The following is a 144,179-nucleotide window of genomic DNA, read 5'->3' as shown; positions in this document are numbered from 1 at the left end:
TATTGAAGACCAGTAGAGCCACTAATCTAATGACAGCTATGGCCTTTAAAAAAAAAAAGGAATTATCTACAAAAATTGAAAGATGACCAGTGCCACAACTCACGATACTTGTGTTGGGTGGTGCGACACTATACATTACTTGATCCTGGTATCTATGTGAAACAAGCAAGATTGGTGAAACCAATAAAAAGATCAGACGAGACTCTGAAATAAAGTGCACTTTTCACTATTTGATTGAGGTTACTGCTGTCGGAAATGGGATATATTTGGGGAAAAAGGGGATTCCAGGTGCCGACACACCTTCGTCTAGGGGTTAATAACTTAAATCCAGGTAGCTCGAATAATCACAGGAAAATGCTTCTTTGATAGGAAAATGGAGGGTTTAATGCTGTGATGAAGCCTATGAAGGCTAACACACACAGGGTTACATTGGTAATGAAGTTGTGACTGCAACAATGATGGACAGATTGTAACTAACTGCAGCAAGGATGGAAAGATTGCAACAATACTAAGGACATACAGTGAGTTCTTATAGGGTGGGATCAAAGGTACATTCCATTAACATTCCTATTGGTTAACAATATCAAAAGACATTACTATCACACAACATACAATCATATGGATTAACTAATCAAAAAGACAATACATACAATTTACAATCCTATGGATACACGAATTAACAGACAATACTAACACTATCAGACATTATTTACAAACAGACTATACAGACAATGTAATTCATGATTTACAGTTGTCCTTTGATGTGGGCTTCGGGGGCTGCATTTGCACTTCAATAAGTCTCTGTCTGTCCTTTTTGTGTGCATGTGAATTGAACTGGCCAAATATTGTTTGGTTAGGTCAGATCACTTTAAGTCCTTCTACACCTATAATGACTGTAATTTATATTTTTCATATAATTATGTTATACTGCTCCCTAGGGTGTCTGACATAGTCCGCATGCTACCTCCACAACTGCCCCTAAACCTTTTGACGTTTTTCTTTTTTAGCCAGTTTAACATTCTTAATTTAATCTTTACCTTAATTTAAGGTTTACCTTAATTTAAGTTTTTTTTAAACAGTGATGCTCAGCATATGCTGCTGCTCAGCATGCGCTCAAATATCAATACTGTATCCATAATTCTAAAACCAAAGGACCAAGCAAAAATTAAATTTTTACTTTACATGGTTGGGAGCCGTCTCATGTAGCAGATTGTCTGAGATCTTCTTCAACAGGACAAAATAATGAGCCCTTATTGCACAAAATGACAAAACTGTTATTGCAGAGCAGTGACAGATTTCCCTTGGTTTCTCATGTAGTGTTTCCATGGCTTGAATGTGAGGACACGGTATCAGTCATTGTAACATGAGATGTGGCTTGGAAAACAAGTTCACTTAAGTCCACATTTATGTTTTTTGTTTTTGTTTCTTTACAAAAAAGTATACATTGGAATTTAACCCCTTAAGGACCGGGCTCATTTTTCGTTTTGTACCCTGTGGGACCGAGGCTGTTTTGACACTTTTGTGGTGCTTGTGTTCAGCTGTAATTATCTCCTCACCCATTTAGTGTACCCACATAAGTTATATATTGTTTTTTTCAGGATAAGATGGGCTTTCTTCAGATACCATTATTTTGATCATATCATCTTATTTATTATAAAAAAAATAAAAAAAACATGGTGAAAAATTGAAAAAATACACATTTTATGACTTTTATTTGAAAAATCTTTTACTCACCTAAAAAAGCAAGTAAAAAAACTAGCTAAATAGATTCTACTACTTGTCCTGAGTTTAGAAATACCCAATGTTTTTTTTGTTTTTTTGCTGTTTTTTGTAAGTTATAGGGCAATAAGTACAAGCAGCGTTTTATGATTTCCAAATCTTTTTTAACAAATCTGGTCAGTCTGCCTCCATCTCCTCTTTGGAATATCTTTGAAGCCGGTTAACTCAATTTAACCCATTCAAACCCTATATTTTTGAAAACTAGACACCCCAGGGTATTCCAAATGCTGTTATTTTAACCCTTTCCATGCACCAATTATAGAACTACACTTTGTCAAACTTTGTAATAGTAATTTTTTTTATTTTTTTTTCACACAAATTGTACTTTAGTTATAGATATACAGGTTCTGGTATATGTCACTGTCAAACAACACCCCAATGTGTGTTCAGGAACAGCTCCTGAGTGCAGCGATACCCGACATGCATGGGTTTGTCGGGTTGTTTGAGATTTAAAATGCCACATTTGGGAAGTGCGCTTTTTTTCTCCATTTTGGTCAGTCTGTACCTATACCCTATCTTTGAGCTCGGCCACTCCAATTTACCCCATCAGCCATTTTTTTCATATATTAGACACCCCTTGGGTATTTGAAGTGCTTTTATTTTAACTCTTGTTGAGATTTTTGAGAAATTTTAGCACTTGCTAAAAATAATAAACTTTATTTTTTTATTTTATTTTATTTTTTTAATACTTTTTTTATATTTTTTTTACACATTTTGCTGGTACTGGATGGTTCATCAAGTGACATCACTGCATAATTATTTTTAAATGTTAGCACATTTTTTTTTATTTTTTTTTTCCATTTTTTATTTTTTTTTGAATATTTTGCTAATCACATAGTGATTAGAAAGCTGGGTTCCATTGACTTGCTTGGTTGAATGCAGTACCTGTATTCAACCTGCAAGTGGAGCCAGAGTTCTCTAGAGGGTCAGGAGACCGTCTAGCGAACTCTTTCTTCTTTATTGTTTTTTTTTCCCGGGCCGCCGCCATCTTGCTGATGGCGAAGATCACCGGCAGCTGCAGCTGTGACCGCTCGCCGGAGCGGTCACAGCCCATCCAAAGGTAAGTGTTTGGTGTCGCTGGATGCCTCCTGATCGAGGCATTCCAGCGACACCATTTAAGTTTAGGAGGCGATCGTTGATCGCCTCCTAAACGCTTTTAAAACGGGCGTCCGCCGCCATACAATGTATGGCGGCTGTTGACGCCCCGGGGAGGGGCCAGACATGGCCCCCGATGCCGATCTCGTTGATCGTTGATCACTTTCTAAGCTTATTTAATTTTTTGACGGTTCAGGACCGTCAAAGGTCATTTAGTGACCTTCTTGTCATGACGGTCCTGAACCGGCAAAGGTCGTGAAGGGGTTCATTCTACAATGTATCCATATTATGATTTATGGTTTTACACAGCATCATAATATTCAGCAGATAGAATGTGTGTTTTATTTAAGTGGAATTTACACTAAATACTCTTGAATATGAAAATTCTGGCTTGTATCCAGTTCTAATTATTATATCTATAGGAAAAATACTTATCATGATCTTTTTAAGTATCTCTGCTGGGCTGGACATGTAAAAATGTTTACTCCCTTTCCATTTCCTAGTACTAACACAAGTTATTCCAAACCCTGTATGGGATCTGGCTCTGATCCTATGGGATCTGTGAGCCTGGCCCTAATTCTGTGCATACAAAGTCAGTTCCAACTTCTTGTTTGGGCTGACAGTAGGATTACAATGCAATCTTCACTGAGAGAGATCGTAGGGGATTTGCAAAGAATCTCATGGATATGCTTTTGGTGGAAGCAGGTTTGATGTGCTGTAAAATATAAATCATAATAACTTATTTAGAAGAAATATCATGGTTATTACGGCTGGATTAGCCATGTTTCACGTGTGACACTTCCTCTTTATGCAGAAGAGAAAATAAATCATTAAAATTAAAAAAAATAAAAGGCATTGAAAAGTAATTGCCCCCTAGGCCCACCCCTTGAATAGTCAATATTATAAAAAACCAGATCTACCAGTATTTCCTTACTACGTGATTCTTGCTGGAGTGCGTGCATCCACCTTTTTTGTGCCTTTTATTAAACGAGGTGATAATCTGTATCATCAATTGAAGTAGCAGGACATTGATTGCTCATCGGAAAGACATTTTGTCTTCACAATGTAGCTTTTACTGAAGGTGGCATTACCTGCAATTCTCTTGTGAATAAATTGGCTTTTAAAGGAATGTTTAACTAGTATACTCACTTTCTCTCCGAGTAATTACAATCTCATTAATGGATGACAGTATTTAGCGCACAACACAGTAGTAACATAGTAACATAGTTCATAAGGTTGAAAAAAGACCAAAGTCCATCAAGTTCAACCTATATACATATTGTGTCCCTACTGTGTTGATCCAGAGGAAGGCAAAAAAACCCTTATGAAGCAGATGCCAATTGCCCCATACCAGGGGGAAAATTCCTTCCCGACTCCAAATATGGCAATCAGAATAAATCCCTGGATCAACGTTCTGTCCCTATTAATCTAATATCCATAACTTGTAATATTATTGCTTTCAAGAAACACGTCCAGGCTCCTTTTGAACTCTTTTATTGAGTTTGCCATAACCACTTCCTCTGGCAGAGAGTTCCATAATCTCACCGCTCTTACTGTAAAGAACCCCCGTCTGTGCTGGTGTAGAAACCTTCTTTCCTCCAACCGTAGAGGATGTCCCCTTGTTATAGATACAGTCCTGGGTATAAATAGGTCCTGGGAGTGATCTCTGTACTGTCCCCTTATATATTTATACATAGTTATTAAATCCCCCCTAAACCGTCTTTTTTCCAAACTAAATAACCCTAATTCTGATAATCTTTCTGGGTACTGTAGTCCTCCCATTCCCCTTATTACTCTGGTTGCCCGTCTTTGAACCCTCTCCAGCTCCACTATATCTTTCTTGTACACTGGTGCCCAGTACTGTACACAGTATTCCATGTGTGGTCTGACTAGTGACTTGTACAGTGGTAGAATTATTTCCTTGTCGTGGGCATCTATGCCCCTTTTGATGCACCCCATGATTTTATTTGCCTTAGCAGCAGCTGCCTGACACTGGTTGCTACAGGTAAATTTACTGTTAACTAAAACTCCTAAGTCCTTTTCCATGTCAGTCGTCCCCAGTGTTTTCCCATTTAATACATATTCCCAGCCTGGATTTTTCTTCCCCATGTGCATAACCTTACATTTATCTGTGTTGAACCTCATCTGCCACATCCCAGCCCAAGCCTCCAACCTATGCAGATCCATTTGTAATCGTGCACTGTCCTCTATTGTGTTAACCACGTTACAGAGCTTAGTATCGTCTGCAAAGATTGATACTTTACTATACAATCCCTCTACAAGGTCATTAATAAATATATTAAAAAGAATAGGACCCAAAACTGACCCCTGTGGTACCCCACTAGCAACAGTAACCCACTCAGAGTATGTACCATTAATAACCACCCTCTGTTTCCTATCACTGAGCCAGTTACTTACCCACATACACACATTCTCCCCCAGCCCAAGCATTCTCATTTTATGTACCAGCCTTTTATGTGGCACCGTATCAAATGCTTTGGAAAAATCAAGATATACGACATCCAGCGATTCACCCCGATCCAGTCTTGAGCTCACCTCCTCATAAAAGCTGATCAGGTTAGTTTGACAGGACCGATCCCTTGTAAACCCATGCTGATATGGAGTCATACACTTATTTTCATTGAGATACTCCAAAATAGCATCTCTTAGGAAACCCTCAAACAGTTTATACACAACAGAAGTTAAACTAACAGGCCTATAATTCCCCGGGTCACTTTTTGTCCCCTTTTTGAATATTGGCACAACATTTGCTATGCGCCAGTCCTGGGGAACAGACCCTGTCACTATAGAGTCCTTGAATATTAGAAATAGGGGTCTGTCTATTACATTACTTAACTCCCTTAGAACGCGGGGGTGAATGCCATCTGGACCTGGTGATTTGTCTATTTTGATTTTTTTTAGGCGGCACTGCACTTCTTCCTGGGTTAGACAGGCGACATGTACTGGGGCATTTATCTCATCCTGCTGTATATTACCTGGCATTTCATTTTCCTCTGTGAATACAGCAGAGAAGAATATATTTAATAGATTAGCTTTTTCCTGATCCCCGTCTATAACTTCTCCCTCATTACTTTTTAAGGGGCCAACGCTTTCATTGTTAACCTTTTTACTATTTATATAGTTAAAGAACATTTTGGGGTTTGTTTTACTCTCTTTGGCAATGAGTCTTTCTGTCTCCAATTTTGCTGCTTTTATCTGATTTTTACATATTTTATTTTTTTCCCGATAGCTTTTTAGTGCTTCCTCACTGCCTTCCTGTTTTAGTAGCTTAAATGCCTTTTTTTGCCATTTATTACCCCCTTTACATTTTTATTTATCCACATTAAAACATAGTAATGTTAACAAACAACCAAAAATTACGAAGGGACCAACTCAGCGGGGTATCATTTAGTGGCCTGTAAGAAGTAATGATTTTTTATATAGAAAACAGCATGTTTTGTAATATGTAAAGTAGAAAATGACCACTTAGAATCCTATAACATATAAAGCCCTCTTACCCATCAATTTTACTCCAGCAGACAGATAAGTCAGTCTATCAATTACCAGAATCACCGTGATGCACATCTGTTCTTTTTATGCCACTTCCCTCATCATATGTATACATTGTAAATTCTGGTTTTGCTGTTGAGTGAATTCTGAAACACTTGGAGGACCACACATTCTGGACTATGCAAGGACATCAGTCAGTGGTCAACATCATCAAACAGGCATTCATTCCTGAGTTTGTGAAGGGACTGCTTGTGACATTAGCACAACATTCATCATTATGTTTGATAAAAATATTTACCATAATCATTACAAAAATAATAACAACCTAATTTTACTAAATCTAGCTGTTATTTAAAACCAATGTTGCTCACTCGAAGACAACTTTGTTTGGAATATAAATTCATTTAAGTTTTGTGAAAAATTTACTTTAGCATTTTAGAAGACCATTTATCTCAGAACAATGTCTCCATGGGAGACACCATCGGCAGATAAAAGATTCAAAAGGTTTGCATCCAGAAATATCTCTAGTTTCACAGTCATGGTTCTGCAGGCATGATAATAGAAAGATATGTAGACAGAGAAGTAGCTACGTAAAAAGATAGACAGATGATAGATAAACGTGTATATCAGCTAATTGTTGATTATTGGATACAGGCTCTCTGGCAGTAACGTGTAAGGCAAGTTGTCTTTGTTGCATAAGTTAAACCTCTTCCCTCTTATGAATGATTTCCTAACTTTGTTCCTGTAAGACAGCATCAGCAAACGCATTAGTAAAGCTGAATTATTTTCCAAAAGCAATTTGAGAGTTGAGATCTTATAATATTATGATGATGTGTTACTGTATAAAAATAATTACAGAAGGTTTACTTTACATAATTAGGAAAAGACTGCAAAAAATCAATTATCATCAGGCTTCAGTATGTAGTATGTGTAATTACAGCATGCGGCATGCTTGTGGAGAACGAAACCTTCGCCAGGTGTCCTGAAAATACACGTTGGGATATTCTTTAAATCGCAAGAAATTAACTTATTCTGTGTATCCATTTACAAGATTTCTACCTTTCTGCATGTCTGCTGGTGAGATACATGATGTGGTGTTTACTATCGCTGTTCTTTCAGCATCTTGAGCATTAGCAAAATTTTAAATTGGGTAACATTGTATGATTCTGGTGATGTCAATCTATTTTTGTCATTGAAAACAGATGGCAAATACTTTATTTAAGGAGAAACAGAAAGGGTAAGCGGGTAAGCGGTATGCTGCTGTCGATATGAGCTTATGAAAAATGGTGCTATAAAGAATATATGTTCAATGCTACATGCATAAGTAAGACCAATATCCAATGGAACATTTGATAAGAAAGAGAAAGGTTTTCCAGGTTGGAAGTGTGTGCCTAAACTACTACAACAGAGATTTTAATGGCCAAAAGTTTCCTTTTATATTATATATTCATACCAACCTAGCAAAATTCCCATGCTCAATCTGTTAAATCTAATAAAAAAAAAAAGTTTCTGATATATCAGTCCTACATCATATAGATAATACAGACTGTATAGAGAAGGAGGACACTGACCTCTACTGGCAACCTATAGAAAAAATAAAAACATTTCTTAAAATATTAATAATAATAATAATAATATTGTAAATTATTACTTTCAAGGTTACAGAATTAATTGTTAGTGGAAAAGATAAATCTTTTACATATTGTTTTTGGATGAGATCTATATGAGCAATGGAAGCTATTGTATCGTTGTACCGGTTGCCGCATATTTGAACTTTGTCAAAGAATACATGTTTTAGTGTGCATGCACATCTGGGGTAGGGGTATATGGCAAATACCGGGGACAGATCCTAGACCTAGATCTCCACTGCTCATTGAGCCGGTTACAAAGACCAATTTATATTATGGAGTACTGCGGCCAGCCACCCCGTGTCTTTATGGCAGGCTGAATCAGGCACCAGATCTATCATATCAGCCCACAATTGTGATGAAACATGTCAGGCTTATCTATAATTAATATATTGGCTAATATATTATGCTTCTCTGTCGCAGTTTTAAACTCAAATGCAGAGCTGAGTGAAATATTTAAAAAATTGTTTTTTTTCGGGCATTACAAGTATTATGAGAAGTCACCTATATGGTGCGATGCTCATGACTTATACATGGGCCAATGTTTTTTCCGCAAGATGTTGTGGGAGGAAGGAAAGTGCTACTTTTATCCATTTTTTGGGGAGATTAATGTTTTATGTTTTCTCCCAGCACTAGTTAAATGTTTGTATAACCACCTGTTAAATAAAGGATATATCTTCAATTAAACACAGTGAATTTCTTGTGTATAACACTACAGCACCATTGTAGTTCTTTCTGTTTTGAAAATCAGGGACAGTAAACTGAACCTTCAATAAAAGTTCTCATACACCCCATAAATTCTAGTATTGAAGTTCTTTCTTCTTGATACAGAGGTCAGAGGCACTTGGGTCTCTTTCGCCATCAGTGAAGATGAATAGACTACCTGTGATGAATCCAAACCTTACGATGCTGTCTAATGCCACAGGTCTACAGAGATAGACCTATAATACACACATGGACTGACAGAGTGTGCAGAGTAAAAAAGGATCAGGCTGGTGCGTATAGCCTCCTCTGGATCATGCCTACTACTATTTTCTAAATACACATTTTTGTACAAACTTTAGCGTACCAAGAAAAAATATATATTTCTGTATTATTTCTTATCCTAAGGTTATATGAAAAACCCTTGTACCAAATGTCTTTAGAACAGAGCAATGCACGAGATAATAGCCGTGCTATCAGTCCTCTACATTGAACAAACTTCCATTAACCATTCCAAACATAATGATTTGTAAGTGAAGAAAACTCTAATCCTAAATGTGAAGCCTTTGAAAACAGACATGTTCCACTGGGAGCCCATTTAAATTGAAGAAAGATTGGCCTGGGTCTCGTGAAACACAAGGAACTAAATCTCAGACACCACTGTACGACGACAAGCACCTCCTGTTGAGGGATAGACTACAGAATCAGTGGGTACAGAAGAGCATCTGCTTTGTGTGGGAATGAGATATTTTCTCTAGGAATATAAACCATGCTCCCTCTTTGCAAGCGAGAGACAAGCACGTGTGTGTACAAGCTTTACAGTCTGCAAATAATCAGCACTATCATTTTTCAGGGGCATTTATTTGTAACAATGCAGATGAGTACAGAAGTGAGCAAACAATTCATTCTGACACAGGGAGACAACAACATGCTGTTCGCAATAACAAATTAACCACTTTTGTCTTTTTGTCTTAAAGGAGAAGTCCCATTGGAAAATAAATATTATTGGGCATAAAATAAAGTGCTGTATCCGCTAATGTAGGTTAATTTGACAAAAAACTGGTATTATCTCTCTTGTTCCATTAAACATCCTTTATATGCCATTGTTGACAGCCATGTGCTAATTTGGGTCACTTCCCCTGCATAAACACAACACTGTTGTGTTTACTTTTGTAAGTATACAACTCCATACTTTTTCTTCTCACGACACACCATCTGACATTTATTATTTTTGTATAATCCGGTACTTATAGTAAAAATGTTGGTAATTCCCTTTAAACTGCTTATGACTGGGTTATTACATTGGGTTAGTGGCGTATGAGGTCTTCTAGGCTAAAACTTGCACTAGGGGTGACACAACATAAGCACAATTCTAAATCTGTCAAAGCTGAATGAATCTGCTATGAAAGGGTTGATTACCTGACTCTAGTTTAATGTGTTGAGGAAGAACTAAAACATTGAAGGATGATAGGCTTTGGGAACCAATCTTCTCCTATATTTTATGACTCCTCTCTAAGCATTCTGGTTTTGTTATTATCAAATATGTTGTTGTTTATTAAACCAGAATCTTTAGGCCAAGGTTTCCCTTTAAAACTTACTATAATATTAAAACATACTTTTATTTATAGAAGAAAAAATCTTTCCATGCAGTCTTAGACTAAGAGTACCAGATGATGATGATGATAATAATAACAATAATCATAATTTGTAAGGTTGAAAAAAGACCTAAGTCCATCAAGTTCAACCATAATATTTTTTAAACTACAGTCATTTTAAGTTCTATTAATATGAGTTGAGAACATTTCCCCCTCTACTTTGGTAACCTTTATTTGGATAGATAGGCTGCTAAACATATATGTAAGTACTTTATCAGTTAGAAATATCATGATAGTTAAATGTGGCTTGGTTTCTTTATATACTGAATATTTCCTTATTCAAATACTGGGTTTCAAGTTCATTCACGCAGAACTGTCTGGCCTCGGAACGCCTCCGCTCCAAATTCATTATTCCCTAGAGAGAATGTTGAAGCCTGTATAGAACTCTGTTGGTGCTTGGAGGGGGGCTTACCAGCAGAACTGGATTAACACTTCAAGGGGCTGTAGGCAAGGTACCAATTTGGGTCCTTCTTCGCAATTTCTTTACATACAGAGCAATATATATATATATATATATATATATATATATATATATATATGCAGCCAGGCCCCACATCATATCAGGCCCTAGGCAAGTGGCTAGGTCATCTTGGGCATGATGACCTAGCCACTTGCAGAGTGTTTCACTTGGAAAAACTCCATGGGGAATTCAAAGATTGAAATTTACAAGTAAAGGTTTTTTTAAGCGGCTTAGCTGTGTCTTAAATTAAAACACAGACCTTACACCCCAATACAAAATGTTTCTTGATTTAATAAGTAATTATCAATTACTCTAATATATATTTATTTACCGGTCCTTTCAACAAATTAAACAATTATTTGTAAGAAAGGGAAGAAAATTTGCATTTATGTTGGGAACCTTATACAATGACTGTAATTTAAAATATATATATATATATTATTAAAAATTTTCAAAAGAAGGTAAGGCATGTCATATAAAACAAACAATAGCTGTAAAAGTTTAAATTAAAAACAATTATATTGCAGGAGCAGAGCAAATAGAAGTATTCTCAACAACTGCTTATTCTTTTCTGTATAATTAGATGATTTAAGTTTCTTAAACATCAAATTTTTTTATGTTTCAATGGAATCATATGTCAGTCGCCTCTTTGTCTATCAGATCAAAGATTTTCTCAAGCTGTATTTCGGTTTGTTCTGATGATAGACGTTTCCCTTCTCTGGATTCTGGGCCTGCTGCAGGCAGCAGCTGTTGCTGTGTTTTCCAAACATCTCCTGGTATCCCGTAACCACTATTTATTTGGCTATATATTAGCGTAAAACATTTTGTTCAGACTCTGTATATATTGCCAATTTTTAATACGTCCATATATTTACAGCCACGCTTTTCTCTCATGGGCATACGGCATTACGAGGTTTTCCTGGATAAGCCAATATAAATATCTGGTATAACATGTTTTATGCACAAAGATTACTGAATTCTCATCCAATTAGTTTACAGTTATTGGTGTTTCAACTGTTAAAACAACATGTTAACTTACAATAGTTGAGGCAATGCTTCTATTCATTTTGGTAACAAAAAAAGTAATCTGATCAATAATTCAATCTACAGAGAGAATGGAGCAACAACATTAAATGATTATTATCTTTTTTTACATAGTGCCAACAATGCATATATTCAAGGTGTATGGAAAAACTAGAACAAACCTAAGACAAACTTATTCATTATGTAGAGAGGGCTCTGCTCACAATTGGGAGGGAGAGTGAAAGCTCATGAGTGGAATGTAAGGAAGGATTTTTTAGAATGGATGTGATTAGAGCATATCTAAAGGTTGCAGGTACAGTTCCAGGGGTTAAAAAGGTTAGTACGTGATGAATAAAGGGAGGAAAAGAGAGTGGTGTGATGGGGTGGGAAGTAGAGTTGTTTAGCTAGAGAGAGGGCAGAGTTGTGAGTGTAGCATGAATTTGTTGTTAGTAAAGCTATGGTTGGCGTCTAAGTTGTCGGTGGTAGCTATGCTGTCGAGAGATGAGGAAAGTGTATTGTAGATACAGAAAAAGCACTTTTACTGTAGTTAAGAATTATGTCAACAAGTGAGCTTATAACCAAACCTACCAATGAAATAGTCTGATCAGCCATTCAGGGGTGTTGCTAGGTCGCCAAAAGATCTGGGGCTTGAGCCCCTGGCAGATTTGGTAGAACTGGAATAAAGAAGCTCACATGCTTGGATGGGCATAAAAGGATATGTATATAATGCCAATGAGCAATAGGTTTATATGAGGATTCATATGATGATTCCTCACAGTGACTTAGTGCTAAGGTCTTCTGACTCAGGGCTTTTGCCCAGGTAGCCCCTCCCCTAGCGATACCTCTGCAGCCATTCATTCATTCATTGGTTTCTATGGTGATAAGACTACTTCTCAAACTTTGCATTGGTCCAGTCGCCAGAAATGTTTACCCACTGGGAGAGTAACAATACAGATATTGTGTCTTTTTATGTTCCCTAAGGTTTATACATATAATATCAACAAAGGAGCAAAACTTAGACCAGGGGCAAACAGCACTACTTTCTATAGATAACTATCATTTTTCCCATTTTGTACTTAGCCTCTAATAGTGTACACTAAAAAATGCATGAAGAGGGTATACATTTTAATTTTTATGAGCTATTGATGTCATTTGTGATTTATTCAACTCACCCAGCCTGCTATTGTTTGCAGTTAACAGTAACTAGCTATATTAAGCTATAATAAGTGGTTAGGTGCCCTCAAATATTTTGACATTTTTGAGCATGAAGAACCACATGAATATTTAAAATGTGCAATACAAAAATGGAAATATACACCAATAAAAATAATAGTCTCATTAAATACTCTCATGTAATCCTTGAGCTCTTACAACCATTTGTGTTACCTTTAATTATATGACGTATTTTCAACTGTCACTGAAATATTTAAAACAGTGATAGACAAGACCAAAAATAATCGTCCACATTATGCAAAAATGTTTTGATGACCGATTTTGCCTTAAACTTTAGATAGCTTTTAGGAGCTTTTTCTTCTCATACTACAAACCACTTTTGGAACAGTTTGTGCTGGATAAAACATGCTGAGCATGTTCTTAAGGATTCATCGGATCACATATGTTCCAAATGGAATTTTCCAATTCAAATAATAGCGTCCCATAATTTAACTGGAAAATGACTGGAAATAATGAAATAATGCTTTACAATATCTTATCTAACAATACATGTGGCATACAAAGTACATCCTTATGTGTTAGCAAGTATAATATGAAATATAATTGTCTTTTGGCCCATCTGGAGTGGGTACTTCTTTTTACCAGCACCCTGTTCATATATATTTTTTAAAATGGGCTGTTTTGGCTCAAAGGTAGCATGTGATTTAGGAAGGGTACAATTATGGCACAGCTGGGAAGTAGTACATACAAAAAACAAATATTCTTAAATCATTTTAGTACTTCCTCCTGCTTCATTGGCCCTTTCCAAGAGCCAAAGGACACCATCATAATTAACTTCCAATTGCAGTCGGCCCTGAGGTCTTCTCATCGTGTTCCATGTGGGAACCTTCCTTGAAGCAAAATTGTGTAGTGGGGGTAAATCTAGCTCTCAGTTTGCCAAAAAGGAAGCAAATCCATACCTAGAGATAATAGCACTGCTCCAAAGTCCAAATAATCAACCATGACAACCGATGCCTCTGGGGCAAATCTTGAGAATTTCCAGGCATGTGAAAAATGAAGTAAAAATTCATTATCTGGTGATGTGTCCATTGAGCTACACTTATGTACATAAATCATTGTGTAACCAGTATGTGTGATTGGAAATCATTTTTTTCCCAAAATGTCTCCTATATGTTCAGTGACTCAATGAACATATAGATCATCAATGCAGGTTATATTTTTTTGCGTTACAAACACATCAACGTTTTTCTTTATGCCTGGAGACAAGAAGAGTTTAGTGTATATATATTTTACCTTTTTAGTTTATTTTTTAATAAATAAAAAAAATTCCATTGAGCTGCTGGATTAGATGTAATGCTTTCAAATTATTTAAACAAGTCTATATCTTTTTCTGCAAATAATAGAACTACATCTGTTTATTGCATTTTCTCTATGAAATCAGCCCTTTGTAATATTTCATAATCCTTCTCATAGAGCATACTGCCAATGCGGTATCATGAAAAAGTCTATGGATTTTATGTCATTTGTAAAAGTCTGAGAATTACAAAAATAAAATAAACTAGAAAATGAAATCTGGTATTATCCCTCAGAGTACATTAACTGTTGTCATAAAGCAAAACAAATGAAATACATGACAGTGTCACTCCTGGTAGGATTACCGGGGATATGCTGCCATGAACTCAATTTAAGGAATATTTTGTAATAACATAACTCTGCCTTGCAAAAAGACATAGCCTTGTCTCCAACAGCAGCTGTGAGAAGACCAGAAATAGCCAAGACATAAACCAGAAAACGATCAATAGACTCAAACCTGGTTCCTCTTAATGAGGGCTCAGAAAGTCCTCTCTAAGAAGCCAGTTCGTAAGCCATACAGGCCGACCTCTGGTTTAAATCTGTGATCGTTTCTCACATCAGACACAGGTATCAACAGCGATGAAGTCTGTGTTAAAATCAAACTGTCGAGTAGAATACATGCTCCCACTCAGTCTCTGGTTGCACCTGCTGTGTGCCTGGCTTATGCAGCTACAGAAGCAGTCATTTATAAAAGCTTGAGAAATTTGTCTGACTGAAGGAGATATAAGGGTCTCATTATAAGTCATGTTAAAGAAATGTGACATACTGAGAAAGCCACAGAACTATGTTCATGGGATAGAAGTGGGTTATATAACGTATAGAGAGGCTTATTTTTAAATTATACCTGGGATTCACATAAAATCCTTTTCTGACCCCATTATTTTTACTTTTTACCAATCTGCATTCCCTCTTTCTCTCTTGTTCTTCCACTTCAGCTCTTTTGATGTTCTGTCTCCCACTCCATTCTGATTCATGTAAACACAATCATTAAGCCCTAAAGGTAACTTATTATAATTATTTATTATAAAGGTATGCTTACTAGACATTGTCAATATATACTGGTCCATTATCAAGTCCGTTTTGTAAATGATCTAGCAAAATGGCTATGCATGTTCCATAAACGTAATACAATAGGAAAGATTAAAGCCTTTCTATGCTTAATGGAAATTATAAAAGGTAATTGGCACTGTAAGTAGACACTTCAATCTGTGACAGATCCGATGATCCTGAATTTTTTTATGTCCTAATTATTTTTAATCTTTCCTTTTCACCTGTATTTCATTTTACCGTGTATGGTTAAAAAAATGTAGATTTTGGACAATACAGAAAGAATGACAATGCAGTGGTATGTTGTTCAGATTCTACTTACTAATCTAATTAGGTATCCAGTGGAGGTAAAAGCAGAAATAAACATCTTTATAGCGGCACACTGATGTAAAACAGACGGCTAAAATGTTGGTAAGGATGTTCATTTTATCAAACCAAAAGCGCTAAGGAGGTGATGTTTTAGTCTTGGGTTTATTTCTTAATAGATGAACTAAGTTTCCTTGTACATATATATATGTGTATGGTAGCGTTTAATTCAAGTTGAGTTGTACCTGGATTGAGAGAAACTATCCATTGTTGGTCATTTCTTATATATACAGTTAATTATTCTCACATAAACTCACCTGCCAATCATGGATTAGTAGATAATGTTCACTTGGCGAATGTTAGTTATCAATAATAATAATCAAGATAAATATGTACCCTAATAATGTCCATAAGCGTGCATAAAAACGTATTTTTAGGGTTGTGCTGAGCCTTGTGTGAAATGACTGAATGACTAAGATTTTGCTAATTTAATTTTACAGATTACAGACATGTGTCTGTTAGTACTAGAAACCACGGGGCCCAGTGTGAAAATTGTCCGTGGCTTCCCAACTTCACCAAGCAACATGTCCCACAGTGCCACCTTTGCCCCCAAACGGCTTGTAAGTGCCATCTTTGCCCCAAGCATCCTAAACACCCTGCCTGTTCCATCTTTGTTCACACCAGGTTTTATCCGCAGAGATGCGGACAAAGATAGAAGATAAAAGAGGGAAGATGAAAGAGAGAATATTTAAGATAGAAGAACAGGAAGATGCAGTTGCGGTAGTGGTCATCAAAGAAGGTAGGTAAACATTTAGAGATTGTGCGAATGAGAATGAGTGTGAATGTGAGCACCCTGCAACAAATTTAGTTCCCGAATTAGAAACACACCCTGATTTTCTTCTGAAGCGAATGGGCAGGTAACGTAATTAGTTGCCTGAAAATGACGATTCGTCCAAATGGTTTTTGGCCCATTTCCACATGTCTGCTAGATATGTATGTTTGATTCAGTGGACATTAAAACTAAAGTCATATGACAAAGTCTGCAAATGCACAAACACTGGTTGATAACCATTATTACACAGTTCCTTGTGTTGATTTGCAGCTCATTGCTAAAGAGACACTAAAGCCATATTATGCATTTTAAAGCATTTGTGGTGATCCCCTTACAAATGCATTGGTGGATTCTGCATAATATCTCATATGAATTTGCTCCTTTCCTACCCCCAGCTATCTTTCAGTGCAGGCGGAACATATCTCCATATACTGTATGTGATATGCTTAACTCCAGTCAGCTCCAGCACTGGCTTGGTTAATTCTGCAGGAGGGTGTCTGTTCCAACCCCTTGGGAAAGCATGGAAAGATCTCAAAGGGAGTGTTTTCCTGCCGCTGATTGGTTGCTTTCAAGCCAAGAATAATTGACTCACAGACTAATATGCATTCTTCGTTAGCGAGACGGTCAGGGACAGTAAACTATGCCTTTACAGATCCTCTACGTGTTTCAATTCACATGACAGCTACTGTAAAAAATGTGGCTACGCCATCACATACAACTGTGAAGTTTTACATAAAGATACAATATCAAAGTACAATAGGCACCATCTCCAGCCCTGGTCATGTTTATGCAGGTGTTGCTTTAGCTAAAATGTTCTCATTTTACAGATCTGAGGTAACATTGTGACAAATGGAGCAACTGAGCTATCATTTCACTATGGTGAATTTATATGGAAAAACAGAATTACACCTGGTATTTGGCTAAAAAATTACTTTTGTGTGGTTAACCTCTTAAGAGACAATATTGCTGATGGTGGTAAAGATCTAGCCTATATGCCAGGGTAAAAGTGAATGATATAAGGAGAGTTATGAGGAGCAAAGCTTTGAGGTAGGAGTTGGGTTCTTAAACCTATTAACCCAGAAAACCGAAAAATATCAAACATTGTAGTTTACCCAGAGTTTGCTTCACCAGATTACAATATTATTCATGATCAGCAGGGCTGTCCTTTTTATAGGACAAAAGGGGGCAGTCTACAATACCATATGGGTGCCCAACAAGGACGTATAACACATATTATGTAACCTTATGGTTGAAGCACACGGCAGCTCATAAACAGAGTGCAAGCTAAATGAAGAAATGACTTGCTTGAGGTGAGAGGAAAGGGAAATTCTGTGAGTGGAAGAGAGAGAGAGAGAGAGAGAGAGAGAAAGAGAGGCAGAGCTGAAGGAGAGGGAAAGCCATGAATGAGGAACGCCTGGGAAAGGGGCAGAGCTGAGGGAGAGGGGAAGTTGTAAAAGGGGAAGAGGGAAAACAGAGGAGAGATGGAGTTGTGATATGGGAAGGAGTATGTATGTAAACGTATGGTGTTCGAGTGTGTGTATGTGTAATTGCATGGTGTTAGTTTATGTTATTGTGTGTGAGAGTGTTTGTTGTTAGTATATGTTTACGAGTATGCTTGTTAATGTATGGTTTGTGTATGTTAGTGTATGGTATGGTCATGAATGTGTGTCAGTGAATGTATTATAAAGGAAGACATAAGCACTCAAGCAAGTTAAAATGACCGAGGCAAAGTTTTATAAGGCAAATTATTAATACAACATTTATTAAATAATATGTACTATTACACATATATATATAAAGGGATAAAGGATTTAAAAAAATGTGCCATGGTTATGATGATGTTGTTGCCGGTGGGCGTTACTGCAAAAGTCACGTTGCCCTAGTCATTGCACCCCACTAGGAACAGCCCTAATGACAAGTAAATAACACACTTTTAAAATTTACAATTCTGGTAAAATCAGGAAGACAACTGTAAAAGCCCTGCTCATTGACATAGCAGTCAAAAGTACATTTAACTCAAAGATTACCCCAGCACGGTAGTAGTATGCGCAGTATCCAACCCTGCCCATCACACTGTTCAAAAACCTGTGCAAGAAGCATAAAAAGGATCCAATCATTGTGGAAATACTGTCTAGAGCCCCAAACAGTCCCAATACTGCCTAGAGCCCCAGTACCTCCATGTACTTGGGGTACAGCAAGTAAAGTGAAAAGATAGAAAATAAAATGTTTAGGGCCCAAATGTAATTAGATCAGACTCTGGGAAGGACAATTGCTGGTTGCCATGCCTCCCCTGTGTAATATTCTGAATCACATGGATAGTATGACCATACATTTATAATTACAACTGTGCCAGTTACGTGGTATAAAAGTAAATATAAATATATATATAATATATAAGATAAATCAGTACATATAAATAAATGTAAAAAAGCATTTCTGCTAGCATTGTAAGAGGCAATTGTAAGAGTACTACTACTTAATTTCACACTAATCGAGCATATAAATAGTGAAAAAATGTTGTTTTGAGTAGAAATTTGACCGGCGAACCAGCCCTTTGCGAGGGGGTTCACAACTAGCAAAGATGATGCTTTACGATGAAGTGAGAAGCATGTGGGAATAAGCATTAGGCAACCCAGAATTTATCTGATAGCCCTGACTAATTCACAGTTCCATTCATGGGCTTTCTGCACAGTAGTAATGGAAAGCAGGAGGCAGCCCAGTCACATGAAATTTATAAAACAAGACATGATGTCACCATGCCACAGACACTGGCATTTAGCAAAATTCGAGGTGGCTATACTTCAGAGCCTGCAGAATCTCCAGTACAGTGCAGGACACCCTCCGACTACAACATTCAAGGCTTACAGTTTAAACTGCATGTAGACATAACCATTGCTATAAATTAGGCCATTCTGCGAAATAGAGAGCTGTGTAGTATAAATTCTACAATTTGATTACCTCTTACAAAATGTCTTAAATACACTGCTGTGAAAAAGTATTTACCCCTTCCCGATTTGATTCACTCTTCTTGCCTTTTTAACATAATGCCATAGCATTTCAATTGGATTCAAGTCAGCTGTTAATGCACAGGGAAACATACTCTAGATACAGCTAATTGTTTTTAAAACATTTAAATTAACTTTATACCCAACAATGAAAATAGCAAAATCATTTGCTCCTCAATTCTAGATCCTCAATTCCAATTTACTTATTCGGCAGTTTTAGGAGAAGCTATTTCTGTCCATGGGCCTTATCCAAAACACAGCCCAATTCATGGAAACACTTGCTACAGCCCTGCACCCAACTCTTCTACATTAAGCAAGGATAATCAAACATCATCAAGGTTAGAAGGTGGCTGAAGCCCACCTGAAAGCTGAGAGCTATGTGTAGGAAACAAGAGTTAATCTATATATTAATAAAAGAGAGGCAGAGAAATGTTTGGGGAAAAAACTGAGAAAATGCCCATATTTCTTCTTCTTATTATTTATTGTTTTATATAGTGTCATCAAATTCTGTAGCACAATGGGTAGAATGGACATAACATGTAGTATTTAACACAATAATTTGTTCATTCTGGCTTCCCGGAGCCTTCCCTTGCGGGATGCGGCCGTGACTGCCCACTGACGTCAGTGGGAGCTCCAGCTGATGTCGGTGGGCGTTCCCGCCGATGTCAGAGGGAAACACCCCCATTCAAAGGGAAAATGGGCGGAGAGCGTGGCGTGTACAGACCCCGCACCCGCGACCCGGAGGATTCAGGTCTTGAGAAATGGAGAAATTTGACTTACAGAAACATCAGGTGAATATTGAAGAAATATAGTATTAGTAAAAAAAAAAAAAAAAAAAAGCAAATTAAAACAAGTAACAAAATAATGTTCTGCATACAAATACAAATTCAACCTTAAGCTATCGAAAGATGTATAGATAACCCTTTATTATTCAGTGATCAACAGGGAGGGCGGTTGAGATCACCAGTGATATTGTATAACTATTTACTGAAAGGTTGTTGAACCAACATATATTGCTTGTTTGATAGGCCAACACTGGCAGCCTTCCCCATGGTAGAAGGGCTGTGAAAGTCCTGCATAAAGTATAATGTAATGAGTGACTCTTCCTCACTTTGGTGAGTAAATCCCACTGTCTTTTACCCCAATACCTTTATATATTCCAAATGGTAGTTAAGAAAATAAGATGTTTTCAACATAAGTATGGAAATGTTAGCAATAGATGTTGATAGAAGCTCAAGAAAGAGAGCAGAGAAAATAGCGGGAGAGATGTGCCAGGACAGGAACAGCAGAATATATGAGTGTGTCAAACCTTAGAAAAATATGCGGCATACATTTACCACTGTGATACTGCGACACTGGGATACACTGTGTTTAACATTCCGCTGGCTCTACAGGGGTTAAAAATAGAACTATGACATAAGAGGTTTGCAGCTGAATTTACTAATTGTAGATGGTGAACAGAAAGTCTTTTGCTAGGTTCGCATTGGGTTAGAAATACTCACGCTTTCTAAATCAAGGTTCCTTAGACAAATAGGTTCAGCTTCCTTGATCTCAAATCTCAATCAAAACGTACTATTACGATGTGACTGAGTTGGCTTTGGCATATATTATAGATGATTTCATTAGTGCAAAAAAAAGCATTTTAACTCGACAGATCATTCAATAAATTAAAATTATGAACATAGAGTGCATTACACATTGGATTCCTATAATCACGCTCTGGCTTTTTAATTATTCTTCTCATAGGGCAAGTATGATTAAGTATATAGTTGTCTACAGAAAAATTTATGTGCAGATAATTGTATAAAGGGCTTCAAATTATTTGGTAATAATTCAGGCCAGCTGTTGCACTGCTAAACCTGTGATGTGTTAACATGTATCTAAGCCTATGTTTAATGTATTGCTCTGCTATGGTTCTCCTCCATTTTTAACCTTTAATAGACGTCCAAATGTAGTGTTTAGGTTAAACCAACACATTTCTAACTTGGCAAATGACAAACCAGGTAACCAACAATCCATTTTGTGCTACTTTCTGTATATTACAAAACTGCTTCACAATTACACATTTGGCTCCTCATAAAAATGAATTACAAATGTTCAGGGTTCTTTCTGTGCTTCATCATTCATGTTATTTATTATTTCAAAATAGAAAAATAAAATAGCGCCATTTTAGAATGATAAAACTACATGTACAATATCTTGCAATTCACAGTCTTCTGGTATAGATTTATGGAGTGGCTAGAATCTGCTAAATAGTTGGAAATGGTTTCTGTGTCCCAGAATTTAAAGATCCCGGGGTGGTGTTGGTTAATGAAAGTAAGTAAACATGCTGTTAACTATATCTTGTTAACTATAAAAATAACTGTGTTTCCCCCTTCTTCTGCTTTCACAGTAAGAGAGTAAGTTTAAAAGCAAGCAGAAATTGTCGATTGCTCACATGAGCTAAACATTATGGCGCACACGATGCATATATATACAGTATCTCACAAAAGTGAGTACACCCCTCACATTTTTGTAAATATTTTATTATATCCTTTCATGTGAGAACACTGAAGAAATGACACTCAGCTACAATGTAAAGTAGTGAGTGTACAGCCTGTATCACAGTGTAAATTTGCTGTCCCCTCAAAATAACTCAACACACAGCCATTAATGTCTAAACCTTGGCAACAAAGGTGAGTACACCCCTAAGTGGAAATGTCCAAATTGGGCCCAAAGTGTCAATATTTTGTGTGGCCAACATTATTTTCCAGCACTGCCTTAACCCTCTTGGGCTTGGAGTTCACCAGAGCTTCACAGGTTGCCACTGGAGTCCTCTTCCACTCCTCCACGACGACATCACGGACATCTACCCTCACCCTAATCATTCTATAAGTAGTAATTATTAGAATTGTGCATTTAGATTCATATGAACTTTATTTTTAACAAACTTAGCCAATTTTGTGCGTTCGTCTGAATCGCAGATAATGAGGTGGGCCCCGACCAAACAAATGAAAACTAATGGCAAAACCTCAGAAGTTTTGTTAAGATTTGTTTCTTTTGCCTGCAGTAGCTGATTCCCCCCCCATCCATTTTACACATTTTCTGCTTAATTATAAGAGATTCCTCTTGTTGGGGTCAGACAAGCTGTGATTGACATCCTGGCAATGTTCCCAGAAAATGTAGTTAAGGTTAAGCATTCATAAGTACAATAAATCTAACAAGTGCTACCTATTAAGTATTAGCAAATGCAACCTCCCCAGGAATCAAGGCCAGGATGCAAGAGGTTACATACAGCAAAAGAAAACAAATGTTATCGCTGACCACTGCAATACCAGATATCTATATAGGAAAAAAAAACTACCCCAGATCTAAAACTAAACTTTTAATAATATCTTTAAAAATATCTCAACCAAAGCACCAACTTCTAAAAGAAAGGATGCAAGGATGAGGAAAATAAAAATCTCATGGGTTCTGTGGACCTCAAGCTACTACTGCTGGGAGGTTGTTTCACATATCCACCACCCTCTCGGTAAAGTAAATCTTCCTTACATTAAGTAAAACTTTCTTACATGAAGTAAAAGTAAAAATGTCACGAGTTCTGTGGACCTCAAGCTACTACTGCTGGGAGGTTGTTTCACATATCCACCACCCTCTCAGTAAAGTAAATCTTCCTTACATTAAGTAAAGCTTTCTTACATTAAATAAAAGTAAAGATGTCATGGGTTCTGTGGACCGCAAGCTAATTCTGTTGGTAGTCTGTTCCACATATCCACCACCATCTCAGTAAAGTAAATCTTCCTTACATTAACTAAAACTTTCTTACATGAAGTAAAAGTAAAAATGTCACGAGTTCTGTGGACCTCAAGCTACTACTGCTGGGAGGTTGTTTCACATATCCACCACCCTCTCAGTAAAGTAAATCTTCCTTACATTAAGTAAAACTTTCTTACATTAAATAAAAGTAAAGATGTCATGGGTTCTGTGGACCGCAAGCTAATTCTGTTGGTAGTCTGTTCCACATATCCACCACCCTCTCAGTAAAGTAAATCTTCCTTACATTAAGTAAAACTTTCTTACATGAAGTAAAAGTAAAAATGTCACGAGTTCTGTGGACCTCAAGCTACTACTGCTGGGAGGTTGTTTCACATATCCACCACCCTCTCAGTAAAGTAAATCTTCCTTACATTAAGTAAAACTTTCTTACATTAAATAAAAACCTCAGGGGTTCTGTGGACCTCAAGCTTCTATGTAAGGGCTGCAAACTTTGGGCAAAAAATAATTTCGCACTAAACAAAACAAAGCATTACATCCTCCACTAGAGACAGTTATGTGACCCTGAAAAGGCTTTCATTATTTAAAATATATTGTCATGTGAATTGTCCTGAATTTTGGACAATATCAGTTTTGCGTATTTTTACAATTATGGATGTTAAAAGTACACATACCACTATCCTTACAGTCATGCTGTTCAGTAAAATTCTTGGCATAACAGCTGTCAAACAATCGCCAAAACAGTTCAATATTATTATTGCCAACGGCTGCCAATTTTTCATTTAATGGGACTGAGTTTATTTTTTCCGCATTAGCTTTGAAGCTTAGTTTGTTGTTTTCTTATTAAATTCTATGTGAATAGGACTAGCTAAATATATTTTCTTTATATGTAAATATTTTTAATGTTTTTCTGTAGCCAAGCTGTCCATTGGGTATAGACATACCTCTGAATATTTACCCTAATGCTTTTTTGACCTGGTCTGCATTCGATTTTACTTTCAAAATACTTGATATTGTGTGAACAATTTTAGATTAAAAAAAAGAACTGAGGCTCTCCATGTGTACACATGCTATTCACGGTCACATCCAGTAGAAGCTGTAGTTAAGGAGTAGAGCTGGTCTCAGCTCTCATGTTTCTGTGTCTCAGGTACTCCCTCCAGGCTGGGCTTCTAGGGTGGTCATATTATAATGTCATATGTTACTACAATAAAAAAAATATTTATTAAGAGCAGTGGGCTCCAGGGGGTCACACTCAGCAGCCTCTTTATCAAGTATTAAGCTAGTATCACAACCTCATGCTGACGAGTCCCATTAAGGACGAAACAGCTGTCCATGAGTGATGATCTGGCTACTGCACCTCTTCCCAAGTTTTGTCTAAATGCTGTCTTGTACAGCGGGCAATTATCCATGTATAAAGTGGATATAGAGGCAAAAGGTGATTATTGTTGACCTTATTTGCATGCACCTACCCAGAATCCCTTGTGGTTGTGGCAGCACCATGAGATTTCTGAGGGAAAAACAAGCCTTCTGGCTTGTCTGGTGTCTGTAGATGAGTGTTTAATAATGCTCCTACCAGCCTCTTTATGACTCTGGAAATAAGAAAAATAAAGGCTCCTGGCACTCAAGAGTTCCAACGTCAGGCAGATTTATTAAGATAAAGAACAACGTTTTGACCTCACAATGAGGTCTTTTTCAAGTTAACCAGTTGTCGTTAAGATGTGGTTAACTTGAAAAAGACCTCAGTGTGAGGTCGAAACGTTGTTCTTTATCTTAATAAATCTGCCTGAAGTTGGAACTTTTGAGTGCCTGGAGCCTTTATTTATCTATTGGATTTACTGGGAACTGGCCCTTCCTGGCACAGTTAAGCACCTGGGTTCTTTTGGAGTGTGCAGATTCCTCATTCTGGTTATTCTGGAAAAAAGAAAATCACTTTAGTGATTGCGCAGACCTGCACTGTAGTGTCATAGGCTGCAGCACAGACAGAAGATGATATTATAAGGATACTTCCTTTGGCGACACTTGTGTTCATGATCAATTATATGTGGGTTGTTTTGCAAGGATAATACCTTGAGGATACAGCTTTGGATGTGAAAACGAGCTTAGAAACTGATGGTATGCATTATTACGATTAAAATATCTTTTGTCTGTACTTGCATTATAAAAATTATAAGGAAAAGGGGCACATTAAAACCAAGACTTCGAATAGGGCTTATCATTATGGTAACATATTTCAGATGTCTAAATTTGATGTTAGGGTTTATTCAGTCTTAAGAATCATTCATTCTGGCTCTATAGAGGACTCTAGAGAAGAGTAACATTTTAATTAGCAAACAATAGCAGGGTATAACATTCATTCTGTTGTTAAAAAATAAAGAAAACATAATTGTCCACATATGCTTCATGCTTATTAATAAACCATGTGTGTCCATGTCCATAGGTTAAAATTAATTGATAATTGTGTGAACAGAGACACAATTATAACATCTGAACACAGAGGAATTTGCTGCCAGAAGCCAAAATAAGTCACATATTACACTGCTTATAAAAGCCCAAAAACCCAGCTGTTTTTTCTATACCTCTGGTGTCCAGCATATTGACATATATTTGATTTTGTTGGATTAATTTGTAAACTATATTTCCATCATAATCATTTGTGATTTTACCAATACTGTAAACCTTTGAGCAGTTTTGAATTAATATTAACATGTTAAAACTACACCTTTGCAAAAAAAACTGTATCCAAGTTTTGTTCAGTAAAGCTTCACTTGCTGCAAAAAAAAATAAAAAATTCACTGATAATTAGTTAAGAAAAAAAAGATCTCAAGCTAGAAACCGTTTTTGTGAATATTAATGTGAAGCAGTGTCTTAAAAAAAAAAAAAAATAACAAAGGTTAAATCAAAGTAAAAGTCTTTGATGATGAGGAGATCGAATTTTAGATTTTTGTATGACGCTTTAAAAAAAAAAAAAAAAAGAGAGAAGACATCTTGTAACTTTTTAAATATGAAATGTACAATTGTTTCTGAAACAGTGTCTAGTGCATATGATATTTCTTATATAGAGAGCCTTTAAATGGGATTCTGGATTCTAACACTTGCTAAACTTGTGCTTAGCTGGAGTCTTGGAGACCCCAGGCGATGGCTTCCACCTGCTGGAATGGCACAGTTTGCATATGCTGGTGATGAATGGAATACTGCAAGGAGTTTGGGTTTGTACATGTTTTTTTCTCCCTTGGCTCTGCGTTTCTGTGTGGTCTCTCACTCTATGTGCCTTTCTCCACAGAAAAAAGCTTCTCACTCCCTCTTTCAACAAACAGATGCTCAAGAAGCTCAAATTGTTGTTTTTTTTTGGCCAGAAATTAAAGAGACAGTTCCCATAGCTGTTGTGATTTCATAGACGTGGATAAAAAAAAAAAAACCTTGCTCCTACTACTAAAAAGTTTCACTAAAGTAATACAAATTAGGTGTTGAATGAGTTACACAATATACCCCTACATAAAAATGTAGATTGACATATACAGTTTAACACTATTGTATAAGGTCTTCACATTTCATTGATATTATAGGACTAACATTACTACCTTCAGATTTTTTACTCTTTAAAAATCTGTTCTGGTAACAATACATAAAAAATTACAAGTTAATACACAAAAAAGGTTAGCAGGAAAAAGTAGAATAGTTAGTAATGAGCAAAGTATGTGGACCTTAAACATAATCTGGGAAGTAAACTTTAGCATGGAACCCAGTTTAACTTGGTTTATTTGAAATAAAGCAATGGACCTTTTACTTCAATTATTTGTTTTAATATTATTTGACTGCTTGTTTGACACTGTATGGGAACTTGTTCACCTTCCAGACCGTACATCTGTAAGACTTGGATTCACAGCTTATATATGTACGTGTTATGCTTGGATATATACTATGTGATCTTTCACTAACTTATGTTATTATTTGTTAATGTTACAAAGTATATCTGCAAGGAGATCTGAACACAAATGAACTGGAACAGATACCCTGCATAAAAGATGAAAAAGAAAAATAGGAATGGCTTAACTGGCTGCATTACTGGAAGCATGTGTAAATAATTATGAGAGTTACACATAGGCACAGAGACTGGCAATATTTCATTGTTTGTGACCTTACTTGACTGGAACCACTGGCGTTCTATGACAACACAGTCAGATATATTGTTCTTATATTTAACATATCTTGTTATATTTTGTCAATATAATAGAATCATTCAGAATAACTGTGGTATCTGGAAATGCCTCTAGACTAACCTACCCGAATAGATCAGTGAATCATTGTAATAGGCCATTACTAGTGGCCCTTCGTAACAAAGTTGAAACATTTTAACTTAACTGCAAATTCATGTTTTTGTTGGTATACCCCTTGATTATCTGATAATAGCGCTCACATTGAGAGATATGACATTCAAATGATTCCAATGGCTTTACCTCTCTTCTCTTCAGACGCACCCGTCCAGGGGATGTCACAGCTGAAATGAATGAATCCTTATTACCTGTTATTTTGTGGTAGAAATTCAAAGCAACATTTTATGTGTAAATGGCTGCATGAAAAAGTGGTAGAATGAGGCTCGTGAAACTGCTGGGTTTGTCTGCCTTTCAAGAAAAGTTAAACTTTGTGGGCTGTTGCTGGAAACTGTTATTTTATATCCAGAAAAATTGGCATTCACCTTGTGATATTTGACATGTAAATGGCAAAACAGATGACAACCCCAGGCATATGAGGTGTTTCTAAACGCAAGACAAGTAAAATGTGCCTATTTTCAGGGTTTATTTCAGTTTCAGAAAAATGTATTTCCCACTTTGTGATATTTCGCCCTAGGAAACATTTGGTTATATGTAAGAATCTGACTTCAGATCAAAACCCTACTTGTTTCGCCAACACATTAAATATCTTAATTTCTAGTTGGCATATGCAATTCTGCTTGCAATAATAAATGGAAAACACCATGTTCATAGAAAATTCCCTGTATTTTTATTTCCCATATTAGTATAAAGGAAAGACAATTGTACCAAGAATACCAACACATCTCAAAAATAGAATTCAAAGTCTCCTGACAGGGACTCTGGGAGAGAATGTATCATGATCCACCAAGCGTATGACAAAGAATAAGGTTCTAAGTTCATACGAACAGGGCTCTCAAAACCGTGTCTGCCTTCTTATGTATGTAAAACATGTCAAAAGTAATCAAAAACACTGCTGAATATATTGGAGTTTATAAATAAAAGCACAATAATATATGAAAACAAAAGAATACAAAAGAATGAGATTGTGGTATGATGTTGCACACATAATATTGTTAGTGTTTGCAAAGAATTAACACATAGCATGGATAAAACAAAACATAGTAAAACATATAGCGTGTTCTCAAATCTTTGGATGCGGGAAGCATACTTAAATATATTACATATTCAGATATAAAATATACCCTTTCTGTGCTTAAACTGACCATTCTGGGAATTCAATATTAAACAGGATTAAGTCCTGAGAAAGGCTGCTAAATCAATAGCTGCACGTGGACTTCTGGTAAAATTAAACTATATCAGCTCATAACTAAATTATACTAGAGGAATTAATGTAGGGAAGGAAGCCGGCAAACAGACGGAAAAAAAATACACATTATGATTCAGGTATTTTGCACAAGCAGTTAATAACCTGAAGCAACATCTCACCCCCAAAAGTAGTCTGTTGTTCAATTGGTAAACAATATTGTCTTTTAACAGAAATAGACATTATAAATGTACTATATATATGTAGGTTAATTATATAGCATACAACATGATGGGTTTCTATACAATCAGAGAGACAAAGACGGAGTGAAATCTTACAATGTTTGGCACAGATGTCACTAAAGTGGTTGAGTAAAAAAAAGTCAATTTAAAAATAAAAAATATACGTTTGTTTAGAACTGTTGATTTTTCTTGCCACTATTAGGGTCCAGCTACCAGCATATCACATTTAAAAAAAAAAAAATCTAGTTTAGAAACAGTAATGCACATCTTTGATATTTAGCCTTGTAACAACCAGAATAGATGAAAATAAAAGGCAAATGAGGTGTTTCCAAAATCAGGACAAATACCTATTTTTTCTTTCTTTCATTTGCACTGGCTATGAATAGTTTTTATAGGTGAATCTGGAAAAAGTGATTTTTTTGCTTAATTTTTACAAATTTTTTCGATTAGTTTCATACTTACTGATATGTATATATATACAGATCAGCCATAACATTCGGACCACTTGCCTAACATCGTGTAGGTCCCCCCCTTTTACCACCAAAGCAGCCCTGACCCATCGAGGTATGGACTCCACTAGACCTCTGAAGGTGTACTGTGGTATCTGTCACCAAGATGTTCGCAGCAGATCCTTTTAGTCCTGTAAATTGGGAAGTAGGAGCCTCCATGGATGCATCCTGGTGCCAAGCTGGTTGTCACACTGAACAAATGTTGTTATAGGCCATGTTTCCTCATCCAGAATAGTACCACATTAACACACACAATTTATATAAATATATTCTCACCCATTTTCATGATATCTTTATTTAAAAAAATGAAAATGTAGTACATGAGTGAACAATATTTTCAAGACAATTATGATATGTAGTGATGTAGCTCTCAATCCCTAGCTATTAATGGTGAGAATCTAGTTTAAAGCAACTATAAAACAGTGAGAGCATCTTGCAGACATATACTGTCACTAAAATGGTACCAGGAGTTCATCTGTATAAAGGAGTCTGATAATGCAGTGCTTCAGGTTTTAAGGATGCGCTGAAAAAAATGTACTTTCTTCACATGGTTATGTCTGTTTTAGTGAAACCACTGCATAGCATCGAGGAGACTTCACTGGATCAAATAACTTCACCAATCCTGACCAGCCAATGTTATCCTACAAAAAAAAAGAGATTATAAGGTTACCCAACATACACTATGGTGCTCACATCGCATGCCACAGACCAAGGACTGTCTACTACCATGATAGAATCACATGTTGAAAGCATAAAAGCATGTACTGTTGTCTATAGAATGAATGCCACATGAGTTTGCAAACATTATGTACGTTGAAAAACTCCAATTTACGCAATATTTAATATATTCACAAGTACTGCTATTTATTGCCATCATCCTTTCACTATTTTTTATAATGTTCCCTTTCTCCTATAATCTACTGAGGTAATGCACACATTAGGACAGGTTAAATTAGTTTCTCTCATTATTACAGGGGACACTAATAAATCCCTATTGTTTTGCTGAAAATGTATAAACATAGCTATTTCGACAAGCATATCCTTAACAGAAATGGAAATGAGAATGAAATTCAATTTCAACAAACAGATGATTCTGAAAAGCTATGAAAAGTTCAATTATGCTTTTCCATTCATTTTTTTCCACTAATTGACAGAAGCATCGACCTAATTTATCCTTAACAGCTCTAGACTCATTATAAAAGGCAATGAGGATGCCAGACTCTCCATTTAGACTAGAATGCAAAAAACACTTTCTGAAGGGTGCACTAAAAAAAGAGCTTACATCTGAATTATACATATTATTAAAAGCATGGGGATGGTCATTATCCCTATTTAAACCCACATTCCCCCATTCTCTTTTTCTGGATTGGTGAACCATTCCATCCCAACCCATTTTATAACATATCTTCCAGAATGTGAGAAAGTTCTACACCCTCTTACACTCTGTGGGCCATTAATACAAGTAAGAAAGAAAAATAATCAAAAATTAGCCCAAAATATCAGTGTCCTTTTAAATATGTGCATTTGATGTGTGTGAAGCACTTTTTGCTAGTAGCATAACTTGTATAGCTCCAGAGTCTGTGTGTGTGCTAGTAACATACAAATAGGTCTAAGACAGCCATTAGTAAAGTACGCTGTGATGCAGAATACCAGGAATCCATTTTGAATCGGTACTTTACAGGGAACATCATTAAGCTTTTCATACAATAACGAAGCCATGTCAAATAACTGTTTGGTTCAGTGAGAGTAACTCAGTGCATCATGGAGGAGAGCTGATCTCTGCTCTTGGACATCACGCAGATTTCTGATTTACAGTAAGCTGGCAGCCAGGAAAATACATCATTATCTGCAGATTTAAAAATTGCTTTGTGTGTGTAAAAATACCATTTAGAGCAAAATCAAACATTTATGGGAGCAGTCTGATTCCAAGTAGGGATTTGAAGGGAAGGTATTTCATCTAACACAGAATGTTTATAGTGGAAAAAACGGGACTGTACACATGAATGTGTTCAATTTAAAACCATTGCAAACATCTTTCTCTGTGATCAAAGTTAAAGCCTCACAAGTTATTCAAACATTAAATCCAAAATGAACAAATTGGCTCATCTATTCTATCCATATTCCAAGTAACTGAATTAGATCAAGAGTAACTTTATTAATCACCATATCTTTATACTAGGGATATTGGTGTATCTTTAATACCACATTCTCTGGTGGGCTACACCATGTACAAACAGAACGTTAGTATTTAAGTATGTCTTTTGTCACTTTAGTCCTAAGCTGTACAATTAAAATGCATCTGTCTCTAAGACATGACTTGCCAGCAACTAATAAAATATATATTGTTTTAATATATAAGTTTACAAGATTATTGGTTAGCATTCCTGAGTAAACTGCCACTGGCTTACACCCGGTGATGTATCGTGGCCTAGGCTGGTTGTGGGGGGTCAGTTCCCCTATCTTTTGGGTGATCAGGCCCCCCATAGTATCTCACTGCTCCATGGTTCAGTTACACAAGAAACCTTTGATATCTCAAAGCAGCCCATTTACATTATGGAGGCTGTGCCAACTCAGCCCCTATAAACTGCATTAGAAGGCGCTACGTGCCTTTAAGACACTGGGTACGATGGGATATGCCTTTTAATGCAGAGAACACGCTAACCGCAGAGGGGTTGATGAGCTAGGTTGGGCCTAGAGTAGCACGGAAGATAAATACATCTCTGCCAACAACCACAATGCATTATGGGATGTGCAAGGAGTATCACGGGTGCTCATCCTCCCAACCTTCCAAAAATCCCAAATAATTCTATTAGCTATACAATGTGGAATTACAACCAACAATCCTTGTCTACTTCATAACTTAAAAGATTGATCAAAATAACAATTGCTCTTTTATGCGAGTAATGACAGTGTTTACAAACTGCTTCCGTAAACATTATGCTTGGCATCCAGCAATTAGTCTTCAATTAAAATAGCATTAAAGTTTTTGCTTTAAGTTTACCAATAAGTAATAACATCTGTCAAGCATATCGTTTCAAACATAAAAAAAAAAAAGCTTTGTTCTCCTCCAGTTGCACAACTACACTGTTCATTCCGCAGTAAGTGCAAAAGATATTATTTGACAGAGAGAACTCTCCATGTGTCAAAACAGAAAGCAAACCTACCTGTTCTTTAAGATAACAAAGTCGATCCAGCAGGATCAAGGCCTCAACGGAAGGAGCCAGGAAAACTTTCAGCTGAAAGGAAGATTGATTAAGCATTAAGGGAAGTTGAAAGGCAAATTATAGGCTTTCATATGATACTTCTATGAAAAATGATCCACATGCACTATTATTTTTTGGAAAGAAAGTGACCACCATTGGCCATATTATATGTCCTTATCAAGACAAAATACGCCAGCTGAACTACATCCAGAAAAATCCATGAAATGAATGAATGAAAGCGCTTCAGTCACTCCAAGGATTTTATATTTCATTTTTTTTTTTTACTGTGATGCCATTTATCCATAATCTCTTAGATTTTTACAGGAAGAAAAAACGCTCTATGGCGAACATGAAATTGAAGAAATTGTAAGCATGAACAGAACATGCCATGGTCAATTAAATTACTTACATCTGGATCCATTGGCATTAGTACCAGGAACAAAATATATGTTTAAATAAATTCAATAATATCGGTATTTTAGGGTATAGTGCTTGGCCATGCATTAGTTTTGAATTGATTATATTTTCCTCTTCCCTGTAAAGTGTTAAGATGTTCCTAGAGGTCGTTCCATGTAAGTATTCCCCAAGGTCAGTAACATAGCACGGTTGGACTGCTGGTTTGTACAAATTAGATTCGCTGCAAGTTAAATTTAACACATCTTGAATATGTTTCCTAGGCCTGGTAAAAGTGCAACCCGATGCTCTTTAATGCATATAATAACTAAGAAGTCTGTTTAAATTTCCATGGCGCCCTCTTGCAAATACATGTGGGGATTCTGCAGAATCATCTCAAATGCATTTGCAGCTCTGTCTACTAGGCAAACTGTCTGGCTCCTTATCATACACTCTGTGCTAAACGATAGAATGGCTCAGTCTTAATAGTCTTAAACAGTCTTGGTATTGTGAGTTGGTTCCAAGCTTCAGAGTAAAGATGTTTAAGGGAAACTAGAATGCATTCTGCATAGACCACACCAGAGCCCAGATTTCCTCAAGAGGAATGACATACTATGTATAGAAGTATCTTTGTAATCTTTAGTAAATTGCACAGCATTGTGTATCATTGCTCTCATCAAGGAATGAAATACATAAAACACTGCATTAATGCCATAAGAAAACACCAAGGAAGTCATTATTTTTACGTTGGCTAAACTGATTCATTGAATGCTTCTTAGTTTTGTTACCATTCGCTCGCTTTGTAACTAAAACCAGATGAACGGATCAACTAGTCCAACACTGACCAGCCGGATATAGATTTAATCAGATACCTATGAGTCACCCCTCCTTGAAAAAAATAAAATAAAATGCGAGACATTCAGTTCCCAGCTCATTGCAAGCTTTTAATCTGTATCTTTATGTGCAGAATTCTACAGAGAAAGAACAAAATAATTGGATGGAAACAAGTACTCTTTTTTTGAGAGTTGATCTAAAATGTTATTAGCAAAATACAAAAGCATATGGCTTAGATCTTTAAATGACGTACAGACCAGACCGTGTCTTCAGTGATATTAGACACAGCACAGAAATTATACACTTGAGAAACAGGGTCTCATGATCCCATTTGGAGTAAGGTATGTGCTGCGTAATGTCAAAAGCAATAATTTCCCTTAACAATGTAAATAGCTATGGTTTTGCTGGTTTAGACTATCTGTGTGCATGAAATAACTCCACTCTGCGCATTTAAACTGTTGCAACATGAAATTCAATTCTTTTGTTTCTCCTATGATTTCAGTGAAAATGCTGAGGTAGCAGGAAATGGAAGTCAGCTCATAAGCAAGAGGCATTTCATTTTAGAAGGGTAGATATATTAAATAATAATAATAACAATAATAATAAAAGGGTAATAGAGACTGTTAGAGGTAGGCTAGATAATGTAGTCCTATATCCGTGTCCTATACATGTAATCACCCCACTGCCATTGGTGTTCTGAAGGGAGTCCAGCAATTGGTACTTCGCTCGCTCTGAGCAAAGTTTTGTTCTTTATATCACTGAAGAATACTAGAGTTGCAGAAACGTTGTCTAATTTCCAAAAGGTCTGTCGTTTTGCGGGCTGTTTTCTTCTACTGAATAGATCCTCACTACTTTGCTACGAGATCGTTCAACCTACGATCACCCAAGCTCCGTCATTTAAAGCAAAATTTTTCTCAGATGAGCAACTCTTATGTGTTTTGCCTAATGTATGTGTATTGGAGAGTGGTTGTGGTGGCAACTCAGGGAAATACGTTAGGCAATTGTTAGCCAGACAGAATTTTGGAACGGTATGTATACATGGCCTTTGCTATTTATGACACTCCAAAAGGGAACAGAGAAATATTTGGCTTCTTCTCAATCTTTAAATGGTACTAAATGGTCAGATTCTGGAACAGCTATACAAAAATATGATTTGCTGTACTATACTAATGGATTCAAAAGATCACAGAGCTATCCTTTTTCAAAAGACTTTCTTCATAAATAAAGTCAAAACTTAATATGAGCTATGTAGCAAGTTTCACTGCTCGCTGTAAACTCTGAGGTCACAATCAGTGAGCTAATACGGCTTGGTGTCTGGGTTTGATTTGTAGCACTTAATAGTGCCCAGCAAAAAATATTATATGTATATCATATATTATAATTTTACTAATATTATTATATAAATAATTATTATATATTATATTATATATTATATTACATATTTTCTTTTCAATAAGAACCTGTTTCCAGGAACATTTATTTAATACCCTGAGAGAAGGAAGTGTTGTCACGATTTGCAAAAAGATCATTATTTGTTAATTTTTGGGTATAATGTCCTTCTAGTAATAAGTGGCTTAATTTATTTCATACCTCAAGGAAAATATGTCCATCGTACTTGTCACGGGTGTATCCCATGTGCTACCCAAGCTTTCCAGTTCCACAGATCTCTAGAGCATTGAGTGCTGACCCCCATGTTAATAAGCAACAAAATAACATAAAAGCAGTAGGACTTTACCATGTTAAATGCTTCCAGTTCAATTTTTCTAGGGAGAAATTTTTCGTAGTAGTCTGTAATCTGCTTGTCTGATAACTGCGGAAGATATATATAAAAAAAAAAATAATAAAAAAATTTAAAATAGTTTTTACAACAAACATGGCAACATAATAATACACAAGGAGCTATAATTATCAGTTTTAAATGATAATTTATAAAATTATATCAGTTACAGCTGAATTGTCACCATGATACACCAAGTAAGGCAGGAAAAAAACCTCCATTTTTTATATTTGATCAGGAACACCACGGAACACCCTTCTATTGTTGTGCCACCCATCTAAGTCTAATAGCAGTCTCCACTCCAGACATGTTAATTGCTAAAAAAAAACAAAAACCCCTCTGTTTTTTTCTCATAATAAGCAATTCTAGTGTTGGCATTTAACACACATTAACCTGTACCTCTCAGAAGTGTAGATCCTGCCAATGGAACATGTTTGGTACCGCAATATGACCAAAAATGTAGTAGAGGAAGGATCATAATGAAAAACTTTTTACATCCAAAAATTAATAGATTCTAAACTTACTGTTGTAACAATAGCATTCTCAACAAACTTGACTGATGTAAGCATAATGCAGAATATAAATCAAACACACAATAGCTTTGTCATGAGTTCAGTGCAGGCAATCTTTTCTAGTAATAAAGTACATGATGTCAATACATGCTAAAAGACCTTTGGTTTTAAGTAGACTTGGGCACCAGGGGGCTCTTCGTCTTCGTGCTCGTCAAAAAAAAATCTTCATATTCCGCGAATATTCGCGAAGTCTTCTCTTCGGGCGAATATTAGTTTTTTCCGGTTAAGGGGTTAATACGGGGTTAACGCGTACCGCAGCAGCTCTGGCGCCAGTAGTTTAAATGTGCATATCAGCAACTCTATTGGTCGCCAGCAGGGGGCCTCCTGTTGGGGACCGATGAGCTCACTACCATATATATAGCTAATATATTCTCGGGCAGAATATTATGCTACTCAAGTAGCATAATAACTGGATTTCAAGCATATGGAACAATGTTACTTAATGTAAAACCAACAGAGGGCAGCATTCTGTCCGAACATATATGGCTAATATATGTTCGGACAGAATGCTGCCCTCTGTTGGTTTTACATTAAGTAGCATTGTTCCATATGCTTGAAAGAAATCCAAAGTTATTATGCAACTTAATGTAAAACCAACAGAGGGCAGCATTCTGTCCAAACATATATTAGCCATATGTGGCAGTGTGCTCATTTGCATTTATTCAAATAAAATACATTCCCATGATCCTTTCGTCTAACAGTTTAATACAAAAAAACCCCAAAATAAATAGAGAAAAAGAGTTTGCAAGTTCGACAGAATTAATGTCCGCGAGTGCGGACATTTAACTCTTGCAGCGGGGAGACCAGCGGATCATGGGGATATATTTTATTTAAATAATTAATAGATGAAAATGAACACACTGCCACATATGGCTAATATATCTTCAGACAGAATGCTGCCCTCTGTTGGTTTTACACTGAGTAGCATAATAACTTTGGATTTCAAGCATATGCTACTTAATGTAAAACCAACAGAGGGCAGCATTGTGTCCGAAGTTATAGTAAGTTATTTATGCTAAGTTAAATGTCCGTACCGGCGACTTTGTTGGTCCCTTTACCCTACGGATTTCTGGTCCCGTTATCCAACGCAGCATCGCAGGGGTTAACGGGAGCGGAAATCAGGAGTTAAAAAGCCGTGCAAGTGAGCCCTGCAGGTGACCAATAGGCTCAGTCACACTGCCCTGTAACCCCTGACGACGAACCTGCGGATTTCCACTTCAGTCAACTCGCGCGATGCTGTGAAGATAAGGTAAGTTAGATGGGGAAGGGACCGGGGAGAATAGTAGACGAAGGCAAAGATTCTTCGTGGTGTGTGTCTTCGTCTTCGCCTACGTTTTACCGGCACTGTCTTCTCTTCATGTCTTCGGAACGAACACGAAAACGCACTCTTCGTGTTCGTTTTCATGTTCGCCCGAAGACGAATGCACAAGTCTAGTTTTAAGATGTTTTCTATTTTCTTATTCTCATAAAAAATAATATTAATCAAGTTTTTATCAGAAGGCTTACCATTGAGCCATTTCAATTTATTTACCAATATGTTTCACGTTTTTAATTTTTGTTTTTAATGATTCTATAAATGGAAGGATTTCTCAAACCAAATACTTACATTTATGGAATAACTTCAAATCATAGCTGCCCACCCTGCCTCAATAATAAAGACAAAAAAATACTAATTCTTTATTGTGCTCATTGTTTAGCATAGGCCATATGTGAACACTGTCAGACTTTGTACTTGTAGCTCTATATAATCACTACGCTCAACCACAAAAATGTATTTTCTCTAAATAGGGCTTTTAAAATCCTATATTGGAGTACAGTACAAAATGTTTAATTCTACGGGAACGAGTTATCGGGATAATCCTAACCATTCCAGATAGATGACTTAAAATGTATTAAGTTTCTTTACTGCTGTACAAACTAGGCTTGAATTATAGTAATAAGAAGTCTGAGAGTTTTTCATATATTTTTTTGTTTTCTATTTAAGTAAGATTATAAGATTTCCATTAAAACAAACAATGCTCAGTTGTATATTTTAGAAAATAAAAACATTATCACTGTCACTTTATGGCTAAAGAAAGGCATTCTTGATTTTGATACTAATACACAAAGTTTACTCTTACTAAACAGACATGACATATTTGTATATACATTAAAGTCATAAATCTTCAAAAACTATAAATTACCTGGCTATGTGATGACTATACCTTTATTTAGCACACCTTTATTTATTTATATATATATATATATATATATATGTATATATATATACCTTTATTTAAATACACTTGAATCTTACTAGATGAGGCATTTCTACCCGCCGAAGCAATTTTTCCATCATTCTCCTATGAGCAACTTTCAAGAAATATATGCAAACTAATTTTTCAGCACAAAATTACTTTTTTAATGGTATATAGATTTCTAAAAAGTAATTTTTTCCCCAGTAATTACAAAGCCTAGGGATTTTAAGCGTGGGTATCAAGGTTCTTTCTATAAACAGTCTTAAGGCGCTTAAATGAAATATAAAAATATAAGGTACCTTGTGAAAAAAACTGCATTTTTATGAGCTTCATATTGTTATAAAAAATAAATGTTTTGGCATGACATATTGAAGATGATCACAAAAGTTTACTACAGAAGTTCCTTATTTCTTGAGTGCCTAGAAATGAATCTCTCCTAAAAGTAGCATTCTGTGTATTATGCCAAAAAGCTTATATCAAGCCAAGATATTTCATCACTTCTCAGGCCTTGGAAAATATTAAACTATGTTTTCCTCTATTTCTTTATACTTTGAAAAAATATAGATCTGCATTTAAAGTAACAGGGTCCGCACGTTTTAGGCAGCTATCTTCCTACCAAGCTGTAAACTACAAACTTTTTGCAGACAAGTAAGAAAAATATGTGAAAGTAAAAACTGGAAATGAAATAATGTGAAGTTGGTAGGATACACGCAGTGCATTAGTACAGACTATATCTATTTGTTTTAAATATTGTCATATTGTCACTTAAGTATTTACTGTACTCTAAGGACCAGATCCATTTTAAATTGCTATTTAATGTATACATAGGTACAGCAGGAAAACTTTTTGCTACAGTAATGCCATTATACTATTCTAATACATTTTTAAATAATTAGGGAATTATCAGATGGAAGCTTATTATCTGCATGAAGACCATTTATTTTAAGACGCTTATGGATTTTTACATGAAAAACGATAGTGTGGAAAACATTGAAAAACAGAATGTAAACAGCTTGATTGAGTTTGTTCAAGAACAGAATTTACATACATGGCATACTGAGATGCAGCACAGAAAACAAACATCAGCAGCTTAACCTAGTACATACAGCCATGGCATTTGTGTGACCTGTTCCCAGGATCAGATGGTTGCTAGCAAACCACAAAGCATCCTTAAACACGAAATAGTACCCTCCGCCAGAATTCCTGGAAAGAGTCCATACACAAATTAATGGTAGCAGTGGAACTTTGGTGGCCCTCACTCGACAGAGGGCCCCCTATTATGCCAGTGCTGCTGGTGATAACTCTAGTGTAGAACCCAGCCAGTGTGCTAGGGCAGAGGACCCCCTTCATTGAAGGTCCTGCGAGAGCCTTGGTTATGCCAGGGCTGCAGGGGATACCTGGTGTAGAACATACCATCCAACCTCTAGACCAAAGAAGACCAGCTAGATCATTTGATAGTAGGTTTAAACCTTGAGTTATGTTTCAATATTGACGCAGCTATGGCAGGCTATAATTACATACAAAAGTATCATCGGTTTCAAAATATCACATATAATCCTATAGTTTACAATATTTACAGTATATGTACTTGCAAGTTGGGAAGGGAATACTCAAAGCATACTTAGCTACGTATCCAAGCTCAATTAATTTGTGAGTATATTTAATAATAAGACAAATAGCCAGGAGTAGCGTTCAGTAAACAGAAATCTTACTGAAATATTTAGCGGCCTCTCCCTTTGATTAAGCGCTGTGAAAGTAACATATGCTTCAAGTATATGGAGTACTCTGTAGTTCCTTTGGGATGTCTGAAGATAATGCAATCTGAAGCATGCAGATGCACTTGATTATGTGTAAAGAATGTAAATGAGGACACCACGTACTTAAGCCTTTCCTGCTGTATAACATGTATTAAGTGAATCTGCCAATGCTTGCCTTGTGGAATGTTAATAGACCTGTAACTTTGATTTGTTAAAAAACAGCAGATCTTAAAGCCATCATGTTGAATGTAAAATAATGTAGTTAGCACTTTTTTCTGTTTAATTCAGATGAACAAAAAATGTTCTACTCATTAAATTGTGTCAACTTAGATTAGTAATGTTTGGTTAGCTTTCCCAAATAAAGTGGTTTCATGTTAACCTGCTTCAAAGTTATTAAAAGAGCGTCAAAGTGCCCTTGCAAAAACATTGGCGAACTTATTTAGCCAATCACTATTGACAGGAGTTGTTCTGGAAGATTGGAAGTTGGGAATTATTGTACCACTTGAAAAAAGGTAGCAGAGGAGACTCGGCCAACTTCAGACCTGTAAATCTTATGTTAGTAGGTGGGGGGTTCATGGAAATCATGCAAAAGGAAAGGATTGTTACATATCTGAATGTAAACTGTGTGCAAGATCAGAAACAGCATCCGTTTAATGCAGGGAGATTGTCAAACTAACTTAATTCATTTTTTGACTGGGAATAATAGAGCAGAGAGGGGCAGTAGATATAGACTATCTGGATTTGACACTGTCCTTCATAGAATACTTGCAATGTTTGGGTTTGGATGTTAAAATAGTTGACCAGATAAGGCAATGGTTTAGTCATTGTCATGAATGATGAATATTCAAAGGGAGGTCTTGTTAGTGGCGTACCTCAAGGATCAGTATTGGGACCCATACTTTTAATAAAGATATTGCAAGATGTCTTAATGGTAAGGTTTATCTTTCTTGCATATGATACAAAGGTCTGCAACACGGTAGACATTTATGATGGAAACAGTGATTTAGTAAATTAGAAGAATGGTGGAGTTTGTGACATTAAAATACCAAGGCACCATATAGCATTGGGGACACTGTTCTTTCAGCAACAACAGAAGAGAGAGACATGGGAGTATTTATTTCTAAGGACTTCAAGGTAGACAGGCAATGCAATAAAGCAGCAGAAAAAGCATGCAGGGTGCTGGATTGTACAGCTAGAGGCAATATTAGAAGAAAGAGAGACGCTTTACAGACCTCTGGTCAGACTTCACCTACAGTATTAATACCATTCTGAAAATCCAATCTCCAGAAGGATATTGACATATTGGACAGTGTGGAGGAGGGGGCTACTAAAACAGTAAATGGTTTGTGGAATAAAAATTACCAAGAAAGACTAAGAGATAGAAATAGAAGTTTTACTTTACTGGGGTGGTAGATAGATGAAGCAACCTCCCATCAGAAATTGCAGAGGCTAATGCAATGATACTGAGACACTGGTGCAAACACATTTGATCCACACAGGGAACTTAACATGCTTTGGACAACCATAAAGCTGTCCTGCGTCTGAGAGTCTCGAAGTCAGGAAAAATGTTGTTAAATTCTTTATTTCTAGGTAATGATATACACTACTGATGAAAAGCTTGGGTCACTTAGAAAAGTCCTTGTTTTTGAAAACAAAAAGAATTGTCCATTAAAATAACATGAAATGGATCAGAAATACATTGTAGGCATTAATGTTGTAAATGATGATTGTTGCTGAAAACAAATGCATTTTAATGGAACAACCTTCATAGGCATCCATACTTATCTGTATACTTATCTGTATGTAAGAAAAATGTCTTCGTACTCGTCTTCGTAGAAAAAAAATAACTTCGTATTCCGCGAATATTCGCCCGTTCCTGTCTTCTTTTCGGGCGAATATTCGTGGCCATCTTCGTGCTCGTTTCATCTTCGTTTTCTCCCGGCTGCGTAGCAGGGGTTAATACGGGGTTAAGAACACATCAGAGCAGCAGCAGCAGCAGATGCATTCGCGCAGTGAAGGTACGTGTGTGCGACTCTATTGGTCGCCGGAAGGGGGCTGGTCTGGCATCAACAAATGAATTGTAGAACTGCAGAATGTACCTCATTCGTTGATGGCAGGCGAGCCCCCTGCCAAAACGACCAATAGAGTTGCACACACGTACCGAGGTGTACTGTACACAAAATGACCTAGAGACAAATGCTCCAAGGAACTAGGCCTCCTTTTTATCATACACAGTCACACATCCATAGATGTTTCATAAAAGAATAGGGATTATTTTACATTTTTAAATTGATTTTGGACCACTTGTAATACATGCCTAACATTTGTTACCTATTTATAATGGCATACTTTGCAACAACCCAACTTTTACTGGACAGGACTGGAAAAAAGCAGGACTGTCCACAAAAATGTTGGGTGTGTTGGCAGGTATGCGAATGGAAAAATGTTGGACAAGAACTAAAAAATAGTTTAGGGTTAATGTACGGTTATTTTTAAGATTATTAGCAGTGCAGTTTTGGTTAAAGATGTATTATGTCTAAATAATAATTTAATTTTAATTTTAATGGGTTTATTGAATTTTATTTTAAAGTTATATTTATTATTATTTACTTTATTATATTTATTTAATGTTGTAGTGCTACCCTACCCAGCTATACCTATGTGCACTAGCATACCTAGTTTAGCTAAATTTGATGGGACAAGAAAAAAGCAGGACTGTCCCTGAAAAAGTTGGGTCTGTTGGCAGCTATGCGGATGGAAAAATGTTATAGAGTGAAGTGTGAGTTATAGCGTTAATGCTAGTGAGTGTAGAAGTGAAGGCCAGGGCAAATAACAGGAGGAAAGGTCCTTGTGATTTGTGAATTGTACATGTGTGTGTTATGTGTGTTATGTGTTATGTCACTGTTATATGTGTTATGTGTGTTATGTGTTATGTCACTGTGTTATATGTGTTATTGTGTGTGTTATGTTTGGTAGGTTGTGTATCAGACGGAAAAGGCGAATGAGTGGGCAATTGGCGACCCACTCACCTGTTTCACCCCAGGGCAAAGCATCCAAGCAACTGTCAGTCCCAGACGTTTGGCAGCGGACTTCCAGAGCTCAGACACAAGGCTCTAGCGTAAGCTGGCTACTCCGGCGGAGGTAACAGGCGTTGCCACACCGCAAACAGACGCAGCCAGGGGGGAGAAACTACCCTTACCATTAGGGACATTTTGGGCATGACTCTAGCCAGAAAGGGAACTGGCATTAAAGAGACGCTGGCACCACCAGCAGCAGCATTGGGAAAGGCGAATGAGTGGGCAATTGGCGACCCACTCACCTGTTTCACCCAAGGACAAAGCATCCAAACAACTGTCAGTCCTAGACGTTTGGCAGCAGACTTCCAGAGCTCAGACACAAGGCCCTAGCGTAAGCTGGCTACACCGGCGGAGTTAGCAGGCGTTGCCACACCGCAAACAGATGCAGCCAGGGGGGAGAAACTGCCCTTACCATTAGGGACATTTTGGGCATGACTCTAGCCAGGAAGCGAACTGGCATTGAAGAGACGCTGGCACCACCACCAGCACCAGCATTGGGAAAGGCAAATGAGTGGGCAATTGGCGACCCACTCACCTGTTTCACCCCAGGGCAAAGCATCCAAACAACTGTCAGTCCTAGACGTTTGGCAGCGGACTTCCAGAGCTCAGACACAAGGCCCTAGCGTAAGCTGGCTACACCGGCGGAGGTAGCAGGCGTTGCCACATCGCAAACAGACGCAGCCAGGGGGAGAAACTACCTTGAACATTTTGGACATTTAAGGCATGACACTAGCCAGGAAGCAAACTGGCAGAGAAGAGACGCTGGCACCACCACCACCAGCAGCAGCAGCATTGGGAAAGTTGAATGAGTGGGCAATTGACGACCTGCTCACCTGTTTCACCCCAGGGCAAAGCATCAAAGTCTGTCAGTCCATGGCGTTTGGGAGCGGACTCAGAACTCAGACACTAGGCCCTAACGTAAATTGGCTACACCGGCGGAGGTAGCAGACGTTGCCACACCACAAACACGTGCAACCAGGGGGAGAAACTACCTTAAACATTTTTACTTTCCAAGCTAAGAGCTGGGTAACCCAACTTGGGCAGATTGAATTTAAGAAAGGCAATCTGCTCCATCAGATGAGGTGCCATGCGTGAGCGCTGTGGACTCAGTATGTTTCCAGTCATAGAAAACACGCGCTCACTTTGAACAGTGGTTGGCGGACATGATAGAAGCTGCTGCGCAACCCATGAGAGGGCAGGCCACACACTCTTCTTTTCATCCCAGTAGCTAAGAGGATCAACATTAGGTGCAGAAGGAACTTCACAGAGGTAAAATTTGACCATTTCAGCAGCACTACTCTCCTTTCTGCTGCTAGCTCTGTCAGATGGTCCAACTATACTCCCAAGTGCCTCTTCCCAAAACGCTGCTGCTCCACTCAGCTGTGTTGTTGTGATGCTTGTGGCACTGCTGCTGATGCTGCTGCTAGGAGTAGCAGACCACATCATCTCTTCCTCCTCCTGCACCTCTCCCCCCTCGGACAGCATTCCCATTGGTTTGGGACCCCTCTAAGTATTGCTGCTAATTTGGCTCTGCTTGGTACATTGCATGCTGCTCGTGGATGGGGAAGATGCTGCTTGGGGCAAAAGGCACTTCTTTTTACTCACTGGGCTAGTAGAAGTACTAGTTGTGCTACCCTTTAACTTAGAACGTGCTTCTGGTGCTTTAGGCTTTCCGTAAAAAACCATAGCGCTTGTGGGCCTAGCCACACTACTACTGCCTGCTTTTGGTGCCTTTCTTTTACTTGATGATCCTTCAAGCAATGCTTCCCCAAATGATAAGCGAGAGCTTGGCCTACTTGGCCGACTAGACTGACGCAAAGGCTGCATCTTAGAACTGGTGGTGGTGCTGCTGGTGGTGGTGGTAGATTGAGCTTGTCCCTCCTTAGTCCCAAAAGGACGATCCATTTCAAATTTTGTGTTTTGTGTGTGTAGTGTAGTGTTTAAAAAAAAAAAAAAAAAGGAGGGATAAAAAACCTAAAGCTATATTAGTATTCTATTCTAACTCTAGGCAGACGCTCTCAAGCCCACTAAACTAAAGTGAGGTTAAGTTATATATATTATATTATTAATAGATTAGAATTATTTATATTATGGATTATAGATAGAATATAGATTATGAATTAGAAAGAATTACTTATATATGTTATAGATTATGAATTAGAATTTATATTATATTATATATTATAGATAAAATTAAGAAGATTAAAGATTAGAATTATTTTAGTACTACAGCTAGTAGCTTGAAGCTTTGCTTAGTAGAGTTGTTGTCGTCACACAGTCACTTTTTCTTGAAAAGAAATTAGAAATAAAATAAAATGTCACAGCAAAACAGTTAGCTTCACTGCTTGCTGAAACACACAGCATTTATGCGGCTGCACTCACTAGCCCAACAAGTTCACTTCACTGATGGACTGAGGTGAGCAAAACAAATGAAATAAAATGAAATATTATTAATTAAGAAAAATTGACTTGGTCTCTTGCTGTTGCTAAAACAAAGCACAAACTGTAGAGCTGCAGCGCCAGTACTAATAAGATTAGCTGAACTATAAGCTAGTAGTATAGTAATTATTAATTATATTTTTTATAGCTAATTTACTTAACTATTAAGATAAGAATTATAGAATTATTGATATTAATGATTTTAGATTAGACACTAGTAGATGTCTTGAATGTCTACAGTACACTCTACACTAGTATACTATTACTAACGTAACTATAGTATATATAACTGACAAATATATATATAATTTTATAATGTATTCAATTATTAATATTACTGATTTTAGATTAGACACTAGTAGATGTCTTGAATGTCTACAGTACACTCTGTAGTACACTTCGATTCTTCGTTGTTGTGAGTCTTCGTCTTCTTCTACGTTTTGCCGGCACTGTATTCTCTTCGGCACGAACAAAAAAACGGCCTCTTCGTGCTCGTTTCCATGTTCGCCCGAAGACGAATGCGCAAGTCTAATTATATATATATATATATATATATATATATATATATATATATATATAAAACATAAAAAGGGCACACGTTTCAGTAGTTCAATGATGAACTGCCAGCAAATCTATGGGATTTGCTATATTTTTCATGTTTATATTGTCCCACCAAATGGCTATAGTGTCTGGAAACTCATGTTTCTTAATGTAATGAAAATATGTATGGGCCCACCGGTCAGCAATCATTTTCTTATCTCCAGTTGAAAGACCAGCACTCATTAGCAAGTTCTTGATATAAACAAATGACTCCTACTGCCTTTCCTTGCGAGACATCTGTTTGCATTTTTGTGAGACAACATTGTTATATGTATGACTTATGGTTTCTGTCTAAGACACTGGTGCTAACACATTTGACTCATTAACTAGATTATACTAATGATAATTACTCCCGTTGATCCAAAGGTATCTGTCTTGTCAGTATAACAGCTTTTAACGTTAGATATTCAAGTAGAGTCTGACAGTGCTTCGGATAAGCCAGGTGGCAATTTTCATTATTTGCAATAAATCATTGTCATTTCTTTCCCTTTCTGGTAATTTCTAGTTCCATCTCTGGGAATGTCTGCTTGTGATGTATGAATTTCATTTTCCATTTGTAAGCAATATGTTCCAGTCAGACTGTGAATATATAAACATTATACAGTCCACGACTGAACACGCGGGGATCTAAAAGGGCTGAAGGTTGAACTGCTGGCTCACATATATAAATAGATTTATACATCAAGCATTGTGGAGCAGCAAATAACTCTTAGCCCACATTACAAAACGTCCAACTGGCACGATCTGCTGCGGTCTACTAGCATCTGCATGATCTAGGTCTATAGGTGAGAAGGTTTTATGGGTTTGGTCCTTAGTCTGGTAGGCAACTTTGAATTAGGATTCACTTGCCTATCAACACTTTAATGCATATGAAAGCCATGTGGTCCATTTCGCAGAATCCCTCCATATGCATTCGCTGATCTTCCCACCCAACAGTGAAATGTCCTGCAGGAGATATGTTCATTCTTGGCACGGTATTTCACAGAACCAAGTTAAAAACTGCATAACATGCACTTCACCCGCCTTTTTAAACACACTTGCTAAGGACAGGGTCCAAAGAGGAGATCTACTTAAGGTGCTGATCCACCTACGCTAGTGAATTTAATGCATTTATAATCAAATGCAGAACCAGACCCATGGGTAAACAATCTAGATGTTGTTTATATCTATCAAGATAATGTTTTAATTGGCCCTGCATATCATAATGACGCTCAGAAATAGCAGGAACTTTCATTCCAGCCAATAAGCACTCACGTTCATTCATACCCACTAAGCATTCAGGGAGACATCAAGGGGAAAAGAGATGATTTCGAGTTCCAAAGAGGGGCAATTCGTCCTTAACAAGATTAGAAAATGAGCAAACAATTTTTTCTGGATTTTTTCCATAATTGATAATGTGTGTTTAATCCTTCAAGATCTTAATGGTCATTTAAAAAAACCCCATGTTGTGCATTACTAGTATTGTGAATTAAAAACACAGTTTCAACAATATTTTTTTAGTTGATATTTTGGTTGTAGAATTAAACATTTTGCTCTGATTAACACAAAAACGGGTTTACTTTTCTATGCTTGCAAGTGTAAGCGTGATTCAAGTGGCCATGTCAATTTAATGAAATGAATAACAAATCACGCATGTGCAGGTGGGAAATTACTCCAAGCCGTTGACAAACATGAGTTATTAAGGTGACTTGTGTAATATCATGTTGCTCATGTGGCTTCTATAAAAAGAACATTGGTTCATGTGTGACAATATTGCAAACATAAATCTTTTAGAGCAGTATGTTAAACATAGCTACAACTGCATTCCTAATGCACTAGTAACCTTATATGTAGTATTGATTATCGCAACTTGTAAGAGAAAATAGAAAGTTGCACTAAACAAATTGTAATATGCGTTCATTGCTCAATATAACCAAATGTGTATCCATAGTAGGAAATAAGATCAAAACTGTCTTAATTATAAAATATTACTTAGTGATATTATGGTTCTGTTTATTGGCCATGACTGATGATCTGTCCTAAATTCCAAGGAATAAGACTTAAGAAGGAGTGGATTGGCCAACAGCCCACTATGCATTTTTCCCTGTTTGCCGAATGGCCAGTCCGGTACCCTTTGATTTTCAAGATGGGTCCCTAGGACTATTGTCAAATGCTAACTAGGAAGACCATACTGTATAAACAAAATAGCTGCAATACAACTAAAACACAGCAAATACATAAAAAAAGGCCTCAGAACTGAGCTGGATAAAAAAAGGGCTGTAAGAATCTAGGGATTCTACAACTCTGAAATGTAAACGCCATTCAAAAAAAACATTAAGATTTTCTTATGAAAACATAAAATATGCCGTGTTTAATATACCTGGTTATCTCCATAAATACTTTAATACATGTGTAATGCCCTAACATAAGAACGTTGCCCCTCAAATTAAATAAAAATACAATATCCCATTTTCATTAATTGTCTTTTATACATTCAGACTGTGACCCCTTTGCCACAGAGTATGTAAAATTTGTTATTAAGCTATACAATATATATGGGCTGGCCTCAATGCGAAATGGAATGTACACTAAAAAGGGGACTTAGGTGTACATCAATATATCCTGCTTGGATCTGTGTCCTGAAAAAGATCTACAAAATAAAGATAGGTTCCACAATAAAAAAATAGCAATCCTTGGTCCATAGATAAAACCTTAATGTAAAGAACTATTTAAGGTATTAAGCTTCAATATCCTATAATGTGAGTCTAAAAAATATTCAGCAGCCAAAATATAAAGAGGGCAATAGCATGTTTTCTGGATGTCTGGATATCAGAAAAATACAAAATGCAATGGAGAAAGGCATAATGTAGTAAACCTCAACATGCGGGTTTTCATGGGGTTCTTGTAAAAGGAAAGACAAATCAGTGACTATGTGACAATTTGAAAATGAGTTACACTCTAAACGTTATGTATCCTTCATCTAAATACAACTAATAGTTAATATTAAAACCTTTTTTTGCATTTGTATTCGAATGGAAAGACTGCAAATTTAACAGCTTATGACAGCATATTAAACAATGCTGGGAAAAGCAATAAACATGACATTTTTCTATAAAATATGGGCTTGGTAGATTGTCGCATTTGCCTTGGCGGGGAGGGAGTCGATGCCACGGTTTTCTCTGAATAAATCTTTCTTGCCAAAGATTCCATCCAGTGTTCCGTGACAATGAAGCAGCTGCTATCATTTAGGCTCCACTGTGATACCCACTGCAGGGGACAGTGGAAACAACATAAAATATGCTTTCTCAAGCATTCTTCACAAAACAACAGGCACTTCTTATTAGTTGCCAACCACAAACAAACCTCAGACATTTTTTAACCAAGGTCAGAGGCTTTTCCTTCATGTCAGAGAGGCACCGTTATAAATTATTACTATATGTATATGTAGTATATATATATGTGTGTGTGTGTGTTGGCAACATGGAACTGTAACAAAATGTATTCTAATTGCTTTATATGTAATAGAACCCCAGTGTCTGTATGTATGTCAGGTGCGGGCAGTAGCGTACCTAGGGGGGGGGGCGGTCCGCACCAGGTGCCGCTCATCAGGGGGGTGCCAACTTGCCGGCACCCCTCCAGAGACGGACAGTAATGTCCGCCGCTGGAGGAGAAGGCTCGCAAGGGAGCTGTATTGGAGGTCTTTAACAGACCTCCGGCTCCCTTGAGCGATTTTAAACCGGGTTCAACCCTTGGACCCGGCTTAAAATAACTCAAGGGAGCCGGAGGTCTGTTAAAGACCTCCAATACCGCTCCCTCGCGATCCACACGGCAACTGCTGCTGTGCGCCGGGGTTTGTTGTCAGATCCCAGCGCACAACACTGAAGCCGCGCCCACCGCCATCCATGCCCTCTGACCCGGAAGAAGACAGAAGAAGAGGAGCGAAGAAGACAGAAGAAGAGGAGCAAAGAGGAAGAAAAGGCGCTGACTGCTGTAAGAAGAAAAGAGGAAAGGTAGGAAATCATTCAGTGAGAGTGGATTGGTATGTGTGAAATGTGTGGATTGGTATGTGTGGAATCTGTGGATTGGTATGTGTGGATTGGTATGTGTGGAATCTGTGGATTGGTAAGTGTGGATTGGTAAATGTGTGAGAGTGATGGGTGTTATGCTGTACCATTTCCAATGTCTTTTTCATTATATAATTATGCTCTAAAGTACATCATAACTCCCATCACTCTATACTGTTCCATATAGTGGCAGAGCTGGGAGACAGAGGCCTTGCACCCCCACCGCAGGACTCCTGAAAGGTAAGTGAACTTCAAAGGGGGGAGAGGGTAGATAGGGAGAAGGGAGTGAGACGGGGGGATAGGGGGTAGATAGGGAGAAGGGAGTGAGAAGGGGTAGATAGGGCAGAAGGGGGTGAGAATGGGTAGATAGGGAGAAAGGAGGGTAGCAAGAATATTGAAATAAAGAGTCAGAATGAGAGAGCGAAAATGAATGGATTAATGTGTGGATGAATTGTTTGAATGAGTGAGAGAATTAATGAATTTGTGAGAATGCATCAATGAATATGTGTAAATAATTTGTGTGAAAGAATAAATGATTGTGTGAATGAATTGTGTGAATGAAAGTGAATTAGTGAGTGTTTGTGTTAATCATAGGTGTATAGTTGATTTGTCAATAAGGCAAAGATGGTATAAGCAGGGTGTTTATGGGACAAAAATGGCACAGGCAGGGTGTTTATGGGACAAAGATGGCACAGGTAGCGTGTTCATGGGACAAAGTTGGCGTACACTCGGCTGTTTGGGAACAATGCTGACTCATGCTGGGCTGTTTGGGGGCAAAGATGGCACGTCCTATGTGTGTGTAATTTGGGTGCTGGTCAGGTTCTATGTGGGCAATGTGGACGCTGTTTTTTTTGGAGGGTTATTAAAGAAAGCACTATTATATGTTCAGTAAATGTTATTTAAACGTATTTATTTTACTTATAAGTTATTAATTTATTTTTTCAGATTTCTTGTTGTTTACAGTTGACATACAGTTTACAAATTGGTGCAATAAATATTCTTAACATAATTTTGTAGATGTCTTTACATTTACACGCCCCGGGTGCCAAATACTCTAGGTACGCCCCTGGGTGCGGGTGAAAATCTATGTTATTTATCACTAAAAAGGGTTTGTTTACAAATTATCTGTTAATTACCATAATAGAAAACAATAGTGACATCACTCAAGTACCATAAATCACAAAAACACTTACATTTTTACAAAAAGATGCATCGTACAATTTTATGCTAAATATTTTTTGTTAAAATTATACTATATTTGTTTAAGTAAAGCTCAAGTAAAGTACCATATTTGCTCGATTATAAGACGACCCCCCAAAATCTGAATATTAATTTAGAAAAAAAAGAAAAAGCCTGAATATAAGACGACCCTATAGGAAAAAAGATTTACCAGTAAATGTTAATTCATGTAAACTATTTTTTTTTTAAAATAAAAGCTATGAACAATATTTTGTTTTTATTTCATTTTATTGTCCAACCTGCCCCCCCCAGTTATGCACATCTGCCCCCAGGCTTTCCACTCTGCCCCAGAAATGCCTTATACCCCCTATATGCCACTGTGCCCCATGATATGCCTTTTGACCCTTATACCCCTATATGCCACTCTGGCATTTAGGGGGTTAAAAGGCATATTATGGGGCAGAGTGGCATATAAGGAGGTATAAGGCATTTCAGTGGCGTATAGAGTTTTAAAAGGCATATTATGGGGCAGAGTGGCATATAGGGAGGTATAAGGCATTTCAGTGGTGTATAGAGGGTTAAAAAGCATTTCTGGAGGCAGAGTGGCATTAAGGGGTTAAAAGGCATTTCATAGAGCACTCTGCCTACAGAAATGCCTTATGCCCCCCATTTAACACCGCCCCCCGCCAAAAAAAAAATCCTTACCGGTGCTTCTGACTCCCGGTGTGTTGTCCGGGCAGCAGGTAGACATCTACGCTATTCTGTCCTTCGCGCATACACCCTCCAACCGTCAGAGTTCCCCGCACTGGTGCGGGAACTCTGATCTCTGACAGCCGGGGAAGGTCTGCACGATGGACGCAGACAACCCCCGCTGCTAACCGCACCTCCTTCCGGCTGCAGTGGAAGTTGCCTATGCAAATCGCGTAGACGTCTACACACTGCCCCGGCTACACACCAGGGATTCAGAAGCAACGGTAAGTTGGGGGGCAGGAGGGTCCAGGTCCCATGCAGCGCTGCGGGGGATCTGGATCTTAGTCTCATAGTCAGACCTATTTGAGGTCGGATTATAAGACGACCCCGATTATAAGACGAGGGGTATTTTTCAGAGCATTTGCTATGGAAAAAACCTTGTCTTATAATCGAGCAAAGACGATAATATTCAGTTAATTCATACTACTAAATATTATTTTCTTTGTCTCTGTCTTTGGTCAAAAAAGAAAGAAAGAATGTTGGCAGCTGGTATAGAGGTTTTACTTTGCAGGCAGGTGAGCAACCTTGCTTTGTCAAAAAAAATAAATAAGAATTTTTATTAATTATGTCTGCACATAGCGTAGACTTTGTGGGTTGTTGGCAATTCTTCTTCTTAACATTTTCTAACAGATGGGGGATGGCAGATTGCATATTCTCTGATCTAGAACCTTAAAGAATAATGCTACACTTTGAGCCTCCATATGACAGAACTGACCATAAATTAAAGTCAAGCGTGCAGCTGTGCATGTGCTTTGGGATTTAAGTTACCTCACCTCATAAATGCACATTAAACTGTATAAACATTTACAAACATGACAGTGTCAGCTTGCATGATAGAGCTTATAAATTATGAATGTAAGGGAGTACTGTATATTTTGCATAGTTTTGCTTATGCTATATTTACAGTCAAAAGAATCCTAAAATACATAGAATTAAAATAATAATGAATTACAATTATACAGTGCAAATCTCCATGAGATTTCTGTGACTGATAATCTCATTGGCCCTTGAATTGACAGAAATACAACATTTTTATAGTCCATGGACCGAACGGTACAAAGTAGTCAATATTGTACATTTTGAGACACCTCAAATTTTAGTGACTCAAGTATCTATTTCATTTTAAGAAGAGACCTGTGCACAGTTCTCACAATAATAACATATCTATTGCTTATTTTAAAGCAAAAGTTATAAAAATGTCATTAGTTTACTGAAATATAAAATATAGGTTTCTGGAAAGTGGAACTGTTGTTGTTTCTGATTGAGTCGTTAGTTGAAGGTCTCTTCTTGAGATCACAACCTCTGCGGTCCTGAAAAGCTTGTGTAACTCTATATCAACTTCTACTGAAGACTTCATATTTGCTTGGACTACTACATATATATGTTGTTGTTGAAAATACATATATGGTTATGCTACTTGTGTCTGTTGATAAGGGAGCATTATTACAACATTATTTGGTTGACAAATAGTTAATTTTTAACCACAGCGTTAGTGTCCAAGCTGTGGGGACACTACAAAGGCCGGGTCTTTTTTGTCTCCTGGTGGGCAGGTTTTGTACAGGGAACAGGGGCGCCCCCTATCTAATCTAAACGGCCGCTGGGTGCTGATGCTGCCGGGCGGCGCTACTTTAATACTTTTTTTTTTAAATTTAATATGGCAAGCCGGATCGGCTATTAAAAAAAAAAAAAATAGTATTAAAGCAGCGCCGGTCGGCGGCATCAGCACCCAGCGGCCGTCTGCGATGGCCGCCAAGTGATGGGAGCAGCGTGAGGGGTGAAAGCTCCGCCCCCTCGCACTCACCTTTCACCCCTCACGCTGCTCCCATCACTATGCAGCCATCAGATTGTTGGAAATCGAATCTAAATGGCTGCTGGGTGCTGATGCTGCCGGCCGGAGATACTTTAATACTTTATTTATTTTTAATATGGCAAGCCGATCCGGCATATTAAATAAATAATTAAAAAAAAGGATTAAAGTAGCTCCGGCCGGTGGCATCAGCACCCAGCGGCCGTTTAGATAAGTTTTCCAGCAGTCTGATGGCCGCATACTGATGGGAGCAGCGTGAGGGGTGAAAGGTGAGTGCGAGGGGGCGGAGCCACTTCACTTGACTTGCCCCCTAGGCCTTAGGCTGCCAGCCCTCCCCCCTGCCCTGTGAATATGTGTAAAATGTATAAAAATACCCATCTAACATTGGCAACATAGAGTAGGAGTTGAGTAGAGTTACATTAGTCCCTCAGCACTACCCCCAACTCCTGAAAAAGTGCAAATCCCTGGATGCTAAGCGTTACATTATTAACCCATGTGTCTACACAGAAACACTACCGAGATCTCATGTATGCTTATTCTTTTTATTGTTTTATTTGGTTAAACAATATATAACGCTGTACTCACTTTTGAATGATCTTGCCCAAGCTTTTGCAGAGACTTCCTGACATAATCAGTAAAGCATGTAGACTTTGCATAAATCTTCCCAACACGTTTTTCACTGTAAAAATAAAAGCCCCTTTTAATGTTAGTAATCATTAATTCAGAGTCGCAAAAATCTAATTTGACTCCTGATTATATTTGTGTTACAGTACATCTTACTTCATTAAACAGGATTTTAAAAATTACAAAGTCAAATCTATGAGAATCTATCTGTTGTACTCAGGGACGTTGCTAGGTTTGCTCTGCTTCTTCTCTTCCATTGTGTGTTTATTCTATTTTTCATTCACTGCTCTAAAACGTCTTCTTTGTCCATCTGTTTCTCTGTGGACAACTGGACATTGCTTTCCGGTGAACTTCCGCAAAAGGTGCAGAGCCTCTAGGGACATCCTCTTTAATTGGAGGAACAGGGGAGAAGCTGTCCATGTGGCTCCGTCCTTTTGCTCATGTTCACCAGGAGGCCAGAATAATCAAGACAGATTCACTGAGAAAAAGAAGCATTTCTGTACGTGCTTTTCTCAGCGAATCTATCTGTATTATTCTGGTCTTTCTGTGGACTTCAGAGTCAAGGGGACAGCCTCTCCACGGTTCCGCCGTTCAGGAGTGATGGTGTGCCTGGAGGCTCACTGGGAGGTCATGCACAGTTGTCGACAAAGAAAGAAGACTTTTTGGAGCACTGGACAAAGAAATAAGAAAGAAGACAGAAAAACAAGAAGAAGCAAGAGAATAATTGGAGCTGCACAACAAGCAGACGAAGTGGTCGGCGGAGAAGGTAGGGAGACATTCAGAGAGAGTGTGAGAGAACGTGAGTGAGAGTGTGAAACAACATGAAAATGTGAACCAGAGTGAAACAACAACGAAATTCAGACAAGAATTTGGAGTTCTTTGCTTCATTTTCGTTTGTTTCATTGATGATTCACAGTGTGCGAGCAGCCCCGGTTTCACAGTGGGGCCACGTGATATAACATGACCCCGATATGGTCCTGTCTCCCAGTGCCAGTTCAAAAGGGCCCTTCCGACCTGGTAGCGATCAAAAAACAATATTGAACCAGTACGAGGAGACAGGAAGAACGCACTGGCCCCCCTAGAGGCATGAGCCCCATCGCAGTTGCGACCCCTGTAGTTACGCCAGGGATTACAGTTAAATCATTTTCCCCCAAACACTCCCTCATCCTCTGTTCCATTACCCCTCACCCTCCCAAGAGACTGTAAGGTCGGAAGAGCCAAGCCACTTTCCCCTTCTATACCAGCGTGTCTTTAGGTTGTCCAAGTTATTGTTTGTTTTGCATATTTTAAACTTTACTGTTAACGTTACTGTTAATTTTGTATTACCCCACACTTTATAAAAAATACAGACTATGTTGGTGCACTATAAATCAATAATAATAATAATTATAATAATAATAACAACAATATTAAAAGCTGGGATCCTTCCTAATACAAGGATGACAAAACAGTACTGTGACAATGGGAACTTTTTGTATTATTTTTTTGGATTAAATGGACAGTCATACATAGGTTGTCTTGAACCAGCTGTAGAGTCCTTCATAATGCATAGTTAAACCTGCGAGATGAGCGAGGCTCTCTTCTCACAAAGGAGCACCAACAAGCTTTCATATGGACCCAGAAAACCAAACTATTTCACATATTTCCCCTCTAGACCCTTGCCCCCCCCCTCTAACCTATATACACTAACACACTCTCACACACACTTACACATTCACACTAAAACATTATCACTCTATCATCACACCTCACTCTCTCAAACCTCATTGCATCACACCTGGCTTTCTTACATCTCATATCTATATATCTACCCTTATCTCACCCGGAAGCAATATGACTGCAGGGTCACATAACCCCACATATTACATGACCCCACAGCACTCCCACTTCTGTGTGTGGGCCGGTTCAAGTAACTACAGTTTAAAGAAATACAGGCAGTATGATAAGGAGTCAGGGTGTTTGTCTATTAGATTGGGCTAAAATAACAGAGCTAGAACACATACAAAAGGCTAATACACAGCTGCCTGAAAATATTATATTATTCCAAAAAATTAGTTTGCATTACCCATTATTTCAGTGCCCTGTTTATGTGTTAATATGTCACTAAATCCTTGTGTATGAGGACTCATTTGATTTTGATAGGAGTCATTATTCTCTTTTCATTCTTTAGCTACCACATCAGGGGAACCTAGATTATATTCATGGCTCCTTACTTTAGAGTTATTTGATGGATATATCAAAATTAGCACAAAAGTACTACACCAGTTTTTTTGTGGATGACCCAACCTTCTATCTGTTGTTAGTTTCGTTCTAAAGTACTAAAGAAGACTTGGTGCTTTTTACATAACTCTTGTTGTTACATTTGCAAATGGTAGGAAAATATAGGAAGAAGACTAACTTACCGCATATTATCCTTCAAATCACCTGAACTGACCCCCTGCAGTTTTTGCCAGTCTCTGCAAGACAAATTTCATTGATTGTATGTGAGTGTTGGTAGTAAGTCTTATTCTGATTTTGATGAAGGAGATAAAGGTTTTGAGGTTGGATTGGTCAGGTTACTGCATTCTCTTCAATCTAGTTAATATAATATTGCGTTGTCTTTCCTCTGACCTTCCATTATGGTTTCTGTCTCTTTGATTCATACAGTCGCAGTGATGCTGTTCAGGAGTAAAGTCTGCTAAGGGCTGCTGAAATAGCTGAACATCTGGCTTTACTTTTAACAATTTGCTGAAAGTGGTGGTATATTCTCTATCTACACAACCAGGGGCAGTAATGTCAGGTTGCGTTTTATTTTTTATTTTCAGTAAGAATATAGGTGCTTTATCCACAGCACTCCGAGTTATGATGATTAAGGAGTCCTTCCATTATTTTATTATCAATACAGCTTCTGGCATGGTCAGATAAAAAGAATACTGAGTCATTAGGAAAATGCTGAAATATTGAAAAAGAAAGAAGGCACCAATGACCTACACATAGGGGTTTCAGAGAATATAGTTAGTTGAGCATCGCTACACCTGCCCATGGTGATTTAATGTTGAAGTCGCCAACAGTTAACAAGCTTTCACTGCAACCTTGTGTGACCTACAATAGGGGTGATTGATGGTACGGGTATGAACATTTTTAAACTAAGTGTTATCAATGTAAAAAGGGGAATAACTGTGGTGGGTGATCCTGTTGTTCTGTTAATTTGATTTACAAGTAGACAGTCTGTCCCTGTTCTTTGTTAGGTTATGCATGATAGTGTTTTTCTTTCATTCAGGTTTTGGGATGTGGCAGTGTAATATTTTTTAAAAGATATACTTTTTGGCAATCATATGCCAGTGGCATTAATTTAGTAAAACAGTCTCTGCCTGAGACTAGGAAACCTGTCCTTCCAGTGATTCAATATATGTAATAGTTAACTACTTAAAAACCTATTGTTTGTGCCTAAAATACCAGTACATTAAATGAAACAGGAACTAGGAGGTCTATAAATGTAATGTTAAGATTGAACATACCAACATATAGCTTCCGGGGCAAAGACAGTTAGTGACGACTAGCCAGGTGAGAGGCAGAGCTGGGACTAATTCTTACCGCCCCTGTCTGCTATTGTTTAAGGAAAATATTTAAATATATGACACAGAGAGTGTGAAATATCACATGTAAGACAGGACAACACACAATTGCGTCAACAGCACACATCCAATCTTATTGAAATACTATAACCTACACAGAGATGCCACTGAAAATGTTTCAATGGGGATTGATGGTTCTAGACCTAGTGTGAATTTGCCATGCATTATAGAAGTCACAGAAAAAGTCAACATGTTTCTATGGGGCTATCGGGGGTCCAAACAAACATTATATTTTGGGAGTTGTCCCAGTATTTAGCAAATAAGGCATCTTTTACCCACAGGCAGATGCAAACATATATTATATCTTTTAGGTCCCTCTCAGTGACTACCATATGTTAATTACTCACTATACTCATTGTGCCTCCTTCGGCATTGGACTATGAGGATAGCACCATCACACATAGGTAGCCTTTAAAACACATGCTAGGATAAACAGTATGTCTTGGATATTCAGTATCTCCTTTTTAATAGATTGTCCAGACACTCTTTGTGTGCTCCTACGCAACCTCCTGCATTGCTCCCACATTCACCAATAGTTCCTTCCTCTGTTTCAATGAAGGCAGCCTTGCTTAGTCTAAGACATCTATGAATATATAAGATAACTATAAAAGCTGTAAGCTTATAGTACAAAAAAGCTGTAAGAGGTTTAATCTGTATTCATCCATAAATAGGTAATTATAACAATAAACTAATTAACATGTTAACCTGCCGTTATCAATACACTTTGCAGATAAATGGATGAGTAGCAGTAGAAAATAATTACATGTAATAAGTCAAGTTGCAAACATCTGATGTTAATCTACATTTAAGTCTTCACTGAGCACCAATCAGCTGCTTTAGTAATTAAGAGTCTCGATGTTAATCGATTGCTGTCAGTGATACTATTTGTGCCACTTACTACTAAAATTCAAGGAGGTTCGCTCAACAGTTACTAGAAATATTGGTGATTTTTGTATACATTTAATGCTTGACAGCTTTAAATTTAACAACCTGGGACTTACATGTCAGAATTCACTGACATACTTATCAAGTTATTATAAAACAACTGTGTGTGCCATGTTCAAGTGAAAGGAGAAGGATGGCTCTTATAAAGAGAACAAATATTATGGGCATTAATTTTATATTGTGTTTATCAGCATTTTGTTTTGTGGTAAGCTTTAACGAGTATTTAGATCTTATTTTTTTGCAGGTAGTACATTAAACCTGCAGACCTTTGGGTACCTTTCGAAACAGAGTTTAAAGTTTAAACAAAACTTATATGCATGTTTTCAGGCTAACTGTAAACCCTCATAAATCCAATTTCCGAGTTGTACACATATTACAGAAAAAAAATATTTGCTTAATTATCTGAGAAACCATTAAAAATGCATATATATATATATATATATATATATATATATATATATATATCCCTACCTTTGGGTGATTGCATATATGTCTCTGCACATGACCTGCAGCACAGCTCGGTAAAACAAGGACTCAACTGGAAGCTTGTAAAAATAAATACAGAACATATTATTGGTAGAAAATTGAGCGCAGTTGAGCAAAAATGTCAAATGTAATATATAAGTCATACATGCAATGGCAAAATTATCTTACCTATACCTATCATCAAAATTGGAATTTTACATACAGAAAAAAATCCACAAACCAACTCTTATTTCAAGGCATATGGATGTAAAAGAATACATGCTGGTAGATTCAATGAGCCTCTTGGTTCCAGCTTGGAGAATCATTTACCAAGATATTGATTATTGTCGGTAAATAGCATGGCTATGTTATAGTTTGAGTACCATAATTTTGAATAAGGATGATTGTCTAAGATATTTTTGCTTTTAAGGTAAAGTAGTATTGTAACTTAAAGCTGAGGTTAAGATCATTTATCTCACTGGTAAAGGAAAGTGGATATAGTTGTATTCCATTCATTTATAGGGTACCACAATCTTAACATTCTGTTCTCGACGTTTGCATTATTATTCCTTGCTATCCATCTCCTTTTGTTAACCAATTGGTTTTGGCCTTAGAAAAGAGGTGGTTTTTGGACCATGCCATTTTGACTTCCCGTAACACTTTGTTATTCATCAACCCAGTTTATAATTTTCAATGGTTGGCAGAAGTAAGTTACACAGTATGCCCAATTTTCAAGGCCCTCATGCTGGATGACTAGAAAGGCTTCTATTGTTGTTTGTTTTAAAGGCTGAAGTACATGGTATTACCCAAAGCATTAGTGCTTTGGAACAAGAGTGATGATCCCTGTTTTGTTCCTCTTCAGCAATTATTTTGTATGTCAAAGTATATTATTATTATTTATTGTTTTATATAGTGCTATCACATTCTACAGTGCTGTACAAAGGGTAAACAGGACATAACAAGTAGTATATATAAAATAACAATTTGAGAATTCTTTTTTTTTGGGGGGGGGTTAATTTCGTACATTTTTCTATATATAAATATGGCATTTACCAAGTTTTGTTTATTAATTAAAAAAAAAATTAAAAAAAATAACCCTGTCCCAAACAAGCTAACAATCTACATATGTGTTGTCACTGTTGTATCTGCTTTGTTTGGTCGGCTGTCTGGCATGATTATTTTGGAAGGGCTAGAGGGCACACACATGGACACAATAGCACTTTTGGTTTGACAGAGACATGGCTGTGAGTGTTTAGGAAGGGTGGCAATAGTGGTGCATTGTAGGCCATCTTGCAGGAGGCAAGGGTGTTGGAGGTACCAATGATATATAAGGAGTCACTCATTTTGGTTGTAGCATGGTTCCCAGAATTCAGTGCGCCATCTGAGGTTTGGCTAATTTAGGTGGAACTAGCAAAAGTAGAAAAGGACTCAAAAATATATTGTGGTTGTTTGGTGAGTGGCAAGAACTGTGTTTATCATGATTTATGTCAGTACTATGAGAGCCTTATATAATCATCAAGATCTTATCGCTTAACAAGTTCACACTATGAAGTTTTGAAGATTTGATCACAGACTTTGTTAGATAGTCAATGTTTAATAAAATGGTGGCCTTTTATATCTCCATATTTCTGTGTCTATGTTTTCATGAAATATTCATAGTTTAATGGCACACATCAACAAGAGCAGTTTGTATTTCAATTAAAGACATTAGACAATGTCTCCCTTTTCCAGCAATGATTTAAAACAAAAATATTGTGGGGTATAGCTCAGCTGTATGTTTAAAAGACTGTTTTAGTAAACGCCAACAGGAGGAACTAAATTAGTATGGAATGGGTAAACAAACAGTGACTCGCTCCAGTCATCCAAAATTCAGTTTTGTATAAGGAATCAGATAAAGCACAACAGACTCCAATAGCATAATTTATGTGTCATGCAAAGAGTTAACTTTAAGCAGTTTGGAGACTGTAAGTTCATGTTTAGGTTATGCTTTAACAGAAATCAGAAGGAAGACAGATCTACGTGATTCAGTAAACAATACTACTTACCCCTTGGCCGACCGCAACGCGATCCAAAGCCTTGAATTTGAACAAAAAGATAACGTCAATTTGTTTAGCGTTTTGTCATAAGATGTTATAAACGCATTGGCAGCACAAGCAGATTAATTATGTGGCGTTGAATAAACTCACACACTCAGATGTGTTAGCTCAGTGTGATGGGTTGTTAATCAGATCTCTTTATAGAGGTTTTGGTTTATTTAAGACAGACAGAGATAGGAAAAACCCTTTCAGGCACGTTTAAAAGCTTGAAGCTCTCAGAAAATTCCATTATAGCTGGCTCTGTGCCTAATAAGCCACAGCAGTAGGAACAAATGTTTTATGTTGATTAAAAAAGTTTATACTTTTTTAATCAAATTACATTATTAGGTAATGTGACAGGTTTACATAGAAACAGGACTCTGCATCTTAATTACTGTGTAAATGACAGTTAGAAATAATTTGGTGTGTATACATGACCTCATATTTTCTTAGCACAGTTACAGCATGCAGTGGGCATGAAGTGTAATGCAGGTGCCAGTAATTAATACTCCTAAACTAATAACATATCAGGGAACTCTTCGTGTTTCAACACATGAAACATCTGGGTCATGGGAGCGGGGGAATTTATACGCCCCCACTCCCCACCCATTTCCCCTTTAAATGGGGGTGTTTCCCGTGGTGTCAGCGTGAACACCCATTGGCATCTGTGAGACTGCTCACTGACATTTGCAGCACCGCCCACCGATGCCAGCGGGCCACCCACCAACATCAGTGGGCAGTCCCAGTGGCGGAACTACCGGGGTCGCAGGGGTCGCGACTGCGACCGGGCCCCGGCGGCAGGGGGTCCCAAGCCAAGGGGCCGCCCGAAATCTTTTTTACGTTTTTTTTATTTTTTTAAATAAGTCAGGGGCGTCCAACATGCGGCCCGCGAGACCTCGAGGTGCGGCCCGCGTAAGATCGGCAGCCAGGGCAACCGATCTTACACGAGCCGCACCTCAAGCCCTGCTACTTACTTGTGGGAGGGTCTTCTGGACAGCACAGAGGAAGCGGCGTTCACGTGACATCCTACTTCCTCTGTGCTTTAGCAGAGAAGGCAGAGGGAGGCCGCGCCCCCTGCTGAAGTCTGTGAGCGGCATCGAGGAGCTGCAGTGCAGGTAAGGGGGTGGGGAGGGTGTTTGAATGAGTGTGTGTGATTGAGGGAATGAATCTGTGAATTAATGATTATATGAATAAATGAGTGTGTCTGTGTGTGTGTGATAGCATGGATGTGTAAGTCCTGTAACCTAGGCATGATGGGACTGTGATTGCTGTTAGCAATCACACTCCTATCATGCCAAGTCAGCCAGTACATGCTGAAACCTGGCTAGCTGCCCCCTTGTGTATTGATGCTGCCAGCAGTATGGGGGCTGCACATCACTTACAGCCATCCTGTACCAGCGTGTATTGGCTGACTTGGCATGACAGGAGTGTGATTGCTAACAGCAATCACAGTCCCATCATGCCTAGGTTCCAGCATTTACTGGATGGATGTGTAAGTGCTGGAACCTAGGCATGATGGGACTGTGACTACTGTTAGCAATCACACTCCTATCATGCCAAGTCAGCCAGTACATGCTGAAACCTAGCTAGCTGCCCCCCTTGTGTAGTGATGCTGCCAGCAGTATGGGGTCTGCACATCACTTACAGCCACCCTGTACCAGCATGTACTGGCTGACTTGGCATGATAGGAGTGTGATTGCTAACAGCAATCACAGCGAGCACAGTCCCATCATGCCTAGGTACCAGCATTTACTGGTTGCCTGGGTATGATAGGAGTGTGATTGCTGTTAGCAATCACACTCCTATCATGCCAAGTCATATTGCTAATTTTGTCCAATTGTGTGTTACCTACTTTTATTAAACATGTGAGTTTTTATTATTATTTTTAAAGGTGGGGGTAATTTTCGGTTTTGGCTAAGTGAACCCTGAATGTTTTGGTCCAGAATTTTCATTTTAGTTCATCCCTAGAATAAATCTAGGGAATCCTGTATTTGTAGTCGCAAAACTTTCAAGGCCCAGAAATCAGTGAGAGGAAGAGTAAAGGTTTTGTTTTATTTACTTTATTTTAATCTGCATATTTTATTAAAGGCCATATTTTTTGTCACAGTGAAAAATTAGTGCGGCCCGCGCACGTATACAATTCTGATGAAGTGGCCCACTGCAGAAAAAACTTGGACACCCCTTGGACAATGTAAATTGAATTTGTTGAATTAACAGATTCTCGCACCCGGGCCCTGAGGCGTCTAGTTACGCCCCTGGGCAGTCCCATCCCTCAAGGGTAGGCTCTAGGTAGCCGGTGCCCACAAGCTCCCATGTATGACTTAAAGCATACTATTAAAGGAACACCTCTGGTGTTCTACATTACTGCACTGTAGCTGAATGTATCTTATAGCATCCAAGCAATTTGATGAACATTCTTCACATTTTGAAAAACCTTTAAAATGGTTTGATTTCAAACTAATTTAGATATTAAGGACCTAGAATTCAGTTTTAATAGTACAATCGATATTTTTGAAGATAACATCACATTGCGTAAGGCTGCAAAAATAAAAAAAACGGTGAAGACGTTCAAGGCCAATAAAAAATTATGTACTGCAAACATCTGAATTTTAATTACTATACTTTACTGCTATACTATTACTTTTATTACTATATAAAATTGGGTTTACTCACTAAAGGGAGAGCTGACAAGAGAGTTTGCAGGAGAGTTATACGTCAACTTCTTCTTGACATATCAGTCTGATCCTGCCCCAAGACCTGGCCAGAACTAAAATGTGAGGCACATTTCCTCTGTACAAGGGAATCAAACCCCAGATGTACATTTCAGCCTTTGTGGAAATTTGCCTCACATTTCAGTTCCTGACTATCCTTTTGACAGACTGATAAGTTGATGGAGTTTTTTCCCCTGTAATGGGGACTTAAGATGCTCCAAAGCTGTCTGTTCTTGGTGACCCTCACAAACTTGTTTTGGAATACTTGCTGGCTCCTGTTCTGACATATGCTTTGTATGACTTCATATGACATTGTCCTAGATCCCCCAAATTATGGGAAAAATTCAATGTTAATTTATATAATGGTATATAAGCATTGGCCAGTTCAAGATACAGTCACTGTACAATGTAACAAAAATGAGGCAGTTTAGTGCACTGGAGAGCACACGTCCGTCTCCCTCACTTCACCAACAGCAAGTGTGTGTATTGACTCAGACAATGGGGCATTGGGTGCCCTCTGGAGCTCAGACCCCATTCATTGCTGAATCCCATGACCCTTTTATATACACTACTGTTTACGCGCATCGCTGCTGCCGGTGAACGTCTGCACGATGCGCTTAGACAACCTCCCGTGCCGGCACCCCCCCCGTGGGAAGTGATGGCAGTGAAGGCTGTCTGAGCGTATCAGAGAGTAGGATGCAGGTCCCCTGCACCGCTGCGGGGGATCTGTATCCTAACCCTGCTGCCTGCCCGGCACCCGGAACTGCATGCCCCGGGCGCTAGACCCCGAATATAGGCCGCACTTTTCCCCCCCACTTTAAGTCTTTAAAGTGGGGGAAAAAAGTGTGGCCTATATTCGAGCCAATACGGTATATACTTTTTTGATAGCGTTTCAGTTCACTGCTTACTCATACTGGCGTATATGCCTGGGTGACTACGATTTCTAAATTACTTTACATGGGAAAACTGTACATGTATTTATTTTGACTGGATACATTTCAGATTTTTTTTTGTTCTTTAAAACCAGTACAATGAAATCCCATACTTTTAGTGTATATGAAAACAAAATTTTAACTAAACAAGAGGCCACTAAATTCTTGAAAGGGTCTGTGACCCTATGGCATAGACTATGAGAATCATACCTATTGTATATATGGCCAGAAGTCTTGTTTTCCATAGCAAAGTAATGTTTTCATTAACACTTACAAAACCAACCACATACATTAGACAAATATGGAGCTGTCCGCCAGAAATCTCGAAAAAGACCAAAACTTAAGTGTCAAGACAGTAATCTATTTGGGGGCTACGTAAGGGGGGCCAAAGACACAGCATATCATTACACACCTCACATTTTGTGACAAAACATATGTCCACATATGTATATAAAGTACAACAAAGGACACATTCACCATAACAAGCATATAAATACACATTTTGAACAGCTGCTGAAATGACCAATGTGAACATACAATAAAGCAAGGAATCGGTTTACACATCCAGCAAATACTACTTAAAAGGACATATCTAAAGCATAAATATTGGGGATTTCGACAGAATATGTGACCATATATTATAAAGCCAATCTATCCCAAATTTTAGTAAATTCTACCTAATCCGAACATGGCTCTAACTTGTGCTTAGTTGTTAGGCTTTTCCTTGACTGTTTGACATTCCTTTGGAATGAATATGCCAGTGTTTTCCCAGAATATTTGCTGAGGTCCCTCAAGTGTCTTCCCTTGGCTTGGTGAACCAGCCTCTCTTCTCATCTAAAGATTTTTGATGCCAGCCCACACCTCAGACCATCTGATCTTTGGGTTTGAGGCATCTTCTCTGCTACTCTGCCTTTAATTTTGTCTTTAGATTTGGTCTTTAGATCTTCCAGGAATTTGTAGCGTGGCCTTTCATATACCTGCCACTTCGATTTCTTGAGCCATTAACCACAGAATAGTGATGTAACCATAATGTTTCCTTGGTACACTTGTATTTTGTAGCCATATAGAGCCAAACTCACTAACAAGATTTCCGACCAAAAAAGCCATACCTCTGATGTGGAAACAAGGCAAAGTGACTCAAAAATTCACGACAACACAAGAACTGGGGTATAGAAAATGGCAGCAGGTGCTGGACTGATGAGTCAACATTTGAAATATTTGGCTGTAGTAGTTTGTTCAACGAAGGGCTGGAGAGCATTACAAGAAAGAGCATTTGCAGGCAACAGTGAAGCATGGTGGAGGTCATTGCAAGTTTGGGGCTGCATTTCTGCAAATGGAGTTGGGGATTTTGTCAGAATTGAGGGTCTCCTCAGTACTGAGAAGTACAAGTGCAATACTATCAGGAAGGTGTATCTGATTCGCACAAAATGTATCCTGTATCATGACAACAAACATACAACCAAAGTCATTAAGACCAATCTTCATCGCAAAGAAGAACAAGGAGTCCTGGAAGTAATGGTATGACCCCCACAGAGCCCTGATCTCAATATCATCAAGTCTGACCTGGGATTACATAAAAAGAGAAAGGCAGCTGAGGCTACTTAAATCCACAGAGGAACTGTGGTTAGTTCTCCAAGGTGTTTATAACAACTTATCTGCTGTGTTCCTGTGTGAAAGTGTGTCTGTTAGTGTGTGAACATGTGTCTTTGGGTATGTTAGTATGTGTGTATCTGGTTGTGTTAGTTTGAGTGTCTGGGTATGTTTGTGTGGGTGGCTGGTTTTGTATGTTAGCGTGTGTGCATGTGTGTTAGTGTCGAATGTCAGGGTGTGTTATTTCTGAGTATCTAGATGTATATGTCGAGTTGTGTAAGTTTGAGTATCGGGGCGTATTTGTTTGGGTGTCTGGGTGTGTATATTAGTCTAGAATTGTTGATATTTTGAAGGCAAAGGATTGTCACACCAAATATTGCTTTGATTTACATTTTTGTTCTGTACACTCACTTTTGCACATATGAACGATAAAAATAAACTATTAATATGTTCTTACTTTACAACATTGTTTCACACCTGCCTGAAACTTTTGCACAGTACTGTACTCTTAAGGGTTTTAGTTTTTCTAAAACTAAAACGTTTCAACCTGGTCCCTCCTGAGTATTAAAATTATGAGCCCCATGGTGGTCAAAAAAGTTAAAGCAATTTTTGGCTAGAGAAGTTTCTTTTCTGTTTAATGTTTCATCTGTTACGTTCATAAATAATAACGCTAAAGCAGAGAAAACATTTTGCAAAGCATATAAAATGCTTTAGGACGCGACTAGTTAAAATACAAACTTCCAAAATACACTTTAAAAAGTTAAAAAGCACATACCAAACAAGCTGACATCCTAGAGTTACGACCAATGCAGCAGCAACTCTCTTTCACATATCGACTCATTGGAAACCCCCACGTTTTCACTGTGTTAGCTGTTAAAGGTAAAAGAAATGTTAAAATCCTGAAACACTTGATTAGCCTTTTCCAACCTCATTGTATACAAACAGTAGTCAAGGTAGCTTATGGTCTGTTCCAATTACTTCATAAACCTAGACAGATTGACCGTTCTGGTCAGAATTTAAACTTGCAAGCATTCCAAGTATGTGTCTTCTCCGTCTAACAAGGCTTTTTATTCACTCTATTACGGAATATGCAAACAATCTATTATTAGTGCGAGCGATGTAACAAGATATAAGAAATAACAATAAGCTAATCTCTTTGGCAATATGTATGGAGTCCACGTTGCAGAACACTGTATTACAGAATGGATAAAGGAAAGTTAACACTGTTTTTCTTTGAGTTGAGCGTAGTATTTTGGCCAATCTTTATAAAATGATTTGCGCTTTTATATTTACTTAGATGTCATGAGTATGCTCAGGGTCCCTGGTCTGTTTTCTTCCAGCCTGGAACAGCTGCAAAGTCTAAAATGTTCCCTCAAAATGTTTAGGTTTCTCATCCAAAAGTGTAATTTAATAAGACTTAACATTCATTTGTTGCCTTAGTGGACAACAAAGCCTAATGCAACCAAAAAGTTTAATAAAAGAATGTATGTTGTTACTATTTTAGCATAATGCAAACATTTCACAAACTCAATTGGTTCAACTGTGTCCGAGAACACATCTGACAAAGAACATTTTCTATCCATATTTCCTTAAGGACCACACAGACTATGTGGTGGAGGTTAATCTGGCCTAGGGACATTTCCATTTGAAGCACTTAAAGATCACAGAGAAGATGAGACAAAATGTTCCACAATACTGAGAAAAACCTAATGACATGGAGAAAAGGGATGGTCTGGCAACACAAAACAGGACCCCTGCTTGCTCAAAAGTCATAATGTTCATAAAAAATCATTTTTAGATGTTTCAACATTATTATGAATACGATATTAGAAAAACTATCACAGAAAGGAAAAACAATATGCAAATAATTATTGAATCTATATGACTTTGGACACCATTCATTAAAAAAAATCAGATTAGATATCAGAGGAAACCAGAAATCTGCCTCCAGAAATGCCTTTTAACCCCCTATATGCCACTCTGTCGCATGATATGCTTTTTAACCCCTATATGCCAGAGTGGCATAAAGGGGTATAAGGCATTTCTGGAGGCAGAGTGGCATATAGGGGGCTAAAAGGCATTTCTGGAGGCAGAGTGGCATAAAGGGGGTTAAAAGGGCAGTGTAGAAGGCCTGGGGGCAGATGTGCATAACTGGGGGGGCAGGTTGGCAAATAAAAGGAAATAAAAACATTTTTTTTTTCTCAATCACAGCTTTTATTAAATATGAAAAAATAGTTACTGAACCAGTCACTTGATGGGAGGCAGGCAGTGCAGGCTGCAGCCGCGAGCCACTGGCCGTGGTCATTCAGTAAGCGTGGCCGTGGCTCGCGGTCACTATTGGGAGGAGTGGGACATAAGTGGGTATGGTAAAAGGGGAGGGGGGCATGTAGGAGTGGAGCTAGGGGGCAGCAAAATTATGCTTTGCCTAGGGTGGCCAATCCTTGCACCAGCCCTGCATATACTGCACTGCAATCGTCAAGTCATTCCCACCTCACAAAAACGTAAAAAGCTCCAAAGACACATGCAAAAGATGAACAGATGTCCTGAGGTCATGCTGTTATGTGTTCGCCTTCACAAAGTGAGTGTAAGTAAAAAGGGGAATGGTTGTGCTATAACTGTCTCCTTACTCGCCAGCGTCCTTAAACTGAAGGTCTTTAAGGCAAGGTATGCCTGTAGTAACTTCATAATTTATTCTTATGTTTCATAACATAATCCCCTGCTATTTGAAAAGCTAGTTCTTGTGACCTGGAAGCCTTGTGGAGATCGCAAGAAACATGAAACAGATTGCATCACACATGACAGAGTGTAAGACCACCACGTAAATATTTATGCTGCAAATGGCATCAAACACCCTTGAAATTTATATTTATTTGCAACAATGCTACTAATAAATGAAAAACACAAGGTATAGGCTACATTAATTTAGTTATGGCAATAATTAAGAAAGCAGAGACAAGTAAAGGCTCGTTAAGTCATTTTGGATAAAAAAGTTCATGAGCTGGGGGTTTTACTACAGCAACAGTTGGGGAGGTAATGGCCTATACTAGGAAATAATGAACTTGATGGCCTTCTTTCACTCTATCAAATAATAAAGAGTCGGAAGGGTGGCGCCAAAAGCTTTAAAGACTATTATAGTACTTGAGTTTTATAATATGGTTATATCAACTAATAATCTTAAACAATAAACCATCATCCACATACAATGATGTCATGCGTGTAAATGACAATAAAATATTATGGGTATGTTGCTCTGGTAATACCCTGTCCCATAGCAATAACAGACATATTGTGCTTCCTAGAGTATGTTCAGTTTCCAGATTGAAAATACTCTAAAGGCTTTTACAGACAATGTTTATGGTTAAAAAAATAAAAACTGTTACTTTAGACTTTTGGTGCCGATACATAAGGTTACAATTTAAGTCACTTAGGGATATGATGCTTTATACCAAACCAAAAAAAAACCCAACAATTTATAAATCATTACACCTATCTTCTGAAACAAAACAATTTTCTCTCGCAGATTTGAAGCAGATGGAAACTCCAATATTTTATAAACATTTAATTCTCCAGCTAATATTAAGGGTGTGTAAGAGGTCACACTGAATGACATAGCCTCATGTTTTAAATATGTGCATCTGGCTGAGTTGCATTTAAACCCTCTGTTGTTCTGTTATCTGGATGCACCTGCCACTTGCTTCACTTACATCAACATACCTTAAGATATAATATATACAGCATCTCACAAAAGTGAGTACACCCCTCAAATTTTTGTAAATATTTTATTATATCTTTTCATGTGACAACACTGAAGAAATGACAGTCTGCTACAATGTAAAGTAGTGAGTGTACAGCCTGTATATTTGCTGTCCCCTTAAATTAACTCAACACACAACCTGGGCAACAAAAGTGAATTCACCCCTAAGTGGAAATGTACAAATTGGGTCCAATTAGCTATTTCACCTCTCTGGTGTTCATGTGACTCGTTAAGTGTTACAAGGTCTCAGGTGTGAATGGGGAGCAGGTGTGTTAAATTTGGTGTTCGCTCTCACACTCTCTCATACTGGTCATTGGAAGTTCAACATGGCACCTCATGGCAAAGAACTCTCTGAGGATCTGAAAAAATGATTGTTCCTCTACATAAAGATGGCCTAGGCTATACGAAGATTGCAAAGACCCTGAAACTGAGCTGCAGCATGGTGGGCAAGACCATACAGCGGTTACACAGGATAGGTTCCACTTGCCATGGTCGACGTGCTCAGCGTCATATCCAGAGGTTGTCTTTGTGAAATAGACGTATGAGTGCTTCCAGCATTGCTGCAGAGGTTGAAGGGGTGGGGGTCAGCCTGTTAGTGCTCAGACCAAATTAGTCTGCATGGCTGTCGTCCCAGAAGGAAGCCTCTTCTAAAGATGATGCACAAGAAATCCCGCAAACAGTTTGCTGAAGACAAGCAGACTAACGACATGGATTACTGGAACCATGCCCTGTGGTCCGATGAGACCAAGATAAACGTATTTGATTCAGATGGTGTCAAGCGTGTGTGGCGGCAACCAGGTGAGGAGTACAAAGACAAGTGTGCCTTGCCTACAGTCAAGCATGGTGGTGGGAGTGTCATGGTCTGGGCCTGCATGAGTGCTGCCGGCACTGGGGATCTACAGTTCACTGAGGGAACCGTGAATGACAACATGTACTGTGACATACTGAAGCAGAGCATGATCCCCTTCCTTTGGAGACTGGGCTGCAGGGCAGTATTCCAAGATGATAACGACCCCAAACACACCTCCAAGATGACCACTGCCTTGCTTAAGAAGATGAGGGTAAAGGTGATGGACTGTCCAAGCATGTCCCCAGACCTAAACCCTACTGAGCATCTGTGGGGCATCCTTAAACTGAAGGTGGGGGAGCACAAGGTCTCTAATTCCACCAGCTCAGTAATGTCGTCATGGAGGAGTGGAAGAGGACTCCAGTGGCAACCTCTGAAGCTCTGGTGAACTCCATGCCCAAGAGGGTTAAGGCAGTGCTGGAAAATAATGGTGGCCACACAAATGTCCAGTTTGGACATTTCCACTTAGGGGTGTACTCACTTTTGTTGCCAAGGTTTAGACATTAATGGCTGTGTGTTGAGTTATTTTGAAGGGCCAGCAAACGTGCACTGTTATATAGGCTGTACACTCACTACTTTACATTGTAGCAGAGCGTCATTTCTTCAGAGTGATTCTTCACATGAAAAGATATAATAAAATGTGAGGGGTGTACTAACTTTTGTGAGATACTGTATGTTCCATTCCCATATGGACAAAGTTTATACGTGTGTGCTATATCCAGGGCCGGCCCGACAATGGAGCCAAGTGGGGCAACCGCTCCAGGCGGCACTTTTGAAGGGGCGGCACTGTGCCGCCCCAAGCCCTATATATAGATATATATATATATATATATATATATACATACACACACACACAGCAATTTATAAATCCTTACACCTATCTTCTGAAACAAAATCATTTTCTCTCGCAGATTATATATATGGAACATTTTATTTACAGTATATAGCCCCACCCAACACCCATGTTACAGTACACACAATCATGATTTATATCAAAATTAGAATTGACAGACTAAAACAAACAGATAAATTAGGTAAAGAGATTACATCTATGAGATGTAGATAATTATATAAAAAATGTAGTACTTAGAAATGAAATGTGTAGTTAAACAATATTTACCTATTTGGCACACTTCAAGAGTGTATACGTGTTATATACTAGACTTGGGCCCCAGCCCAGTCTTCATGGAAAAAAAAAAAACTCTTCGTATTCCACAAATGATCACCCTTTTGTTCTTTTGCGGTGAATATTCATGTACATTCTGTGTGTTAGTTTTTCTCTTCGTTTTCTGCCTGTTTTCTAGCAGGGGTTAATACGGGGTAACAGCAGCAGCCCTTCATTGTTTGATGCCCGAGGAGCTCCCTGCTGGTGACCAATAGTGTCAGTCTTAGGACCTTTAACTCCTGACACCGAAACTTGGCCTGGGGGACCGTTGGGTTCAGCGGCAGGAATTAAAGCTTGATACCAGAGGAGCTCCCTGCTGGGGCCAATGTAAGAAGAACAGCTCTTGCCTCTCATCGGGAAAAGGATTGTCACCTAGCAACAGCTCCCGTTACCCATCCTGAGGTATTTCACAAGCTGCTGTACAGTTAGTTGCTTAGTTAATGTTGGTTTCACTTACTGGCTTTTCCATTACCCCTTTAGTTTCAGAACAGACGCCTAGGAAAGGGACTAAGCTCTTCCAGAAACCCAAGTCCATTTAAGGTAATTGTCCTTTAACTATGGGTCAATATTTTCTTACATTGTTCTCTCGATTAGATCACTAATTATATCTTCCTCTATTCGCAGATGTTCTTTACCGTGTTTAGAGACCGCAAAATCTGGCGGGAAGCGGTGCATGCTTATGCATATTCCTGCTGTGTACAAAACGTTGTCCACAGAGGCTTCCCATCTCCCGCAAGCTGTTGCTAGTTTGCAATCTTTTCCTTCGAAAATTGAGGTTTGCAGATCATGAATTTCTGCAAACCCTGTTTTGGACACATTGCTATGAATATCTCATAGGTCAACTGTTCAGTTCATATTGTAGTAGGTGCCAAGAGCACCTGTTGGCCAGTTTTGATTTTCTTTTTTCTAGTAATGTCTGCTTCATTTCCTTCAACTTTGTAATACTTGTTTCCTTTATTTACTGAAATAAAACAGGAATCCGAGTGTGATGTTAGCAAAAATCTGGGGCTTAAAACAAACCTGTCAATGAAATGCTGAAATTTTACACAAAAGAAACATATCCATGTGAACAGGTGTTCAAATGAGAAAATTTGTGAGCTGTCACATTCAATATATGAAGGTTAAGTACTTATATGAAGCGTGACTTTTTTAGTATACAGAAACTCTGCATCACATTAGGTACTGGCTGTGAACGAAAGCACAATGTGTCCATCAAATTCAATCTCTCTTGGCTACTTTGTATACACTGCAATACACTAGCATATATGATTAAAATTACATCCATGTTTACTCTTTATCTTCAGTCTCCCTCTCCTTCTTCTATCTTCTCCAAGTATCTCTTCTCACTCCTTTTAGATCTCTCATTCTTTTTTGTTCTCTTTCCTCTTTCTCGCTCTCTCTTTATTTTCTATTTTTTTTTATTCACATGCTACATAATTTGCCCCTCACCTGCGCGCACACACAATTATCCAGCAGCCCCTATCCACAAACAATACTATTGCAGCCCCACTCCATAGGCGCACATACCATAATCCAGCAGTCCTTCTCCTCCCGAACTATATGGTACCACCATATTGTGAATTCTTGGTCATGCTTGGCAGGGATACAGTGAAAATCCATTCAGTTTAAGCCCAGCATGACCAACAAATCTCACATTTTAGATGTATAGAGATGGCTGCTGTATGCAGCTATCTGCAAATGCATCAGAGGTAAATTATTACATACTTGCACTTACCAAAGGTTGAAAGGTGTTGATGCCGTTCAACACACCTAGTTACTGTGCTACTATATTTGCATTGAAATGGCTTTTGTAAGCTTTAGTTATTGGTAATACCACTGAGATGGTGGCTAGATTAACAAATTTACTGGTTACATCCATGCAACAACATTGTTTTAGAGGATCTGTACTGACTCACAACAGTTCCATCTCACCCTGAAGGTGACTGGAACACCCATACAGCTCTTTAAGGCCAGTGGCCACCAAATAACAAAAGTGACAGGATATAAGAGGCTTCACATTACATATTTATGCAAACACAGAGAGCAGCCAGGTATATCCCACTGGAGTGGCAGATTGGGTCAGTATGGAGCTGGCTGGTGTCCCAGATGGGAGGTCTGTGCATGTCTCTTAATCATTTAATCATAGCCAGTATAATTTTAATGATCCATATAAAAACTTTAACAATTGTGATTAGGGCAATGCTTCATTCCTTCACAACTTACAAGAGTTCCGTAGAGGATCTGTCATTTAATTCTCTCCTGTTTTAACCAAATAAAAACAGGAGAGAACTTTTAAGATTTTTTTTGTTTGTTTTTATGGCAACAGCCTATGAGTGCCTGCTTGTGTGCCACATGGTGATTAGGTGTTCCTGGCAATACTATGACGTGAGACAAAATATTCCATAATATGTTTCTGGGAAAGGTTTGAGAATTCAGCAGTACAAGAATGGGCAGTTTTGGTTCATAGATTAAATAAGCATAGATAGGTCAATGGTAATGAGTCACCCATTAACCGACACACATGTATTTAAGTAGCTTATCTTAAATCATGACCTTGTGGTATCCCTGGAGGACAGCATACAATGTTGCAACATACAATGTATGTAAAATACATACAGTATATTCTGCATTATGGTTTTACCTGAAAGTTTGACATAATTTAAACAAATTATGTTTCAAGCAACATGTATGCAAAACACAAAGCAAATTGTAACAGATGGATGAAACAAAATCTAATAACGAGTTCTTAAGTGATAAATGTCTTCAAACCCTGATGCATCAATTGAAAAATAATTTGGGGAAGCACATCATACTAAAAAAAATATATATATATTTATTTCAATTTTAGCAAATCTTTTGCAAACAGACATTTATATTATCAAAACAAAACAAAAAGATGTATGGCATTGATTTATTGAAATAATTTATAGAGGACATGGAGTCTGTGTTCTGTTGTATCTAGGCCTGTCCCTATGATAGATGGCAGTGGTGTATTTTCTTTTGTTTTACTTACTAAAAGGCATCTAAACAAGAATGTGTCATTAATATTAACTTGTTATGAGATGTAGTTGCAGCTGTAAAGTCAGAAAAATCAATGTTTGTGTCAGATACATGTTTTTCACTTAAAGGTTTATCAATTGTACTGATGCTTTAAGAGGTAATTAACACAAGAGGAGCTTAATCTGCTGTCAGTAATGTGTACACTAGGCTGAGGTGAGCAGTATATCAGCCAAGGTGATTGGTTATTATTGTTGGATGCATGGTCACGCATATATCATGGAATGCCTAAATTATATTGTATAGCCAGTTGTATTACACTTAAGGTCCTAGACAGCTAACAGGCCAGCTATAGTTTCCAGCAAAATATATTACAGAAATCATTTTTTCTTGTATTCAGTGGGAGGTAGATAAGCGAAACAGCCTCTTTCAGAAGTGGTAGAGATTAAGTATTTTCCAGATTAAATGGGCTAAATGGTTCTTCTCATTCATAATTTGGTGATTTCTCTCACAGATCTGAGGTTTCAGGCAATATTGCATCCTGCAGTAGCCATTACTCACAGATTTGGCATCCTAAAGGATCAAGGATCATGCTGGAATTTGTTTCAAAAGCAGTGTTTAATAAAGTAGACTATTACCAAATAAACACAAACCTTTAGTTCACTGCTAAACTGAAAACTCTTCAGGTTATTTTGCATATGGTGTGCAGGGCTAGACTGGGTATTAAAATCCCCTTGATGTACACATTTGCTTGCAATGGTAATGGAAAAATGTTTTCATTTTAGATTTCCCAATTGAAACCCTGTTTAGAGGAGAGTTGTTTTAGGTTAATCTAATTTAGACTTTGAGTGAGAGTTATTTTTTGTTTTCAAAAAGTTACAGACATAGTAGAGTGGTCTACAGCATATTTCCATTTAAGGACATTGGGAATTTATGCTAAAAAAAAAATCAAAATATGAGGTTTGTCTTACAAGGGACTTTTGAGATATAGGTTGCATCTATGAACCCTATAGACTGGACCTAACTGGTCTGCTTTAGAATTGAAATTGTCTAATGAGTGAGTTTTAGGCAGTGGTTCTTTATTATTCCAGAGCTGGAAACTATCATCCTTTGATTGCCTGACTATAATGGAATGGAGAGCATCATTTATGTTTCCAGCAGTGAAATGCTAGGAAAATTTTAGGGAGCGGTATTCCACAAGAGACTAGAACCCTGCAAACTGGGATAATGCTTATTGTATGCACAATATCAATCACCTCTAAACATCTATTCCTATATAGTCTTGAATGGGGAGTAGCCTACTTTCTAGTACAAGGCGAGGAACCAATGTTACTACTGCCCTCTCCACATAGCACTTGTCCACAAACGGCAGAAATGTGCTGTTGATTGAGGGTATTTTAAGTTTTCTGTTTCTATTCTTTTGGAAAATTAACAAAAAGTCTAATTAAAAAAACTATGATTTTGTGCTTGCATTCTACTTCCCTGCCATATAACTCACAATATATCGTCTGTGTCTACTAGACAAAATTACATATTATCAAATATTAATATTTTTAATCCCAGATTATTAATGACAGCTTCAGAATAATTTATTATTTTCAGGCCTAGTATTGCTATATTTACTTATGTTTAGTTTTATTTATGTTCAACTTAATTTGGTTATTTTTATACTATATTTTATTTAAGCCTCTAATGTAGATTTGATTAGTAATTTGAAAGCTTACTTTATATGTAAAGTTTTTATCTAGGGCAATTCACTATACTGGTATTCATCTCATGTAATCAGTATCAGATGTGCACATATTTTATATTTTATTAATTTAGGACTAACTAGTTGTTATCATTGCTAGCATGCATGTTTCAAACAATAGTAAAACTCTGATTTGTCTCTCCAATTGTGGATTGGAATATTGCAATATATGATTCTTGGGGATCAGCTATACTGGCCTTTATTTACTCACTGAGGTTTGTTAAACAGGGCTTTATAACATGCCATATTACCACAAAGCCCTAACTGGCCCAGACCTCAACCCCATCGAATATCTTCAGGATGAACTGGAACAGAGATTGAGAGCCAAGCCTTCTCGTCCAGCATCAGCGCCTGACCTCACAAATGCTCTACTGGATGAATGGGCAAATATTCCCGCAGAAATTGTAACTTCAAAGAGGGGGGGGGACTACATATTAATGTCTATATATTTAAAATGTGATGTCATAAAAGTTCCATTTAGTGTAATGGCAAGGTGTCCCAATACTTTTGTCCATTTAGTGTGTGTGTGTGTTTGTTTATATATTATAATAAACCAAACCATGAGCATTAGCAATGATGACACTAACTTTTCTTGCAACACTTTGAAATACTGATGGAAACAGATAAAATAAATAAAACATTTCCATTATTTCTCAAAATGCCTGAAGACAGTACTAGAGTTCTTAACAATCATGTTCCTTTACGTTTCATTTGAAGGTTAATCTAGAAAGCACTACAGTCTCAAATGATTACCATATTATTAACATTCTTAAAGAGGATTATTGTTTAGTTTTTTTGAAAGTCTCAGATTTTGTTGTTTCATTTTCTATATCCATATAACCTACTGTGTTTGTGTTAATGGACTTTTTATAGTTTACGATTGGTTCTGATTTCATATCTTTTATAAATGAGGCTGAGTTGGTTCTAGATGTGCGTGTGTGTATCAGATTATTTTAAATTGTTAAGTATTATTTTTGGAGTTAGTTGTCTAATTTCGAAGAAAATGATGATGCTTGTAGCATATATAAGGCTTTTGAGAAGGTAACATTTACCACTTCATGTGAAAACTAAACATGGGGCATACACTGGTGATCTAAATGTTCTGCATTGAACCAACAAGTTAAATAATAGATTATTTTCATTACTCAAAAAGAAAGCCTTGAATTGTTGCTATGTAATGTTCTGCTATTTTATGCGTCTCAAAACATGCCAGATACTCTTAAGGCAAATGCGTATCAGAACATCAAACAGATCGCATCTGGACACAATGTTACCACATGTGAAGAGTGCTCCTGTTCCATATATTAAAAAAAAAGGGATTTTGCATTAAATATAAACTAGTATTCTAAAAGTTCCAAACTGTGTGAATATTAACAATTTTCTATTTCAAGCAGGAAATGTATAATGAAGTGCAAATTAAAGGTACAGAAAGAGAAGAGGGAAAATGTTATAGCTTTATTTCTGGGCAACAACTGAATACCTCACAGCAAAAATAAGAGGAGAGCCAAGACTGCAGAAAACACACAAGTGACTGAAGATCAGATGCAGCTGTCAATATGAGATCATTGTAGGATGGCTGGCCAAGCACACCGAAAAAACCTCTCTCTATTAATCATATACATATTGGCAGTTAACCCTGAAGAATAAGGACATCACTAGGATCATGCCGTCTATGCACATCTCGATTGGCACTGATGGGGGGAAAAAATGTAAGCCACCATGTATGTCAGAGTAACCACCATTTAACTTACAATTATGCATGGACATTTCTACTCTAATTGTCTAGGCAACTGAGTATTCAGTGGAAAGGTAAGTCTAGATATTTAAATGTTGGATCAATCATCTCAGGGTTACGTCATTATAGAATGGTAACAATGCAAAAAAACCCAAACATTTTACATACCAGCTCTTCGTGGGGTACTGAAGCACGCAAAAAACTAAGATATGACTTAAAGATGCAAGTATGAGATATGAGAGAATAGCAGTAAGCACTCTAAGTGAAGAATATTCTGAACAGACAATGCTGAATTCTTTAAGATAGAATGTCCCGTACAAGCACACATGGAAGCATCAATGGCCACTGTCCCATTGCTACCACACATCCACAAGATACTGGTCGTCTCTTGCCATTTCCCTTTTTCATATACATATGTGTCTGTGTTTCTCCTGCACTCCATGTCCCCTGCATTAACAGCTTCCACGCTTGTTTTGTGATTGCTACATCCCATGCATTGCATAAAACTTTGGTGCTTTATAAATAACAGCAATTAAACTAAACAACTTTGCTTGCCAACACAAGAGAGATGAAATTGATAATTGAGTAAAAGGGATTAACACCTAAAATTTAAAATAATCTAGGATCATATCTAATAGCCAAGGCTTTGAGTTTATGTTTTCCAGAGAAAATGCTATCATTAAATTACTGATAAGTGATGTAAACGCATAATATATGATGAACAAAACAGCAGCTGAGGGGACAGTGGAAGAGGAAGACATGAATCAGTAGAGAACCTAAAGTGAATACACAGCACTAAGCAAAAGGATGAGTAGTACAGAAAGCCAGAAAGAAGATGCAAAATGTGTCATTACTACAGAATCACACAATTTAAACGCATAAATTTAAAAACAAGAAGCCTTCAACCGTTCAGTGGCATAACTGTATGACAGAATGGCAAATATTAGATCAACTGTATTTTTGGTTGAAATTCCAGTAATATGCCCGTAATTATTTAATTACAAGAATACTTAATTGGACGCACGAGTAAATTTATATTAGCAAGTCTCTAATAATTATAATTTTTTCTAAAAAAAAAACAAACAACTGATTTTCATATCCATGTTTCTGGAATATTCAAAATGCATTACTCTAAAGGTGAAACGCCATTAGCTTCAGAAAAAAAGAAACAATATTAAGTACTATATACAAACAAGGTTTTTTATTTTCTACATGTCATTGGAAAGAAACTCCTGTTCTACTATGGATTAGTATCAAGCAATTAATCCAAAACTCTGTGACACTAAGAGTTGGTGAACATTTGCCAATTTAGCATGTAACTGGTTATCAGGGATACTTTATAGAGGGGGCTTTACTTCCACATGGGAATTACTTAAAGCTGGTGAGTAAAACCACAGCTAACTTTAAGGGAAGCCACTGCTTTAGCACAGGTGTACCCATTATTCTGAGCGATGTGTGATCATGCAGGAAAGTCAAAGGAAACATTAGCAAAGGGCATAAACACCATAATATAGAACAGCCATAAATCGGAGGAATTTTTTAGACAACTAAATTTAACATTTATGCATTCAGAAAACAATAAACCATGGGTTTAACTGGTTTTTTTTATGCTATATTCTTTAATATATGATCTTTTTATGGGAAGTGTTCCCATTAAATAGTGTAATTCATCTATTGCATGTCAACTTGCTTAACAATTTTGTTTTCATGTGTGTACTTGCAGTAATTGGGTGATTGAGGATAATCTGTAATGTTAATTTTCCTCTGAAATAAACCCAATCTAAGGGCTAAGTGGTGACAAATAATATCTAACTAAAATCCCTGTGTAACCTTATGTCCTGTTCATAACCCAATTAACCACCATGTTGTGCGGCACTTCAAGTTTAAAGGCTTGTTAATTCTTTGACTGCTCTTTTAGGCAAATGGAATAGTCTCATGCAACAATAACAATTGTGCAGGATTCCAATAATAGATACTTTTACTGTGAAATTCCGCCTCTACCAAACTATGCCCTGTATAAGTTTTCCAAGCGAAATACAATACAGAACAGCTAGGTCACTCTGCTTTCCTGTCACTGGAAAGTGGCAAGTGTACAGATATAGCGGGCCCTATTCTGCTTCCCATATACCTATGCCAGATGCACAGATATGGTGCCATAGACTTCGGCTCAGAATCCAGCTGCATATAATATGCACCTATGAGTGAATTTAAAAGACCCTTCAGCCCTCATGCATATGCACTTTAAAGCATATGACAATTGAGTTGTCCCTGAGTGATGCATTGAAGTGCCCCTTTATGTGTCCTCCTTACCCTGACTACATAAACTCATTCCCACTTTAGGACGCATCTGATATATCTGTACCTAACAGACAGGGAGAGCAAAAATTTTTGCTTCTTTCATTGACATAAAAAATGCATTTGACAAATATATCTGGAATACTAGAATTACAACTAATTGTACAAAATGTTTGAGTGTATATTTTTTTACTGCCATACATTCTGTAATGCTTCATTTTAATCTTGCATATGTCTTATGTATACAGGTAAATAGTTCTCACCAAATAGCACATAAAATAAAGGACAATTTGCAAGTGACCTTTTTAATGGGCATAACCTTTTCTGACACATTATTTAAATCTCTTGTGAATCACATATAATTTAAGGCATGTGTCTGCATGTTTTCATTTTTGAGTTTCTGGGATTAAAATCTTTTCACATCGTTAAAGTTCTGCTGGTCTTTTCACACCATTACATTTTTTCATATTTCTTCAATAGTATGATATTCAAAAGACGCTTACAGCTCTTTATGGCATTAATAAAGGCTGGAACATATGTTTAGGGTTACTGTTCCTTGACGTGACTGAACGTATGCCACTTGTTTGAGATTTCTCCAAAGGCACCATCTCACAGTCACATGAGCAAGAGCACAGGGTGGGCATCCCCAAGTGGGGACACTGAAGATGAATTATAGTCCAGCCTTGAGTCTCTGAAGCTCTGATTCTCCATGCTATAATGCCAGGCCTAGCCTTATTCCTTGTAGCAAAGCATGAAAATAGATGTGAGGAGGTAAGCTGCCCCAAAATCATTAGTAACCAAGATTGATTAGTTATGGATCATGTCTCAGTTAAAAACCCCTATTTGCATACAGTTGTCAAAAAAGAACGTAATATATATATAAACACAGGCCAAATTATGAAGAATACTACCTCTACGGTATCTAACTTAGGTGACCACATCGGCCATTTTTTCCAGAACACATATATATTTCATTTGATGCAGTACGTGGGATGTTTGAAATGAATGAACTAAATAACTGCCTTTTGTGAGACTACCCTATGTGTAACCAATCCCTTGATGAGGTACAAGATGTTCCAATATAAACTGGCAAAGGAGTGAATGGTTCAAACATGAATTTGAGGAAAAGTTATCATTTCCCCATTAGAGCCAGTTCCATGAAAAACAATGAAATGATTCAGTTACGCTAAATGGACGTTGCTTCTCCTCCACAGGGGTATGGGATCGGAAGGGGGGCGTGTCCAGTATTGCCGTGGGTGTCCATCACTGGGCGGCGGTTCGTTCTTGTGAACCGCCGCGTATGAGGACACAGTGCTACCGGATCGTCCCGGGAGGGGTAAGTATCGAGTACCCGCCACTCGGGGGTACTCTGGAGATGCACTCCGCACCGGAGCGCGACGCCACGAGCACCCGGGCGACGCGTCCCGGACGGGACCGTGACGCAACGGGTACTCGGGCGACGCGCTCCAATACGGGAGCGTGGCGCTGTGAGTCCCTCCGTAACGTACTCCGACCGGGATCGTGACAACGTGGCACTTTATCATCCAACGATAACCATTTCAGAGGCAAAAGATTATCCATACTTAATTCTGCATTGTTCAGTTATTTTTTCTAGAAATGAGTTTCATTAATAAAACATAAGTTTTACCCCCAAGGAATAGTTTGCTACCCACACCTTCTGGGAGTTAACATAGGAAATAATCAGGAAAGAACAATAGCAATCTGATCCTGTTCCCAATTTACACGCAATTCATAATTTTATCCAAAATATGATAAGGATAAAAGCCACGTAGACTTGACATACCAAAGGCAGTTAAAAAACCCAAACCAAAAAAAAACTTTTTTCCTTTTCATTTGCCCAGGTTGCAATTATAGTTTGCAATTCTCTGCTTGCCACAAGACTCTAAAATGGTTATACTGCAAGGTTTCATTGTCTCAATCAATTTGTGATATGCCACAGTTGCCTACTTTTGATAAATGTGCTCTATAATTCTAAAGGGCCTCTTTTTCATTTCCTCTAATTATTGTTACAAGAATTATAAAAGTATTTAAAAAAAAAAAAAAAAAAGAAACAAAAAACTTCTGGAGTTGCTGTTTGCTGTAAAGGAAACGTAAATATAAAATATAAAAAACGGACAATATTTTGTCACAAAAACCAATCAGCTAATGCATAATGAAGCAGTTAACCTTGACTTTCCTTCAAAACAATTTACAAGGTATGGTTCTTCTGTCATGATTAAGTAAATGTATTTAGGTACTTCAGCATCATTTTATTTCTTTATTATTTTATTTTCCTCTGCAAAAATAAAAGCATGATTATCAGTCATTTTTACATGCAAACCCTGTAAAAGTTCTACTTGTATACAGTTTTCTACTGTAATGGATTTACCAGCTCTGTGATGTTAGTGAAAACCATGATTTGTACACTATATTGTTGTGAAGCAGGCCCGGACTGGCCATCGGGCGAACCGGGCGTTTGCCCGGTGGGCCGGGCCGGATTGACTTAGGGGCTGATGGAGCTGCAGCTCCAGACCCCTACCTTAAAATAGGCCCAGTCAGGACCAAACTGACTGGGCCTATGCGGCCTCTACCCATTTCTCACTATCTAACCCCCCTCTGCCCCTTCTCACTGCACCCCCCTCCCTCACCCTACTTACCTTGTTGCCGGAGCAAGCAGCAACTGCGGCCGGGCCCGCGGCAGGACCGAACTGACTGGGCCTATGCAGCCTCTACGGCCGCATTAACGCAGGGCATAAGGGGCACCTGCCCCTTAAGCCCGCCGCAACTGCGACCGGGTCCGCCACTCTAAGGGGCCGGGAAGCCCCCACCAGGGCCGGCCTTAGGGGTCTGCGGCCGCACAGGGCTTACATTAAAACATCGGGGGTTTTTTGTTTTTTTTTACTTTATTTAACATCCTCCATGTTAAATAAAGTTTTTGTTAACTTTATTTAACATGGAGGATGTTAAATAAAGTTAAAAAACCCCCCGATGTTTTAATGTAAGCCCTGTGCGGCCGCAGACCCCTAAGGCCGGCCCTGGTGGGGGCTTCCCGGCCCCTTAGAGTGGCGGACCCGGTCGCAGTTGCGGCGGGCTTAAGGGGCAGGTGCCCCTTATGCCCTGCGTTAATGCGGCCGTAGAGGCTGCATAGGCCCAGTCAGTCCGGTCCTGCCGTGGGCCCGGCCGCAGTTGCTGCTTGCACCGGCAACAAGGTAAGTAGGGTGAGGGAGGGGGGTGCAGTGAGAAGGGGCAGAGGGGGGTTAGATAGTGAGAAATGGGGAGAGGGGATAGATAGTGAGAGGGGGTACATAGTGAAAAGGGGTACATAGTGAAAAGGGGGAACATAGTGAGAAGGGGCAGATAAGATGGGGAGAGGGGGTAGTGTGAATGCGTATGAGAATGAATGAATGAATGAATGAATAAATGTGTGGATGAATTGTGTGAATGCGTATGACAAATAATGAATTCATGTGTGGATGAATTGCTTGAATGATTTGTTAGACTGCATTAATGAATGTGTTAATGATTTATGTGAATGAGTAAATGCAAAGATGGTACATGAAGGGTGGGCTTTAACAATAAATAAATAAATAAATAAATATAGGCTGCTCGGGCCTATTTTTTTTCCCAGCCCGGGCCTGTTGTGAAGTGTAACTATTTATGGGCCCAGGTATACTTTTAGTTCATCTGCAATTCTAGACACATCATTGCATTAAATGTAGCCATAGGGGGAAAACACAATGGACTGGAAACAAATGTCTTCTGCGTCTGGTATCTGTGTCTATCGTCTATCGTCTAATCCCTCAATAGAAAATAGAGAATATTATGTTTAAAGTTTGTTTATTGTTCTTGTTATATTTGTTTGTTTCTTAACTCAAATGGTAGTAGGCAGGTAGACAATATTTTTTTGCCCTGAGCAAGAAAGGGACTACTGGGCATTTGTGTTACGCATAAATACATATTTCCATAGGTCACGGTGCCAATGAGCAAGCATGCAACTGTGGTGAGGGTGGCAGGAGAAAGGGGTTCTGGGTGGTCTCTTAGGCTACTATAATTCACCTGCTAGAGTGTCCTCGGGACTAGATAACTTTATGCATCAACACAATTGTGAGAAATGTCCGCCTCCCTGCTGTTTGCTTATGTACTTACTCGAAATAAAAAAAACATTATTAAAAAATAAAAATCGATAAAGCAAAAAGTCTTAGCCTTCTCATGCTGAAACTGATTGTGTGAACTTCATTTAGAGTAAATCATGCTCAAGGCGCACCACTGGATTATTAAGGTTATTAGATGAAGAATTTTTTTTTACTGTTTTTAATATGCTTGTTCAACCATAGCTTTCCGTACTCATGTATGGTATACCTACAAACATTACACATTTTCTTTTTCTTAAAAAGAAAGTAGGGCATTTGTGTGAAACCATATCCTTACAAATTACTCATTTGTTAGCATTAAAATAGAAAAAAAATTCCCTGTGTAAAAAGGCCATATGCATAATTAACTACATTATTATATATTTTTTATGCTTTTGGTTTTGGTGGACAGCAAAAGGTTTTACACTTGTATATTTCTAATAGAAGAACTAAAAGATGTTTGTGGTCTTTTTATACCTTTTGCTTTTTTGTTTTTTAATGTTTTCACTTATTCAATAATTGTTAATAAAAAAAATAGAATGTAACAGTACATCCTAAGGGACACCAATTTTGTTAAAAATGATGTTGTCCCCTGATGTATCTAGGTAAACACTGCTTAATCTCGAACTACACATTTGTCATTTATGTATATATATATATAAAAAAAAAAAAAAGACTACCTTTTTCTGGGCTGTACAATTCCTCAGACATCAGATGGTAGCAACATCCCACGCTGCACACTGCTTTAATTTCTGGTTTGGTGGTGTAAATACGTAATGTGTTTGGCGCAAGGTCTCCACATGTGTGTAAGCCCACCATAATCGCTTCCTGCGGCACAGGAAAATTGATCAAAAACCCAAAAAGAAGAAATAATAAAAACATTTCCTTCAAATATTAAAATATAGCAGGTGGTAAACGTATAATATGTATTATAATCAGTCTTTGCCAAAACACATTAGACATGCAGCAATAAAGGGATATTAGCCAAGATCATCAGAATCGTTAAGGAACATTTTGAGGACTGTCAACATTCTGTCTTTGTCCATAACGTAAGTGCATGAACCGCATTTTTGTGTCATGCTCTGCTCACATTACTTACTGGAAGTGTTGAAAACATGTATTTCTATGTCACTGACACATTGGATATGGTATTCAGTAAAATAAAGTTTCTAGTCATAACTGCAGTAACTATATTTAATGAATCGTGTAGCATTTACTACAATGAAAAAAAAAGTTGCTTTGGAAAAAACTATTTACTTTTAGATTTAATTGGGTTTCAGGGGACAATTCCATGTTTACATAGACATTGGGGACACAAGTGTAAATCAGGGAACGTCCCTGTGAAAACAGACACAATCTAGTAGAAAAAGACACTAACTGCTAATCATGCTACATTGTGGCAAGCAATAGAAAGGCTCTGTGTTGATTATCATGCCAGACACTCTGACTAATGAAATAATTAAGCAGAGTTTATTTTTCCATGGGAATTTCCTATTAAGAACAAATATGTTCTTAGGGAGAACTTTCTTCCTCGTGTTTATTATACACTAGCATATGTGCAATTACTGGAATTACCGAAATGATACTGAAAAATCTCTTCCTTGTTGTCTAGCTCTTTCTCTCTTCTACTCTCTCTCTCTCCTCATCTTGGTCCCTACCTTACTTCTTTCTGTCCCTCTTCGTTATCCAATCTCCAGCTCCAATCTCCATCCCACTCATGCCCCCTTCATGTTTGTCTCTTAAAATCCTGACATCCATCCCACCCCGTGTCCATCTTTACAATCTTCTTACCTCTCTATATCTAGAAAGTCAGAGGTAGATAATGCTAGTGAACACTTGTCTGATCCTGATGCTGAGTGCGCCAGGGGCCAATCATAATGAAGCAAGAACACTATGATTGATTATAAAAAAATATATATATATATAAATGGTTATAACAGACTTGAGCAAAATGATAATGTTATGTACAAAGAAAGTCATAACGTTTATTATCTGCATGCCAGAGATGAAAGTTAGATAACCTTAAAATCTTTAATAATGTCACGTAGCTCTGTGTCTGCAGTGACATAGGAAGTGAGGGGCGAATAAACAGTGGATTCATTCCGCTTTTTGGCCTTGATATTCTCAATTTTCCTTTGCTCTTTTTCTTGTTCACTGAGAACTCTTGAAGCACCTTGGGACACAGAAGACAGTTCCACAGCATCAGACGGCAGGATATCCAGGAAGGACAAAGTGTTTTCACAAGAAACATCCATGCCTAGTGACACATTATTTGTTTCATAGTCTTCTTTGGAGCGTTCTAAACTGAGTGAGTTTGTGTTTGAATTACTTTTGTCTATGATTCCTGAGTCACAAATGGATAATTCCTCTAATTTGAATGCACTGTTCTCATATCTCGATAAATCTCTGTTGGTATTTACTTCCACGCACATGTTCCTGGGCAATACACTTGCTTTTGTTTGGTTAGATTCCTGAGCTTTTGAAGATGTTCTGGCATTAGCTTTATAGGCTTGCCAATATTTTTTCAATTTCCGGTTTCTCTTGTTGGCTCCATCTGTAGTGGTACGAGAAGAGTCGATCCCATAGACTTTAAGGTCATATTGCATAGATAAATACGAGCTTAAATAGCCTTTTCCAGCTCCCAAGTCTATGACCTAAAACAAAGAGGGATACTAATGAAGCAAACTAACCAAAACTAGAAGCTTTCATTAAAAACCAGAAACACACATAAATTGGAGTCTTGTAGTCCAGATAATGCAGTACAACAAAAGGTGGAAGATTTGTTCAAGACAAAAAAAGAGAATACATAAGAACTTTATCCAGTAAAACATGTGGAGTTATTATAAAATCTACAATCTTGTATGGTACCTAGCAGAAGGTATAGACAAGTTAAATATGTAATTATGTAATAAGTTGATTATTATTAATAGCCAGTTTGATCTTGCAAGAGCTAGGATGTGGCACACCCATACAAATCAATACGTTACAAAAAGTGAGGTATTAACATTACATTTTAGGAGTGACATTTTCATAACATTACATTTAGCGTTAACATTTAGGAGTGGGAGTGATGGCTACCTGACGAGAATTTATCAAGACATCAATAGGCGTATGCTTTTGGGGGGGGGATGTTTTTTTTTTAGAGAAATTAGTTTACAGATAACGTGTGTTAGGACTTTAGTGATTCACCAATACTCAGGAGAAAACGTCTCCCCATACTGCACTGTTGACTTGAACACCTTAAGCGTTCATAAAGTAATTACTTTAGATAGAAATATGGCAGGTTTGCATGCTTATTTGATAAGGAAACCCATAATACACCACAACACAGACAAGGTCCCAGATCACCAACTTAACATCAAAGATTTGTGGGTGCAGTGCAGGGTACCAAGAAACTCATTGCTTACACCACAGGCAAAAGCAAATCTCATCCGCAAGACATCTGTAGTGGTGTGAAGCACATGCTGTGATTTCCGTGCTCTGTAGTTTTTAATTAAATCTGTTTTACACATAGTGTTTTATGGACCAATTTGGCAATCGGTTGTGCACAAAGTCTTGAGAAGATTTACAGTTCTTAGTTACTTTAACTTTAAAAAGGTAGCAGAAACAAACAGACTGCTTTTAATAATTGAGACTTGAGCTGCTTGAAGGCCATTTTCCTCTAATATAAATGGTTTATATGTAAAAGGAAAATAATTTTCAGCATTACATAGGTTGGCCAATGGAAGTGAACAGAATGCACCTGTGCCCTATATTAAAAGTACTATACAAAAAAAATGCCTTGCAGGCACTAATATAATGGGTACAGAGTAAACCTTTAATGCCTCAAAAGGGTTTGCGGACCATAAAATGATTATGTATATTTAAACATACTAATTTCATATTCCCGATAAGCCAAACACCTAAATTCAGTAATATTTAATTATCTTAATTTCTTCCGTAAATGTTTACACCACAAACAATAACTGTTATATCAAAAGAGGCTTTTAGGACTTCTTTTCTAGAAGAAGTTGATGACTGTGCCATAGAGCAATGAATTATGTCATTGTTATTATTTTTGCTTGGCTCTAGCTGCTTATATGCTCTTGAGACCAGCGATGTTGTGTTTCATGACATTTACAAATAAATGACATCAGCACTTTAACTGCTTTCTTGAAAAGCCTTGATGAAACATACCGTGAGCACATAGCACCCCAATGAAGTAATGCATGAACATTGGCAGCACTATGGATGCATAAATACTGTATTTATCAACAGACATGATCAAAAATAGATATGACCTGTCAGAAGCTTTTCTGAGAATCACATACAGGAATTCATAAAAGTCATTATTCTACATAAGTAGCTGACTAGGTTATGTCAGTCAGTCATTTATCTGCAGCGATTGCAGAGAATAAAACTAATGGAGACAGGCATGGAAGTACGGTAAATGAGATTATACTTCACACATTTTAAAAAATACATTATCTTATCTTCAAGTCCTTATACAGCATTCGCTAATGACAAAGCCGTTTTATAGAGGATTATAGAGGATTTTATAGAGGAACCTACTACTTGCATTTACATGGAAGTTTAAAATATTGTTATTAGCTTAGTTAGACATAAATTATAATGGAGCAGAAAATGACTGTAGTTTTTATTACCCAGGTTAACGTTGGTCAACTTAGATATAGATATTAATGCTGACCTTGACCACTTCAAATATCTTGGAGAAGTTGATGACTGGTGTTTCCTATATTCCAGTCTGAGACTAGCACTTACCAGAACTGAGAAGAAAACATTTTGTCATCCTGAACTGTCAAGGTATGAATACTGGCTGAATTCAACTAAAATGTTAAGAGTATTATATATGCTACTGTTTAGGAAGTTAATGTTTTAATGCATGGTAATGTTACTTGTAAAGTAGAAGAGCATGTGACACATTGTAGTTAACTGACGCAGAGACCTGGTTTTGAGAGAGCATATAACTGATCGGTGATGGAGCTGCAAGAATAAAGTAACATTAGTTGCTTTACTATCTGATCTTGAAAATGCTCTGTGTTTACAACTACTGAGGTCTGAGGTGGTCTCCAATGCACTATTAAACTGAAGAAGAGAACGAAGAAGAAATATGGCCAACTATTTTGATGTATTTTCTTGTTGAAAACGTTGAATCCTGTCTGTCTTCAGGGTTCAGGCTGCCCATCTCTGACATAACAAAAGGGCTGGTACATTTAAGCTCTTCTAATCACTCTCATCACACAGGACACCTAACTCAATAATCACGGTCACTGGCCATCACTGTGTAAATGTTGATCTGTAAAGCTGTGCATGAAATCATGAAATCAAGCATGAAATCCCCCCCATGTGGAAAAGCTCTAAACCAAACGAGGCTACCTGAATGCAAGAGAAACACACACACACAAAATACAGTGTGAAAGTAGTACCTGTTTCACGCCACAAACACTTGCAATGCCATCAACTAACTTTGACATTATCAAAACTTCATGTGATTTCTTATCGTTCATAAACGTGTCTGCCTTCATTTCTTTATCTGTTGAACAGAGGAAAATTCTAGATTACATTTTTGTGTGCTTTTTTCAAAACTTTAATATTATTATATATTAGGTGCACGGGATTCACCATATCACATGCAGCAAAATTGAATTGTTCAAGGTTGTACGTGCTCTAAGCACAAAACACAGTCAAAATGGGCAGTTTGTTGTCCATGACAGCCCCACTGAAGAAGAATCACCTACCTTGAGTAGAGGCTGCAGCTCTGGAGATGCAGCTACTTAACCTTCTCCTTGGTCTGACGATTCTCATCACTGTTTGGCTATTTGAAGCAGCTTATCGGTGGAAGCCCTTTCCTCGCATATACACAGAGGTCCCAATAGAGCTTGGTCTAGAGTGCTTAGCGAGCAAGCAATGGAGCTGGCAGTTGCTAAATATATCAAGGAAAAGTTCTGCAAAATACATCTGCTACACAGAAAATAGATTTGAGGAGCGCAAAGGGGCAGATGATCATGGGGGGGGCTATGCAGAATCCCCTACTCATTTGCAAGGAAATGACCATGGAAATTTAAAGGGACTACTAAGACATCATAACAATTTAAGTACATTTGATGACTGGCATGTCCCTATAACGTAAATATATCTGAAATAAGGACCCTGTTAAGCTTCTTGGATGTGAGACAAGTCAAGCCAGCATTCATTGACGCCAAGAAAACAAAAAAGAAAAGCACAAAAACATAGTAACCACTAGCAAAATCACACAAGCTATAGCTGCCTGGTCTGGGATTTGTCAAGTCATGTTTAATGTATTGGCATAACTTTTGACTTACAAACCTCCATCATGTTATGCATGGTTGAACATTATCCACAAATCAGACAGTGATATCTCTATCAGAAAGAAAATCTCTGCTGGATAGATTACCTGGTCCAGCAAAGGGCTGATAATAAATTAAAGATGATAGGGGAAATTACAACAACAATCTCAAGCACTTTATAACCTTTAGGGGCTTGAGAAACGCATTTTCGATTATCTCATTCGGCTGGATAAAGTTCAGGAGTTCACATGACCTAATCTATATAACTAATAAAAAAAACAGGTACAAAGGAGAAGTCCATGAAGTTGAGGTAGTTAGGAACAGGATCCTCTGGAGGAAATGAAAGGGCGAGACAGCAGACAAGATTCCATATAGTCACTGCAATTATAAAAGTAAGCTTTGGCAAAGTCTTGTCGCAGAGAAATAGCTGGAAATATTTGGCTTTTTTTTTTTTTTTTTTTAATTCTGTACAACCAGACCCCAACCTTTTCTTAATTGACTTCTCAAATATTTTGTCAAGCCTGATCAAGTTTTCATATACTTAAGAATAAAAATAAATGATTGAATCAATATGAGGAAACATTTTTCATGAATGTGAACAGTTCACATTGTTATTATTATTATTAATTTATCTCCAAAATACACAGTACAGCAAATCTGGTTACAAATAATAAGCTATGAAAAGTACTTGGTCTCTACTGTGCACTCCAAGGAACACTGCAATATAATGATTTGAAGTAAAATGCACTTTTCACATGGACAGCATGCAAAATGTTGTACGTGATTTTTTTAAGGAAGGGAAATGAGACTGATTTTTTTCCTTGCCTTTTTCTATTAAGGTAGACAGTGTACTGAAGTACACTGCCTGCATGCGTACAGTTCAACATGCCAGGTCAATCCATATATATGTGAGTGGCCCTTGTGTTGAAGTAAAGAGAGCTTAAATGCAAGGTGAAAGCCCACTGATTTCAATGGAAGCTCAACTTCCTTACATGCCCACAAAATGGTATGCATTTTTTCACAGTCTTATTCATAAATATATTATTCTCATATGAAATAGTTTATTTAGCCATTTTCAACGACTGGTTACTGGTTATTTTCAAAGTGAAGTTTATACTTACTAGGACTTAGTGCTTTATTTACGGAGAGAGCCTCAAGTAATTCGTCTACTGTAGTGCATATGCCCAAATCCGCAAGAGAGTGGTACTGCGCGGCTTTGACAAAAGCCTTGAAATTTACTAGTCTTTGGGTAGTGTGACAGAAGATGCTGGATAGATCAGGAACGCCTGAAATATAAACAAACACATTATTATGACCAAAGCTGTCACAATTTTTTTTTGAGGATTAATATTTGAAAACCCTATAAAATAAACAAATTAAAGCCTATTCAAGCTTGCTACTGCAAGCGACAAAACAGACATGATACTGCGTGTTATTTGACACGACGGCTACTATAAATTCAGTACATTAATCACGCTTCTAACCCACGCACCAATCTAAGCTTACAGAACAGAGACTGCAGCCACCCATTACACTGTTAACATTCTTACATTTTCCATCACATCTCATGCCTCTTCACGACCATTGAACCTACAATCTTGATTGATTGCTCTCTTGAGTACATACAACATTTGCTCAAATGAGAATACTATATGCAAAATATTGATTGATAAAACACACAGCATCATGCTTTCCAAAAAAATAAATTCTTGAGATGGCTCTTCTTTCACTTCAATATTTCAATAAATCAATCATACTGGCTAAACCTTTCTTAGCATCAATGGTGCTTGCTACTACATAGAACTGGCCAATTTGTCACTATTTTGTTTCAATTTCCTTAATGACTAAAAGTGATTTAATAGAATAGCCAATGATTTAACACTCAGTATGGACTCTATTTACAAATACCATAGTTACATTTTAAGAAAAGCTAACACATCCACACACTGCAACACATAAGGGCTTATGTTTAAAAAAATGAATTTAGCACAAAGTTTGAAAAGTGGTGTTTTTGGAAAACGAGGGAACATATTTGCACGCATGGACCGGAGAACAGGTAATCTGTTCTTTGTTTATTTAAATGCGGTTGCGTGTCATGTCACTGCGGCTGCCCGGTAAACTGGGATGGAGTGTAGACACAACGTATCTCAATTTCTTACTATTATTAGATACAAATAATTCATTTGAAATATTATAACTTGAGGATGCTAGGAAGACAACCTAGGTACTAATTGCCCAATGAAAAGTTCAGCTATGTGTGGGGCCAACTCTTTTAAACCAGATGAAGTGTTACAATGAGCCTTCAGCACAGGACGTATGGAAACAAATTCTTTAAAGCCCAATTCATTTGAGTTTGCTTTAGATATTTAAGGGGGTAGTGGGGAGACATTTTCGTGCCGTATGCACTACTGTCGAGCTGTTTTCATTCCAACTACTTATTATTTGGCCTATATTCATGCTATGCTGCAGGAAAACGTCTTGACTTTACGGTTTACCTATGAGAGTGAGAAGTATGAAATTTAATGAGCTGGCTGTGAAAAACTCCCAAACCACATAGATAGATCATTTGGATTTTGTGTATATCACATCTAATAGAATGTGTTATTCCAAAATTTATGTTTGGCAAAATACCTCCTAGTTTTCGTGTTCCAAGGCCCCAGAACATTTTAATACCTGGCTCAGAGGAAACTGAAACTCAAAATTTATTGACGGTCCTGGAGTTATAACAGCACAATGAATTTACAAGAAAGGCGATTCTGCACAAGACACAGTTAAACTGCCAACACATGGAGGAATTAAAAAAATATTCAGGTGTAAGCTTTCCCTTAAAAAAATAAAAATAAAATAAAAAAGTTTTGTGAAAGGGTTTTGAGAAGCGACAGCCATTGGGAAATGTATAACACAATGATCAAGTTATTGTTTAAACACAGATTTTAGGATTTCACTGCTTAAGGGCCCACTGCACGATAATATACATTTTAGCAATTTCTAGCTTGTACACATTAAACAAATGTTAAGCATTGAGGAGCGTATGTAAAATAAAAACAGTTTTTTTCCAGAGATATATATATATATATATATATATATTTTACAATATATTTCAGATTTAAGGTGTAGACGCTTTTTAAGGAAAAAAGTCGGATTACTTTTCCAGCTTAAGTGTGATGGATGATTCCTATGGCTTCATCAATATGGGGTATATTCACTAAAGAGAACGTTGGCAGGAGATTTTGCAGAAGAGGTACAGTTTCAAATCCTTAGCTTCACTTTTACATTATAAAGGTCCTAACTAAGGGAGCTTCATGGAGAGCTTGGATGGCTTTATAATGTAGTTAAATCAGGAAGATTACTGTGATATCTCCTCACCTATTAAATTATATATCATACAGGGCCAGCTCAGCTCTTCTTAATGTAGGAAGGTATTAGTGAAATTAAGTGAGGGAGTTAAAACAATACCTTTTCCACAAACTGTCTTGCTAACCCCACCTTTACTAAATAAGCCCCTATGTGTTAGACCTTAATGAGTCATTGAAAGTAAATGGGCGTCCAAGTTGCATGTTAAGGTATATTCATACTCCAGAAATTGTGACACCCAATTAATATTTTCCTAAACACAAAGGGAATCCTGGTTACATTTGAACATAATGGAATTGATTATTTCAACAGTGTATTTGGTAAGCAGTTGCAAACAAGAAACAGAATAAACATGTGGGGAAATGCAGAGAATAGAGAAAAACTTTTATCAGGTAAATAAGCAAGCGCAATGGTTCAATACTGGAGAAGATTTTACAATAGGACTGCAAAACACCAATATGTACTAATCTCAGTAATGCTATTTAAATGCAAATTACAGGGCTCCCCAAACATTACAATTTTCCTGTAGTTGTATCACATTTGTTTACAGCTTATACCGTTATTGTGTTAGAATTGTTTAATTCCCCTCATATTTCTCCAAAGTAATATGAATAATGGTTATAATGCTACATTTACCTATTAAAGTACGATATTCAACTAAATAGACAAAATTAGCAAATTTCATTAATTCCTACGAACGTCCGAAAACAGTATCATGCAGATGTGTTTACTTTTACTGTTAATATGCATTTGTTCCTCAAACAGAGCATCTCCCATTCACTATAATGCCTCCAGCTGGTAATTTTTAAGAAAGCTTTTATGTTGGGGGTTAGACACACCAACCCTACTTTAATGATTTCATTTAAAATACAGAATGGAAATGAATGTACTTTTATGTTAAGCCATTTTATAAGTGCCATATCTGCTTTAAATGCCTGCATTACCCTCAAGCAGATATACATTACAGGATATTTTTCTGGTTTGACATTAATGACTGACTTCAATCCTCTGCGAAGACCCTATATGTAGTCAGTTCATTAGGCTCCTATCACAGCTCAGCAGACTGAAGGAGAGACATTTCAAAAAAATTATTTGCGTGCAATCAAAAAATACACAATAGAAACACACCTCTAATGGCTATCATATGTGATGTGCATGTCAAGCATATCTGCTTGTATACTTTGTTTCTAATAAAACCTAGCTTACAACTGACTTATAGCATGCTTTGATCACATGAATTCTATCCAAAAATCTGTTTGGAGGCGTTAACTCTTTAAAGGTCAAGTACAATGTTTCAGACAAATAATTAGTGGTTATGCAACAAGAAAACTTTTTATTAGAGTACCTTAAAGAAACAATACAAAAGTAGAATATGTATAAATAGGTCAACTAGGTATACAGAAACATGTTACATTGAAACTGATAAACCAAAACATCATTCAGATCACCCATTCCCAAATATTGGTGTGCCGAAGCAGAAGGACCAAGTTTATAATAAAGACAGATGGGAATTCTTGTGTTTCTACTTTTAGAAGAATAAAGTAGTTTTCACTGCCCACAGTCAGGCTGTATTGTAGACATTTTAACAAAATAAGTCAAAAGGGTTTTTCCCCCAAAACAACATATTTCTCAGACATGCTACTCCATCCCACAACAGAGCACAATCCTTGCAAAACTATTTTTTTGTACTGAAGGAAGCACTCAGCTGAGCTTTAGTTTATACGGATAATGTACTAATAAGTTGTAACCATTATGTGTTTCTTTGTACAAGAACATCTCCTGCCAGTTTGCACTTATTAACTCTAGACTGCGAGCATAAAAATAAAGATCGTTAGGAACTAGCTTCCCTTAAAACACGGATCTGGTTCTCCTTGACAGGCGCATCGAATGTGCCCCAGAATAACCGTACCCACAAACCAAAATAGTCCAATAAAGACACGCACACCTTTAAGTGCAAATATATTTTCCACAGCTTTATTAACAATTCACAATATATTAAAGTCATTGTCAAAACAGACCATCATAATTAAACAATAACAACATCTTTCCCCATCATAAACAATGACCCCCAAATTATAAACATATTAATAATATAAACATTAGCACCACCACATACCAGGTGCCTACACATTTAACCACTGTAGGGGCATACCAAGACACCCCTACACTACAAAAGTGGTAGAGGGTGTTTTCGCTCGATGGTCTTCTTTTTAAAGGGGGAGCAAAAACCCACAAGCCAGCGATGCAGGGGCATACCGAGACACCCCTATACCACTCTAGGTTCTGAGCCACAGGCCAGCTTGAAGTCTAACAAGCTAACTTGAACCAAGTCAAATTAGTTAAACTTAACCAAAACCCACTGTACCAAAACAACTTTCACCAAAATATCCCCGCCGCTATGAAAAACGGGGAAGACACCACAAAAACAGCCAATTAAAGGGAGGGGCAACCCAGATCTGGAAAAACCGTTAGTGAACCACTTAGACAGTGGTTCCCCTTTATATACCGCTAACATTTAGCCACACACATAACAAACTGAACCAATCAATTTAAATTAATCCTTCAAGCCCACCCACGAGCTCTGTCAACGCCCACTCCGCTAAGATGCGCAGCTCCATGGGCTTCATTATGCAAGGATGTGGTCACTGCATCCACAATTATTAAAACAGCAACAATTGGCTTTCCTTCATGGGTTCGGACAGCCAATTAACATTATGCTGGTAGCATTACTAATTTCTAAGCAATTATTTACTAACTGCTGCCTTTTAAATTAAGCTCCAAACTAAAATGTTGTCCTTGGTTTGTTTTTTTGCCCTGAGCTAAGACTGAAGACTCATTACTCCCAATTTTTTTCCATATAAGCATAAGACAACCGGCAGAGTATACATATAAAAACTATTATATAACCAAGCTCCATTTGATCTAATTCCCAGTGTGATATGCTCTGCCATCATAAAGGCTTCCACTACATAGTAAAACAACACATCAATATATTCTCCCATTTACAGTCTTAAAATTTTATATGCATGATTTTTTCAAATGTTTTACTTCCAGAGAAGTTGGTTCTACACATAAAATTTGTTATCTGCTTTTATCCGCAGCAGCAATCTACCTAGCACGTTGATGCTTTTTGAAGAAAAAAAAAATGTATGAGAAAATGCAGGTTTTAAGGAGGTGAATTTGAACCTTTGAATGCCCCCTTTGCATCCTTGTAAAAGTAAACTTTCAAAGCTTGAAATATGACAAAGAATGCTTTAGACACCTAAATTAGAATTTATAAGCACCCTTTAACCAAAACGTTGATTGTTGCATGGGTTTTTTGTTTAATAGCTGAGCATATGTGTGCATGGTTCTATAATTTGTTTCTATTATAGACGAATTCCAAAAATGAGCACGGCACAAAGGTGAAAAAAACATTAAAACTTTTAACTTTTGAAGTCATGTCTTCTACCTTAACTTTAGTCTTTAGCGGTACATTTGTATGTCTGTATAATACAGACATAAACTACTTACTTACTTCTTACTACTAAGAAAAATAGTAGTAGTAAAAGGTTACCAAAACACATAAGACATTAGGTATTATGTGTAAAGAGCAATTCTGGGGTATAGTGGTAAACGTATGGTAGTCACTACAGCAACCAATGGGATAGTAATAATGATCCGTGTACTTTTATTATTGCAAAAAATGTGTTGTCTCTACATAATCCACATTGAACAAAATGCCATGGATTGTGGTTGACATAATACCAGAAAAGATTCTGAGCTCCTAGAAAAAAAAAAAAAGAGAAATGAAAGAGGTGCAGAGAGATTGTGGTCCCAAATTGGGACTGTTCCTCCTAAACAGGGGCTGCGAGGTCCTGAGGATGGTCCAAAATTCTTCTAAAATAATTTCTTCACTAACAAAGGCTGCTTGCACAGTGTATGTGAGAGACTAGAAAGAAGTCTCCAGGAAAGTAAGGGAGTAAATGAGCGAGAAAGGGAGTGAATATGTATGTGTACGTGTGTTATCATGAGTGTGTGTTTTGGCATGAAAGTGTATGTGTAAGTGTGTTCTAGCATAAGTGTGTGCTAGAGTAGTGTCAGTGTGAGTGTGTATTACCATTTGTGTTAGTATGACTGCGCATGTGTCAGCATGAGTGTCTACGTTTGAGTAAATGTGGAAGTGCGTACGATAGTTACGGGGATGCAAGCAGTGGGGGGTCTACTCAAGAGTGGTGTGGGGCAAGTTAGTGCAAATGGTAAAAAAATATTAGTGGTGTCTGTGAAAGTACAGCCCTTATTTCACAGTTGAAACATTTAGAGGTGACATTTAATGACTGTATGTACATTGATCTAGACTATTCAGGCCTTTTTTTGGAGTTCTGTGACATTCAAAAAGAAGACTGGATTACCAGGCCAGAAGGAAATCGAAATGTATAGTGTGTAATTATGACAAAAAAAACCCCATCCCCGTCAAAGTTAGTATCTGCTGTAAATCTGCACTTTAAGGTATTTTGCTGTCCGAATTGTACTGTCTTCACAGTGTTGCTATTCAGCAAGCAACATGTCATGCCAAAAAAGGCACTCAAATGTATTTTCCTTACAGAGAACGAGAGCCAAATAGCTTTTATAGCCATTTATCATAAAAATAACAAACAGTCAATCAGAAGGAAAAAAATACCAAATCTCATATGAGAGACGCACAAATTCTGAGTATATTAGCTGGCACCATGGATTAATTCACAGTATCAGACATAAACTATAAATTATATATGACAAGACATTAACCAGTCCTCCAAACCCGCATCTTTTTACTGTGTGTCTAATGGGCAAAATGGCAAAAAGCAAAGGAAAAATGGAAAAATGTGGAACAAAAGCCATACTGTACTAGAGAGCAAGGAGTGCTAGCATAGAAAATATGAAATTGCTGCAGAAACCTGTTATTGGAGACCTAAGGAAATGTTTAAAAGATATTCACTTTAATCTGCGAATATGGTAAATCACAAGGCTATAAACTCTGCTAACACCTGCACAAGTTGCTACTGTAAAAGGCCAAGAATTAGGAATATGGCTACTAGCCCAACGATGCTTTACACAGATAACACGTACATGCACTACATGACAAACCTTCAACACGTTTATCGTAGGTGTCCTTTTCCGTGTGCGATGTAAAGCTATTTTATGCGAAACCAAAATGTAAAAGAGACTGGGGGAACTCACAGCAGGTGATCATTTTGCATATGAGTGCAAATGATTGTACAAGATGTATGGGGGACTGTACAAGATGTGAGGGGACCTGCATGCTAAAATGGAAACAAAGGATTGATTCATAAATAATATTTAGCTGTGGGCAATATGGATGTACTAATGTTTGTAAGTTGTTATTTTAAATCACAGAGATGTGATATTTGACATATTTTATTGGACCATTAAGCTAAATCCCATTGTAAGGAGCGTATATAATAAAACAAAATATGAATCACAAAGCTATAGATCAACTATAGGTTGGTCAGCTTTAGTACAAAGACAATTAGTTTATTCTTGTCTTGTTTCATGAGACGGCAAAACCTGTCAGTATACCCTGTTAATAGTTTTAATAAAGCGTAGTTAAGATGCACGCAGTTAGGTACATCAGAGATATCAGAGCAGTAATGGATACCTTCAAAAAGGGTCTGGATCATTTCTTTCAGAAAATCATACCTTACAGTGCAAGAAATAATAGAATAAATATGAATATGTAAAGCTTCATGATCCAAGGAGAAATCTGATTGCCTTTTGGAGTGAAGAAGTTATTTTTCCCCCTAAGTGGCAACATTCATAAAATAGCTTAATTGGGGTTTTTGTTGCCTTCTCTTGGATCAAAGGCAGGAACCATAAGCAGAAGGGTTGAACTTGATGGACTAAAGTCTTTTTCTCAACCTAAATTACTATGTTGCTACGCCCCATTCCGTGCGGATATGCATTTCGCTAACACTGTATATCATTATATTGCTATAATGTGGAATCACACGGGAGCAACTATGATTACTGGCATCAGTCTGGTATCAAATATGTATCTGCAACTTGTGACAAATCTGTGAGCACCATACCAATCATCCTCCCGAAGGCTGCGGTTCCGGCCTTACGAGTTAAGTTACGAGTGAAGCAACGTATGCTAAGAAGGATCCCGGCAGTACTTAGTGAAGAGATATTTCCATTGTACAAGAACAACTGAATGCAATTGGTGACTGGTTAAAACATTTTAGTAAGTATGTTAAATGACTAAATACATTCATGCAGCAGCTTTAATGTTCAGAAACTGGATTTACGTTGCTGCATGAGTGTAAAAAACGTAGAGTGAGGCCAGATTTATGGTATTTGGTGTTGCTGGCCTTAGAAAGCCAGGACCGCTTTTGTTTTCCTGTCCTGCCCTGGTTCCGTGCCTGTATGTACCTACTTTCTGGCTATGACCAAGTGTATATATGCAACAAATGCATACCTTGGACATCTGCAAGATACCGTATAGATTTTAAATCCAAACGGGGGAAAGTCAATGGAGTGAATATTTTATTAAGCCAAAAATCATTCCACACTCCACACAGCTTTAATTGACCACTCAAAACCCCACTGCAATTAAACAAAATACATGGTTTCTTTGTTGCCACTTAAACGTTCACAATGATACACCTAACAAAGATGCCATTCTAGTCAGTTTACGAAGCTCTCATTCCCTTGGTATAATTGAAAACCTAGGAACACTTGTTTCTAAGATACAAGGCTAGAAGAGAACACCTAGTCTTACAAACACCTGGCTCTTGACTTTTTACCATGACCCAGTGTAATGTAGTCTACAGACCATGTTGTATGTAAACTTAAAGCAAACACGACAATTACAACATAGCCTTACGGTCAGGTTATTACGAGTCACACAGCACCTGTTATTCTTATCTATACAACAGAAACCTTCTAAATCACATGTGGTATGTGGAACGATGCAGTATTTGCTGGAACATGGAGTTCATCGCCAAGTCAAAATGTGGGGGTGTTTCACTGTTTAGGATTTAAGGCGAAAAAAATAAAAATGCTTGGAGAGCTCAGCTAATCTTGCGGATGTCAAGGAAACTTACAGTTCACGTTGGCTCATTTAATATAGTCAATGACTGCACAAGAGCGTATGAATGCAATTTATTATTGGCAACACTTAAGACGCTTGCCAGTCCAAGGAGAGACAGGATTCTTCTAGAAGCCATGGACTTAAGCAGAATTTTAACTCAGCTGTGTGAAGACCATATCCCGCTGTTGCCGAAATGCTGACACGCATTGTCTGGAAAAAGAAACAAGTGGATTTCGTGACATTTGAAGTTGATTGCCTTCACTCTCTGCTCTTCAATATTAACGATGATCACATATAACCTAATTTTAATGTTTAAAATCACACACTGGTGATTGAACCATTTTATGATTTTAAAAATATATATATTGACTACATCAGCACTTCAAAGGTCAAACGTTTTTTTCATAAGCAATGGGGCTTCAAAGAGGGGAACTCTTTTAAGCCCCAGCTTTTTACATTTATTGAAATAACATGTAACTTGTGAATTTTGTCAGGCAGTATGATTTTTTGGAGATATTTAGTTGAAATGCTTGTTTCATTGAAGCGGATACTGGTGGCAGCCTGTGGCAAAGCTAGAATTAGCTATTCAATTTCCTATAGTGAACCACATAATGTGACCTCATTAGTGGTTTATTAAACGGACTGAATACCAAAATACTTTTATAATTAATTTTGATTAATGTTGCTTCATTGCCATGTATTAGTGTTTTTATATATTTCACCCTTAACTTTCTAAAGTACTGAATAGCCTCTTCACGGCCTTTACCTGTATGATATACTATTAGTGTTTGTATTCTGCACTGCTCTCTTGGTATCAATCCAGAATTAACTAAGCTTATTTTATTGACTTTCCTGTCATAATGCCACATTACTCAACTCCAACTCCACATATGAAAGATAAATCAAACCAGACACAATCTTTGATCTATAAATTATTTGGTTAGGCTTAGCTTTAATAAAAACACATTTAGCCTATATGATTCCGTGGCAACATCTGGAAGGGTATAAGTACGCTTTTTTTTTTTTATTGCTTTCATCTATTTTTAACGCGCAATTAAATATCCGTGCTAAGAAAATAAAACCAAATTATTTCTTCCTATTAATGATAAAGATTTGCTGATTTCGCATACACGCAAACGCTGGTATAAGATCGTAGAAAAGGACCTTGTAAAACTTTGGGTGTAAACTATTGTCAGCTATAACAAGACAAAATAATAAACAGCATAAAATAAATAATAAAAAAAAACAATTAAAGAACACATAGAACATATACTGCAGCACTGCACTATTACAAAGATGAGACTCTTTGGTCTTGGTGTCTAAACCCTAAAAGGAATGGTCAAAACAAATACAATTTGTAGTCAAACATTTCGGAGACACAAAATGATACACGTTTAACGGGTATATATAAAATACTCCAGGCCCGTACCATAAAATAGGCCCAGTCAGGACCGGACTGACTGGGCCTATGCGGCCTCTACGGCCACATTAACGCAGGGCATAAGGGGCACCTGCCCCTTAAGCCCGCCGCAACTGTGACCGGGTCCGCCACTCTAAGGGGCCGGGAAGCCCCCACCAGGGCTGGCCTTACGGGTGTGCGGCCGCACAGGGTTTAAATTAAAACATCGGGGGGGGGGGGGTTGTTGTTTTTTTTTGTTTTTTTTTTTTACTTTACTTAACATCCTCCATGTTAAATAAAGTTTTTGTTAACTTTATTTAACATGGAGGATGTTAAATAAAGTTAAAAAAAAAAACCTGATGTTTTAATTTAAGCCCTGTGCGGCCGCAGACCCCTAAGGCCGGCCCTGGTGGGGGCTTCCCGGCCCCTTAGAGTGGCGGAACCGGTCGCAGTTGCGGCGGGCTTAAGGTGCCCTGCGTTAATGCGGCCGTAGAGGCCGCATAGGCCCAGTCAGTCCGGTCTTGACTGGGCCTATTTTAAGGTAGGGGCCTGGAGCTGCAGCTCCATCAGCCCCTAAATCAATCCGGCCCTGCCGTGGGCACGGCCGCAGTTGCTGCTTGCTCCGGCAACAAGGTAAATAGGGTGAGAGAGGGGGGTGCAGTGAGAAGGGGCAGAGAGGGGTTAGATAGTGAGAAATGGGGAGAGGGGATAGATAGTGAGAGGGGGTACATATTGAGAAGTGGGGAAGGGGGTACATAGTGAAAAGGGGGAACATAGTGAAAAGGGGCAGATAAGATGGGGAGAAGGGGTAGTGTGAATGCGTATGAGAATGAATGAATAAATGTGTGGATGAATTGTATGAATGTGTATGACAATTAATGAATTCATGTGTGGATGAATTGCTTGAATGATTTGTGAGACTGCATTAATGAATGTGTTAATGATTTGTGTGAATGAGTGAGTAAATGCAAAGATGGTACATGAAGGGTGGGCTTTAACAATAAATAAATAAATAAAAATGGGCTGCTCAGGCTTAAATGCCCGGGCCTATTTTTTGTCCCAGTCCGGGCCTGCTAGCGACTGTCAATGTCTGCTCTGATTACAACAGTAAAACGCCAACATAGCCTGTTTAAGGTTTAAAGGACTAATGTCAGATACTATATGCGGTGGTGTAGAGTATAAAATTCTTAAGTGTGTATTGTAACCAACTTGCATTGGCTTTGACCTGATAAAGCTACGTTCTATCTTGGTTAATGAACCTAGGAACACAGAATTTAATAAGAACCCATTCCATGTAGTCTACCTATTACCTCTGCTGTAAAGGCTCAAAATCTTCTCCAGCCCTTTGTTTTTTAGTCAAGATAGCTTTATGTTGATCCTATGCATGTTGACATCCTATCACAGTATTAATATATACCACTTCTACTGGGAGGATTTTCTACTTATCCTCCATCCTCTATATAAGATAAATCCTTACATAACATAAGACAGTTTTTAATACACTTCCCTGCACTGCTTTGTTAAATGGTTTTATATATTTAAATGTTTCTATCACATTTCCTCTGTCTCTTCTTTCTTCCAAGCTATACATATTGAGACTCCTTAGTCTTACTAGCCTAATCTGGCCCAAACAGATATCTGGGTTTATCTTATTTTCCATTGCAGTTAATGAAAGGAATGTTTTTGAGTTTCTTGAAGCAGAGGTACCTCTGGCATTGAATCCAGTCAGTGGTGTCGCTACAGGGGGGCAAGGGGGGGGCAATTGCCCCCCCCAGGTTAATCTTTGCCCCCCTGCTAAATTTGGATCCCGTCTTTTTCTTTTTTTTTTAATTTATTTTTAAACGCGGAGGAGAGAGAGGGTGCGGCCCGAGTAAGATCGGCAGCCAAGGCAACCAATCTTACGCGGGCCGCACCTCGAGCCCGGCTACTTACCTGTGGGAGGGTCTTCTGTACTGCAAAGAGGAAGCGGAACCTAGCAGAGTTCACGTGACATCACATGACTCTGCTCCAGTCCCGCTTCCTCTGTGCTTTACCAGAGAACGCAGAGGGAGGCCGCGCCCTCTGCTGAAGTCTGTGAGCGGCATCAAGGAGCTGCAGTGCAGGTAAGGGGGTGGGGAGGGAGTTTGAATGAGAATGTATGATTGAGGGAATGAATCTGTGAATGAAGTGTGTGATAGCATGGATGTGTAAGTGCTGGAACCTAGGCATGTTGGGACTGTGATTGCTGTTAGCAATCACACTCCTATCATGCCAAGTCAGCCAGTACATGCTGAAACCTAGCTAGCTGCCCCCTTGTCTATGGATGCTGCCAGCAGTATGGGGTCTGCACATCACTTACAGCCATCCTGTACCAGCATGTACTGGCTGACTTGGCATGATAGGAGTGTGATTGCTAACAGCAATCACAGTCCCATCATGCCCAGGTTTCAGCATTTACTGGTTGGATGTGTAAGTGCTGGAACCTAGGCATGATGGGACTTTGATTGCTGTTAGCAATCACACTCCTATCATGCCAAGTCAGCCAGTACATGCTAAAACCTAGCTAGCTGCCCCCCTTGTGTATTGATGCTGCCAGCAGTATGGGGTCTGCATACAGCCACCCTGTACCAGCATGTACTGGCTGACCTGGCATGATAGGAGTGTGATTGGTAACAGCAAGCACAGTCCCATCATGCCTAGGTACCAGCATTTACTGGTTGCCTGGGTATGATAGGAGTGTGATTGCTGTGTGGGCAGTGTGGACGGCAGGGCCGGCTTTGGGGTGCGCAACCTGTGATCTATGCATGTAATTTAGGGGGTTTTAAATATACCTTTTAATGACGTGTTTTTATGTGAATTCCAATTGATCTTTACCTGCAAAGCTGGGTTTTTGCGTTATTCTGTAGATCCATATCTATATATTTCCATACATTATTTATGTATACCTGCAAATACAGTGTTTGTATGTCTTATTCAGTTGATTAATACCTGCAATGCTGTTTCCATGTATTTATTTGATCTATACTTGCAATGCTACATTTCATATACTACTGTATACCTGCAAATACAGGATTTGTATGTCTGATTCTGTTTATTTGATATATATCTTCAGTGCTGAGATCACAGGTGAATTTCAGTTGATCTATCCATGCAAAGCTTGGTTTGTGTGTTAATCTATACCTGCTATCGGCAACTGGGGCTAATATTAATATATATGGGCAGCAGGGGCAAAAACACTAAGGGGGGTATAAACGACAATGCAGTGTAAAAAATCCATCCTGATTCAGACGTCTGTGACGTGGATTGTGTCCTGCTGTTTGTGTGTTTTTGGTTATCAGTGTAGCAGAGCCTGTCCTCGGGTGTGTGTGTATAGGTGTTGGTGTGGCAGAGCCTGTCCTGGTGTGTGTTTAGTTGTCAGTGTGGCAGAGCCTGTCCTAGGGTGTGTTTGGGTGTCAGTGTGTCAGAGCCTGTCTGTGTGTGTGTGTGTTTGGATGTGGGTGTGGAAGAGCCTGCCCTGATGTGTGTGTTCAGTTGTCAGTGTGGCAGAGCCTGTCCTGGTGTGTGTGTGTGTGTTTGGATGTGGCAAAGCCTGTCCTGATGTGTGTGGGTGTCTGTGTGGCAGAGCCTGTCCTGGTGTGTGTGTGTGTTTGGATGTGGGTGTGGCAGAGCCTGTCCTGATGTGTGTGGGTGTCGGTGTGGCAGAGCCTGTCCTGGTATGTGTGTGTATGTTTGGTTGTAGGTGTCGCAGAGCCTGTCCTGGTATGTGTGTGTCTAAGTGTTGGTGTGACAGAGCCTGTGTTGGTGTGTGTGTCTGAGTGTTGGTGTGACAGAGCCTGTGTTGGTGTGTGTGTCTGGGTGTCAGTGTGTCAGAGCCTGTCCTGGTGTGTGTGTGTGTTTGGATGTGGGTGTGGCAGAGCCTGTCCTGATGTGTGTGTGTGTTTTTGGTTGTCGGTGTGGCAGAGCCTGTCCTGGTGTGTGTGTCTGGGTGTTGGTGTGACAGAGCCTGTCCTGGTGTGTGTGTCTGGGTGTTGGTGTGACAGAGCCTGTGTTGGTGTGTGTGTTTGGTCATCTGTTCCTGGCACTTAACTTACAGTAGGAATTATTTAATTTATATTTATCCAGAGATAAAATGCCCTCCTGAAGTTGTAGTGACTTCAGGGGACAAAACGTTCAAGGCCCTGAAATCATTTAGTGGAAAAGTTATTTATTGTGTTATAATATTTATTTCAAGGATTAGTTGCACTCAATTGTGGCTTCAGGCTTCCCATGTTGAATGATCAAGTATTATTTTAGCCCAATAACAAAAGTATAATTCCATAGCACATTATTTTTGGAAATTATGAATGCCCCCCAGTTTGAATGTGATATCTTGTGTGCCCCCCCTATATATTGTTTCTAGAGTCGCCACTGAATCCAGTCCATTGTCATTTTTTTGTCATGTTTCTAAAACATTGAAAACGTGTTATGGACAAACATCCAGATATTTGGCAATTAACGACATTAATTAAATATCCATTTTTTTGTAAACTAAAGATTACAAGTCACGCAAGTATCCCTATTCGGTCTATTTTTATAAATAAATACCAGTTGTGGCTGAATCTTGTGCTTCCATTCTCAAATGTATGTCATAATGTATTTCAGATGTTTGTCTTTCACTTACAGCGCATCTTTCAGAGTTGTGTTTTTAACACAACACCATGTAACATCAACATCCTCATGTACAGTGCCTCAGTGTGCAGCATGTACTCACCATTAAACCATAAGTAATTTTGGTTTCCAAATGAAACACATCAGGTGAGTTTGAGATGGCCTGTAACATCATCACACCCCAAGGCTAAAATAGGGATAGGGAAAGGATTTTTAAAAACTTGAAAGTGGAGCTCTCAGACATAGCATATCCATGAATTAAATTCCATACAGCCAAAAATATCTCGGATTGAGCAGTACAGCAGAAAATGTCAGCCTGGTCTCCTCTTTGACAGACGGGGGCCACAATTTGTGGCCCCGAGCTGTGAGATTGAATGTGACGGCTCTCTAATTGAGCATCATTGTGTTCAACAGAAAGTTCCAATCAGGCATTTCCTGACAGTGACGTCATTGCTGATATTGCCAGGAAATCTCCTTGATGCACCAGGGACTGGCAGTGTCTGTAGAAACCCCAACTGGTCTTTCTTCCACAGTATCTCACCGACTGGTCCCATGAACCCGTAGGGTTTCCTTGATTGCTATACATGGGAACCCCTTGTGTGTCCAGTAATAGGCTGCATGTACCCTGATGGTAAGAGGACTGCAGCTTCCAGACAGTAAGGGAGTGATAGCATCTCTAAGTCACTTTAGAGGAGCCTAAGTGTCTAGTTTTTCCCACCCCAGTGTAGAATACATAATACTATGTTGTGTCCTACATTATTTTTGCCAATTGCCCTGATATGAATTGGAAGGCTTATGTGCCACTTGCCAACAGTTCTGTCCAGTGTCACAAGACAATGGCACTTAATTGGCGCCACACGTGCAGTACTTTTTTACAGTAAAACATCTAAACAAGGTGTTAAGAAAGAAAAGAAAGACATGGGGTGAAAAGAATTGTAAACCACCAACACTAGTCTAACACTCAGCGCCACTATCAAGTTATTTTGTAAAACTCATACTGATGATAAAAAAAAATAATCACTCCATTGGTTTAAAATACATAAAATTAGTCAGGTATGACTTATTAGCTTTTTATTTGATTTCGATTTACCTGCAGTTTTTTTCTACATATTAAATCATGCAAATGTAACAGTTTTAAGGAGAGAATTTCAGCTTTTTCTTTTCCCAACATTTGCAGAATTTATGTCCACTTATACTTTAGTCTGACAAGCTCTGGCATGTTTCTGATGGCTTAATATGAAAGCCCTAAATAAATTTTTGAACTATGCACCATTTTTCAGAAAAAAAAAAACAGTCTCATTTAAAGATTCTTTATACTTTTTTAACAGATCCCCAGATACTGATTTATATGCCTATATCTTCACAGGGCCACACACATGCGGCCACAACATATCGCACAAGCATCTGAGACTTCATGCTGGGATTTTGAATGGCCTGAATTCACCTGAGCAGACTTTACTCTGAAAATGCTGCCAGATGTAAGGTTTAAAAGAATCTATCAGATATTTTTCTGTTCTATAAATATATGGGTCAAAATCTCAAATACTAGACTCCCATGGCCAAATGCAGTCTGTGTAATGATACAAATTCATTGTACTCGTTAAAACAGATCTGTCTTAGAAAATGAAAAGAGGCAGTAAATCAACAAAGCATAAGCAAGAAACAATGGTTTCTTAACTTTTGTTTTTCAACCTTCAAATATGCTTATGCCAATATGGGCACGTCTATAAACAATCCGGCTCTGGATTCACAAAAGTGCAAAGTTTCCAAAGCAATAATGTAATTCAAGGCATGAGACATGAAGATAAAGATGCATGGTATTGCTTATTGATTGCTTACCGATGATACTTTGCCTCTCTTCATTTGCATATGTGCTTTGAGTGTAGCACAGGATTAGTAATGCATTAAGCTAAGCATTCCACCTACATACAGTGGTGTAACTGCAGGGGTCGCAGCGGTTGCAACTGCAATGGGTCCTGTCTGTCTAGAGCAGGGGTTCTCAAACTGCGGCCCTCCAGCTGCTGCAGGACTACATCTCCCATACTCCTCAGCCAGCCCCTTAGCTGAAGGAGCATTATGGGAGATGTAGTCCTGCAGCAGCTGGAGGGCCGCAGTTTGAGAACCCCTGGTCTAGAGGGTCCAGGGCAACCCCTGCGACCACTTGTGCGTCACATGAAACTGAGGCTGCCTGCAGAGAGTGTGATCAAGATCAACATAAACCCACAAATCAAAAGCATCAGGAGAGGTAAGCAGCTGCTGGCGGTGGGGGGGTATATATGTTTGTATGTATGTATGTGAGCATGAATGTGTATTTACAAGGATGTGTGAGCATAAATGTGTATGTAGAAGGATGTGTCAACATGAATGTGTATATATATATTATATATATATAAGGGTGTGTGAGCATGAATGTCTATGTATAGACAGTGTGTGTGTGAGCATAGATATGTGTTTGTGTGTAGGCATGGATGTGTAAGTGATGCGAGATGAAGTGTGTGTGTGTTAGTATGAGTGATGTGAGAGGGAGTGTGTAGGTGTGTGTTAGCATGCATAATTTGTGTAAGTGTATGTTGGAGGGAGGGGGCAAGGGGCAAAGCAAATTGTTTGGGGGCAATGATGGCACAGACCAGCTGTTTGGGGCAAAGATGGCACTGATAAGCTGTTGGAGGTAAAGATGGCATAGGCAGGCTGTTTGGTGTCATGATGGCACTGATAAACTGCATCATTTTTCAAAGCCACAAACTACTGTCTGGTATAAGCCTGAACAAATATTATTGAAGAGTAAAGAAAAATAAGAATTGTAAATATGGGTAACTTGACACTTAGAAAAGAACCATAAGTGCCAATGCTACATATATGGTATATATATAATGTGCAGCAATGGTAGAATGAGTCCTTACGGTACCACTTTTACATAATATACATACAGTACAAACAGACATTTCAGCAAGAAAATGTTTGTGCTGGTTACTTGGGAAATAGAAAAAATACTACTACTCAATGCATAGGAAAAAGTGACGGAAATAAACTAGTGGAGCATTCAAATCTTTTATCAACGGCTTGACGGAGAACGAAAATGGGGACAAGATGGGTTTTTATATTCACTTTGTAGGTGACTTGTGGAGAGATGAAACATTTCTCATTCACTGTGCATGATAAAGGGAAAACACTGGTTAGTATTCCCAATCGGGATTGGGTTAGCCCTGTGTAATGCACAGAAAAATTGGTGAAAGTCACTATGCATTATACAAAGCCAGCTCAAGCCTTTGTGTAAGAAAAGGGTCAGCCCTTTCATAACAAATAGTAAAAAATTACTACGCTAACTAAATTCTAGGTTCATTGAATTAACCCCATTGTGCAAAGAGATGACTTCAAATTGGGTAACACTTCATCCCCCTTCATATTATGTGTTTATCCTTATTATTATTTAACACACTCATACAAAGTATATACTGGGTTTCCAGTAGACTTGGGCACCAGGGGGCTCTTCGTGTTCGTCTTCGTGCTTGTCTTTGGGGGGAAAAAAAATCTTCGTATTCCGCGAATATTCGCCTGTTCCTGTCTTCTCTTTGGGCGAATATTCGTGGATATTCTTCGTGTTCGGTTTTTCTTCGTTTTTCCGGTTAAGGGGTTAATATGGGGTTTAACGCGTACCGCAGCAGCTCTGGCGCCAGGAGTTTAAATGTCCATATGAGCAACTCTATTGGTCGTCAGCAGGGGGCTCGTCTGCCAATGGTTGTTGGCAGACGAGCCCCCTGCTGGCGACCAATAGGGTCGCTCGTACAGACTGTTAAACTCCTGGTGCCGTAACTTACCCTCCAGATCCCACTGGTCTCCCTGTTCTATCAGTTAAATGTCCGTACAAGCGACTTTATTGGTTAACTTTTTAACTTTCATTAGGGGTTAACTTTTAACTTTAGGCACCTTAACCTTAAAGGGTTAAGGGGCCGTGCGAGTGAGCCTATTGGTCGCTTGCACGGCCCTTTAACCTACGGATTTCCAGAAATCCATAGGTTCGCTGTCAGGGGTTACAAAGGCCGTGCGAGTGAGCCTATTGTTCACCTGCAGGGTCTTACTCTGGCATCAACCAATTGGTTGATGCCAGAGGAGGTCCCTGTAGGCGACCAATAGGCTCATTCGCACTGCCCTGTAACCCGTGACGGCGAACCTGCGGATTTTCACTTCCGTGAATTGCCGTGATGCCGCGATGCCAAGGTAAGTTAGAAGGGGGGGGAGAGTGGAAGACGATCACGAAGATATTCGTGGTGTGTGTCTTCGTCTTCGCCTACGTTTTACCGCCGCTGTCTTCTCTTCGTGTTTTCATGTTCGCCCAAAGATGAATGCACAAGTCTAGTTTCCAGTCACTTTTGGTTCCAAAAGAACTGCCTCAGTTACAAACCTGCGGTAAGCACGGCAGATACTTACAATGCATGACGTTCCATGCCTGCATGATGGATTTATCATAACACAAAAAGAAATCATGCAACTTCATGAGGGATTAGTACAGGATTATAACAAATATCTAAGCAACACTAACACTGATTGCAAAACCAAATAACACACTATAAGCTGTTTTTACAAATAAAATAGAGGTGACTACAATCTGGAAAATGAGTTTATTTAAAACGCTACACAAAAACAGACCAGAATAATATATATACAGATCTGGGAAACCCAAAACAGCGAAAGCCTATACCCATGATTAAGGCCAAGGATCACGTATGTTATAAGCAAGCATGTTGGGCTATAACTCGTCTAGCTGCTGAAAACACAGTATAATCAACAGCACAAATGTAACAAGAGCATGTCATTAAAACCGACTTAGTAATGTATTCTCAGAAATTATAGGCAATTGCTTGATTACAGTGAAAATCTAGCACACCAACGAATTTTATTTAAAATGGCTCTAAGGATTCTAAAAATTAGCAATTAACAATTAAAAGGAAGGTTGTCTAACTTCTGTGAAGGGAGGCAATTTGGGTAAAAGTTTAAAGACGTTTTCTCATTATCACTCATTTAATGTATAACGTCTCTCGCAACAGACGACATTAGAAACTGCCTAAGTCGGGCTGTATCATTAAGACGCCATCTGCAAGCCTTCACACATACTATGCAAAGAATGCAGCTCGTCATTGTCTCGGCCATGAATTCATCTACTTTATGTAATACCTTGTCATGATGGCAACGACAGTGAGGCATTAGCCTGTATCCCTCTGCAATTAAAGGCACGGTTAGTTTAGGCTGAGAGTGGGATTAGGTTAAATCACTAGGAAATGGAACACCACAATTGAAAGATTAAAAGCTTTCTGGATAAAAGAGCTTGCAGGAATGCTGAGTACGTCTGTTTACCAGAGACCATCGCACTTGGTGAAAGTCGAAAAAATGCTACACTGTGTCTTCAGATTTTAATAACTACAACAGTCGTTAGGCAAAACATTAGCTGGCATGTTAAGCAAATCAGCCCGCTCGGATCAGTCATATTATTCTTCCCAATTGAGCTTTGATCACATTAAAAAATATATCTTTTTCAGTTTCCACAGGAACCACCTATCAATGGCTGCCTTGTCACATGACAATTATGCATTCCCTGGAAAATAAATATGAATGAGCTGAAGTTTAAATTATTTCTGGGAAGGGGTAAGACTTTCTGTATAAGGAACAATGTTGCAAACGCTGCGTTCAGTGTTAAATTCATAAGAAAGGAACAGCACCTTTAAAAGCCTAACAAGACAAGCATTAAAAAAAAAACCAAAAAAAACCCCCACAAATGATAATACTGCATTGCGTGATCAGAAATCCCTTACATCTTGGACTCTTTGGAATCTTTCTTTTCCTGCACCAATTTAATAAAATCCCAGCCTTCTGATTGATCCTTTTCTTGTTGGTTTATTATAGTTGGATTTTTTTGTCTCCCTTTATACCTTTTTCCATCTGTCACAATGGCTTAACACTATACAAATGAGTCTATTCTATAAACGGAGAGTTGTTTCAACTCTCTCACATCACTATTCATTATATATATATTCTCAACACTGGTAAGTTTCTCAAGCATGAGGCTGAGTTGGCCCTGTACAATGCATAATTCAATGTTTAAGGAGCTTTGAAGAAATCTCATGGATTTAACTGTACATTACACTGGGTTAGCAGCTCGCTGGGGATGGACCCTCATGATGTATAGTGAAGGAGGAGAAACCCAACTCTAATACATGACATGTTGGAGGCTAACAGACAATAACAATGATCAAATTAAAATGAATAATATTAATCAGCATGGCATGAATGACACATTACAGTACAATAGGGCAATCTATTCTTTAAAGAAATATGTATTTTCGGATATAGAAAGTCTGCTATTAATGTTGTTTCACTAGAGAAATGACCAGAAAAAATGTCAGGGTTGGTAGCAATAGCTCGCTTTACAGGACTACACAAACTCTTCTTCTTCTTTTTGCTGTATTGGCTTCTCTTTAGATGACTGATACCTTGCTTCCTTCATATGAGGAGATTAAGCCAGGAGAGAAAGCAATGGGTAACATGGAATCCTAGTAATTCCATAAATTTTCTCCATCTTCGATCACTATAGAGCTGTAATCCTAGATACAACCCTGTGTATATTCCTCTTCAATAAACTTTTAGCTCAATTAAGCATTTTATATCCCTACTAAGAGTGGAAACCATTCAGATACCAGGGTGCCCAGGTGTCCACATCTTCAGGGGACATTATTAATTAAAATAACCAAATACTGTTGATTTACCTGGTTTTTTTGAAGATTCCAACCAACCTTGTTTTATGTAAACCCAATTTAGTGGGCATTTTTCTGGGATTACGCCATATATTATACACGGTCAACCCTTGTGCAGTTAATCATTACTGGATTGGCTCCTTACAATATAGTAAATGTTTTGATGGTTTTTTGTTTGTTTTTATCAGACCTGGCTAAATTTCACTGAGCTGGCCAAAATTTCCCTACATTACCTCACAATCTTTAAATTTGGCAACTGGGTGAAGGTTTAATCCCTGCTTCTTGAGGCACCAGTGGACCAGTGACACAGGACTACCAACTACCAATACCATTTATAAAAAAAAATATATTTTTTCTTTGATCATTACATTAAATACTGTATACAGTAATGTAATTTAGCACTGAAGAACATTTTTCAGACATTCCATTGCTTAATGCAAGATTGTTATTATAGTAATAACTAAATAGTAATAACAAAACTGGTGGGAGTTTAAAATGTCACCCAATACGACTATCAAACGCTATTTCCTTCAATTCATCAAGCATTATCTACTACCTAGACACAGTATCAGCCACAAATATGACCCTCACATTACATACCATGCTGAGCTAGCTTCTAAAGAAATAACAACTAGAAGAAACTAGAGGCTGTGGTATATAACTCATAATTCAAATGCAAAAGGTGCAAAAAAAGCTTTTTGATAATAAAAAAAAGCATTAGGGAGCATGATATGTTAATAAATTCAAGGCAGCTTTTCATGATTTTTGTTTGTATTTCTTGGATCAAATTGAATACTGGTCGACAGGCAGAAAAATACCATAAACCTTGTCCCAAAAACACAAACCCCATATACAATAATATTATTTTTATAATAATATGTTTTATTGTGCAACTCACCATTTTGTTTTCTTCTTCTCCAGTAGGGGTGCATTATTTTAATATTTATGTAGCTGAATAATGATCACTGATTAAAATATTCAGTATAAAAGTAGCTCTAGCACAATGTTTAGGTAATAATAGAAGAGTAGAAAAGGACTATTATTTTTCAGATGAGAAAATCAAGGGTAGGTGAAATATATAGCCACGTATATTCGCTATACATGTGGTACTTCAATGTATAAGTGGTTACCAGTATTAAATATTTTACTTTTTACATTTGATACTGTGTGTTTAGTATACAACATGTATACATAGCATATTATTTCTAATGGGCTCGGTGGATTCATTCAGCTATGAGAATTCAATGGGTTATTTCGCTATCTGCCCATAATCCTTCTTCACTGTAGAAGGATGGATTTGTGATTAGCTGTCTGTAACCAAAGAATAAGTGTAAAAGTCTTTCTACTCCACAGCAAAAATAGATTGCTCAATATTACCACCTAGTGGACTTTCCCTTAGTAAACTGAATATCAATCAACACCAACTTGAATCCACTAGAATGTAAAAAGAGAAATATTTTACAATGTCATTTCCACCACATCAGGTGTGCATATTCTTCAGTTTATAATCCTACCAATAATCATAACCCATATTTACACAACATAATGGAGAACGCACACAGAGGTCTGACTTACGATTCTGACCTCAGTCTTCAACCACCAGTAGGTTGGGATTCTGGGAAGGGGCTACAATGATTTTCAGCCACTACTACAAGTGCAGTACCTGCAGTCTCTGGAGTGTATGGATTCTTTTAGATTGCAAACCTGGTCGAGTTTTTAAGTACAAATTCTTATAAAACAATGTGTTATAAAATATATAACAAGAATAGATGGGGACTTTAAGCGGCATGTAAACTATTACTGGATTGTTCTTGTGCAGGTGAATGTGATTTCAACAGGACTGGGTAAGGATCATGGGTCTCTTTTTGGTCTCTGTATGAATGTGCTATTTCACTGGGTTTGCCCTCTGGCTGAAGGTTGCCACCACTCCAGTGCCCCAGAGAATAGGAAAGAATAGTGAGAGAGGGCATTTGCAGGGAAATACAGAAAGAGAGAGAATAGTGAATTATTAAGCAAGTAAGCCACCCAACACCAGGTACCATAACCAAGTACAGTGCTCAAGGAGTATAAGGCTCTTGTTTATCTATAGGTTGCTCTTGTGTTAGTATACAAACTTCAAAGGTGCTCTTCTACAATATCAATTGAGCTATCTAGTGTAGGCTGAGCTAAAGTACCTTAGTACCTTTAAAAACAGTTTCTGCGGCAATAAAATAATTCAACTCTACAAAACACATATTTTATAAATATTTTTCAAAATAGCAGAACTTGGCATAACAAATAAAACATGACTCCTTTATTTTATGCCCTACTTCTGACAAACCAACATACCGATATTAAATACAGATAATTCTGAAGGCTTTACAACAAACGTAACATTAACTTCAGGGATGTTTGCATTTCAATATCTGTTCGGCTCATGGAGTCCAAAAACTGGATTCATTGTCTTTATCTACAAATAACGAAAGAACTCTACAGAACAAAGTATATTCTGAACAAATGCTACTCTAACAGTTGATAAATTTCATGTTGAACAACATGCACAAACTGTTAGTTTTGTTCATTAATAAGAACGAGCAAGAATTTAGTGAAACATTAGCTAAATGAGTAATGGCTCTCGTCCACCAGGTTTAAAACAAATCAAGTTTCCTGCCAAGAAAGCATCAACCTCCGTAGTAACGTTACCCCAAACCAGCAGCCAATGGCTGAAAAATGTAATCACTTTCTCTTTGTTCATTAAGTCCCTGAACAAGACAAATGAGTGTTTACCCCTTAGATCTTTAAAAGTGAACTGCTGATACCAATAAACAAGCTCAAAGGCCTGTTTTGGGTTTTTTTTTTGCTTTTCTGCCAGTGCTGCAAGGCAGAGTGCCACGTCGTTTTAATTGTACTCTAAACTTATGGCAGGTTTGCTAAAAAGAAATAAAAATTTGTATTCATTAAAAATAGAAGGCTGTGTATCACACACAATGCTTACAAAATACAACGTCTCAAAGAATGCTGGAAATCATTTCATATTACTTTTTTTTTTTTTTTTTTTTTTTTTAACATCTGCATCGGATTCAATAAACATTTTATACACACATAATAAGGCAGGTCTTAGAGGATCATAAGCAAGATCATCCCAGATCTTCTGTTTTAAATTAAACCTGCAATGGAAATGTTAATATATGCTCCAATTAGCATTCCATTCCTATTAATAAAATTTACCAAAATCTGATGTACATAAGCTTTTGTAACCATTGATGGCATTTATTAAGAAAATACATTCATAACAAAGGCCAATTTTTGGCCAATCTATATATGTCACTCACACGCACTATACATAGTACACCCGGAATTCAGCAAATAAACACAGACGATTATAGCGGATATCTCACTTTAACGCAAGCCTATCATTTATAGTTCTATACATTGAATAAGCCTATGCAATGGTGATTACATATTTAAATAAGAAAAATGTACAAATTAAAAACCCACCTAATGTGTACAAAGTGGGGAAAGAGATTTTAACCTCCTATTCTCAGAATCCGTGTCATTATTTTCTCTTCTGTCGTGTTATTTCTCTCCTGTCGTAGAGTTGCTGATTGTTATTGATTAGTTCCAGCAGTCATTATAAGGGTGGGTTACGAAAATTCCAGGGAATGGATTAGATGCTGGCTCTGCCACACGCTACACTAAATATATTCAAAATAATTATACTGATTCACAAACAAAAGGCACAAGTTATAGGTAGTCTCAATAAACAAATGTATGTATGCTTAAAGTAAGCTTCTTCTTTAAGTATTTGTAAGCTTGTGAGCAATGTATCGGCTTGTCTTAGTCTGTCAATTCTCGTCTTGTCATAGCCCTTTAATATATGTATTGTACTAAGCGCTGCGTAAATTCTTGGCGCTGTATAAATAAAAATATGAATAATAATAATATTTGCTTTGTGGGAGCTCCCTTCTGTACTGGAAATACCGGTACTCACCTCCAGCTGAACATTGATGCAGCGATGGGCTGGTGTGACCGCATAATTTCCCACATAATGAAGAGAGGTCAGAAAGGATGGCAATCCAAAATGTGGAAAATATTCCAGGAAACAGAGGCTTTTCCCCCCCATAGCTTTGTAGATAGTTTTATATCAGCAGGAAATTCACTGGCCATTAAAGTTTAGTTACTAAGTACAGATGTCTTTGTGTCACTTTTTGGGGAAGAATTTTGTCCATTCCCGTTATAAATGTCATTTCATAAGTTCAACACGATGTTGTAAAGCAAATAGCCAACTGTCAAAGTTTTATAAAATGAAATCACAAAATCAGCAGAATCATGTTTGACCTATCCGATAATCTATTTATTTATTCAGAGGAAAGTGAACAAATCACTCCACTAAGTGTTAGCATTACTCAAAGATCACCAAGTACCGTATTTGCTCGATTATAAGACGAGGTTTTTTCAGAGCAAATGCTCTGAAAAATACCCCTCGTCTTCTAATCCGGGTCGTCTTCTAATTAGACCTCAAATAGAGGTCTGATTATGAGACTAAGATCCAGATCCCCCGCACCGCTGCAGGGGACCTGGATCCTCCTGTCTCCCCCCCCACACACACACACTTACCGGTGCTTCCTGCTGTATTGCCGGGGCAGCGGGTTGACTTCTACGCGATCCGCGTAGACAACGTCCGCTGCAGCCGGAAGGAGGTGGAGTTGGCAGCGGGGGTTGTCTGCGTCCGTCGCGGATACCTTCCCCGACTGTCAGAGATCAGAGTTCCCCGCACCGGTGGATCTACAGCAATATATTTGTGTGTAGTGGCGTGATATAATCAAACACAGTGACAGTGAGCTGTAGGAACATTCTGCTTAAAACCTGTGATTACTTTGGTATTATACAAGGTCATGTGTAAGTATAGCTGCAAAAATGCTGATATGTTATTATTAGCACAAACGCTAAAAATTGCCACGGATACCTTTTCCAGTTACTTTCCTAGGGGTCTCATTGATATATTATGCAGTTTTTGGCTATCCCTATTTTTTATGTGAAGGCATTCAAGCACTCATACCACTGCCAACATTGTTGAATATTGTTGTTCAGACCTTTCCAAGATGACTCTATTCTACCAGATGATAAATATGCTGCTCTTACTATCCCATTAACACTTAAATCTTTTTAGACTTATATGTCTAAACCATTTCCTTTTTTAAGGGCAAATTATGATGAATTCCATCCTCTAGCAAAAAGTATAGACAAATCCGAGGATACTCAATGCTGGCAGGCATCATTTGACTGTATCATGCTAAGTTCAATGCCGCGCAAGTTTCATAGTACAATATAATTCATGTTATACATATTATTGTATTCCAGTTTTCTTTTCCAATCCTGTTGCTATGCCAACTTCGCAATCAGTAATGCTACATGACATAATGTATTGTGACCTAATTCTCAATATCTTATGAATAGTAGTTTTCATCCTACATGTGCTTTCCAAATATGCAGGTTTGTGGTGTTCGATGCCAAGCTCCAGTAGTTTGCATAGTGGACCTTGTAGACTTTAACTACAGAGAGCTGAAGCAATAGTGATGGCCACTTAGAGAAAGGAATCAAAATGCAGCTACAGTCTTTGCTCTCCGTAGTGCAACCTGATACCTGAACAATAAAATAAAATATTGCAGTCCACAAAAAAAAACAAAACAAAAAAAAACCATAAAAAGAAAGGCAATTTTAAACAACAAAGTTTAAGTCATTTCCAGATGCAGTCTCACTTGGATTCTCAGGTGTCTAAAACTGTAAATGCTTGGAGTAACAGGAAAAGAATGTCTTAAGAACCAGTAATGAAAACCAGTACGGTATTGGTGACTTTTTCCAGTGCACTTCAAGTGCGAAAAGTGACGGAAAACTTATGCTATAAACTTTCTGTATACTCATCAGTCCTCACAGGTCCAAATGCTGTTAGTTGTTTTGAGGATATCTTGTGTCAAAGAGAGGCTGATAGGTGGCAGAAATAGCATATAAATTAGCTTATTGATCTGATGTCTTCATCCTTCTCTATATCCCACATAGTGTGTCAGTCTCCCCGAATGGAAGCAGTGACATATAAATCGGGCTGGAATGGGGAGGAATATGATGGAAATCCCGACAACAGGAAGAATGCTACTGCCATAATATACAAATAGGCTGGGTTCCTTATGCATAATACTGTTTTTTTTCAATCTATGTAATTATAATTTATCTTTAATCTATAAACACAACTACATTAGTTTATTTAGTGAACTCAATTGTATAATGCAAAATTTTTGGGGAAGTTACAGACCTGCCTTAAAGGCAATTCGATTGGGGCGCTTTCCTGCAAATCAGTGACACAAAATATCACGATATCCAACTTTAAATAATGCATATGAAAGTATGTACATTCCCATCCCCGAGGCAATGGATTATCCCCATTCCCTCTAGGAAGACAGGACTTAAAATTTGTTATTAGATTTATGTTTTTGTGGGCTTTTCTAAATTTCTCAAAAGGGAATGTAATATATCCCTCTAGCAGTGGCGGATCTACCGGGGTCGCAGGGGTCGCGACTGCGACCGGGCCCGGCGGCAGGGGGGCCCAAGCCAAGGGGCCGCCCGAAATCTTTTTTAATTTTTTTTTTTTTTTAATAAGGCAGGGGCGTCCAACATGCGGCCCGCGGGCCAAATGCGGCCCGCGAGACCTCGAGGTGCGGCCCGCGTAAGATCGGCAGCCAGGGCAACCGATCTTACACGAGCCGCACCTCAAGCCCTGCTACTTACTTGTGGGAGGGTCTTCTGGACAGCACAGAGGAAGCGGAGTTCACGTGACTTCCTACTTCCTCTGTGCTTTAGCAGAGAAGGCAGAGGGAGGCCGCGCCCCCTGCTGAAGTCTGGGAGCGGCATCGAAGGGAGATGCAGTGCAGGTAAGGGGGTGGGGAGGGTGTTTGAATGAGTGTGTGTGATTGAGGGAATGAATCTGTGAATTAATGATTATATGAATAAATGAGTGTGTGTGTGTGTGATAGCATGGATGTGTAAGTGCTGGAACCTAGGCATGATGGGACTGTGATTGCTGTTAGCAATCACACTCCTATCATGCCAAGTCAGCCAGTACATGCTGAAACCTGGCCAGCTGCTCCCCTTGTGTATTGATGCTGCCAGCAGTATGGGGTCTGCACTTACAGCCATCCTGTACCAGCGTGTATTGGCTGACTTGGCATGATAGGAGTGTGATTGCTAATAGCAATCAGAGTCCCATCATGCCTAGGTTCCAGCATTTACTGGATGGATGTGTAAGTACTGGAACCTAGGCATTGATGGGACTGTGACTACTGTTAGCAATCACACTCCTATCATGCCAAGTCAGCCAGTACATGCTGAAACCTAGCTAGCTGCCCCCCTTGTGTAGTGATACTGCCAGCAGTATGGGGTCTGCACATCACTTACAGCCACCCTGTACCAGCATGTACTGGCTGACTTGGCATGATAGGAGTGTGATTGCTAACAGCAATCACAGCGAGCACAGTCCCATCATGCCTAGGTACCAGCATTTACTGGTTGCCTGGGTATGATAGGAGTGTGATTGCTGTTAGCAATCACACTCCTATCATGCCAAGTCATATTGCTAATTTTGTCCAATTGTGTGTTACCTACTTTTATTAAACATGTGAGTTTTTATTATTATTTTTAAAGGTGGGGGTCATTTTCAGTTTTGGCTAAGTGAACCCTGAATGTTTTGGTCCAGAATTTTCATTTTAGTTCATCCCTAGAATAAATCTAGGGAATCCTGAATTTGTAGTCGCAAAACTTTCAAGGCCCAGAAATCAGTGAGAGGAAGAGTAAAGGTTTTGTGTCATTTTACTTTATTTTAATCTGCATATTTTATTAAAGGCCATATTTTTTGTCACAGTGAAAAATGAGTGCGGCCCGCGCACGTATACAATTCTGATGAAGTGGCCCACTGCAGAAAAAACTTGGACACCCCTGGATTAGGCCCTTTGTACATGCGCCCCTTTTTCTTTGATTTTTTTACAGATATGATTCAATATGTAAATTGAATTTGTTGAATTAGTTGAAAAAAAATTGTTGGGTAAAAATCATGGTTTTTGGGGGGGGTGAGGGGGTGGGGGGGCCCTTAACAGATTCTCGCACCCGGGCCCTGAGGCGTCTAGTTACGCCCCTGCCCTCTAGATTGTAAGCCTATTGAGCAGGGCCCTCCTCACCTGTTGTGCCTGTATGCCATCTTGTTATGTTATACACTACTTGTTATGTCATGTCTACCCTTTGTACTGCGCTGTGTAATCTGATGATGCTATATAAAACAATAATAATAATAAAGAGTTGAGAACTTACCGCCGTGTGTCTGAGAAGAAGTTTTTGGCTGTTCATGGAATGTGGAGAGTACAGTAGCCGGGGGTATAGCCACTAAGTTGTTCCAAACATCTTCAGTATAGAAATCCACAGTGTGTGCTTCTGAAATCTGCCTGGTCCTCTGTAAGAACTGCACCAGCTTGGTAATTGCCACCTTCACCTGGTCAGTGGTCACTGGGGGCAATTGAGCGGACATCACACTGAAGGGGAAAAAACACATCTATGAAATCCGTATGTCATTAATAAATGCATCTTAAAAAACCCATGTCACAGTTGTCATGTCAACAGTTAACACTAGAACACGTGTGTTTATACTGTACATACACTGATGATGATAGATGTGGAAATTCCCATGCAGGAAGCAATAACCCATTTCTAAACAGCCTGATAGTATACTGTCACATAATTTTAACTGTGTTATATCGTGCATTGATAATAAATAATGTAATATTATTATTATACTTTATTTATAAAGCGCCGACAGATTCCGCAGCGGTGTACAAGATAAACATTTTACAGATAACGGCAAGTACAATACAGCAATTGACATACAGATACAATTGGAATGAAGGGCCCTGTTCCCGCAGGAACTTACAATCTAAATGTACAAACATACTTACATTCTTCTACTTAAACGCTGGTGTTGCTTTATGTATCAATGTAATGCTTTCAGTGACCAAATACAATGACCCACGCGAGATATGCTAAAAATGTTCTATTCATCTACAAACAGGACGTAATAGGAAGCAGCAGCCCCACTAGGTCTGTGTTAATGTGACATCAGGAGTGTACATCCACGCGTGCACACCACGGCAGTCCGTGCATGTCAGACCAAAATAGCTGCTAGCAGAGACTGATACATTCTGCTAAAGCCACCATGAGACATTGTTTCATTTCAGTATAGATACAATGATAGACACCATAGATAGTATAGATACAATGATAAATACTATAGATACAATAGCAGGCGTTAAGCTCATGTATTTTCACCCAGACTGGGCTCATTCCAAATCCTTATTAAAAATATGTAGCGATTCCCATCCCCTGACGATTATGTTCACTTTTCATCTACATTTACAAACTCTAATAATCTCTCATGGTTTCTAATTTATATATTTGGAATAATTGACTTTGCAAATATGTACATTTGGTAATAAAATTAATTGTTTTGTCTGTTTTTTTAAATTAATTTTGTAACTAAACGGAGCGTACTGTCGATCGGCGCTCTACTAACACTGCCTGTTTGAGTTTGTGATGCAATCGCTAGGCGCCGGAGTGTGTGAGAAGCATGGCGACTTCGAGTAAATTATTCTTCAAAACGTCTGTTCGGAATCGGGAAGCGAGCGAATGTACAGATGCTAAACCGGCACACAGAAGGAAAGGAGCGGACGGTCCTTCCGGATCTATTTTCCGAAAAGGAGGAAGCGGTGGATATGAAATAGGAGCGAAGGGAAGGGGTAGAGGGGGTCTGGGTGGAAGAGACAGAGGGCAGGCGACTAGACCCGGCATCCAGGGATTACAGAACCGTGGCCCGGAGGGTCGGAATCCAAAGAAGACAAAGCACAGATGGGTTCAACCGCAGCAGAAAGTGCTCTGGGGAAGTGCGAGCGAAGGTGAGATCCTCATGTGTTCACATATACATATTATTGTTGTTCTCATTATCATCTACCATTGATATAGCGCCAACAGGTTCTGTAGCCATTTTTTTTGACAAACCCCAGATTTGTGAAAACCTGGAGGGAAGCTCCATGAGAAGAATCGTAACTTTCCTGATTCGGTAACGTAATATAACACACACACACACACACACACATATATATATAACACCGGATATATGTATTTCCTTGTGGAAAGGGATAGAGCTGCACAGATTTGAGGAGTCGCAACTCCCATCATGCTCAGCCGAGCAGCATCTTGAGGAAAGTGACACACAGTGCTTTCTACACCAGGCCCCACTCAAAAAGGGGTAAAAACATTACCACTCTTAATATATAATTGTAATAAAGGGTTTCCATATCTATGAAAACAAGAGTTAAAAATGCAAAAGGCTGAAAAGCAACAATGTAGTTAGAAAGTATTATTTTGGCGAGTAATACACCAATGATGTAAAAGTTTTACGTTTTTCTCTCTGTAGGTCACGGATTTGCATTGTGGAGAAAAAAGAAGGTTCAACTTGAGTATAAAAAACTTCTAAGAAAGCAAAAGAAGGTCAGTGCGACTAAAGAAATTCAGTACACGGATAATTATCCTGAACATTTAAAGCACCTTTACTTGGCTGAAGAAGAAAAGCTAAAAAATCAAGAAAAAAGACGAAGACCAGAAACAGACGGTGCACAGGCGGAAGAGGAACCCACATCAGAAACGTACGTTTGTAGTGCGAAAGTGTTGCTTGTAAAACTGTGATACACTTCATCCCATGCACTTATGGCACTGTTGATGTGGATCGTCTCAGTACACAGTTCTCTAATACAGTTATATATCAATATATTTTTTGCGGCCTTTTGAGTTATGAGAGTTGGGGTTTGGCATCAGCTGAAAAGCTCCTAGTTTGTCACATCTTTGCTTCATTTTGCTAAAGTTTAACCCGTTAATTACCAATGACATGCACATCATGGCCTTAAGTAAGCTTAGAAAGTGATCACCTTCAGCTCATAAACAGTGTTGCTGTAATGCCTCAATGTCGAGGCATTCAGCAACACCGAGATCGGCATCATGGGCCATGTCTGGCCCGTTTCCAGTTTGGCAACGTCTGCCATACACTGTTTAAAAGAGTTTAGGAGGTGATAGCGGGGCATTCGCAGGCACTAAGCACTCCAGGACACACTGTGACTGCTCCAGAGTGCGGTCACAACCGCCACTGCAAGCAATTTTGCCACTCGCAACATGGTGGCATGTCCTTTAAAAAAAAAGTAAACAAGTTGCCAAAGTTTCCATAAGGTACTCTCCTGACCCTCCTGAGAACTCTGGATCCCCTTGCAGGTTGAATACAGGTACTGCTTTCAGCCATGAAAGTCAATGGAGCCCAGCTTTCTAATCACAATGCGATTCGTAAAATATTTATTAAAAAAAAAATAAAAAAAATTGTGGTAACATTAAAACTAATTATGCAGTGATGTCACCATCAGGGGAGCCATCCAGTTCCAGCAAAATGTAAAAAAAAAAAAAATAAAAGGCCAAAAATAAGAAAAATGAAATAAAAATGTTTTATTATTATGAGTGAGTGCTAAAACTAGCGCTGTATCTTCCCAAAAATCCTGACATGGAAAAAGTTAAAATAAAAAAAGCATTTTAAGTACCCAAGGGTACTTTAAAAAAATGAATGGCCAGGTTCAAAGATAGGGCATAGGCACAGACTGACCTAAATAGAGAAAAGGCATACTTCCCAAATGTGACCTTTTAGCCCCCAAACAACCAGACAAACCCATGCATGGGTTACTCAAGAGATGTTGCTGAAAGCATATTGGTGGGTGTTTGACAGTGACATATAACTGGTGCTGTATTTTAACACCCGAAGTATAATTTATGTGATAAAAACACAAAGAAAATTACTACCACTAATTTTGACAAAGGCTGGTGGTAAAATTAGTGCATGGAAAGGGTTAAAATACAGCTATTGCAAATACCCTGGGGTTTTTAGTTTTCAAAAATATATGGTTTGATTGGGTAAATTTCACTGGCCGGCTTCCAAGATGCCTGAAATAGCACATGGGGCAGAATGACCAGATTTGGGGAAAAAAATGGTTTTGGAATAGCAAAATACTACTTGTACTTATTGCCCAATAACTTGCAGAAAAAAGCAAAAAAAAAACAAACCATAAAAACATTGGGTATTTCTAAACTCAGCACAAATAGAAGAATCTATTTAGCAGATTCTTTAATTAGCTTTTTTAGATAAGTAAAAGATTGAGGGTTTTTTAAATTAAAAACAAAAATAGTATCTGAAGAAAGCCCTTTCTTAACAATATATATAATGTGTGGGTGCACTAAATGGGAGAGGAGAAAATTACAGATAACATGAGCATTGCAAAAGTGTTAAAACAGCCTCGGCCCCAAAGGGTACAAAAAATCCACACAGCCTGGTCATTAAGGGGTTAATCCACACCATAATGGGGAGGTTGTGTACACTATACAATCAATGTAATGGTCAGGTCAGTAAGAACACTCAATTGGTCGCTGAGTTTTTAAAACTTTGTATATCACTTACATTGTTTCTTAGTAGAAAACTGTTAGATTTTATGCATTATTTCAGTTTTGACTTCTTTTTTTCCCCTTGATCTTCCTCCCTTTCATATGCAGACCCAGGAAGAAATTAAAAAAGAAAACCTCAAACCAAAAAGCAAAAGAAGCATACGAGAAAGTACAGCAAGAGCGTGCAAGTAAAAGAGAGGTATGGGAGTTGGTCTGCTCTGTTTGTGTAATGGTTATTTAATATTGTAGCCTGCATAATTTATAAGAAAATAAGGCATGTTGGCAGCATTGATCATTCTCATTATTGTTTTTTCTCTTTGTGTCTTTTTAATTCTAGGAAGCTGAAAAAAGAAGGAAAGAGCGAGAAGAAGCCCAGCGCCTATACAAAAAAAAGAAAATGGAATCATTTAAAATACTCAGTGCAAAAACAAAGAAAGGACAGCCAAACTTTAATTTACAGATGGAATACCTGCTTCAGAAGATACAGCAGGACTCCTAATATATTTTACAGTGCTTATTATGAGGTGCATCATCTTTGATGCGTAATTTGCTCTCGTATGAGAGTTATACACACAGTTTGTTTATAGAAATACAAACCTATTATAAAATATTCTGAAAAAATAAACCGTTAAAAATAACCTCTATGGATGTATTGAAACATATGTACACATTTATATTGTGACCTTTGCTCAAAGCATGAAATCTTAACCTTTTGCCAATAAATGGACACTCTTTACATTATTGTCATCTATACACAGTGGAAAATATAACATCCTCCCCAAAAATGGAGTGTACTTAAATGAATCATTTTATTATTTATTATACATTTCATTCCATTCACAAAGTATATACAATATAATTCATGCTAAATAATTTCAATATGTGTGTGTGTAATATATATATAATTTGCAAACAGAGGCTGAATGAATCCGCTTACTTACTCAGCTACCCTCACCACTACATTCAGAAAGCCTTAAGGAGGACACCCCAGTGTTAAAATGCTGCGACTACGCAATAATTGCTCAGATATGGAAAGTAGGGCTGAAACAACTAATCGATAAAATCGATAATCGATAATGAAAATCGTCAACGATTTTCATTATCGATTAGTCGAATCGATTTTTATCGATTATAAAGAGGTTTTTTTCAGAGCAAATGCTCTGAAAAACTCCTTTCCTTATATAATCCGACCTCAAACAGAGATCGGATTATAACACTAGAATCCAGATCCCCCGCAACGCTGCAGGGGACCTGGATTCCCCTCACTGTCAGCCGGTCTCTCACTTCTGTCTCTCTCCCCCTCCCATACACCCCTCTGACTCCTCCCCCCTCCCATACATCGCTCTGACTCTCTACCCGGCTCTGTTGCTGACAGGCACTTTCACTGCAGCTTCATAGAAGCCTCAGCGTAAGTGAAGGATCGAGGTCTCCTGCAGAGGATCATCCTCTCTGTCAGCCGGTGGGGGTCTGCATCGCACAGACAGCCTCCGTTACTGCCCTTCAAATACGCTGAGGCTTCTATGAAGCTGCAGTGAAAGTGCCTGTCAGCAACGGAGCCGGGTAGAGAGGCAGAGCGGCGTATGGGAGGGGGGAGGAGTCAGAGGGGTGTATGGGAGCCACCCTCCCATACGCCACTCTGCCTCTCTACCCGGCTCCCTGGTGTCTCGTGAACCTCCGTTGCTGACAGGAGGCAGAGTGGAGTATGGGAGGGGGGAGGAGAGGCGGAGTGGAGTATGGGAGGGGGGAAGAGGCGGAGTGGTGTATGGGTGAGTTATAGTGGTGTATGGGGGGGTATTATGAATTTCAGGGCATATAGGGGGTATAAGGCATATCGGGGGGGCATAAAACATATCTGGGGGTAAAAGGTATATCAGGGGGCTCAGCTGCATATCACTGGCATATAAGGAGTATAAGGCATATCGGGGGCACAGTGGCATATCAGGGGGCACAGTGGAATCTGGTATATAAGAGGTGTAAGGCATATATGGGGGCAGAGTGGCAAGCTGGGGGTCAGATGTGCATAACTGGGGGCAGTTTGGTAAATAAAAGAAAATATAAACAAGGCTTTTTTCTCATAGTTTTTATTAAATATGAATTAATATTTACTAATAACTTTGTATTAAAACCTAGTTTGAGAAACACTGTTTGGGTTCTTGTAGCTTTTATTATTATGTCAGTAAAATAGGAAGGTGAATAGAGAGAGAGGCCATTGTGATAAAGACATGAAAGTGTAAATTGTACGTTTTTTATTACATTATTTTAAATTTAAAAAAATTGCATTTTTTTATCCGATTAATCGAAAAAATAATCGGCCAACTAATCGATTATTAAAATAATCGTTAGTTGCATCCCTAATGGTAAGTTTTAATACCAATGACAAAGAATTACAAACATGTTCTAAAGATAAACCCTACCCCAGTCAGTGTTTTTTATATAAAAGTGTGGGAAATTTCATGTACATTAAATATGGAATGTGGAGCTCCTATTTACAAAATGCATCGGTATTTTTTGTATTTAGGCTGAAACTAACCCTGGTACGTTTGGACTTCTTTAATTAGAAATTAGAGTTTAAATGTTGGAGACATGCTTTGGTGTAGAAATTCTTTGGAGCATGTAACCTGTGAGGCCGGATTAATCCTTCGGTATTTGGGAAGATGGTAATCCGGGCATGGGCATCTGCAATATTTTTGCCGGGAGCTGCAGTTCATTACAAGTTCATTTTTCATGATGTTCAGCCAACCAAATAGATGGACATTCCACAGCAGCTACAGTACCAATCCATAATGATATAAAAAATAACCTTTAGCCCTCCGGTTGTTGAGTACTCAATTTCCTATGATGCTTAACATATCAGACTGGCTGAGAGTCATGGAAAATGTAGTCATAAAAGCTGGACTAAGAAACCCTAGCTGCAATACATGTTTAAAATAAACTACCTTGTGTCTGCAGCATGCAAACTGTTTCTTGCCAACGTGAAGCATAGGAGACGAAAACACTCTGACAGGGGAGGGTGTATAGAACTAAATAGCTTTTTTTTGTTGTACTCCCCTGATTTTATGGAGGGTGGGGGGTAGACACTCCTGCCATCATATGCATTCTAAGGCAAATTATAACTGTGTGGCCCTTTTAAGCTTTCAAGTTGTCGCTTCTGAATATGCATGGTGGTTCTGCAGGAATGTATCTGTCCCTTCTTCCACCCCTCAGCTCGCTGTTGTACGGGAGATACGTTCAGCCGAATACATCTCCCTGACCACATCCAGTCAGCTCCAGTGCTAGCTCAGTGAGTGCTGCAGCCAGGTCCGATTTCAATGGGATCACTTTCATGCTGATGATTGGCTGCTTCAAGCAGCCAATCAGTGCCAAGAATCAAAAGACCACAAAGGAGGAGGGCTACAGATAATTTTTATATTTTGTTTTCTCTTTTTGGAAGAATGCATATTAAAGTATTCACAGAGTACTAAAATTTGCATTCTTTAACGAGGATGTCATGGACAGTAAACTGTCCCTTTGCAGGGAATTACTTTTTCTTAGAACCGTATAACAAATAGCTGTTTACATGGAGCATAGGAACTGTTTTTAAATCATACGGTAAAGATAAACTATGTAACAGAATAGCAAATGTGTATAATTTAATATGTGAAAATGTAACCAAGAGAAAGTGCTAGATGACTGAACGCTGCAGTACAGATGTTTAGAGAGTACTATGTAAGGAAATATGCCCTTCATTTTTAATTGTACTTTTCATGTATTATTCGATATGTGTAAGCTTGCGAGCAGGGCTCTCTCCACCAAATGTATCGGTTTGTCTTAGTCTGTCAATTCTTGTCTTGTCATATCCCTTGAATTTATGTATTGTATTAAGCGCTGCGTAAACTGTTGGCGCTATATAAATAAAGGATAATAATAATAATAATAATAAAAACATACATGACATGGTAAAAGATAAAATAATGTCAATGGATTTTCTTAGAACGTAAAACAGATCTAGAAACAATGGATTTGTAAAGACACAATATTCAATGGTTTATGAAATGGTGCTATCTTATTGATCAAAATACTATTTAACTACACTCACTGGCCACTTTATTAGGTACACCTGTTCAATTGCTTGTTAACACAGATAGCTAACCAGCCAATCACATGGCAGCAACTCAATGCATTTAGGCATGTAAAAGTGGTAAAAACAACTTGCTGAAGTTCAAACCGAGCATCAGAATGGGGAACAAAGGGGATTTTAAGTGACTTTGAATGTGGCATGATAGTTGGTGCCAGACAGGCTATTCTGAGTATTTCAGAAACTGCTCATCTACTGGGATTTTTACGTACAACTATATCTAGGGTTTACAGAGAATGGTCCGAAAAAAAGAAAAAGTATCCAGTGAGCAGCAGTTGTGTGGACGAAAATGCCTTGTTGATGTCAGAGGAGAATGGGCAGACTGGTTCAAGATGATAGAAAGGCAATAGTGATTCAAATAACCACTCGTTACAACCAAGGTATGCAGAATACCATCTCTGAACGCACAATACGTCGAACCTTGAAGCAGATGGGCTACAGCAGCACCAGGTGCCACTCCTGTCAGCTAAGAACAGGAAACTGAGGCTACAATTCTCACAGGCTCACCAAAATTGGACAATGGAAGAATGTTGCCTGGTCTGATGAGTCTCGATACCAGCTGATACATTCAGATGGCAAGGTCAGACTTTGGCATAAACAACATCAGGATGGTGGTGTAATGAATGGTGTGGGGGACATTTTCTTGGCATACTTTGGGCCCCTTAGTACCAATTGAGCATTGTTTAAAAGCGACAGCCTGATGGCTACTTCCAGCAGTATAATGTACCATGTCACAAAGCTCACATAATTTCAAACTGGTTTCTTAAACATGACAATGAGTTCACAGTACTCCAATGGCCTCCACAGTCACCAGATCTCAATCCAATAGAGCACCTTTGGGATGTGGTGGGAGATTCATGGATGTGCAGCCGACAAATCTGCAGTTAATACGTGATGCCATCATGACCATATGGGCCAAAATCTCTGAGGCATGTTTCTAGCACCTTGTAGAAATGATGCCACAAAGAATGAAGGCAGTTCTGAAGACACAAGGGGGTCCAGCCGGGTACTAGCACAGTGTACCTAATTAAGTGGCCAGTGAGTTTCATGACAGTGTTACCCTCGTGGTATGGGCCAGGTATCTCTCTAAATCTTCTGGTAGCACATCTGGGATATCTAGCCAGCTTTTTAAAGCCAAACATGTGTGGCTAGGTCTGGCTGAGTATCATGCGATCTGTAACTTTATCATAGTGTATTATGTATACCAGGTTTACTAAATACAGAGAAGTATAGATGGTGCTTTAGCGATAGTCTTTCTCTAAACCGACCAACTGAATAGTAACATCCTTTTTAAATTATTTATGGCAATTCAATGTAATATGATATCACCCATAATACAGGTTTATACTCTGTACAATTTACTGCAATTTCTTAGATAAGCTTTTTCCAGATTAATGGCACATTCTATAGCTTTATCCACATAAAAAAGTGAAATCTGCGGTTTACATTTTTCAAGCAAATTGGAAAATCTTGGAACCTACTATAAAAAAAAAAAAGAATATGCTGTTTTTTATATTCCATGAATCAGACTGACCAACATTAAAAGCGAGTCTTTATAATCATTCAAATTACCAATTTAGGCAAAAGCGTCCTTATACCGAGTATTAGTTGGTGGAATAAAAAAAAAAAAAAGATAGATGCCTGTTCTTTATATCAGTAAATTAAAATGAGAAAGCAAGATTGATGTCCCGACAATAGCTACTGATCCAATGGAACCACCCATGCGGGGACTGTTCTCTAGCTATCCACCCCCTGCTGGGATTCATTCAGACTGCCAATTTACTCAGTGTTGAAACCGCTAGATGAGGAGGGCTCCCTGCCCTCCACTCAGCTACCCACTGCCAAGTGTGCATGCTCATACTACCAGGTACACGCAGCCTAGCACCGACCCTGGGAACACAGGCTTCAGGACCGGCTACCTGCCACCCCAACACCTGGCCGGGAGCCCAAAGAGGATGACCTGCAAACCTCCTTCCCAACTGCCGCCTACTACAGATCTGGATGCCACCATTACAGCACCTGGTAAGACCTCTATTACCTCTTCATGGACACTCCCATGCTTTGTAAGGTAATCCCAAAGAAGGGAAATACTCCAATTGCCCTGAATCGGCCATAAGTCCATCTCTCAGTACCTTATTAAACAGATAAACTCCTGTAAGGAAAGAGCCAGACCCCATCTCCTCTCTCTTTAGCCGTTATCTATCCCCTGTCAACATGATTGCACCCCTTGCCCAATCCCGCAAATGCTGGCATGACCTTAGCACTTGCAGGCTAGGTTAACACTCATATTCACCTTTCCTTAATAGTCCAAACATCAAAACATTCATAGTGTAATAATAACAACTTGGTACAATATCCTCATCTATATTGGATTTTCAAAAGACCTCATTGTGGGTTTCAGCACACTATGTGCTACATCAATCTGTACATCCACATCTGAATAATGAATACCAACACTTTTTGAGGAAGTTGCTTAGATATCCTGGTATCATTACTGTGATGTCCTGTCATCCAGGCCTTGTATTTCTATGTGTTGTTGCTTGTAAGAGGAGTCATTTCTTTTAACCGTCTCCACACTGCCTTCCTACTAAGTGGATTATGTTTGCATTCCAACCTGCTTCACAGCTTGTTATATCAGATGACAAGTATACACTGCCATGTGACTATGGAACGGTAGCATAATAATAATGGATGCACTCACAACCATGCGTCTTTATGCTGCATCATTTATCTTTGTTTCGTTATCTTGTTTTCAATGCAATGGACACTATCTAACTATCTATCTAATCTAGTCTTGATCAAGAGAAATATTTTGATCATTTGTCTCATGAGTTTATAGGGAGGGACCTGCATAGGTCTGGCTTAGGAGAAGTGTTCTGCTCTTACAATGACCTAATGTACCAAGGTGTTTAAAGCTTGATGTTAGTTAATGGCAGTAAACACCGACCCATATCCAGTTTGTGCTGAGGCCAGACATGACTGTCCTCTTTCCCTTCTTTTTTGTTTGTAGCATAGGGTCCTTTGCAGACAGCATCAGAGAGAACTCTGAGATAAGTGGGATCACAACCAAGGCAAAAAAACAAGACCTTGCTTTACATGGATGGTGTCATTGTCTATTGTGCAGACTGCCAGTCAGTGAGACCACTCAGGCAGACATGTGAGGACTTTGGCTCAAAGCTCCAGACACAAAGGCCAACTGTGGGAAGTCAGAGACCATGTATTTCGGACATTAGGTTCTTTCTTCTGACCGGCTACCTTTCATCATCACTAAAGACTTCATCAAGACCCTAGTTGCCTGGTTTGGCGGAGATGGCGCGGTCCTGAAAAGCTAGGGAGGCAGACTAAATAAGGCAAAATAATAGATTGGACCTTACCATTGATGTACAAAATTATCCCAGTGCTGCAGGATAGCACTGGGCCACAGTCAAACCATCACCAGGACAGTTTTCTACTTCATCTAAAGCTCAAAATGGAGAGAGTAAAGCACAGCCATTTACCAAGGTGTCAAAATAGTGCTTGGTATACCCACTTTGCTGAGAACAGCTCCATTCCTTACAACTGTAATACACCCTGGTTTTAACTAGATATTGTATGGTACAAAGGACAGGTAGCAGGAGGTCCCAGTGGGAGCTGCCATAAAAAGGTTTAAACTCCTCAGTATGTAAAAAATGGCTTATTTATTAAAAAATTATAATTCACATGGCATACAACAGCAGGGGTGCACCTCCCAAGTAGGAGTAGAGGTTAATGCTAAATTTAGCGCTTATTTATAGGATATGCTTATGAATCCTGACCCTTTGGATAAATAAGTATTCTACCATATTCCAACTACCCGACTGAGGAAGGTACTTGAGGTTGCGGGTGGATCATTAGTAAGTCTCAAACTCAACTTGATCTATGCAGTTAGACTGGTGAAGTGTAGTCCTGGGCTGTACAAGGGCTACAAACAGGAATACTGTGTACTCCTCTCTGGAAGCAAGTAGTCCACTTTTTTTTTTTAACCAAGGTGCCTGTGTTCGAGTTGGACTATCTAAAAATTATGGCCCTATTTGGGACCCTCGAGGGCTGGAGTTGTGCAGTTCTTGTATACCTATACTCAATTTATCCCTTAACACTGAAATTAACAAATATTGGTGAAGCTTTCATGTTTATTATTTGTACAGTTTCTGGTTCCAGCTTCACTTTATATGTGTATGTACTGTGTAACAGCTTACCTGTAGCTGCTACAGCCGTAGCAGCCTCCCGCAGACATTGCCAGACAAGATCCTCACGCATGCGCACACCGCTCCAAAGATAGCTGGCCATTTTCTCTGTGTATTTATGCAAATAGCTTGAGGTGGGGTTATCTGCCTGGGGGCTATTTGAGGGCCCCTTAGCTGTCCATTCACTGCCTGTCAAAGAGTTTCATGCTTTGTGTCTCTGGGCTCAGTTGCTGGTTTGTGTTTGCTCCAAGTTCTGACTTTGGCTTCGTGTCAAGGTTATCCTGACTTCTCCAATCCTTGACCTTGGCTTTGTCTCAGGATTATCTGGACTTCTCCAGCTGCTTACCTGGCTTTGTTTTGGTGTGCTTCTCCAGTACCATTTTGCCTGCCTCTGGCTTGGTCATGGGTTCTGCACTGTGGATCCTTGGCTACTGATCCTGACCATCCCTGGCCGTAATAGTTTGACAGGCCCACATGGATCCTGTGGACCTCAGTCGTTTATCATCCCGACAGGAACGACATGACTAGATCTTGGCCTCCCACGCAAGACCTGTTAACCCTGGAACAGAAGTTGGATACCATGACCGATCTTCTGCGGGCATTAACTTCTCTGTCAGCTCTCGCCCCGGTTCTTGGCACCTCTGCAGAGGTGCCCGCAGCATCCAGTCCTCTATTGAACCCTCCAAAGATGCCAATGCCAGATAAATTTTCTGGTAATCCCCTTGAATGCAGAGGATTCCTCAATCAGTGCCAGCTGCACTTCAGAACCCAGCCACAGACCTTCTCCTCTCATGCCACCAAGGTGGCCTTCATCATTAATCTATTACGAGGGGAGGCTCTGGCTTGGGCCTCACCATTGTTGGAACAGAATTCTCCCTTATTGGACAATGCCGACTCCTTTATTTCTGCCTTTTGGGCTGTTTTTGATGCTCCGGGTCGTCGCGATAAGGCTGAGGTAACAATTATGGACTTACAGCAAGGCAAAAGAACTGTGGCTCAGTATGCGGTTGAATTCCGTACCTTAGCCTATGAGACTAAGTGGAACAATGAGGCACTGAGGGCGGCGTTTCGGAGAGGGCTTAATGACTACCTGAAGGATGCCCTGACTTATTGTGACTTTCCTGAGAATTTAGAGGATCTCATTGCTCTTTGCCTCAAATTGGATGCCCAAGGTCAGGAACGCAAGTAAGAGAGAGACAGAGATAGAAGACCTTGTCCTTTTCAGCCTTCTACATATTCTTCGCCTTGTCCTGATTATGCTGTCACTTCTGCAGAGGAACCCATGGAGATTGGCCCCATTCTGCATCTGTCTGAAGAGGAGAAAAGATGCCGCAGAGATCTAGGACTTTGTCTATACTGTGGTCAAAGGGGTCACAAAGTAGTATCCTGCCCCCGGAAGCAGGGAAACGCCAGAGCTTAGTGGAATTCGGAGGTGGTCCACTGAGCATTTCTTCTATCACACCTCCTGTCCAAAACAGACTTTTAGTTCCAGCTACTCTCCAGTGGACAGGCCACAAAGTGGCCACACAAGCTTTCATAGATTCGGGTGCTGCCAGGAACTTTATTGACTCCGCCTGGACTAAGAGCATGGGTATTCCGCTTATTCCCTGTACCCACTCTAAAGCTATTTCCGCACTGGATGGCTGTCCTCTTGGAACATTGTCTCTATAACGATAACATAAGACTTAATTTTTTAACTGTCAGTGCTTTACTGCACCACTGGAGATTAAACTTCAATGTAAGGATTTAATTGTGGGTTAAAGAGAAATGTTTCTAAATCCCTACGTCCATGGCAACTGTATTAATCACAATATCAAATGGCGCTAGGGATATTAAGCAAGTTTTAGCAACAATTGTTCACCCAAGGCTCATAGTAACACGTCCTATCAAGCCAAAGTGTTATTCTGATTTAAGCTTCCAAGAGAAAATAAAATAATTCTATAATTCTACATGTTGCTGATTTATCACAAGGAAATATATTGCTTTTTTGTATCACAACTGATTTGGAGTGTGTTCCCCACTGGGTGGAGACATGGAGCTTTCTGTAGCTTCAGCCAAGGAAAAAAAAAAAATCAAAACTGAACTCAAGAGCATTTTAAAAAGGTAAAATGTCTTTTAACAGTACTTTGATGTAATTAGAGAAATCAAGCAGATGATTATAGGAAACTAAATGCAAAATTATGTAGATTATGTAGTTAGTTAAAATATGTAATTTTAAATTATTGTCCTATATTTATGAATTCATGAAGATATAAGCTGATCCTGAATTATTATTATTTAAACAAATGTAACATCTGTAGTACACAGTATCTCAAAAACAAAATTTGACACAAAATCCTACATCTATAAATTTCATTTTTTAGAAAATATGGTTTATAGATGGTGTGGAGGTAGAAGTTGTAATTTACTTTTTTATTCATATTTACACTTTCTGGGTACATGAGAAGTATTGATATTGTAAATATATTAATAGTTGATATGATTTTTATTTCAAGTTGCTTTACATTTTTGTATTACATCAAACAAAAACTATATACCATCTTGTACATTTTACCATGTTTACCATAGAAAGATTATTAAACACTCATCTACAGACACCAGACAAGCCAGAAGGCTTGCTTTTCCCTCAGAAATCTCATGGTGCTTTCACAACCACAAGGGATTCTGGGTAGGCACATGCAAATAAGGTTAACAATTATCACCTTTGCCTCTATATCCACTTTATACATGGATCCCTTGAAGGTGTCTGTAGATGAGTGTTTAATAATACTTCTACTACCCCTTAAATTTTAGTGGAAGGGTTTCCATCACCTTTTACCCACCATAACTTATGTAATGATATACCATAGAAAGAGAAAGCAAATTTGGTAAAGTGTTGGCTAACTGACACAGTATTTTGAAACAATCTAGGTCTCTTCAGGCATATTATGAGACCTAGATAGTCTCAAAAGCTTGCAATCCATTATACGTCGGTTAGCCAACAAAGGTATCCTCTTTACCAATTAAAAAAAAAACTAAAGGTTTTAAAATTGTGTACTTCACAATGTAAAATATGTTTCACAAATATTCCTCATAAAAGGGTTATAAAAGTATAAATATGTCTGTGTTCACTTTCACATATGCACTCTTATTTAAATCAGTCTATATCAATGTCAAGCCAATGACATAACAAAAAATGTTGGGGCTCTCTTGCCAGACTTATGATGGGGCCCCAAGCTCCTCCTACAAACACAGTGACATGCTTACACACACACTAAAACAGTGTAACATACTTACACACACTAACATACACACAGTCACATATACACGTATGTGCACATATACCGTACTTACACACACATACTAACATACTTTCACACACAGTGACATACACACAGTAACATACGTTCACCCATGCTAACATACTTCCTTATACACAAACTCACACAAAGTAACACACACACACACACACACTAACACTCTTTAAACACTAACTTGTTTACTTAAACACACGCTAACATACTTAAACTCACACACAAACATTATTACTGAAATCCACACACACTGACATACTTACTGATACACACATACCGCCCTCTTTACGTTTGTTGTCCTCTGGCCAGTGAGAGCTCTTCTGCTCCCTCATGGCCCTCACACGCTGCCTACATCTGGCCGCCTAGAAATTATATCATAACCCAGTGCTCAGACTCCGCATGCTGGGACTGAAGGATAATGTCTCTCCGGCGGTCTGCACGGAGTGGGATGAGAAGGAGTTTGGTGAGGGTTGCACTGGCGTTGGGGGACCCACCTGGACAGCCCCCCGCCTCGGTTATGCCACTGCTCGCTGTACAGAAAAAAATAAGAAATATAGCAATAAATAACATTTTATTTCTTTAAATACAAATTGGTAATTGTTCATTTACAGTTTGACATAAATAGCATGTACTCAAAATAAATAGCAGTTCCCAGAAGATTGACGTGTAAATATGTATGAAACATTGTTCAGAGTGCTCACACATTTTAGTCATACTGTTAAAAGATTTAATGATACAGATTTAAATATTTAAGCATATGTATAATTTTGTCTTAAAGAATTGAACCATTCATTTTTAAGGAGAACGTGATGACAACGAAAACACGAATAAATGGATTTACAGCCTGGATAAATGCAAGGTTACTTGACTTCAATTGCCAAGTCCGCAATGTCTTCCATGATTTGTTCATGGGCTCCAACATGAAACATCTTCTTGAAAGTAAGTAAGTCACCATAACTTCATACATGCTCACTATGTCACCACAACGCATAGCAACACTTTGCTATGCAACATGGGAAATGTACACGTTAATCAAAATATGTAGATAACGTATCTATTTTAAGTCACTTTGTTTCCAAATGATCCAGTTCTATAAATTGCTATAAATAGTTACATAATATGCTCAAAACAGCTTGGCCGCTATTCCTAATTACAAATGCTGTTTGCCCATTTCAATTTTTGGAAGGCATGACATTATACTTTTTTGCATATCTGCCTGATCATCATGAAATCATACAATAATATAATCACTGATAACTGTAATTTGATTTTATAAGGTTTCAGAACAGCAATCACAATGAGGTGATCATATGTGTCCCTAATGTCTGTTGAATTCATTGTTACCCATGCATATTTTGTAGTTCTCCAGGCTCTTTGATGTGGAGTCTGCTATGATAGCAACTCGGCTCTTTAGCTCAACTCATGAGAAAATTAAAACTTGGAAGGGAGGTTTCCTTTGAGTTATTCTAATATGGAGGACCATGAGATCCTGATCTTTTTAATGACTACTCAAGTTGAGAATTCTTGTTTTTTCTGACCATCATTATGTTTATCAACCCCATATAAAATCTGTTAATTCACTATGGATTAAAATGTAGTTCACTGTATGTATACGTATAGTGTAATTATGGACAAATCAATTCACTAGTAATTGTAAATTACACAAATCCTTAAAGAAGAAAAATCGATTTTTCAAGAGACAATACAACAAATGGATCTTCCAATAATTAGAGTGTGTTGCATATTTAGAATTTAGGGCAGCATTGAATATTGATACGCCATATGTTTGTCAAGGACTTTTGATTATTCTTGCGCACCATTAGCACGGTGAATCTGTGGCTTGCTTCCATTCTCAGACTTCCATGCTCAAGTCAGAGGTATTTATATCCTTGGTCACCTGTGAGATCTAACACATGTATGTGCGAATATGGCACATTTTTTTTTTTATTCTGCCTTAATAATTTGCAGTTTTTGTGGTTCCCAATACAAATGAGCCTATTGGTTTTTTTTCCCCCCATTGACATAATTTATTCAGACACAGAAATTGTCACTGGGGACGGCCCCAGTGGAGCTGGATTTCACAAGGATTCTTTATTTTTTTTTCTTGGTGGAGAAGGTAAATTGTCATCTGAGCTCCTGCCTTACCTATCATTTTTTTAGACATGCTCATTTTGGTATAAGCGCATTATTATTAAATGCAGGTGTCTCCTACACTGTCCCTTGAATGGAAAATATCGTCAGGCCATAAAATTAACACTTTGTGTGACCAAAGGTTATCTAATGAAGGACATGAAATTAATGTCTTATAGCAGCAGGAAGTTACAAAAATTGCTATTATAGCCACCAGCAATGTCTTGGTTTGAAATAAGAATATTCTCTTTACGCATATTCTGAGAATATTGTGTGAAGCGCAATTGACTATTCATCATCATTTTAACCTCGCATTCCCTGCAGGGCACTTCGAAACCAGTGGCATAAAATATAGATTTTTCACATACTAAAGAACAAAAATAATAGACAAAGTTATTTTGCATGTGAATGTCTTTTAAAAGGGAATTCTTTGTACAAGTGTTAATACTGTATTAAATATTTTATTTATTAGCATTGTTTGTCTAACAGGGATCTAGGTAAAAATCAGTGCCTTAGATTGTTGCTAATAGCAACAAGAGACAAGTGGGGTTATGGAACACAAACAGCAAATATTGAATACGTCTTCACATTTTATAGCACACTATAAAGTATATTGGTAACAATTTTTAACTCTTACTCAGATTATTTAACCATTTTATGAAACATTATGGTTAAAATATTTGAAAGTAATGATCACACATGTATATTACGTAGTTATATATAAAAAAAATATTTTCCGCCTTGCTTTGGTGTGGTTCATTGCAAAAAGGATAGAACTTATTAAACTGGTTTAGGAGAATATATGATGAATAATTTAGAAGAATATACATCTATTAATACAATGAATAAGTATAGATGGGTGTGATTTTGCTTTTCTTTTCGCTATTCTCTCAGCTTGCTTCCTGCATTTGGTTGTCATGGTAACAAGACTCCTTATAAATCCACTGGCATAATCTATGCCTCTTGTGGGAAATTATTTTAAAAAATTCTATTCAACTTGAAAAATATAGAAATTTAGGTAAAATATATTTTTCAGCTTGTTACAGATCACATTACAAGATAAAACTGTAGAATAGTCAGACCTATTTTATAGTGAATCATACACTACAGATTCGATCAGTGGTTTAGGGAGCAAATCAGGCACTGCATGAGTATAAAAAAAAATATCGTGCTTTGCAAACTCTTGGTCATGCTAGTTTCATGTTCATTTGCATCTTCGTTTTGGGCTGTCTGGGATGTAAAAATACCGTGCTGAGGCCTTGGCTAAAGACCACTAAGGAAAGGCTATAATGATCTTGTTCCCCCTTTGGTTGAGGTTGTAGGTACCGTGGCTACTAGGACATAGCTGCTTTTCTCAATCAAACCGAATCTAAGGGCAAACCTAAACCAAAGGCAAAGTACAGACCAAAGGGCCAGGACAGACAGCAAACCAGGGGAGCAAAATAAAAAGTCAAAATTGAGAAGTGCAACAAACAAGCAAATTAAGTGTACCCACGAATGTTTTCCAAAATTTCAGTACACAGGCATGGATGGGCAGTTTCCATCCATTTAGAGTTCTAAAGACACAAAGGCATGAAATGCCATTAAACTAGGATGCCACTGAATTAGCATCAAAGCATGCAACAACACCTGTCGATGTCTCCTCATGGCAGGAGATTCACCATTCTGCTAAGGTAGGATCATGACATAGGATCAGTCTAATGTACTGGCACAAGTGAGCTGAAATCTGAGATTCCCTTCACTTTTTGTTTTTTATCTAACCCAGGGGGCAAGTCAGATCCAATGTCTTAGAAATGTAGTGCTCAGGCAATATACAAAATATAATTAAATATTTTATCAGTGGTAGAAGTAAAACCAGCACCTAACCATTCATTATGGCCATCATTCTTTATTATTGTTGTACAATTATACTGAAAGCAGACCATTCTGTAACATTAATGAGATTATTCTCTTACACTAGAATCTGTTAAAGATTCTGATTTATTTTTTTAAGAAAAAAGAAAAAGGGCATGTTCCAGCAGCACATTTTAAATAAAAACAAACACCAAAGCTATTTGTTCATGTTTTCCTAATAAATTATTGAAGCTGAATGGAGTTAGTGGAATATTATATGAAATCTACACAGTGATTTCACAGTTCTTTCATTTGAAGCTGAAGGAATAGATGCAAACCATCCCCTTCAGTGCAAAAAATAATAAAACATAGTTTTACCTCTATAAGACCATCTGTCAACCTCTTAGTGTAGTTGTAGGTATTCCTATCATGTTTAGTCTGTAGGTATAGCTATAATATGACCAAAGAAAGTCAATATACACTATATGGACAAAAGTATTGGGACACAACTCTTAATTATGGAATTATTGAATTCAGGTGTTTTAATCAGCCATACAGTCTGCATTTACAAACATTTGTGAAAAAAATGGGTTGCTCCGAAGAGCTCAGTAAATTCAAGTGTGCTACTGTGATATAGTAACATAGTAACATAGTTCATAAGGTTGAAAAAAGACCAAAGTCCATC

General features: G+C 38.2%; 2 protein-coding genes across 2 annotated transcripts; one reads left to right on the top strand and one right to left on the bottom strand.

The window, feature by feature from the left end:
- Nucleotides 1–30,137: 30,137 nt before the first annotated feature.
- Nucleotides 30,138–123,930, bottom strand: LOC149299781 (putative methyltransferase-like protein 25). Its single transcript, XM_089486049.1, has 11 exons — nt 123,717–123,930; nt 91,310–91,416; nt 87,905–88,537; nt 86,564–86,711; nt 67,986–68,080; nt 61,948–61,977; nt 59,909–59,982; nt 54,840–54,933; nt 35,752–35,826; nt 32,751–32,822; nt 30,138–30,227 (listed from the first exon to the last, which is right to left on the bottom strand). Exons 1-11 carry the CDS (start codon nt 123,928–123,930, stop codon nt 30,138–30,140), a joined length of 1,632 nt encoding a protein of 543 aa, XP_089342175.1.
- A 1,092-nt stretch (nt 123,931–125,022) lies between these two features.
- LOC149299780 (thyroid transcription factor 1-associated protein 26-like) lies at nt 125,023–128,421 on the top strand. Its single transcript, XM_089486048.1, has 4 exons — nt 125,023–125,347; nt 125,869–126,097; nt 128,031–128,121; nt 128,260–128,421. The coding sequence occupies exons 1-4, from the start codon at nt 125,023–125,025 to the stop codon at nt 128,419–128,421; spliced, it is 807 nt and encodes a 268-aa protein (XP_089342174.1).
- The last annotated feature ends 15,758 nt before the right edge of the window (nt 128,422–144,179 follow it).

The sequence above is a fragment of the Sceloporus occidentalis genome, unplaced genomic scaffold (genome assembly GCF_023333645.1).
Source record: "Sceloporus occidentalis isolate IW3139 unplaced genomic scaffold, rSceOcc1.0.p SCAF_28, whole genome shotgun sequence".
In the NCBI taxonomy this organism is placed as follows: domain Eukaryota; kingdom Metazoa; phylum Chordata; class Lepidosauria; order Squamata; family Phrynosomatidae; genus Sceloporus; species Sceloporus occidentalis.
Note: the sequence above shows the minus strand (reverse complement) of the source record. Positions and strands in the feature narration are given on the sequence as shown.

What these genes read in the sequence shown, in the direction of transcription:
- LOC149299781 (XM_089486049.1), bottom strand. Translation starts at nt 123,930, where the DNA reads ATGTCCGCTCAATTGCCCCCAGTGACCACTGACCAGGTGAAGGTGGCA. An exon ending in ATTGTACAGCCCAGAAAAAG is followed by an intron (nt 68,081 to 86,563) that starts GTAGTCTTTTTT and finishes TACCTTTAACAG; the next exon opens with CTAACACAGTGAAAACGTGG. An exon ending in ATATATGCAATCACCCAAAG is followed by an intron (nt 54,934 to 59,908) that starts GTAGGGATATAT and finishes TTATTTTTACAG; the next exon opens with TGAAAAACGTGTTGGGAAGA.
- LOC149299780 (XM_089486048.1), top strand. Translation starts at nt 125,023, where the DNA reads ATGGCGACTTCGAGTAAATTATTCTTCAAAACGTCTGTTCGGAATCGG. An exon ending in CTGGGGAAGTGCGAGCGAAG is followed by an intron (nt 125,348 to 125,868) that starts GTGAGATCCTCA and finishes TTCTCTCTGTAG; the next exon opens with GTCACGGATTTGCATTGTGG. An exon ending in AGCGTGCAAGTAAAAGAGAG is followed by an intron (nt 128,122 to 128,259) that starts GTATGGGAGTTG and finishes TTTTAATTCTAG; the next exon opens with GAAGCTGAAAAAAGAAGGAA.